This window comes from Melanotaenia boesemani, chromosome 14, assembly GCF_017639745.1.
Source record: "Melanotaenia boesemani isolate fMelBoe1 chromosome 14, fMelBoe1.pri, whole genome shotgun sequence".
NCBI classification, from domain to species: Eukaryota; Metazoa; Chordata; class Actinopteri; order Atheriniformes; family Melanotaeniidae; genus Melanotaenia; species Melanotaenia boesemani.
The window spans coordinates 6,218,278-6,362,456 of NC_055695.1; the positions used below are offsets into that span (position 1 = coordinate 6,218,278).

The following is a 144,179-nucleotide window of genomic DNA, read 5'->3' on the forward strand; positions in this document are numbered from 1 at the left end:
CCAACATCCAAAAATGGAATGAATTCATTTCACTTTAACAACTAAAATTACATACAGAATGAGTCAATCACACTGACTATAAACTGTTTAGACTAGAAATATATCAGTGTCAGCACTAAGAATCTTAAGTCACTTATTAATTTTGCAACAAAGCAAACAAAAATAAAAAAGGTGGATATTCAGTAAGACTTACCCTGGGATGGGATCAGAGGTCAGATTTTGATTTGAAATGCTAATGGCAACTCTTTTTAAAAATGCCAACATCAGCCTAGTGTTGGCATTTAACTGGTGAATGTCTCTAATTTTGCTATCCAATTGTCAGGGTGCATAGAGGATGAAGGACCCAAAGGCAGAGTGAAGAGCAGGAAGCAAGCTGGCGTAAGTAATTATATGTAATAGATAAAAAGGATGCTGCCAAAGCAGGTTAAACATAGATATGCCAAAAATTAAGTGATGCCTGCAAGCTAGCTGTATAGCTGCAAGCTGTCCTATATCCCGTGTGATCTGCCTTAAACATTCACTCTACATAACATTAGCTTCCTAGCATAATGGCCTAAGTCATACTTTGGCTAAATTGGGACATCTACCTAATTCTACACTCCAAACACTGCTGATTCACAATACATAATGTTTTCTGAAAATCTTAAAATGTGACTTAGGCAATAATGCTATGAGTCTTACAATATCAATCATACTTACACAATCTGGGTGCTATATTTAAGATGCACGCTGTTACAGCCCCTGGCCTGTCACTCTATACTTGGATATGCAAATGCCGCTGTGCCAGTGCTGCCTCGGGATTGGCTGTGGACCAGCAGCTGCAGTTCCTCCCCTCCGCCTCGCCGATTGGTCGCTACTGCTCCCACACTCCCCAGCTGGAAATCATGAGTAATGCCTTGCCTTTAAATAAGAGGACCTGTCATTGATCATGGCAGCTATGTCAGTAGGACACAGATCAATGAATATCTGAATGCTGTAAAAAAAAAAAAAAAAAAAAAAAAAAGTCTTTTTGCAGTGATTCAATGGTCTATAAAATAACTGATTCACAGCAATAAATGTCATCTGCATAAAAATGTAAATTAGCATCTGACACATTTAGACCTCATTAATATAAATGGTGAAGAAGAGAGGATTTAATACAGAACCATGTGGCACCGTTTTATGGACAGTAAAAAATCAGAACATAGACAATCGTGCACTAAAGGCCCATTTATGCTTCCTTACGTACGCAAGTAGTGACGTCCATTTCAAACTCTGTCATATGTTGCCATCCTCATACTTCAATGATTTTTTTTTTTTTTTTTTAATTTTTTGCATTGCCATAGTGCAAGGTTCAAAGTTCACTCTGCAAGCTTACGTCAGTTTCAGCAGGGCTGGATTAAAAGTAAATGGTCCCCTGGGCACAGAGTGATCAACAGCTCCCCCTACCTTCAGCACTATTTTGAAAATTGTCCATTACACAATGTAAAACTACATTTCTAACATTTCTCAGTCAGTGATATCAATAGCCGCACACTACACTTTGTGGTGTAACTAACTGGCTTATATACATTTTGTTTCATGTCCACCAAGGCGGTCTACATTTCAGATTTTTCCATTACTCAATCACAAACACACAGTCACACCTACTAATGTTTTCAGACTGGCTTTTGGCCCTTTTTGGGGCCTTAATTATCAGCTGATGGTGGTGAGAATGAAATATACAATATGAACATTAGTACAGCATGTAGAAAATAAGATAACAAGATCATCGTAATCTTTTTATAGCAGAACATACAATAGAATAAAGTGTTACTCAGATCATTTTGTTTGAACCAGCTGCAGATGATTGATAGTAAACTGAAGAACTTCATGATGCTAATCTTTCCCAATACTGATATTACAATGTTAAAGTGGTGCTGAAAGGTTCAGTATATATGATTGTTATGCAGTCACAGTCAGACAGTTTCCAGTCAGACAGCAGCTTCAATACAAAACATGACTCAGTGACATTTACTGGAGAATAAGTTTCAACATAATGTTTTTAAACATATTTGTTGGCGCGACTTTTCAACAATCCCTTCTAATAATGTATTTCTGTAAATATAAATAGATATGAGTAAAGTCTGACTATATGACTTTTATTATGCTGGATTTTTAAAGCAAACCTCCAAATTCATGTAAGATATCATAAATCTATAATCTGATATTCACTTCACGTTTTTTTTCTAACCTAAGTCCATATGAATTTATACATTTGTTATACATTTGATTATATTATAAATTCTCTATTTATATGTTTCACTTTTGTTTAACAACTCAGAAAAGGAGAACTTTTTTTATATATAAAGTCTATTACAACCATATTATTATTATTTATATTATTTATTGTTCCATTTACAGCGGCAGTTGTTTGGAAGAAGCAGTAACATTCGGGTCAGCAAAGTGAAGTAGATGGAACATGACATTTATTTCATAAACACAGCAGGTCTTTATAATATATCATCTGAGCAAAGGGGGGCCTGGGCCCCTGTAGAGCCCTATGTGTAGCAACGCCCCTGCCCTCACAGTCTCTATAGGCACAAATTATTGATCACAAAAGTCTTTTTTCAGGCTCAACAGATAGATCCTGAATAAACTCAGCTGTCAGCAATGGGGCTGATATTTATTACTGCACATCAAAACAAAACAGGAAGTCTTAGTTTTAAGATAGCAGGGACTCCTGTTGTTTAAACATCAACACAAAAACTTAAATCTAGCAGCAGGCGACGTAAACCACTTCCTCAGAAAACATTGACATTGCTACATGTACAAGCTCCACCAGCTCTACATTTTTTCCCTCTGATAGTACCTAAAAGGACATGCCTGCAGCGTCAAAGGGCTCAGAGTACCGCCCTAGCAGCATCTGTCTTCCTCCTCCTCCTCCTCTTCTTTTGTTCACCTCACCACCTCTGCTTGTGTGTTACAGTAGATTCCCTGATCTTTATTGAAGTTTGTTGGTTTCACACACACATCAAACTGTGCATGATTGCTGTTTGTGGAGCTGAAATATCTCCACTCATCGCTGCATGTCGGACTAATCACTGAGCGGCTGTTCAGTGGATGAACTGCGCCGCTGCGGCATGACATGAGTCTTTTTACATTTGCCTACAGGCAGAAGAAGTAGTAGTTCCTACATCCTAAAAGTAGAATTCCTGGAGTGAAATTCCCCAGGTGGCGTTGCCACCTCACACACTCGCTTGCCACACTGGAATAGGATGAATAGATATTTTACTATTGATCCGCACATCACTGCTAGATAGATCATATCGTAGGCCCGTTCCCACTTATTTATTTATTTGTTTCACCAGGACACTGGCCAAAGAGAAATGTGGCCCACAGAGAATACTCCCGAACCTTCCGATTAGCTGGCATTGCTCTTGATGTGTATTTCCAATTTTAAAAAGTAAGGATCAATTAGATCAGGTCCAGACTTTTATGAACTAAAGCTTTAGGGGTTTTATGAGCTCTCTGTATGGAAAAAAGTACAAATGAAAAGGTTCACCAGTATACACTTGGAGGTCTGAGTGCAGTTTACGAAAGACAGCTCCCACAAAGTCAAGCAAAGAGCCAGAGGACACAAAATGCTTATTAAAACAATTAAATATTTCCATTCTGTCATAGACAGGGGTTAAAAAAAAAAAAAAAAAAAATCTTAGGACACACTGAAGGAGGACTAATCAAATGAGGAGTAGCTATAGCAGTCAGCAAATTAGGACCAGGTGTGTAGTTAGCACGAAGTAAATAGAAAAAAAATAAAACAAAGGAAACAAAGACAAGATTAACAGACAAAACAAAAATTTATGAAACTGTATGCATCAGAAACAATAAGCCAGAACTACACCAAAACACCGTAGAAGAGTGCAGTCGTGTATGGTGTAATGATAAACAAGGCTGTCACAAATTTTTTTCATAGTTTTCATAATTATCTGAATTCACCTGCACAAAAATTGTTTTGAGAAACAAAACATATTTCCACATTGTTTTCTACCATTTCAAACAGCATCAGAATTACACTGTTACAATGATGTCTTCTGTGGCATGAGAGGAGTGTTCCTGCCATCCAAAGTTTACTTTGCATTGTCCTGTTTACATCATAGGCATTGCATTCTGGTTGACATTAAAGTTATACATCTAATATAAAAGCAGAACTCCATATAACTGGTGTGGAAACGTCTGTTTCATTCCAAAAGAGAAATGGAGCCGAATGAAAAACTAAATAAAGATGTGACAATAACTGACGTTACTCTTCACATTTCCTGAGCTACAATATGTTACACTGTCAGTCAGCCAGCATTGTGCAAATTATATAAAGCTTCTCAGCCCCTACAAATATTTATTTACAAGACACAAAGAAAACAATGTAGATTTTCTATTCATATATGAGATGTCTTTGAATATAAAAGGCAGGTATCTTCAGCATGATTCCATTATTAACAAAGAATTACAAATATTCACCTAATTGGGCATCAGAATCATGACAGCCCGAATGATGATTGCAATGACTATCTTGAACATATCTGTGTCAAATTATATCAGGGCAAAGAAAGCTTTTCCGGCTTATTAGAAAAATTATATTTACCATCAAGCCCTTTCACCCTTAATGAGTGGGTGACTTTACATGTCAGCAATGTCCTATTAGCCAACAAAAGTGCTTACTCTGAGACTCAAACCTGTGTAAAGCCAGGTTTTAAGTATATAATTATGTAATTGAGACTTTGGTTGAGGGAAAATATCACACTGACAAAGTGTAACCTTCTTTGTCCTAATGTCATTATTCAGATTGTCCTAGTAAATTGTAACTAAGCAGAGGAACTAAATATCCTTAACGCAACTTAATGCATGCAGACACAATTTTTCATGATGCTTATATATATATATATAAAGTTTCTCAGTAAGATCCATACTGATATGCAACCAAAAGAGCAAAACATGGATGCTGTCTGAAATTGCTTCGCATTTTCTTTTTATTTTTGATCTTTAAACATCTCAAGAAAAGAAGTTGTATATGGGCACATGGATGTTTTTGTCAGATTTCAGATTGGAGGAAAATTCAATCAACAGATGTTGAAACATTTTCCACATACGCAACTGCACTGCAGGAAAATTGAAAGGTTAAAAAAAATAAATAGAAAAATAAATAAAAAAAAAGGAGGCAATTCACTTTTTTCTGGCAGAAACCAAGTCCATGAAAAAAATCTTCCACTACCCAGCATCTTTTGTTTGGAGAAAAAGTGGTGGATTGAGCCACCAACAGTACCATCTCTACATAGCTGCAGCTAGTGTATCAAAAATCCTCAAAACAATCCAAGAAACCAACAATTTCCCTGTCCGAGTCTCCATTATTGGCATGTAAAATTTGACTTGGCTTGATTTGGCTTGAACATAGGTTATTGTTGCTAAGGACTGGCAAGGGGTCTGAAAAATCTGGCTTAGTGTGTAATTGGGGAAAACAATGTTGGCAAGTGCTCAATAACAAAACCATATTAGCATTATTATTGAAGTGAGAAAGCATGTGCAAGGCTTTTTATTTTCACAAGATCACAACAAATTGCTAAGCATATCTCAAATACAATCTCTAGAATAATATATATATACATACATATATATATATATATATATATATATATATATATACAGGGGATAAACATATTTTTCATTGGTATGAGTAGAAGGTCAATAATTAACAGTAAGTCCGTGTTTATGGAGATGAGGATTTACATGAGGCAATACAGGTTAGCGAACAAATTATAGATATTTGGCAGACAGGAAAGAAATCATGCACAGTATTTCTGGGTGAAGAAATATGACAAAAAATAGAAAAAGCAAAAAAAAAAAAAAAAAAAAGTTAGAATTTGTTAAGACTGTGGGTGAGAGTATCTCAGTACCTCATGTTCCCAGTTGACCCCACTGTGGAGAATTGGTGACCTACTCTGCAGCAGAAAAACGTTAATGACTCGGAAAATGTAGCAAGACAGCATGATTCCAAGGGAACATCAGCACAGCCACCCTAAAATCTCATGTGTGCAATTTTAATAAGCAGGTGCAGTGCTTAGATGTAGGTCTCATCAAACCCAGCAATTAATATGTTTAGAGGAACTTTGATGGTGAACATTTCTCTCTGTAACAGCCAACAAGAAAGCACTGAGTTCAAATAAAGTGAGATAATGAGAACAGCGTTAATGTCTTTTGCAGATGCTCCTGTTTATGATTTATACGAGTAGCAGAAGGCTATCTGGGGTATCTGGAAATCACCACCTATATTTTTGTTGCTGAGCACAGCAAAGTTTTCTAAAGAACCATCAGTTGTTCCTGGAAGAAGAAGCAGGTGAACACCCCTAATAATGAATGATTCAAACATTTCATTAAAGTTGCAGAGTAGTCCGATCATCTCAAAGGTAAGAAACATGCCATGCCATTTTTGTTTATAACCAAAAATCAGTAGATTGCAGGACTCATTGTAAGGTTCTTTGAGAATATCCTCAGAGAATTCCAGAATTTTGTCACAAGAACAAAAATCCCTTACTTGGTGCATGACAGATGAGGACAGTGTTGATTAATGCAAGGCAAAAGCAAAAATTCAACTTTAGATACAGGTGTTCTCTTTTGTCTTGTTTTTGTACAACACTTTTTTCTCATTTTCTATTATGCTGTCTGCTGTGGGAATGTGGTAGCATAGCTCTACAAACATAATACTTGTGACTTGTGCAGAAATCATTCCAAGGTCCGTGCCTTCTTCCAGAATGGGCACAAATTAGCATGAGCCATTCACTATTGCTAAGAAATTTGTTAAACGGTGCCAGAAACAATTAAAATTAACAGAGAATCAACACAATGATCTGAAGTAGTACAAAATTCACCATGGCAACGCTACTTTTTTACTAGGAGTTGGCCAGTGCAAATAAAACCTGTCACTTCAGTTCTGTTACAACAGCTATTACCATAATCTCTTCATTTGTGAAGAAAATAATTTGTGAGCATGAATTGCATATTCAAGCGTGTATAACTCATTTACATGTCTAGATAAATTCATCATACATAAACTGTTCATCTGAGATAAGGTTTTACCAATGACAGAAAAAGTTACCACTAATACACTGATAATCAGATTAGGAGGAAGTCAGACTAGACATTTATTTTATCTCTTGTATTCACAGCTTAATTATGACATACAGATACAGAGAGATGAAGCTTTTCTTTGAATATAATATTTATGCTGGTTAGTGAATGGCTGAAGCTCTGAAAGGTTTAAAAGTACCTTAAAAGAACAGACAGAAAACTCAGAGCAAGCTCAAAAACAGACAAACACACACACACACACACAAAAAAAGAAAATACTATGACTACTCTTGTGCTCGCCCAGTAATTCCCTGAAACTCATTCTCATTTCCAACCCGTCACATGCTGGCATGTGGCCTTGAGCTCAGCGCATTAGTTTACAATACAGAAAGTACCCTGAAAGCATCATTTTTGGAAGCGGAATCTTTCCAAAGCTTGTAGCCAGACCACTACAAGATGTGTTGCCATGACAATGTGGGGTGGGGCTCAGTAAGTGAAGCAAAAGCCAATAAAAAAGTATCAGTCTATTTAAATACCAAATTCTGACATTTCCTTTTTTTCTTTTTTTTTTCTTTTTCCTTTTCAAGCCAGACGTTGGTAGAGTGAAGTAGGTAAACATTAAGAATGAAAGCAAAAAAAAAAAAAAAAAAAAAAAAAATCTGGGGGAAAAAAAGGGAAAAAATTAATATTGCCAAAATTGGTCTGAAATGCAGGTTTGTAGATTTGTAATCTAGGTTTTGCTCCTCTTAATCCCTTCCACTTTTGTGTGGTCTCTTACTTCTTCATTACTCAGTACTATAGAATTAATTTTTCCTGTTGCGATTTAATATTTGTATATCTGTCATGTCACTTAAGGCTGCAGCAGGATAAGTCACCATATGCAGCTGCAGAGACGGTGTCTGTGTGTCCAACACTAATAGTACCTCATGCAATGAAAACTGTAGAGTTAGGTGAATGTGTTACCTCATGCCATATACTGTCTATAATGTGTATTATAATCATGATTCAGCTTGAAAATAGTAGGCCTACAGCTGAGACAATAAACTCATCATGCAGAAAAACATGAAACAATCACTCAGCAGTCAGTATATTGTTATTCTCTCCACAGTTAGTAGAAAAAAGTGTGAAAACAGTGACTGGATGGAAATGGCTACATCTTAAATTGAAATTAAGTAATTTCAAGATGTCAGCACCTGCAATGGGATTTGAAATTAGTTGTTTAGATTGAAATATAGATGTGTAGTTTACACCTGAACACCTGAACAATGTGCAATGTATGATGGGATCCTGAAATTAGGACAGAGGAATAGAGGTGAGAAATGATGAATAAATATTAAAATAAGCAAATGACAGATTTAGTGATATTTTCATAGACTATTTATTTACCACATCAATAATCAGCACAGTACATAATATTTTCTCAAACATGGCAGCCTTTAAAAAGTGAAAGGAGACAAAGAAACAAAGGTGAGAAAGGTCAACACTTGATGGACTTCTTATATGATCACAGTAATGGAATCTAGAAAAACCTAGAAAAAAATATTTGTACCATACAGTGCTTACTTAGAGGAACCTCCTCAGCAAACAATGAACTAAATATGATGTGATGCTGAAAAATAGGACACAAAGGAGATGAGATGAATGTTAAAATGTATAAATGACAGATTTTGATTGAGTGATATTTTCACAGACTCTATAAAAAGTCACCTTAGACCTCTAGCGCAGCAACACTCAGCACAGCAACACTGAATATTTACTTAACATGGAAACCTTTAGAAAAGTGAAAGGAGACAGAGAGAAAGGTGAGAAGGAAGGACACTTGATGGACTTGATCAGATGACCACAGTAATGGTATCTTTACTCTATCTTTACTCTAGAAAAATAGTTGAATCATGCATTCTAGTACATAGAGGAAACCACAGCAGGCTTCCAAAAATTAGTGACATCATCCAATAAGAGACAGTGAGCTGAAAGAAAACAACCATATATATATATATATACAATACTTAATTCTTATATATCTACCTAGTGTCTTATGTATTAAGACTTATTAAGATGCATTAATTTTAATAATTTTGATATAAGCATTGTCTGAACAAGTGTAGAGGGTTTATAATAAACACTGGCCTAATCATCTGGTTTTACGTAAGCTTTGCGTGGTGAGCCTCACATTACTGCATTACTACTGTAAAACAACAAGCTAGCTAGCATCCACAACTAGCTAAATTGTTAAATGGCCAACTTGTAACTACTGACTGTGTAAAGAGTTAGCAAGCACAACAAAAATAAACTAAACCAAACATGATTTATATCAGGTCCAGGTAGACTGCAGTTCATCACTTCTTACTTGAAGTTCAGGTAAGTTCTTTTTTTTTTCCCTTTCATCCTTTCTTCCTTTCCTAATTGCTTGCTTTGATTTACACAATACTGTGTACAGGTTTAAGGGCTAATTCTACTTCGTTAGGTGGTTGGAATTCCTAAGCATCCTGGTTTAAGGCAGAATAACTTATTGTCAATAATATTGTTACACTTTTAACCCCTTGATGCCTGGTGTTGCAAATTTGCGACAAACCACCGCCCTTTATTAAATTTATTTTCATCCAACTAATTTAATGTATTTATTTGCTTTTATGTACTCATATTTATGTATTTATATCATTTTTTTTAAATAAATTCAATTTATTTATTTATTGATATTGATTTATTACCATACTTCATTCCTGTTTTTCTTTTGTGCAAATAAACTCAGGGGTTTAACAATGAAACCATTGCTGATACAATTAACTTAGAATTTGGCCGTGCAGTTTCATTTACTGTTTTCTTTCCAACGTGTGATTTCAGTACTAGGTCCAGCATTCATCCAACTGAGATCAAGGCGTCTAGATATATGAAAATCTGTTTAATTCACAGTGAAGATCACTTACAATGTGGAGGCTGATGCAATTTAAATTTGTTAGACCCGTCTTTCAGTCTGCATGACATTAATCAAAACATCAGACTGCCTTGAAAAGTAAATTAAAGTCTGCATATGTAGAAAATCTTTTGACTTTGAAAATATGGCATTTGTCAATTTAAAAGACATTGTCAAAAATAAATAATAAAAAAAAATCATTATAAGTTTTTTGCATTTGTGTAATTCTCACATTTGAACATTTTTAAATCTTTCTTATTGACCCATCCTGTTATTTTTTCCTTTCTACATCAACCTCTCTCACAGTAGGACTAGACTTTATAATCTGTTACTAACGAACACATCAAAGGAGAACTTTAATTTCTATCTTATAATTAGTTTTCATGTCTTTGTTAAAATGCTTGGTCTAACAAAAACCTCTAATGTAAACACACATAATTTTTCAGTTAATAATCTGGTGTCCTGGTGTGATGCACAAGCTTATAATCAAACAAGGAAAACAACTGAGATGCTTGTTGATCCTGCATCAGTGGGTAGTCACTGTGCTGTTACAGTCCATGGTCAGGTCGCTTCCTTTATATATCTGGGAGTGCATACTGATAGCGATCTGGGATGGCGCACACATGTGTCTACTGTTTGCTCTAAAATCCATCAGTGTCTGCATTTTTTGGTGAAGACTCAGACTGGAGTTAGTAATTAAGTTGTGTTAAATTTTTGCAGGGCAACAACTGAATCAGTCCTCAGATACGGCATCACAAGCTAGTTTGGCAATCTTACTGTCAAGTCAAAAACACAGATTATTAATCTGGTTGACATAGCGTGCAAAATTATGGGCTCCCCTGCTCCCCTTTATCCTCAGGACCTCTTTGAGTAGGCCACCTGCAGAATGGCAAGGAATATCTTATCAGATATTATCAGATATCTAAACAGCAAACATGTTTGGCATGATGAGTATATAATAATAAATTAAGGGAGGAGGTACAAAGTTCCTCTGCGTAAGCATAATAGATATAAAAACTACTTGATTCCTTTATCAGTTAAACTTTCAAATACCCAAATGGGAAAGAGGGTGTGAGGGTAAGTGAGTGGTATGTTTTTACTGATCATTTATTGACTTTGTGTAATTATGTAGAATTTGTTGTACAGTAAATTGATTGTATTCTTTGTGGAAGGGGTGCAATGTGCAGTAAGCCTCTCTGTCCAAAGCAAATTTCTCTCAAGGGAGACAAGCAAAGTGACCTTTGACATTTTTTTTTTCTTTATTTTAAACGTGTCCTGTCCAGCATGGTAGCAGCAGAATGGTGATGGTGATGGTATGGCTGCTGTGTTGTGCCAAACAAATTTGCTTTGCCAAGGAGAGCTTTATGGTATAAAGCTCCTCTTGATAATCTCACTTTTTATTTCTATATTTATTTAAATATATTGTTTTATCCTATTTATTTGGATTTATGGAATTTATGGAATCTTTCTGGACCTGACACGAGGGGACTGAAAAAAAATAAGTAAAAAGCAAAGTGGAAAAAAGGAAGAAGAGACAAAGATACAGTAGATAGACGCAACAACCCTTCAATCCAACCAAACTAAACAGACAATCATCAGGAGAACTCAAAAAACAAGACAGCAACAACAAGATGTATCACAACAACAACCAAAGTATCAAAGACACATACACACACACACACTAATAAAACAAAGAAAAACTAGACAAAAGTATCTGTTAGTGTATAAACCCACTGGACAACTCAGTGACTGTGTCAGCATGCAGAGTATGAGGAATGAGGAGTGAGCAGAAATGAGTTTTATCCTGCAAATGTGACCACGCCCCCACAGAGGCTAGAGGCAGACCAGGGTGGCCCAGAGACCCAAGCGATCAGCAGCAATTCTGGAGCATGAACCCAGGCTACCCCATGATAAAGCCCACCGTGGACCCACCCCGAGGGCAGCAGAGGAGGGCGGCCAGAGCCCCTTGCGGTCATGGGGCACAGGCCCCGACGGGCCAAGATTGGCAACTGTCAACCCCACCAGGCACCGGCCATCCAGGGCAGCCAGACCGAGGGCCCAGCCCCCAAAAGCCCAGAGGCAGACCCCTATCTACCATGCCCTGTCACACTTAACACACTTAACCCTCCCCCCCATGCCCTGTGGAAGACATCCCCAGTAGAGGTTAGCAAGCCCCAAATCCAGCCACCACCAGGAGGCACCCACCCACCACATGCCAAGGGGGGAAGGAGACTTGGGTAAGGAAGACAGCTGGAAAGCCCAGACCCATGACCCACCACCCCACAGGCCCACCCAGGCCTCCTTCACAAGTGCATTTGATCCATCCCCATGGCCTTTGTTCTTTGAATGTACTTGGCCATTATTGTCAGAAAATGAAGGAAGAATTTAACTCAAATCTCTGAGCAGCTTATAGGCATGTTGATAATATTGTAATTTGATTTTGTATTGTTCTGGATTATCTGCAGCTAATACATTGTTGTGGCTGTTTTTTTTTTTTTTTTTTGTTTGTTTTTCTCTCTCTCCCTTGGGAGAGCTTTTACTTTTAAGCATTTCTTTGTGTTTCCTAATTATTTGCAAGCGAGATGTTGTTTTTGTTCAGCGCAAATGGCAAATGTTACATCGGGGGGGGGCTCTCTTTTTCTTTCTTTCTGACTTTTTTTTTTTTTAATTACTTTTGTTTTTATGAGAGATGCAACAATTTGGTGAGAGTGTTCACATCAATTCAGAATGAAGGAGTTCTTGAATATTTGATCATTTTCACATTACCCTCGTGTAATCAAACAATCAGCTTCAGACTTGCTTATATTCACACAGTTTGTGCATAACGCACTTCTGTTACACACAAAAAAGGATCTAATTTATTTGAATGAATCTTCCTGAATGTGCTCTGAATATTTAAAACGGAAGTGGATATTGCTGTGTAAGAGACACATAAATATAAAAGACCTATGTCAACATGCACCATATTGTTAGGTGATTGCTGTAATCATTACATTATATCTCTGTCAGGAAAACACTGTGCAATGCGTATTTGCTCAAGGAGGATAATGTGAACTTTTGGCGGTTTATCATCAGTCCCTACTGAGCTCAAGAGTGTAGTGATCAAAACATGATGGATGGCTCTCACATTACCCATCGTCTAAAATCCCTCTTGGCAGAACCCACAGAGATATTCATTTGCACTTATCTATGTGGGTGTAGATGTGAATGTGGGGGTACATAGCCATGCAATCTGTCATGCTTGGTCATAACACGCCGGGGAGCAATTAACTTTAATCAGGCTTCAGCTGGGTCAGTAATTCTAACACCAATTACAATTCTCCACATTTTCATATTAAATGCAGACTTGGCAATTGTCTGCAGCATTTCCTTCTTTTACTGAGTCATGTTTGGTTTCCATGATACACATCTACATGAATTCAAGCGAATCTTTATTTTTCCACATTAATTTAGTAAAGTTTTCAATCAAGCTTTTGTCAATTAGAGGATTTGCATCATTTTATCAAAATTACTGATAAAATAAATTAGCTGTATTTGTGAAGTTCATATCTAACCAAATGACCTATCAGTAGGCTGTTACTGAAAACATGTTTTGTTTTATTTATTTATTTTATTTTTGTGTGTATGTGTGTGTTTGTGTGTGTGAATAACATCTCTCTGTGGCTTTCTTCAAGTTAGACTCTTCTCCAAAGCGCCACTTTTATGTTTTTTTATTTATTTTTTTGGCAACTTGTAAGAACTAAGATTTGAAAACGATTAGACAGAACCATCAGCAGTCTATACTGATATGAAACCAAAAATAATTCATTACACACACACAAGCTTCAAGCAGTTTCAGTTAGACTTTTTCATTCTTATTAGTTATTTTCCCAGTAAGATGTATAACATTGTTTCATTGATCAACCTCATTGCTCCAACAAATTGCATTCGATTGAGACTTTATTGGCAAGGGATTAATGGATGTATCAAACTGAGACTGTCCAACTCCAAAGCAAATGGTGATTTATGTGAAATATGATTTTTGAAGCAACTAAGAGAAGAATAAGGATCAGCCGTGCTTTAGAAATGCCACAAAATTTGAGCTCTGTGCAAATGTAAAAGAATAAAAGTAAATAAAACTTTAATAAGCTCTCTTCAGATTTTGCAAGGTAAACTCATGTCATGTCACTGAGGAGTTTTAGGTGATTCAAATATATTCCCTAAGAATAAATGAATTTATAATACAGATATGTATATTTGTTCTATTTTTCGGCAAATGCTCGTCCAGTTAGGTCATGAAAAGATGGCCCTTGTGTTTGCTCTCTTAATCTCAGTGGTGATGAAGCTTTTACTTAGGAAACTGTTTCTCTGAATACTTAGGAGTGATTATTTAATCAAGCGTTGGTAAAATACTGTAATGGTGGATAGATCTCCAACAGCAAAATAAACTAGAAGTCGTGTTAGCTGTGAGCAATGTTGGGTTATACTATTCATATGTTCATCTTAATTAATAAGATTGGTAATTACTTGCAACAGAGCCAAAGTATAATGCTAATCACTGGAACCAATCACCCATTATGAAAATAACTTGAGTCTTCTGCCAGAAGGAACGGTAACACTCATTCTCATCTCCTCAGTCCGATTTTGTGTGAAGCCATGAACATCTGCAGAGGACTTTTTATTCACTGTTTTTCTCTGCTTTGCTTGTGTCAATTTTTTGTTTACATCTCCTCCATCGTGCTGGGTTCATTGCCAGTAAGCATTTATTCGATAAGGGCTTAGAGGGATTTCAGCAGTGTCTTGTTTTCTGTCATTTTCTGCTCTCTCTTTGATTTTGGTATGGAGGCTCTAGATAAAGATTAGAAAGAGTGGTGCAGCCTGAGAAGGATGTCTAAAATGTCTCAGTGCTTGTCAAATGACCTTTTGCCTGATTTGTCCACGACTTTCTCTGATGCAGAACAAATTAAAGGTAAAATGTTTAAAAACACTTAAAATGAACTCCTTTAGCAACAAAATCCAACTTATATATAGCTTGTAGTTTATTCAGCATTTTCCTCCTTGATAATCTTAGTCCTTTGAAAAAATAACTTAATTTTAAGAAGACTGGCTAATTTAGTCACTTTCAAATAACCTTTCTCTCTCCTAATACCCGGACTTACAGATTGAGATGAAGTTTTAATTCACTCTGTTATAAATGGGAGCAAAAAGAAGGATTGGTCTCATAAATGGTGTCTATGTCTCAGTTCATATGGACTTGCAGCTCACAATGACTGGCACTTGAAAATGTATAATATACCAAAACCTTTAAAAAAAGGCCCTATTTAAGGAGTTTAAGGTCTTGAAAGCAGCTAATGCTTCTGTAATTCTTGGGTTTGTCATGTTAGTATCTGTGCAATTTGTTTCAGATTGATAGGTAAGACATAAGTTACACAATACCTTGCTGTTCAGGCTTATCTGATGAATCTATGAGCTGGCACATTAGCGAGAGCGCTGGCATCCTTATCAATATTCACTCTGCATCTTGAAACAGGACTAACAGATGGCTTTGTTGTTTTTTTTACACAAACCCACAAGAAATAGTTACAACTCCTGCATATAAAACCCATCATAGGACCACATAATGAGATGTCACTCTGCATAATGTCCACATTTCTGATGGGTTTGGGCTCATAATGGATTCTTAATTAATGCTGGTGAGTTCTGAAAAGTGCCAGTGCCTGCTACAGTAATCAGGCTCACTAACTGCCACATTTGCTTTTCAAAATCAGTGTTTCTTAACTTGATGTTGATAGTGACAATGATAACAGCTTTAGTTAGCTCTCTATGTGCATGTACAGCTCTGCTATACATCCATCTGCAATGTTCTATTATTCTCAAATGTAGGCTGAAAACATCATTTGTCACAGGTGTCAGAGGCACTTGACATTACGGACCCTCTAGCTCACATCTCAAAAAAAGGTTGACAGGGATTTGCCAGGCGATTTGGAGCCATCTGAGACAGAACTTATCCATCAGAAATCTTTTCCTGGTGCACTTTAAAAGTTAAGTACTTAAATGTTCAGAAAACTTTGAATGAGGCTGAAGATCAAACCTTCGCCATCCAGGCTGCAGCATGCTGCAAGAGAAGATGAGTAGATCATTTACTGAGCAAAGAGACAGGATGGGCTTCAACCCATTTACCAATTTAACTAAAGCCATCTAAGTATTAAGATAGAAGATGACAGAAGGCACACAGGTACCTGAATGCATTCTGTATGAAACAGTTTTGTTTAATGTTATTGTGTCTTTCTTCATTCTACATTAAATCTTATGGAAATTGTTGGTTGTACAATTTCTGACTGAAATATATGGCACGAAGCATGTTGCTCAGACAGTATTTTATGATGTTGGTCCCATTTTGTGTATCAGATAAAAAAAAATCCAACTTTTTTTTACAATTCTAAAATAAAAACTGATGTAAACTGCCAGAAGTCTGGCCTTCTTGGGAAAGACACTCCTGCCTTGTCTAATACATGTCTGAATGATGATTTATTTCCTTTCAGACAGTCGTAACATCACCGCTCTGTCAATTACATTCACTCTGATCATGCAGCAATTTCAGCTGATACAGTAGAAGGGCTTTTTTTATTTAGTTTTTGACATTTTTGCCAATATGTCTGACATGCAATATATGCAAATTGAACTTCTCTAATAAGCATCTTCTTTGGTTCAATTGGTTTGAACCTTTTTTCTCTCATTTGACAGTCTGTGCATCTAATTTTGGTCATGAAACTAGCCTTATTATTTTCTGATAAGGCATGCCTATTGAGATGTCACTATTCCGCTCACGCGGAGCAATCACCCGATCCAGGCAATTTGGATTCAAAATATCACTTGCACACCTCAGGAGATATGGTAACCTCTGTGTAGCACGGATGTACATCCATAGATGCACATATACACACATATTCGAGCAGCTCATCAATGTCTTCTCCAATAGGACTTGTATGTCAGATCTTTTTGCAATAATTTCAAGGCCAAAAATGAAAACTTTTCTCACCGAGCTCTCCATTTGTTTTTTTTTTTTCTTATTGCCTGTAAGAGGAGCAAAATACAGCATTGAAAGCATTTGTTGTTGACAATAGTAAAGTTGGAGTCAGATGGTCAGCCTATAATAGCATCAGATAAAAGTCGCACCCCCTACACACACACACACACATTGACACATGTATTCCCTCTGTAGTTTTTTTTTACCCAAAGGGGCTGAAAAATGAACATCACCACAGCTGATCTTAGGAACCATTACAGCACAGCTGCACTGTGAAATTGATTTTAATTGAAATTGATTATTCAGTCTGGACCACATGCGTCATTAATTTCTAATCTCTCCTCTCAATCAATAATATATCCCTCCTGCTGAAGCATTTTTTTACAGCGTATAACTATTGTTTATGAATAAAAACTATGACAGTGATAGCATACGGTAATTAAAACGTCTGTGCCTCTTCTTTATCTGAGTGAATTTCATGCATTTATTGGATGAAAAAAGTAATTAAACTAAAGATAACGGAGTGATAGGCAAACATTCTTTGTCAAAACTTTGCTTTAAAATGTTTGTGCTGACATTTTGCAATGCCACTCAGAATATTATTTATATTAAAGACAACATTTTGCTGTGTTTTGCTTACAAGCTCATTTTTTTGTTAATGTTTTTTCTTTATTAGTGGTAAAACAAAATATGGCCTCTGGAATGTAAACCATGCAAGACAAACTATCAATAATGGAAGTCAGACATGCAAGAATTAGTAATTGCAAAGACTTGCATTTACACAAGTGTCTGAAAGTATGGATGCATCTATCAATGTAAAAAGATTTAAATATGAGCACAGATCAAATCAAAGATGTGGTTCTACTTGTATTCACTTCTTATTTCACTTTTTTTAAAAGAAGCTATTTAAATAAGAAAAGCATGTCTAGTTGTCTGATTGTGATGAGTGATTTTCTTTATATTCTGATTCCAAGTAAAATTAAAGCTGGTATTGATTATATTGATCCAGTACTGATAATATGTGCAAAAAAATGTATTTGGAAAAATTACTCTCAAAATAGTCTACATTGAGGGGCAAGACATTAATAGTTTGCATACACTCACTTTTAAATTGTATGCTGTGACTCAAACTGAAATTAAAGTAAATGCATGATGAAATAAACATTTAAATGCCACAATAATTGCATAAATTTGTCAATATTGACTTTAAAAGCTCATTATTAGTCAAAACAAATGAGAATGGGTTATGTTATTATCTATCTGTCTTGATCTAAAGAGTGCAGATGCATGCTATAATAGCAGGGGGTAGCTCCTGATGGCAGAGCAACACAAATTAGGGGTTTTCAGTCCCAGATAAAGCTGAACATGTCTACATTTATCCAGGGTATGTTTAATTTCAGAACCATAAAGAACATTTCACTCACTTCCTTACCACGATTTCTACCTAGTGTAGCTGTCTTTACACTCTTACTGACCCCTGGATGTTAGAGGCAAGTAAGAGCTGTGGGGAGAGGTCTGATGGGGCTCCAAGAGTGTGCTGGTTCACTCATGTTCCCCTTCCAGGTGAATTGCAAGTAACAACCTTCTCTGCTAGCTCCTTGAAAATGGCTGCAGTCTGGACATGGCTGAGTTGGTGTACGGCTATTGGGTAGCTGTGAATTAGCCTGAACACCACTGGCTGATGGTCTGCTCTCTCACTCTGTCTTGTGCAGGTGGATGGTGGTTGGCACCCTCTCAGCAGGAAAGAGTTCTGAGGGCTAACAGCTAGCACTCACTCATTTAGCCTAAGCAGACCCCAGACATTGCTAAACCCCAGCTGGTGTCTTCTTGTTGCTTTTGCTAACTTCTGATTTCTTCGGCTCCTATAATACATGTCAGTTAGCTATACCACTACCACCTACCAACAGTTAGTAATCCTTCCTTACAGTGCAAAATCTTGCACTTAATACAGTGCTCACACAATGGACAATGTGCATGCTCAATGAAACCTATCAAATCAATGTGTGACTGTATAGTGGTCACGTTCCCAGAAAAAAAAGAAAAAGAGAAAAAAAGAAACACAAAAGTTTGAGATTACTGAAAAAAATCAACTTCTTTTTGCATAAAAATAAAAATACATACAAACCTTGTTTTTTTTTTTTTTTAGCTTTGGGTAATGAATCAGGTAGTGATACGCTGTTTTAACTTCAAATAAACCAAAGAAATGTGGAAAAACTCTGCCATGGGCTCTTTTACCAATACTGGTGAATCATAAATGTATCATGTTTGGTATCATGTGTGAAATGTACAAACAAGGAGCACAAAGTCTGAATCAAAGTGGCTGGAAGAGACATGTGAGGGAGAAAAGACAGAACAGGGTGAGTGTTAAACTGGTTGGCTAAGGTTCATATTACTCGTGTGTGCGGTTTCCTGATGTCCATTCCTGATCTTGTATTGCCCCCACCCCACCACCACACATACACACACACACAGAAGTGTCACAAATGGAGCATCAACATTCAACATATACCTAACAATAAGATGCCACTAGTTACCCATAAATATTTCTATTTTGTTTGACTAAATGTTTATTCAAATTCAGACAACTTAGAATCTCTCCATCACACACTTTATTTGGACAGAAATGAAAACAAGCTTCTCCAGACGCTGTGGTTTAGGCACAATGTATCGTGATTGGGTGTTGATTATGTTTGGGGGTTTAACAGTAATCACCCTGGATGTTTGGTCCACATCTTCTGATTGCTGCTTACATCACCATGAAGTTGCATAGAGCAGCATCCTCCACTGTTTTTCAAGTGCCACCGAGTCTCCTAATGATCATTAGGACTCAAACACTTGTCAGGATGTAGTTCAGTGCACATGTATGTGTGTTGGTACACACATGCACGTGAAATAAAAGATTCATTGATAAACATGTAGATTTTTTATTTGAACCACTCTATTTTTGAATCAGTCTTGTCAAGGTTTTTTTTTTTGTTTTGTTTTTTTTTTTTTGTTTTACCAAACTAAGTGAATTACCCATTTTCTGCTTTTGTTGCATTTGATGAATTTATGCAAGTCCTTTCAATTTGTATGGGCTATATAACCTGAGTTATTTACCAAGGCATTATTTCATTTGTATAAAATGTAGCTCTATAAAATAATACTGCACTCCAAAGAAGACATTAATAATAAGACATTCCCAGACCCATTTGTAGGAGACATGCAAAAATTGTGGCATTATGACTGGTCAATACACACAGGAGAAAATACACTACCAGTTTTGTGTATTCATACAATGTTTTTAGCATCTCCACATATGTATGTATACAAATACATTTGCCTTTATTATTGGTACTTTGCTTTTTTTTTTTATGAGAGGGTCCCGTGTTTCATTTGTGATGCGTTAGTAACTAAGTGTTCATAGATGCTGTCTGACAGAACAATAAGATCATAGGTTGCCGTGTAATGCACACTTCATTCTTTCTAATGGAATACTATATAATGCTGTACATGCTCAAAACTGAATGCACTGCAGTTCAGACCGCTTTATTAATGTTTAAAACCCAATGTTATGGCATAATCTGCCATCATATCACTCACAAACTCAGAAGTGGCCTTGAGTCTCAGTGTAAGTGGATTTCACTGGGTAAAAGTGTATTTCCAAGTTGATAGCCGAATCATTAAACATTAATGATAGATCTTTTCTTATACCTCATCCAGTTTCTTTGCTTACAGTTAACCCAATGGGGAGATAATTGTTTATTGCCTGAAAAAAAAAGGCAATAAGGAAATGAAAAAACAAAAAGTGTCAGATGTTTGTTGACTTTGCCATAGTTCCTTCCCGGTAGACTCATGTGAACTTTGTGGTTAGTTTATAGGTAAACACTGTAGTCTCTGTTGACAGCATAGAAAAAAGGCTCTAACTGACGGCGGATTTATACTCATGCGGCATCTGCTTGTTGGTGAATGTGCTCTCACACTCAAGTGTAGGGGGTACGCTTCATTTTGGTGTCGTGTTGCAGTTTCTCCTCCTGGTAAACTCACCAGGTCGGAGTTCTTTTATGGCTCACTTCACGTCCGTACGTATTTTCTGTTTTAAAACAATAATGGCATCCAGTATGTTTCTGTGTCTTTATTAGATTGTGGATAAAAATGAAGAAATAGTTCAAACAGCCTCTCATCAACTTCATCCATTGGGTGTTGATTTTAAAAATGGCAGTTACTACAGAGATTTAACGAGAAGATCCAAAAATCTGGAAACTCGTAATCTCAAATTGACCAATCATAAGGGAGTACTTCCATCAGGTCTGGAAGAGGTGTGGGTCGGGTTCCTGTGGAGCTACGGAGCGCCTACACCGGTAACGCAGATGCTGCATGAGTATAAATCATTGTGAATCTCTTTTTGATATATGCCATTGGTTCTGATTTTGTTTTTTGATGTTTTTGATGTGATGTAAGTCCTGTGTGTGTGTGTTCTGGCTGCAAAATCAATTTCCCTCTGGGGACAATAAAGGATTTGAATTCAAATTTGAACTCTGAGGGCAGCAAAGTCAGAAGTCAGATATAATTAGGTGTGGTTTAGCATCATACTGGTTGATATGTGATTAATCTACACATGATGTGATGATAAAATTTTTGAATTTGCTTTCAATGCTAAACATGTTTTCTCAAAATGGCTGAAACAACCTTAATGCATCAACATTTGAATTATCATTATTGGTAGCCGACGAGTAAAGAAAATAGAAACTTGGATAATTCCTTGACAGTATTTGAAACTCTTCTAAATAAAGCTAATAATAAGACTAACAGCTCCAGAACTGCCACTTTTCCCCCTCATTGTTGGACTGTTTTGGGAAATAATTATTTGAAAAAATAAAATACGAATATTTTTATCACAAGGCTGCACAATATTATAAGGATCCTATTAAATACAATTATTAATAACAAAAAAACTATCTTTCAGGATTAATAGATATAGTAAGTGTTTTAATAAAATAGCCAGTTTACATTAAAATGTTAATTTTCTTTGTTTTTACAGCTAATTTTGTCTTTAATCAAGGTATTGTATATGTTACATTATATATTCCTTCCAGTTACATGATCCAATTAGTTGATACCAAACAAGGTCATTTAAATTGTCATGGAAGGCAAGTCTCATGTTTAATGAGTGTTAGGTGTACAATACTTTAGACAAACATCATAGCACCAGGGGCCTTAGTTACGGAAATAATAAATAGGGTTACTTTCACAGTCCATCCCCCTGCCGTGCAAAGAGACTCACACATTGACTGTGGAGCAGTCTATTTGTCAAAACCTAACTCAAATCCCAATAATTCAAAAATGACCTTGTCTTGCATTGGTGCCTGAATCCTCTGATGAGTACATGTCACCGCAAAGGAGAGTCTAATAAGTGATGCAATGGAAAGCCTGGCCAAAGTATCCCTAAAGCAATTCTTTTGTAATTGATGTTGCAGCATAAAATGGCTCTCGCTGGGACAGGCTGATTAGGTTGTTTTTTTTTGTTGTTGTCTAACCGCTTGTCTCTCACAGTCACTCACCAGGTGGAATAATGGTTTCACATCCAATTATCCCATTAAGCCTGATCGGATTCTTGTGCGTCCTGTCGTGTGTCTTTCATCTCATCTGTAAATGTGTGTCTGCGGACCAGAAGGATCTGCAACCTAATTTTAAAGCCTGATAATTGAGTATTGTTTATATTGATGAACAAACACAAACAAAATGCTGTTTCTTCTAGAATGTTGAAGCCAAACTAATTTCTGTGCCATATTTGCTATTTGTTTTTTGTTTTTGTTTTTTTCTTCTTCTATTCACTGCCATGTGGACTCTAGCAATTCCATGCAAATGTTTTGGTGCTCCACTTACTTCTTGAGCCAATAAGGTTCATCATATCTAATCAGATGTTTGCTTTGTTGTTTAGCCTTCTTAATAAAAGAGCAGTGAAAAAAAAAAAAAAACAAGTAGAAGAGCAAAAAGAATAAAATATTGTTTAGTGTAAGGAAACATAATTTCTCCAGATACATCCTGCATGGACATGATAAACATTACATAGCTTAAATTGGCTTCTTGTACACTATTACAATTACAATTTTTGATACAGCTAGTATAATACAGAATGAATTTGGTATGGTGTTGGATTACTACACATAGAACACTTAGTAGCTCTTGCATCTAAGTGTGATATTACTCTAAAATGAGCTCACACTGTGCTTTTGGTGCTTTGTGAGCAGCATTTTCATTCAAGCATGAAACATTTTTGTTTTGTTGGGGTGCCTGAGCAGTCTTTTTACCATTAGGTTTTGTGTGACGTCTGAAAGAATATTTCCATAATGAAAGTAGAGGCAGTGTCCAATTCGCTCTCTCATTCTCTGTGCTGATGATTTCATGCTGTTTCCTCCACTCTGTGTGACACGACTTGCAAGGGCACCTTATTCTGACGCTTTCTAAACCACACATATAACTTTCTTTAGTGAAATGAAATTGATAAGTATGATGGAAGGAGAAAAAAAAAAAAACAAGACTTGCAGATGTGCACTGAATTTTAAAGTTTCAAAGTTAATCTACATGATGGATCCAACCACCAATCTAAGAAGGGTTATAAGGTCTTTTCCAAGCAATTTAGTGTTTATCATTCTGCAGTGAAAAGATTATTTAAAAGGGGAAATATTTAATGCAATTACATATCATCTAAATGGGGGATGTCACAGCAAGTTTCTCAAAAGTCGAGGCAGTCAGTCCAAACTAATGTCTCTCCAACCACCATTTATACACAAATGTTGCAGACACTGAGGCAAGATAGTTTTGTTCTGTTTTTTTCATGGTTTTGTCTTCTTTTTTTTTTTGTCTTCTTTTTTTAGATTCATCGTTGTTTTCTTTTTTTCTAGACCTGGTTTTGAGAAGTGTTTATTGCGGTCAGGTACAGGTTTGTGTTTTGTTCTGCATGTGAAGGATGCTAAATGGAATTTGAAAATACCAACCCCCCAGTTATCGGATGAACCACTCTACCACCTGAGCCACTACCACAGAGTGTCCAGTCTATGTGGGTGAACATTATCCACATGAACAGAAGAGGTTCCTGTCAAAAATCATAATAACACCTGCATTTAACACCTTACAGTTGAGTTCAAGAGAATAGAGTATTTGTATGTGTTTGTGTGATTGGGGTGAAAAATTTCTCACAGTTACAAAAAAAAAAGAAAAACTATCAGTATTTGACACTTCTGACCCCATCTTAACCTCCACTTTAACTAGAAAATCATCATGTGATAATCATGTAGGTTTGGTGTAACTTTGAAATGGTTCATTTTGACCTACAGTACAACATAACAGCAGGGCAATATGTGCTCCAGAAATCACTGACTGCAGCTGAGTTTAAAACAAACAGAATCAAAACAATTTAATCTGACTCAAAGCCTTTAAGAAATGACCATTCAAACTCAGCCTAGTTTTCCTCAACTTTTCATAAATGTGTTTTTCTGTCAAACACTTACAAATATATATTTTACATATTTTAATTAATGCTAGCACTCTGAGGAGGGTCTTTTGTCTGTACAATCACTGATAAGCACAATGGAGGCAGTTAACTTTGGCACATTATGACCTGGGGAATCAAACCACTGATCTTCCTAAGTGAAAGACTACTCTGAGCCAGAACAAGTGCAGTAGTCAACACCCTTAATGTATGCTGAGCCATACCATACTGTTACACATTTAAGTACAATTAAGTAATTATTACTGCTTGTGGTATGCATCCATTGAGAATGAGGTAAAGTTCTTATGATAAAACATCTTTATAATGCTTAAAAGGATGTCGCTTCTATTTATTTAACTTATTTTCCAAGTAATATTAAAACCATAATTACTTCATCTAGCAACTAATCTTAAGTTAAACACTGACAAATATAATAAACAATAATTATGTCCACCCCAATATCCAAAGCGTAGCTTCCCAATACATCTTTCCTTCTCCTTTATTCTCAACACATCCACAGTCGGTGCACCCCTCCCTCTTAATGAATATCATTCATCTAGCACGGTAAGTAATGTCATTTTACAATGCATCATAGCGGCTAATAAACTAAGGATTGATTTGTGCTTATACAAAAACACATCAGGCGGAAACCATCACATCAGTTATAAATTAATGCTGATCTGGTCGTGGGGACAGAGTAGCCAAATGCCAGGAGTGTTTTATTTATATATATCTTTTTCTTGTCAGAGGCTCCTCAGTATAGCAATCGATCTCGGTGTAGAGCCTTTTGTTCTCTGAAGTAATAAAGCAACATATTGATTTATTGGCGGGCGACAGTTACCTTTTGCCTTCTCCTCCAGTTCTTTGTTTCACTCCCCTTTTGGGGTCTCCGGGGAGGAAAGGTTTGGTCTGTACAAAAGCTGATACTCTAAACTATATAAAAGTAAAAGTGCATTCATTTTGACATTGAGATTTAAACTCCCTGCAGAAATTCAGTACATGAGGTATTGATCTTATGAATATGTGAATATCTAGAGCAGGTGTTAATCAGCACAGGGGGTGTGTGGTGTACAAATTTGTGGGTTGATATTTCTGAGTCTCTCAAATGAAAAAATAAGTCTTATGCTAATTCCACTAAATGAGTCTAACATGAATTGTCTGGTCCTGGGGCACAATAACATTAAACCACTGCAGTTTGTTGCATTTTTCATAAATAAATATATTCAAAATTAGAGCAGCCCACCATGACTAAACTTGAAAAACGCACACAACAAAATTTTTGATAAACTTGACAAAGTGCTCAATACACAGCTGAGAGCTTTCTAACAGTTTACAGTTATCTCGTATGACGGCAGACACCCATGTAGCCCAACGTTCAGGGTCAGCAGGTAGTCTGTAAATTAAAATCTCATTCTTGGTATGTCGATTGAAACATCCAAATGCACAACAGGGATGTAACATTTTTTTTTTTTTTTTATGCAAAAAGCTAGTTGTAGATCTGAGCCCCATAGAAGTATGCCTGCTTTGTTTATTTTTTTGCCCCCCGAATACATACTTGTCTCGTGATCAGTGATGAAAAGTGAGAATGGCCCATAATTGTAAAAGTGTGAGCAAGAATCAAAGCTAAAGGAACTAAAAGTGACAAATGTGAAAGAAAAAGCACTGACTAATCTTACTTGCCCCACCAACTACAGTACTTCTCCAACACTCAGTTATTAAACTGCCTCCAAGCATCTATTCCATTTCTGACATCAACTCTAAATGTGCAAAGTATAACAAATTTAAGATCAGTGACAGAAAAAGGTATATGATCAAAAAATGTCTTTCTCAAGTTATCGAATCATTTTACTAAAATAACTGCTGTGTTTAATTCTCTCAGAATGAGCCATTTAAATCTACTTGCCATGGGTCCACATACATGGCAACTGACATATTTGTGCCACCATTTTTACTATGGTGTCTCTGAAGAGACAAATAACTCTTTGTGCGAATTGAGAACCTTTTGAGGTACAAGTAACACTTTACAAGGCATTAGACAGTACACACGTACACACTGGGACTTTCGGGGGAGCCTTACTTTTGCACGTGCACCTCAACTTCACATGTCACGTGCATGCACATTTATATTAGTGTACATAGCACGCTCAAAAATATGGTTACTATTAATTACTATTAAAAAAAAAAACTTACTGAATGCAGCTTGTTTATTCAGAAACACCGACCCTAACCCTAACCCTTTAACCACAAAAAGAAGCACATCGGTTGGTTATGTGGATGCACACAGCACACAGCAGACAAACAATGCTGCTGTGCGCTCCCCTGTAGTTAGAGCCCTGCATACACAATATTAAAGTAGTCACCGGTTGTGCCTTGCTACCTCTGAGCCCATTGATTCACTGACAGATGAAAACGTGCTTATGTTTAAAAGAATTTTTTGCCACTGATGGCGGGAACATGCATTATGCTGCAACAACATGGGAGCCATTTTACCATCGACCATAAAGCAAAAAAAGAAGACTTAAAAGGCAGCGTGACTAGACGATACAAAAAGGAGGATCAATATTGTTCTAGCTAGCCTTCCCCAGGTGGATGGAGCTCAAAGATTTTAAAAGGGATGCTAAAGTTGCTAGCTCTCTCCTTGACAAGTAAGTCAACGGGACTACCTAAAATAGCCTAAAGCTAACTTTGTTTATTTGGTTTTGTTAGACATTGTCACTCATTACCATGGGCAGCGTAACGGTAAATCCTGGTAAACTACACTAGCCTTGTTGGTACAGAGGTGCATGTTTACGTTGTTTCATTCACTTTCATATTCATGTTAAGTCATGATAAGACCTGACTAAAAGCCAGTTTGAAGGCTTTATAAGATGGTTTTTACTGTGACAAAAAGCCAGTGCTGTGTCAAGGCCAGTTTCCCCATCAAGATCATCGGCCAGATTTCCCCAGTGAGAGGGGATGGAACAGAGGAACGACAGTTTGATGGGATGCAGTTTGCAATATGAAATCACAAACCTCTTCACCTGAGTGAACACATGAAATTCCTGATGACATGCTTTTATCATGTTTTGTTGACGCTTTTTGAGGCTACTGTGGTTGCAATACATGTTTGAGAAAGTGAGGCGCTAGAATGCAGAATGTAATAGCCCTGACCAAATGAGCCTCTGTGGGTCTTGTTTTGTGTTAATTGGTTTGATTTTGTATTGCAGGTCTGGGGGTTGATGTCAAATTGGAGACAGCTGGCCAGGGTCTTCATGTGCCATAAAATGTCTGCCCTTCCTGGGGTGGGCCCCGGTCCGCCAGACATTTAGTGCTTGGCGTTTTGTTTGGTTGTGTTTTTGTTTGTTTGATTAAGAGTTAAGTTGATGTCATTTAATGATAAAATATGTTTAATGAAAATGCAGTTGCATCTTCCCTTACTTGTTATGGTCCACGAGCCGACCGCAACACTGTACATTAGAATATGATGCATGATTCCAGTGTTTGATGGAAATAATTCATACACAATGTCCCTTTAAAAGTTGCATACTCATATCATATTTGTTTTCTTCTTCTTTTTATTTATTTATTTATTTTTTTTTTACCTGTCCAGCATGGTAGCAGCAGATTGATGGTCTGGCTACTGTGTTGTGCTGAACAAATTTGCTTTGCCAAGGGGAGCTTTATAGGTATAAGGCTCCTCTTGATAATCTGATTTATTTATTTATTTTAATCTTATTTATTTATTTTTAATTATGAAGATTATGTAATCTTGCTGGACCTGACTGGACAGGACAGAAAAAAAGGAAAATATTGAAGAGATGTAAAAAAGAAAGTAAAAAAAGAAAATGAAGAGGAGACAAAGATACAACACTCAGAAGGCAATGACCCTTCAATCCAAAATAACACCAGCCAAGTGCTACACCTGTACAGAAACACAACAGAAAATTTCCTACAACTTTTACAGGTGTACTAAGTTGAAAATCATCAGGATTTCTTAAGAAAAAAAGCAAGACAATGGCAATAAAAGAAAGCAATAAAAGAAACAAACATGTATCACAACAACCAAAGTACCAGAAACACACACAAAAAACAAAAAAACTAAACATAAGTACCTTTTAGTGTATAAACCAACTGGATAACTCAATGAGTATGTCAGCATGCAGAGTATGAGCAATGGAGAGTGATCAGAGATGAATCTGATTGTGCAAATGTGACCATGTCTCTACGGAGGCTCAAGGCAGACTAGGGCAGCATAGATCACCCCGGAGCACAAACCCCAGCCACCCCACCCTGGACCCACCCTGAGGGCGGCAGAGGAAGGCCCTTGCCAGAGTCCCCACCCAGGGTGGCCCGAGCACAGGGCCCAGGGCCCCAAGAGCCCAGAAGTGTAAGTGGACCAATATAGATATTTTGAAATTTGCTATTATAATTTGCCATTGCGTTGAAATATCACTGTGATGGCGTGAACAGACCTACAGCATGGTATTTGCCACAGATAAGCTGACTATACCATATAGCCATGTGTCTCACTACTCGTTACATGTTGGTGCAGATTTTCAGTCATCCAGGTCTTTGTATTTTTGAATAAAGGTTAATAGATATTTAGATAATATTTTTTTTTAACTTATCTTGCTTTTAATCATTTTAATGTAATTTATTATTTTATTGTGATTGTGTGTTGATGCCTTTTACAATTTCTAAATATCTGTAATGCCTTTGTTTTATTCAAAGCACTTTGAATTGTCCTGTACATCAAATTTGCTAAACAAATAAACTGCCTTGCCTTGCCTTGCCTATAAGCAACAAGAACGATGTGCCTTTATTTCAGCTTTTACGGCTACTGGCTAGCTAATTGCTGTGTTGTCTTTATAGAAATACATTGTTCTTGGATGACAGAATTTGTAGAAATCAGGGTACCTATTTAAATTGATAATATACAGTATATTGAGAAGGAGAAGAAAATGTATTATTTTGAGAAGAGTGAAGTTAAAATGCAGCAGGAGCTCCTGACCAGCCCAAAAGACCAGATATGATCTGAGCATTTCAGTAGTTGGTATAGGACTTTATGTATCCTGAAGTTACACAATGTAAAGTAATTTTGTGCTGTACTGCTGAAGTTAGAATGCTGTGTCATGCAAACCTTAAAGAACTGAAGTTAGAAGTCAACACTCAGTTGATTATTTATTCATTTCTTTTTTTCTGGCAGGTTTACAAACCTTCACAAAAGGATGCTGGGATTAATGAATACACAACTAGCATAATTTTCCACCACGATAATAAGACCCACTTATTTTAGTTTAGAAAACATTGAACCAAAGCAAACCAGAGTGGGAACTGATAAATTCCCATAACCACAGATGAATTATTTGAAACCAGAACTGGAAGCTGGTGGGAAAAGGATTTAATAAGTTCCCAATAAGTTCTCTACTGTGGCATCTGCCAGAAACCTATAAAGAAATAAATATACTCTCATAAACCACTCAGTGGTTTGAAAACCAATCTACATCAACGTATTTTGCAGGAATTCTGACCCACCAGACCTCAAAGTTCAAATGCCACTGATCTCTCTCAGTATAAAAAAGTAAATAAAATAAAAAGTAAATCTTTTCTACTTTACCTAAATGTATATTTGGAGAAGCTTTTGGTTAGCTGCATTAAATCTAGAAGTTAAGCAACTAAATCTGTCTGCTTTACAGTTCTGAGTTATTTTCTACATGATTATTTAATTCTTCAAGGTCAATATGTGCACAATATAGTTCATTTGACTACAATATCTTCACTGCTGCAAATATGTCCATGGTACAAGTCTAACAGAGACAAAGCAGGCCGATTAATCAAGAAAAAAAGTCTCAAAAAGATGATTTATTGTAGCAGATTAGCATCGACTGGATATGTATTTCTGTTCTTGATGTTTTGGAATGAAATGTGATCAAAGGTCAGAAAATCTCTAATACAATGTTTCCTCTCTAGCCCTATCATAAAAGAGGCTGAGTTAAAAGGAGCTACAGGCTTGCAGTCACACATCATTGGTAGCTGCTTCTGAAGAAAGACTTTTTGAATACCAGCCTGGCAATTGCTCAATGAACAGAATTCTGTTAAACATCATAATTATGGGTATATTACCTTGGGATCTTTTTAGTTTGCTGGAGGACAAACACCGCAAGGGGTGAATTATTTTATAGTCCTGTATTTCCATTTTCTTTGAAAAACATCATCCATACTCATAAGTATTCTGTGGATGTGAATTTCTTTTTACTCGTTTCGTAAAAGTCTCAAAACCTTTTCCTTCCATGCACTATTTAACCTGATCAGCATCTCTAACCATCTAAATCCATTTTCTTTTACATTGAGTGACCTCAAAATTGAGGCAAAAATCGTCATTTACAAACAAACATGATATGAAATGATAGTTCTTTCCTTCTTTAGGGCTCTTTTTTTAAGCTGCAGTGGAACAGTCATTTACTCTGAATAATTGACAGTGCTGTATTCAAGACACACTGACATTTGGCAATACATTTCACTACTCACGTCTCATCACACACTACTCATCCATGTACAGCCATTGTCCAGCCTAAATTGGAGCTGATGGGAAGAGCCAACATGCTAGAGGAACAGACAAATTGAGGTGATGGCTGTTAACCTTCACAGGTGCTTGGGCTTCCTTTGGTCTACAGTGCCACTCAGACCCATAAAAGCCAACAGATCAGAGGTGGCATCTTGTACCTAACATTCTTAATTCTCACAGAATATTTGACCTGCAGTGCAGCGGCTGAACATTTTATCACAGACAGTACTACTTTAGCTTCATGTAACAAATTGACATAAATAAATCAGATTAATCTGGATGTAATTATATAATTGATTTCCTAAACCAGGAGTGTCCAGCTCTAGTCCTCGAGGGCCACAGTCCTGCAGGTTTTAGATTTTTCCCTGCTTCAGCACACCAGATTCAGATTAAATGGCTGTCTGAGCATTTTGACTGATTAATCTGATTCAGGTGAGTCACAAACTGCACTTCTACCATTCCCCCCCCCCCCCCCCCCCCCAAAAAAAAACAAAAAAAAAAAAAAAATTCACATTATGATTGACAGAGTAGTATGCTTGGTTGCCATGGTAATTAGTATCATCCCAGGCCATGTTGATCATTTCTGAGGAAAAGTGAACAGACATTATGTTCTATGGTAATCTTTACTTGTATAATCATCCAAGTCTATTTATGTTCCTAATCCTAACAATGTAGCTTTTTGACCAAGCCTAAACAAACAGAACAAAGGCAAATATAAAAACAATCAACAAGCCAAAATCTTACCAAACATTGTCTAAAAGTAAATGTAAAGAAAGGAATCCTAAAATGACCATTTGTAATAGAAAACCATCTGGAAAGTCCTACAGTCCATTTGCAAAAGTGAAGGTACTTCATACATTCCTCACAGATGGAGACACATAAGAGCTATATTTGCTACCAGTATAAAACTCTGCTTGATTCAAATCTTTCTGTTGAAAAAAACAAAAAGAAAAACAAAAAAAGAAAACAAATTGATTAGTCTATTGGAGCCTACCAAGACAGTTAAGATGGGAATATTTTAGGGAGGACAGAATACAGCTGGCTTGCAAGATAAACCATGCACATGTTATTACATTGTTATTGAGGTTACGGTTCTTTCCCACCTTTCTCTGACACAAGTCACAAAAAATCTTTCATTTGTTTGGGGTTAGTGAAAGACTGTTGCCAAGCTGAAATCCTTTTCTTTTTTAAATGTTTGAGTGTAGAACAAGGCTACTGATTAAAAGTGAAGCCTGTTTTTGTTACCGCTGCCTCAGTAGCTTTGACATACTGACACATCCACACACAGCCATTTTTTGCAGCTACAGTATTAAATGGTTTACTAGGCATTTGAGTGGAACAGCAAATACTGTGCGCTGCCTGAGCTAATTTGTATTTGGTCTAAAAGTGTCCAAGAAGTGGCTTGTCAGCAGTGCAACAGCTATGGTCCTCTGTCACTGTCTATGCAGGATCTATGTGACCAAGATTCACTGCTGAGCTCTTTTGATTTGTTTTACAAAGTTCATAGCTGGATAGAAAGATTCGGTAATCTATTAAAACTTGCAAGCAATAATGTAAGCATGGTATTTAAGGCTAAAACAAAGTTTATGCTGCTGTTGGTTTGATAATATTTGATATCTGGTATACCCAACTTTATTAACCTTCATGATTCTCTGACCCCCTCATAGACAGGCTTCCTTGAAATTATCTATTCTTCAGGAATAGTCAGTCCAGATCCAGGACACAAAAACAGGTTGGGCAATTAATCGCTGTGGGAAAGCCCCATTTATCAAGTAACATTGAATCATGAATAGCAAAGTCAGTCTAGTAATCTCAACGAATGAAAAGACCTTATAAAGTAAATAAGAGACTGAGCCCGAGATCAGTTAATCAAAAAACCTAAACAGCAATATTATGAGAGATGCATTCAGTACCACGGATCACATTTCACACAGAACAACACAGATGCTCAGCATATATGTTTTCATCATGCTCTTACCACTCAACAAACTTCTACATCCCTGAAGGAATGTTCAGTAACCAAATTAATTTTAGAGAAAGGCTACTAGAGCTCAAACAGTTCCTGTTTATTATTGTGCAACTTACTTCAACTATGTAAAACACCAAAGAAGCCTCTGCAGCAGGCAAAAACTTAAAATACTAAAATATTGTCATTAAAACAGTAACTGAGACTTACTACACTTAGTAGATAAGTAGTAAATTTAATCCAGCTGTAGATGATGCGTCCAGAGGTAGAGGATGACAGGGGACACACACCTTTTGTTGCTGCAGCAGATGCTATCAGGTCTCGTCACATTGCTGGAGTCATCCAAGCTGCTGGAAGTGGTGGATTCTTGCAACGTGACACTTGACACATGTTCCTGTTTTCATGTTATTGTTGAAGCATTTTCTTATGTCTATTGTCAAAAGGCATCAGTCCAACGACTTAGTGCCAAATGTTGCAATAACTTACAGAACATAATGAGGCCTGAAAGTTATCACAAGATTTGATTATAATATATGCACATAGATTTAATAAAAAGACATATTGCAATTTCCTTTAGGGATTAATAAAGCATTTTTCATTTCATACACAATTTGCAAAAATCTCAAGAGATATGTTTTCTCTGCACCAAAAGAGCACAAACAGGAACGGATTTAAATTATGATGACTTTAATAATATTGAGTTCTGGGCTCTGAGGAGGATTCATTACTCCATCAGGTCTGTTGCCACAGATTTTCAGTCCCGTTGTTTTTGTGTCATACGGCATATGCCATATGTGTCCTCTTGATAGCCACCCTTCCATGGAGGCCATTTCATTTGAGTGAACAGTAGGTGGATCAACTTATGGGCAACACATGTCTTTTTTCTTTCTTTTTCTTTCTTTTTTCTTAAGGAAATCACTTTCAGTTATTATTTATCTGGTGTAAATAGTTTTTGTGGTTTGATACATTTCTTCGCCACTTGTCCAATTTAATAATCTTTAAGACATATTCCACACCATGCTGAGATATGCCAACTTTTTAGCAAATAACGCTTTTAGAAACATGCTATTGGAGCCAAAATATTATCATATGCCTGACAACTTTTCCCAAAAGACTGCAAGTAACACAGTGCCTATTTGAAAAAAAGAAAAAAACATTTTTTTTTCTTTGTTTGTTTTTTGGTAAGTTATCGCTTTTGGGTAGTCCCGACACTATTTCATCTTTTGAGTTAAGTGGATTTTTATGCCTCAATGATTCATAATTCATTGTTAAGTGGCTTAGCAAAACGAAAAATATTCCACTGAAAATAATCAGATTAATCTGATAGGACTTGACAGAATTAAAGTTAAAATATGGCAGCAAATACAAAAAGAAAAAAAAAAAAACTTTGATAAACCTTTAGAAAGACGGGAAAACTGCTCAAGATGGCTTTAAAAGAATATATGGCTGTTCGAGAGTAGAATACAAAGAACCAAGAGAGGGCTTAGCACTTTAGTACAATACGATATTTTTGTATTAGTTGAGAGTTACACCACATTTGCATAAAACAAAGTGAGCTTCCAGAAAACTAATATTGGAAAGTTTTAGAGTTCCTTTACCATGACAAAGATTTAACAAAGGGAAATATTATAAAACATATGCATAGGTCATTGAGATAATCTTAAAACCTCTAAGATACATCTATAACTTATTTTTAAAAAGTGGGTAAATTTCCAAATGAAAATGTCAAAAGTTGTACTCAACTATAAAGCCTGTGACAACTTCCACTTCACAAATCACACACACACACACACACACACACACTCACACATATATATATATATATGTGTGTGTGTAACTGAGTTACCTGTTCACTTCTCTTAATTAAAGTGGATTTGACAGAATTGATTACACACATGGTGACCTCCTTTTAAATCATTACAGTGGAGATAAGTTGGGTATAGCTGAACAAAACCGACTCCTTTCCAGGCTATGTTCACAGCAAAGGTTTCTGTATTAATTTGCCTACAATAGCCATTTTGCAACAGAAACCCCAACATTACTGTTTAATCAGCTTGTTTAATGTAGGTTAGCATAGCCAGTTAAACCAGCATGCCTGCTTTTTGGAATACCCACCCAGGTGGTGAAGTTGTCTGTTTTTGTTTTGGTTGTACAGTAGTTGTTGTTTCACAGTCCAAAAACATGCTTTCTGTGTTCTATGAAAACTGGTGTCTATAAATCCCCCTTAAGACTGAGTGTGAGTGGTTGTTTGTCTCTCTGTGTTGGCCCTGTAATGTACTGGCAACCTGACCAGGCGTTCCCTGGCTCTCACCTTGTACCTACCAGGATATGGTAAATGGACTGTACTGATATAGCATGTTTCCAGTAATCTTCACATGTTTACTAGTCATGCGCACAACATGTCACATTTACCCATTCACACAGAAAACAGGCCCCAAAAGACACATCGAGCGGCAGCGTGGGGTTCAGTGTTTTGCCCATGGACACTTTGGCATGGAGTCAGGGGAAGCCTGGAATCGATCCACCGACTTTCTGGTTTTGGTGAATGACTGAATAGATATGCTGCTGTTGCTTTCTATCTTGTGTATCTTTGTTCCATTTTTCTTCTATTCACTCTCTATTCACTATCCCTTCCCTTGTTTCCACTGTCTGGTCCAGCAAGGTGTAATTACTGAGCAAGAACCAAATAAAAAAATAAATAAATAAAATATATAATAACCATCTTTCTGGTTGCTATGATTCTGGAGAGGACAAGGTAAAAATAAACAAATAAATGGATTCTATTTTTTTATCTTTTAAATTTTATGTATTCATTCAAATAAAGTTTTCTTTTACCCAAAACACATTGTTACCAAAATCTACCGTTTACTCATGTTGCACTGAACATTTCCTGTGTGTTAGGAAATCAGCTTTATGACTTTACACAACTAAAATTTAAAATTATTAAGCTAAGTTTGAACTTTCAACTTTACTTTTGCATAACTCACGTTAAATTATTTCTTCTAAATATCAGAGCCTTAAGGAGAAGAAAATAGTGGCTGGTTGTATTAATTGTGGTCTTTTGTTAAGCAACTCAACATAGCAAGATAAAAAAATAAATAAACTACACAAAGAAAATGTAATCCATTTGTTTAGTTGGATATTGTGATGTCAAACAAGAGCTTATCTAATCAGAGCTGTAGTGCATTGTTCAGCTATTGTCAACTGTTTTTGCTTGAAATGCAATTTAATAGGTGAGTTTCTGTTAAACTAAGTGAGCTCGTTGAGACGTGGAAATAATTACAATAGACTAAATCAAACAAAATAACTTTGTTACTTTTATATTCTCTTAGACCCAGTTTTTTAGCCCCAAAATATATAAAAAATGTTTCATCACTTGAATCTGTTATAACATGATGTTTTAATATCAATTTATCTACAAAATCTTAACTGACACCACTGTAACCTTGTCTTCATGGAAAGTGCACTGTCACTAAAGCAAAGAAACATATAAAAATTACAAACAAACATACTGTACCATGTATACCATGAAATGTCCATTCAGTTGGCGTTGGTACTTACAGTATAAATGAGAAGTCATATTGAAATTTGATGGTTAAATTTTATGTAGTGGTTTCCAAATTTATTGAAGAATTCTTTACAGTTAGCTTGTTTTGTGCATTTCTTCACTGCCCCAAGCCCATTTATATATATACCACTGAAAAGACAGTAGTTTGCACAAAACAAAAACCAAAACAACCACATGAGTACATTCTCAAGCAGCCCTCAGCTGGTCATCCTGAATAAACCAGAGTTTGGTAATCCATAGAGACCGAGCATCTGTAAGCATCTGCAAGAAAAAGGGCGCTATTTTTATGTCCAGGAATACTCCTTAAACAATTCACAATGTAGTTTTCCATTCGAGCAGCTGTTAACTGCACAACTTAGTGGTCTCGTAATCCAGTGAATTGGGCAGACGGGCGCTGAAGGCCTGTATGGAGGCATGAATTCGGACTACCTCGCTGGCAGTCATTTTAAGTCTGTGCCGGAGGAGACAGGCAAACAGATCCAACTTTTGTTGACCTGGGGGGGACAGCCGGTTCACCCTGTCCCGTATTTCCAGGAGCTGAAGCATAGCTGTATCCTGGGAACCCTGGGTGTATGGGTAGTCCAGCTGCAGAATCAAGTCACGGATTGCCTCTGGGTCAAAGTGCATGCTGTAGCCAAAGACTTGGATACTGTTGATCTTCATGTATCCCAAGCTCTGAGCAGGATCTGTCAATTCTATGGGCTCATAGTAAACACTGTCATTTGCTCCATCCTGAGTCTTTATCCTGCTACGAAGGTAGATATGGATAGTTTCAAAGAATGTCTTCCACTTGTTGCCTAATGTCAGAGTCCAGTTATAACACTCAAAGGGTAGGTCCAGCTTGGTGGCTTGCCAGTCTGGAAAACTGTTCTCACTGACAGGAATGTACCAACTCTCTGAGTGGCTCCCTCCAAAAGGGTTGATGTAAAGAGTGAGAGCAGGCTCCAGGGTGCTGTTTTTTGTAAGGCAGATCTGAAGGGATATTCCCAGCAGCATGTGGACCATATTGGACTTATATTTGTTACTTTTCAGTGTCAGTAACATCCTCTTTCTCCATGATGGGTCAAACCAGCTGTTAAGTCGCATGTCATTGCTGATGAAAATTGCATGGACCTATTGGACACAGAAACAGACCAAAAACATGGATTCAGCTTAAAAATTAATGTACAAAAACAAACATAAAATCATATTGATTATTTAAAATGAACAAAAATATTTATAGATTCCATAAGATGTATTTTTTATGGATGTTTCTGAAAAGGTAAGACATGCACTATAGTTTGAGGTGTGAACTATTTAATGTGGATCACAGTTATGTGCCATGTAATATGCTTGTACAAAGGGTTTTTGCACATAAATTACCAAGACGAACAGTACTCTGCTATGACAGCCGACTCTTAGCCTCTATTGAATATGTTTAACTTAAACAATTTATTGTTTATGGTTTTTACATTCCTGTTAAGAGCACCCATCTCTGGTCCAATCAAACTACATTGTATTTGTATTCCTTCTATGATTTATTTAGTACCTTGGACAACTTAGTAATTAATTCAAATGTGATGTACTGGACATTTTTGAAAAGCAGTGCTAAATGAATACAAGCTCAGTAACTTTACATTTACACTTACCTTGCTCATTATTCCGTTTACACAGCAGCAGTTAAAATATTTATTTTACATCCCTAATTAAATTTCCTATTAATGTAATAAAATGTAATATATCTGAGAAAGAAGAATGAAAATTTCAAGATTTATTAAAAATGGTATCAGGTCAGTGGTATAGATTTGATAAAATAATTATTGGTGTTAAATACTTAATCCATAAATGTGATAATAATGATATTTTATTATTATGATCATCCTTAATTATTAAGATTAGAGCTTTGAAAGTAGTGCCTTGTAACTTTCTAACCTTAAAAATAAGTCCTTCTGGTCCATTTTGAGGGCAAATTGACATTAATTATGCACATTCCTGCAGCCGTTGTTGCCCAGCAGACATCTTTTTTTGTTTTCCTCTGGGATGCTGCATCACCTTACAGCAGTAAAGTGAAATAAAGTTTAGTAGTAGGGCTTTAAATTCAGTAAAATCAGTAAAAATATCTCATATATGTGCAGGGATTTAAATATATTGTAGATGAGAAAAAGTTTATATACTTGGATGATAATCCTGAAAACTATTCCAGAAATGCATCTGATGTGAAAGAAAAATAACCTGAATGGTGATGTCCAGGAAGGAAATTTGTACAGACCTTCTCTGACTTTTGCAGATAACTAAATTTACACTATGCAGAACCTCGAAGACCTTGCAGATGTAGAAAACATTAATTATTAAACAATGTATTTTTCTCTCCATATACCCATATACAAGACATACACTAAAAGGACAGGCATTAGGAAAGAGGTGAAAAATAGAAACCCCATTGTGCAGTGAGGCATTTTGTGAAATTTGTCTGTATTTGAAATTACATTTCCCCTTTTTGTCAGTGTTTTCTAGCAGTTTTGTGCAAGTAAAATGTCCAATAACAAAAACGGTTATTTTCTGGCTTCCAAAATATTTTTCTAGTACTAGATGAAAAAAGCATCTTTGTAGTCAAGTTTTTATTTATTTATTTATTCATTTATTTATTTTTTCAATAAAAATTAAGAACAAGTCTTGCTTCTTGCAATTAAATAAGAATGTGTTTTTAATGGCAACAATAATATTAAAGGAATAAGCATACCAATATTATGTGGTAGCCAATATTAAAACAACAGTGCCCTATAGAATATAGCATGAAAATTAGTAAAACAGAAAACTAGGCAGGGAAACTATGTCTGCCAAAACAACTTTACAATGCTGAGTGGTTCCCATGAGAGCATGTATTTGTCTCCAATCCTGTTGAAAGACTGGCTAACACTCAGTGAATGTGAAATCATTAAACAAAGGCTAAAAAAAATACCTCCAGCCTGCGGTCTGCTCTCTGCAGAAGGTAGCCCAGCTCCAAATCCTGGAGGTCTGTTTCAAACCCAAGATAGTTCTCCGTAGAGTCTGCCACCATAGGCCTGCAGGCACCCTGCATGAGGGCAAAGCCCGGGTTGCAGCTCCCACAGCGGGTATGGTTGTCTGGTGCACATGTTGCACAGGCTAAGCCCTCCCCAACAGAGCAGGGTGGGGGCAGTTGACAGGAGCTGTGTTCATATCGGCAGCTGCAGCTGTGGAGCTCCTCCGAGAATTCACCAAGCTGGTTGTTCTCTGAGCAGTACAGGAGAGACTGGAAATGGCTCAGCCAGTAGGAGTGGGGCCTGCACCAGGGAATGAAGAGAGGCAGAATGAGATGGAGAAAGAAAGAATAAGAGGGGGAAGTTATTGAACAACCCCTCAGGTGAGCTCAATTAATAGGGAGAAACTTTATGAGACACCTGGCTGTGTCTGCAGACAGCTTGCTCGTTAAATGTGAGACAGGAAGAGATTATTTCACTAATCCAGGTTTAGGTAATTTACATGTTTAAAGATTAGTAAAAGTTAATTTTGCTTAGCCCTGCGACACTGCACTGGAATAAGCATGGATGGATGGAACCAACTTTAGGCTGTTCAACTTTATGTGAATTCAAACCTGATTATTCCTTATCAATAATATCTGTAGAGAGTAACATCTTAAAATCAGAGGATTTTTTTCATTTAATTATCAAAATTTGGAGTTTTGAAAGAAACAACTAAGATTTCTTGCTAGTCTGTCTGCCTGAGATTCCTTTGGAGGTTTCATGGATTTGCTGCCCTTCAATGTTCGATTAGCTTAGGTTAAACACACCAAGAATATGAGCACAAACAGTGAAAGAAAAGAAACCAAGATATACACAAGAGACACAGAAAGCTGCCTTTGATCAGTTTGTGACATGAATATTAGAAGTGCACTGCAGCTGCTGGGTAACTTAGTCTCAGATATGCATATAATTCTCCCATGTGAACGGGAGTTTGATTCCCCTCCGTGTTGCAATTTTACTACTATGATCCCTTTATGCCTTTTATCCTCTCTGCTCACCGAAGAAAAGCAATGCTCAGTATATACCGCCAGCTTTCTTTTAGAAAAAAAGAGCTTCTTTGATGAGGGAGTATTGAGGTAAACTTTATGCTAATCTAAAAATGTTTGTCGGCTTACATTTGAGGCATCTTTTCCTTTGTATCCCAACGTTATTGTGTTCTTGGCAGTCGGAAGCAGGCTTGAGTTCAGATAATCAGTGATTTGAATATAAAAACCCTCTAATGGAAGAAGCGGTCATGGGAAATGAACTGAAAGAGCTCTTCCTGTCCATCACCCGCTACCTGTGGATAAGGCATTTCACCTCCGACAGCTTCGGCAGAGCAAAGCTGTTGCCAAGACAAGACTGCACTTTTACTGTTAGTTCCCCACTGTGATTATGTACAGCCCCCCACAACTCTCCATCTGATCCACTGCTGTGAATCACAGTGTCCTCTAACTTCTTTGGTGAATAAAAAAATAACAGATAAACAAGCTAATAAAATCGGACAAACGTAGACTCATGTATTCCGTGTAAAACATCTCACATTTATTAAAAAAACACTGAAGGTTTGAACTATGACGATCAATATCCTTGCTTTGAGTTTTCATTGTTTAAATTTTTGTTTTCATTTTGAAATATCACCTGTTTAGTAGTCTGTGCATTAACCACAATCAAGCACCAACAAGCAATGCATAATGCTAGCTTGTAGATTTTTGGCCCACTTCATTGTTAGGTTTCTCTACTGTCATTTAAACTTAGAAAATCATTTGTCTACAAATTCATGTGCGATCTGATAGGATGCAACTAATTCTGTGACTTCTTGTAAAAATTGAAGGATGCTGGAGGTTTTCCATATACTTCACCTGCTTTTCTCTGCTTTCTAGATGAGCCACATTTAATCTCTGAGTGTTTTTGTTTTCTGGCTCCTGTGTGTCCTTACCTCCCTCTGTTTGTCCGTGTGTGTTTTCCAGTCTCAGCAGTCCCTTTATGTTTTATTCTGGTAAACACCTCCATCTTTGCTAGTTTTGTTTCTTGTCTTTGATTTTCTTTTCCTGTCTGTTTTGATCATCTGCCCCACCCTCATTGGTTTTATGTAGTTTCTCAGTTACCACAGCATTTATAGAGTCTCTGCCTCCGAAGGTTATCAATTTGTTTTTGTTCTCTGGCTGTGTTTGTGCCCATGTGCTTTTCTTCAGCTTCCCCTATCATTGCCTTTTAGGATTATGGATTTGTTTCCACTCCTGTGTTCAATCTAAATCTGAGTTTTTGCTTGCCAAGACTTCCCATATTTTCATCAAACCCTCAGTAACAGGTGCTTCTTTTCTTAGCCATGCCAGGCTCTCATCTCTTTGTCTTTGAAAAGAGCCTTACTCACAATACTGAGAATTGAATTAATCATTTTCTGTCCATTCTACTTTAAGCTGTGGTACTGTTTGGGAATGAAGATAGGATGATTTTAAGACATGTCTGTTGGGATTTTATCTTAGAAAAGCATTAGCTGGATTCAGGAATGATGTGGGGTGATGTAGTAAGTTCATCGCACAAAACGCTGATTGGGGATTAAGGATGGGACCAGGATAGTGGGAGCAGTTGAATACTAATGAAAAAATGCCTCCTGTGCTTTCCTTTGATGCTTTCACTCGACCTTGATGAAAAAATATTTTGAGGTCAGAAAAAAATAAATTAATAAATAAATGAGGGAGGCAAAAATAAAACAGGTCAAGATTACTGAGAATTCTTTTAAAAAGGCCTACATCTTGTAAAGGAAGAGGAAGGTCCTCTACATCCAGGCTAAACATTAGGAAGAAGCATTTTGCTTTTATGCTACAGACAAATAGAACAAACTGCCTGTGCAGATGAAAACACACCAAATGCAGACACTTTTAAATCCAGGCTCTCATGCACAATTCTCATTCACAAAGCATGCAATCTGCACTTTATCTATTAGCCTATCTAGACTGTAAAGACCTTTTCTATTTGCCGCTGCAAAAATGGTTAACAATTGTTAACTCCTCCCTCTGTACTCTTTTTTTTTTTTTTGCATTTTATCTGTTTCATTCTTATACTTAGTCCTATAATAATAATGTTTTTATCTGACCAACCAGCTTTAAAATCAGAGTATTTCCTGCTTAAGGAGGAAGTGACACAACCACTTCTATAAAACCTTGCATCCCCAAAGTCTTAACTGTAGCCTGGTTCTTTAGTCTTAATAACTAATTGTTATTATTTTAAATTTTCATTCATTTAAATTTTTTCTTAAGCCAAAATAAATAAATAAATAAACTTGAAATTTTAAATTTATTTAATTAAATTAGATTTTTTTTTTCTTTTTTTTATTAATTAAAAATAGGTACCAGGCATATTAATGTACATTTTCACATAAATGTGCAAGATTATAGCTAAGAGCTAATTGCCCAAGACAGGTAGATGGACTTAAAAACAGAAAAATACAATGACATAATCCATGGACAACATATAATGGACAACATATGATAACAAAACAAAGACAACAGCAAACATTTGCATCAAATGCCTACAAATAAAATAAAGCCATCCAGTTAATAACATGTCTTTAAATCTTCAAAAATAATTCCAAGAATTATAGCAAACACAACACAACACAACAACAATTGATGTTATACGTGGTGGTCATTTAAAGGGTCTGACCAAAGGAATCTGTGTTTCCATCATGACAAAGCTGCTTATTGACTTTCTACATCTCGGTACCAACAACAAGTAAAATGTCTCATGTCTTGAGGAACTCTTTAAGCAAACAAAAGACTATTTTACCTCAACGCATGCAATTTACTTAGTTCACTTTCTGCATAATGAAATTACCACACTGACAACTCAAATGGCTTCCATAAACTTTAGCTACAAAATCTAAATACTGATTTTGTTTGGAATGTAAAATATTTTCTGTTATTGTAGATAGTTTATAACTAACTGCTTATAATTTTAATGTCATATCTGCACATGTTGTCACAGGAGTATGTTCTGCTCCTTTCCCTAGCCTTTCTTAATTTTGTATTTCTTGTCACAGCTATTCTGTGGCTGCCATATAAAGCATGCATGTCAAAGCAGTCAGTCAGTCAGTCAGTCAGTCAGTCAGTCAATCATTACTAAAACTGTGTAGGCAAAAGAAATGCAAATATGCAATATTTAAAGAAAGTGGTTTCACAGACAAATTAATTGAGGAATATTCACCTTGAAAGGGTCTTTAAAAAGCGATTCAGCAGGTTTAGATTTAAATTTTAATACCATTTGATAAAGACAACTCTGGCGAAGCATTCTAACGTGCAATAGATGAATAAATTTGGTACCTTTGGGGAAAAAAAGCTCTGAACAAGAAAGGCGATTTCTAAGCTGACTGCAAAGAGCATGCAAGGCAGTGGGTCCTGAGGACCTGGATTGAGAAAGACTGATTTCAAGGACAATGTGCATCATTAAGGTAAATGGCCAAAGTTTGAGCAAAATTATGATTATCTGTATGACAACAGCCAAAGTGTCTGCTGCTTCAACTACCTAATTCTCTCACATGTTTAGCACAGGAGCAGCAAAATCAATCACATATCGTTCAACCATCTCAACCACTGAGATCAGGATGTTAAGGGAGAGCTTTTGTTTCTCTCTGGCAAACTGACAAACATCCCACTCCAAATCTATTTCAGCTGAAAATGGATGAGATTCTACAAAAAGAGAAGAGAAAGGGGGAGCATCAAAGTTGATTTGGCTGTAATAACATCGATAAACACTGCTTGGAAATGGGTGATGAAACGTCCTGGCAAGTGGGTGGAAATATCAGTTGGAAAGATCAGTGATAAATGTGTGTTTTGGCAATTTGGTGTGGAGAATGGGGACAGTTATGGTGAGGAAAGAGTGAGATAGAGACAAGAGATCAGAAACAGAGACAAGGTGGAATTTTAAAGAATTGTATAGATTAATCTGACATATGATCTATGTGCTGCTGCTGCTGCCGTTGCCATTTCTGTGGTGGTTGAGTCAAACGGAGTGTTTTATAAGTGACAGTGATGGCTGGATGCATCACCCTCTGCAAACACCTCTTCAAAGCACTCACAATGGCATGTCTACAGTTTTACTGACAAGTGACTGTTTTCTGGTGTGGGAATAATGACTGTCTTCTCCCAGCAGCAAAATCTGAAGGTGTATAATGTTGTTAAAAGACAGGAAAATTGATATGGAGGAGGTTAAAAGGGGTTAGTCATATAAAGCATCCATCTTGAAGACAGGTTTTCTTTGTGTTTCCAGAAACTTTAACCTTGGAATAAGTGTAATAAATCTAAAAAGCCTCAACAACCAGTCTGATGACTATTCATTTATTTTAATTTAAAACAGCGACAAAACAGCACATTAGTAAATAAAAATGCACAAATGTAAATGTGCAACAGAGTGAGCCTAGCAGCTAATTTGCATCTGATTATCCCTTAGCAGGTCGAACATTGCACATAACAACAAGGTAGAAACAATAAAAAGTTAATTGCAAACCAGTCAGATTCTATAAAATGCAAGAGATCGCAATCAAAATGTCTTCTCATACTGTATAAAGTTAAGATTATAATATTAAGATAAAATGTAAAGACAGAATACATAATTTGTTTAAAACCTGAAGCTCAAAAGACAAGAAAAAGGAAAAGTATGACCTGGCTACTATGGAGCGATTTCCCAAACATTAAAATTTGGTTATAGATTTAAAAAACCTTTTAATGGAGACTAACAGAAATATTCTACTCAGAATATTTACATTTTCATTCCATTATTCTGCTAAAGAAGAAATTTCAAAGCAAGCCTTAGCTGTGACTGTTATGTTCTGGTGACCAGCAGCAGCATCATGCCACCCAGCTGCCTGAGGATGTGGAAGGTAAACTAGTTACTGTTTCACAGATTGGTTCTTTAGTCAGACTAAAGGTTCAGTTTGTACTGAATGAATGAATAAACAAATGAAGGATATAGTGTAAACCCTATATATCAGACAACAGTCATGCAGGTAATAAAGAAAACAAGGTAATAAAGCTGACAACTATTTTATTATTATTATTTTTTTTTATCTGTTTAGACCTGTTTTGTTTTACTCATTGATTTAAGTATCACCACCCATCCTGTGTTTTCTTGTTCAGATTTTCTATCCACTTTTAATTACATAATATTGCAAAATAATATAAATGTAAGGACAAACACACACAAACAAACAAATAAATAAATAAAACCTTATTGCAGGGACCTCTTTGAGCAACTTTTATGTCTCTACCAATGTCAAAATCAAATCTACACTCGATTGCAAGACAAAAACAAAAGTACAGCAACTACACCTAATTAAGCAAGAGTTACATCTCAAGAAATCTGTGTGTCACTGGTAGAGCTGAGGACGATTAAACCATCAAACACATGTAAATTAAATAAAAAGTATTTGCTGTTCACATAAAGTCATTTTCAAATTAGAAGTGACATAGCCATAAGTGATATTTATCAGCACTGTACTTTGTTGTATACTACAAACAAATCTTTAGTGTAGGAGAAATTTGTTTAAATGCCTTAAAGATTGTGCTTGTGGCAGCTACATTAAGCTAATATGATTATCAGCAAGTGAAATGTGGATCTTTTAAAAGCTGGAAAAAAAAAAAAAAAAAAAAATAAACTTTTCTAAATGTATGTTTTGTTGTAGCAACACATCTACAACCACAACAGGATGTACTGTATCAGAATATCTAGTGTGTGCAAACCAAAATCCATAGAGAAATCCTTTACACAAACTTTACATACCCTGCAGGGACATTGCAGATGAATGCATGGGAAATAACACCACAGGGAAGGCATTTTGTTTACTTCCACTGACATGGATTAGAGCTGCATGCTGTGATTACATGTACAGTAGGTGTGGACAAAAAATGTCTGAATATTAAAGCTCCTCAAAGGGTTGCTGTAGAATTGAAATGTAAGATTGCACAACCATAAACTGGGAGATATGAGAGGGGAAAAAAAATAAAAGAAAAAAGAGTAGCCTTTTAAAGGAGGGTTATCATTGTGATTCACTCAAGCCTTGTAAAATCATCTACTATAAAAGTTCAAGACTAAATATTTGATTGTACATACACATATAATGTAGAAGTTTTGAAATGTGTTCTCACCGTTCTCTTGGTATGCGGACTTGTGGCTGTCGGTGACATCTTTTACTGAGACTGAACAGCTTGAAGATGACTCTCTGGGCTCGTTTGGAGAGGGCCCGCATGCTGTTCTCCAGCTGCTCATATCGCCACTGAAACAGGCTGTCCAAGGACCACAAATGTTGTATAGCTGACACGTTCAGGAAGTAGTTCTGGGGAAGCCTTGCATAGAAGGCCTTGAATTCATCTGTAAAAACACAGAAGGATTAATTACCATCAGTATCAACATCACACCATCATTTGTGTCCAAGACAATAATTAACATCCACCTCAGTAAGACTGTGCTTAGCTTGTGTATGTGGAACAAGGTCAGCCATGAGGTGTCTGAATTTGTAAAAATAGAGGAAGAGAAGACAAACACTATACAGACCTGATTGAAGCTAATACTCTAAGAAGCTAATACTCTAAGAATAATGTCTTTCTTCTACAGTGGGGAACTGGTTTAAACAAATTCAGCACAATCACGTAGCACAATAAGGAAATAAAATTAAAACTACTTAAACTGTTTCCTATGTCTGAGATACCCTCTACAATAGTGGTAGCTAACGTTGGTCCTCGAGGGCACCAATCCAGCAGGTTTTCCAGATTTCCGTGCTCCAACACACCTGACTTAAACTAACGAGTCATTGTGAAGATCCTTATAGGCTGTTGGATCTATTTAATTTGAGTCAGGTGTGCTGGAGCAGGGAAATCTGGAAAACCTGCCGGATTGGTGCCCTCGAGGACCGACGTTGGCTACCCCTGCTCTACAAGCTATTTTGCTGATAGAAGTTGGAAATGCAAAGCTGCGTACTGTATTTATTTATTTCTTTTTCAGAAATGTCAGATAATCTTGTGAATGCATGTACTTATCTATTTCAATCAAATGCCAAAATTAGGGCCAAACAAGGGACTGGTGCATAAAATGGCTACATTTCCATATGTCTCTATATAACGTGTCATGTATGTAACAGTGTGCAACAACTGAATCAAACTGTATGCAGTATCTAGAAATGAATGCATATTAATCATGAAGGTAAATATAACATGTCTATGACTCATTAATCTAACTGTTATCTTCAACATGTAAACAAGAATACAAATTTGTTGGAATATTCCAACATCATCTTATTAATAGACATATTGAGAACATTGTCTTATTTAGAAGAAGGTGAAAATTTATGTGGATTTAAATGTAGCCCATGTCAATCTCAGATATAAGCAGGTGGGTATGTTGTGCATCTACTGGCAATCAGGTTTAAATACCAGGAGTGGAAGTAGGGACAAGACTAAAGAGATTCCAAATATGTGTGTACATCCACACTGGTAAGCAACTTGCAGGTGTTGTGCACCGTCCTACTTTGATTTTTCTGTCCTGGGTTTACAAAATGCTCTGGCTGCTAAATGAAGCCCATATGTGTGATATTCAGATTCATAAGTCACATCTTGCATTGGACGTTTTTCATTTGTCTTGCTCAAATGGTATATTCACACTGCGATTAAAATGGCAAGGATCACATTTTAAAGAAATAACCAGCAGACAATGTTGGCAGATACCAGAGATACCATAAGAACACAGAGGATGTATCATTTGTGTCTTACTATGAAATGCTGTTTCTCATATGACTGACAGCCTGTTTTATTTATGCAACAAACATTATTTATAATTTAAACTGGGACCTGAGCTAGCCTAATTTACCTTGAACTGGGATTCAGCATCTTACAGGTTCTGCTTTAATAAGTCATACATCACCTTGCATTTTGTGGATTTATTGATTTAAAAAATACAGAGAATGGAAAAAAAAATGAATAAAATAAAATTCTGTTTAATTCTTAAAACTTTTTTTTTTTTTTTTTTTTGCTATTTTTGGTCAGCTTGATTTTTTTTGTGTAAAAAAATGGATGTAGAACCCCAACCGTATTGAGCACAATCAAGATAAAGTCTTTTTTTTTTTGTTTCAGGACAACGTGCATTTTACTATTATTACTAATTGTAGTTGGAAATAACACACAGATTAACAGTGGCCAAGCCTTTTCTCATCTGCATGTCCTTCCCTCAAGTCTTGGCCTTCAAGAGAAAAAAATATTGGCATATCAAACATAGACACAACAAAAACTATTTACATATTTACATATTTACATCTTGTCCTCATTTATAGTGCTATTTATTTACTATCCTCACAAAACAATCTCCAGCTCAGCATCAAAAACATCTTCCTTGCTTTATTCCAGCCAAAGACCATTATGGGGGTGGCTTCATCATGAATTCCAGGTCAAAAGATTGGTCTCATAGCAAAAAGGTAGTGAGAGAGATTTTATATTTATTATGGAAATGTAAAAAATAGTCCTGGTATCATGAATCACTTCTTACATTGAGTTCTAACATAAACTCTACATTTTGCAGCTGGATTGTAAAATGTCTTAGATGGGATATGAATGCCTAAAAAACTTCAGCAGACCACTTACAGGATAAGCTATTGATCCCCACAGAGTAAAACATTATTCTTCCTTAGAAACTGTTGACAATATAAGTGATAGTGCTCCGGGGACATTGAGGTAGTTTTAAGTGTTAATCTGAGAGGAGCAGCCATACAAGGAACTCCATTTTTTATAAGTCTGTGGATCTGTTAAACGATATTCATGAGGCGAGACAGTAAACCAGCAGGCGTGATGCAGAACCTAACATGGAACGTTTGAAAAAAATACTTAGATATTTGTGTCTTTAAAAAATAGCACTACAGAATCCGGTTTAGTCTTTGCTCTTGTTTGGTTCCTTAGAAAAAAATGTTAAATATGGTGAAGAAAATCTACTATTACTGTTGCATGTATACACAGCTGAACTGAGTGCAATGCACAGGGATACAGAATAGTCAGTTCACTTGAATTAGAACATCATTGCACTTCTGTATCATCACATAAAAATACTGGTTGTCTCCTGTATAGGTTTAACCCTTTCATGCAAAGTGAAAAAGCTGGTTTTGAATATGAGGATGGCATGCTTTCACAGTCGGTTCAGTCGAATTTAAATATATAAATAAATGATCAAAATCATTTTCACCTTACATGTGCTTAGATGCAAAAAAAATGTATCTGAAGAAAAAAAATATTTTTTTAAAATAAAACAAATCATATTTTAAGGTTAAAAAATTACAGATACTAACTAAAACTAAAACTGCATACTCCTGACCTTAATCTGGGTCAATAGTAAGACTTCTTTGCATCGTCTTTTGCTGATAAAGCAGTGAGGAGTGATATCTTTGGCCGAAGGACACATTTATGATACTGACTGCAGTCTGCAGTCTGGGCACGCTCCTGGCCTCGCTTCACAGGCAGCTATTAAAACATAAACTTTGAAGGTAATTGCACTTATGGATATTTCAGCCAAATCTGAAGAGTACAAAAAAAAGTAAAAAAAAAAAAAAAACATAAAAAAAAAGAAGACATCCATTTTGATTTCACCTGAGTAATAATCACCCAGGCAGGGTGACCGAGCACAGCAATAATAACCAAACACTGTGCTAAGATCTCTCATTCAACCTCTGTTTTTTCCATTAATATGACAAGCTGGACTAGCAATAAATGGGTTTTATAGTGGATTAATCCTCTCCAGCTATACTGTAAACTCTTTTTTTTTTTTTTTTTTAAATCTAGTCATAGCATGTTGTTAATTCACTATATGCAGAAAGTGTGCCAAGATCCAGGATTTTCACTCAGTATAGTTCACCTATTAATCATAGGGTAGGGGGGATGTACATATAGGATTCTCACTCAGGTTTAATGGTGCAGATAAAAGACTTGAATTCATCCCCACTTCCTCTCATATAAATGATTTATATTCAAAAGTCAGATTTCCCTGCATATAGGATGAGGCATGCAATATGAGATGGAGCAAGAATTCATTATTTTTTACAAGGGCATCCTCACCTGATTCCTCAAATTCTTTATAGAATATCCCCCATGTCTCTGTGATCCTCTCCAGACTCTCTTCCATTGCTTGGATGTCCATATAGGGGCAGTTACACTCTGGGAACTTGGGGTCACAGCTGCACCAGCAGTCATTGTCCTTACAGACGAACTCCCCCTCTCCATTGCAGGCTATATAGCTGAGAGCTGCCTGAACAAAGTTTTCTCTCAAGTAGTCTGGGAGGATCACCTGCAAGCCTGTGAAATCAAGATGCGTTTAGGATGGTCATCAAAAGTGAACTTGTGGAGTGACTGCGAAAGTGTAGAGGTAATACAGCGGTGGTTTAGCATATAATGCACCTAATAAAACCCAAAAATCATTGTGTTTTTAAGCCCACCTTTTACTTGTTCACTTCATGCACTCAATGTTTACAGAGTAATGTTTGATTTTAAAACCCACATCAAAGCATTCACAAAAGAGGCGGTAAAAATCATACAAACCTTGCAGCTGCACTTTGTTTTCAGGGCTTTGAACCAGCACAGAGCTTACAGAGTCAAGGTTGTCATAGTTACTGCACCCAAGAGGACCTGTTCGGGTTTCTGTCACCTGGGCAACAACAAACAGAATTTTATTAATTTCCCACTTTATCTGTTATGTTTTAGAACATGTGGCCGAAGTTGCATTTTTTTAAAGACTACATGTTTATAGGCTTTATCAGCAAAAATTGTATGTTTCGTCTTCGTAAGAGGCTTATTTTGTAAAAAAAAAAGCAGGTTCTACACAACTGCTATTATTTGTGAATGTGAAAGGAATTTAAAATTAAGATGAACTCATTTTAATTCCTCTAAATTGCTGTGAGAGTGCTTGTGTGCTGTAATTTTATGCAAAAATGTTCCTTTTAACTCACTGATTGAAGACGTTTCCATTGATTTTTTCCCCCCACATATCAGCTTCAACAAAGCACCTCTCTTTGCTTCATTTACAACAAGAGATCTTATTTCAACGCTTTCCATTGTCTTACTGTTACAGACTGAAAAGCACCTAAGCAGATCTCATTTTTCTATCTTTGTGGTTGCAGGACACTGTATTACGTTCAGTGATTTGTCCTGGTCAAGCTTGTCAGAGGATAGTGGGTATAAAGTGACAGATGGATGAGGTGAGACAATGAGGGTCAGCCTATCAGTAACACCATCATAAAGGGTTGAAGGCCTCAGAAACTCATAAGACTGGTGCTGTGAGGAAGGGAAAAGCTCAGCAGGGTGATCTTTAATTAGAACGAGAAGAAGTGAGCTCATTACACCTGTTTTAGTCTCTGTGCAGTGATCATATGTGTTTTTATATCTTGTTACTGGCTTTTAAGGCTGTTCATAGCCCCCCGCTTACATCTATAGGTGATCTTCAGTCTTTGTACATATGAGCTAGGTTGGAAGCACTGTTATACAGGTGTTAGGTAGCTGCATGTGCACGTAAACCACATTGGCATGTTTTAATGATTGGAGGAGGAGGTTAGTCTGGGATTTGCAGCCAAAGTCAGATGATTATTAGAGTACCTTTCTATGTAAACGTGCATTACAAATAAAGATTATACAGTTATTACTAATATTTATTTGGATGCCTAATCCTAAATAAAGCATCTACTGAATAAACCCGCTTGGAATCTTACTCCCCCAGTCAATCTGTTGTTGCGTCCTTGGGCAAGACACTTCCTTGCCTCCAGAGACAGCATCACTGGTGAATGAATGTTTCAGTGGTGGTCGGAGAGACCTTTGGTATGAATTAGCTGCTATATTTCCGTCAGCGTGCCCCGGGGCAACTGTAGCTACACATATAACTTACCATCAGCAGGTATAAATGAATAACAGATTCAATGTAAAGTGCTTTGAATGCCTTGAAAAGTGCTATATAAATTTATTATTATTATTATTATTATTATTATTGTTATCGGGGGGGGGGGTTAGGCAAAATAAAGATAACTTTATAAGTCGATAACTTTCAAGTAAATCTTTCAACTGTTTCTCCTGAGGGATTTTAAAGCTCACATGGATGTGAGGAAATGAGAAACAATACTGGATTTCAAACCTTATAAATGTTGAATCCATAAAAGAAATGATTTGATAGGCCATATGATACGCTATATGGCAAACATGAATTTCCCCAGCTGCTATTCACTGCTGATACATTCTGGTATATTAAAAATACTTAATAAGACATTATTGGCCACCTGAATCTTGGCACATGACAGTCTGAGGGAGTGAAGAGAAAGCAAGAATGCTGTTGAGGATCTGAGGCTCTGTTTAATATTTTTTCTTATGACGTGAGATCATAGTTTAGGGACCAATGCAACTATGGTTTTATTTTATCAATACAATTCATCTTAGAAATAATACGTACAGGCATGGATCTTATTTCCATTCTTGTTTTAAGCATACATTAGCTGGAGACTAACCTTCCATTTATATTTCTTTGATTTAGAAATTTAGCTTGCACCCTAAGCTGCTAAACATGGCGATAAAAAGAGCCACAAAGAAGAAGCAGTTTGGATTTTAATTGGTGAAGTAGAACTACCCTGTTTTATTTAGTGGTTTTGGTTGTAAAATCACACACCGAACAAACACGTTTGAATGGGAGCAAAGTAATAATCGACTCCTTAAATCCACAGCAAAAAGAGCATGAAAACATCAGGGAGGAATTCCAAAAATGTCAGAGCAGCCATTTTTACACTCAACCACTGATCTTTGGAGGAAATATATAGACTTTTAGAGCAACCACAAAGCAAAGAAATTGTAGTGGGTAAAGCCGAGTATCAACTCTTGTTTTTATTTATTTATTTATTTTTAAGGAGTCTTGTACATTTTACCTTGTGCATATTAATCTGCTGGGGTATTTACATGTAACTAAGAAACCTAAACTGTTTTTAAGTAAAAAGCAAGCAATTTCTATCGTTTTTTTTTTTTTTTCCTTTACTATATAAGGTTTTCTTGACACTACATAATTACAAGTGAATATTTTGAACTATAAAAGAGGACCATTCATTCTCATATTCCTTTATAAGTTTGTGAAGACAGGCTTACATAAGTCTGTAAACTTTTGCATCCAGCTTCAGGTATTTGACTGTGAAATCAAATTCATATTTAAACATGCTTTTAATTATTAAACTATATAACAGAATGATTTCAAAGATTTAAAATTCTCCAGCGTAAAAGTTCCTCAACTTTAGTGTTCTTCAAAAGAAGCTAGAAAACCCCTTTTCCGTCAGACTGGGATAAACTGGTCTTGGGCCTCTGCAGACAAACTGCTTGCCAAAATGTCATTTCATGCTCTTTGTACAGTAAGATTTGCAAGTTATTTTTTAAATTAATAACTGTGTTTAAACGTTACATGAGTTACATTAGAGACTACGGCAGACTAAATGGCTTCTTATTCATATTAGTGATTCTTATTAGTATAAAGCATCAATAAAACGACTGGAAAATGACTGTTTCATGAATAAAACAGTTCATCGTAAAAGCCTGTTCTTATGAAGCCATTCATAGGACAAACTTGGCAAGAAATATCCATCAACTAAGCCTTGACTTCTGTCATGTGGGCTGCTAGCAGCTTTAATCAATTTGTTCTCAGATTCTAGTTAAGTTTTGGTAAATTTGGCAACTGTTCCCAGCCACAGTGTCAAAACTGGTCACTGTGGCTCTGATTCACACATTTGACTTGTTTCTTCTTCAGAAATAGGTTACCCTTTTATTATAGTCAGAAAACTAAGTTAGAATAATCTAAATTGATGGCTATAACATGATTTATTTTTTCTCTTTAGGATTTTCAGTAAGAATTTGATCTTGTTTCAGCTCCTGTTTTGTTTTCAACATTAGAGATCTTACACTCCCTTGTTAGGCACAACCTTTAGTTTGGTCCTGGACAGGTAAGCAAACTGTTTGTATATCAGAGCTTAAGGGAAGATTAGTAAGAGAAAAAAAAAGATAAAATGATGGTTAACACAGCCAGCCTTGTGTTGTGTCAGTATGTGGTTCTGTGTGTGAATATGTTTATTTGCTTTGCAGGTTTACACTTTTTTGTCTTCTCTTTACTTGTCCTTGGTTTGAATGTAACTGTAGACAATCGGCAGTCCACTCCGTCACAGTGCTGACAGTAATCAATAGGCTAAGATTGGTTACAGAAAAATGTGTTTGCTATCACATGAGCACAATAAATCCAGTGACTGTCCATAAGAAGATAATAAAAAATTAGAGGCTTCTGTTGTTTCCTTATTTATATCTGACACCTTGTTTATCACAGCATATAGATAGACTGAGTAAGGTGGGGATATCACTATTGATTGAATCGAGAACATTCTGAAATTACTACAAAAGAAGCTCCCCTTCGCTTTCCATCAAATAGACTCATTACTCACGTTTAAACCAGCAGGTCCAAATACAGACTGTGCTGTATTGTCGCTGCGTAAATAAAGTCCAGATTTTCACAGCAAGCCAGAACTTTTCATTCTTCAATTTCCCCTTTGCATTGAAGACAGCATGAAGGAATTGCCTCACTAGCTCTCTCTCTCTCATTCATTCCCCAACTTCTTCAATTTCAAATTGACATAGAGAGGTGCAATTGGTTCTGCTACTGTGCGGGTCAACACCTTGTAGAAAGGATGCACAAGTGTGAAGGAATCCGTCACTCCTTTGACTCACTTTCCACCAGTCATGGAGGTGAATCTCTGCTCTTCCCTCTTCCCTCCTGTCAGTCATGGCAGATGACTGCCTTTGGAGCATGAAAGCACACTCTCACATCCTCTCTTCCTCTCTTGTAGCTACAGAAAAAAGCCCTAATTCTCAAAAAATGTAACAGACTAAAGCATCTGCTGCTTCTTCAGCATGCCAAACTTGACTACAATGCTCAATCCTCCCTTAGAAAAATGTATTGAGAGGGACAAGACTTTGATATAAAGACAGAAAGTCAGACTCATGTACTGGTATAGCAGTGCAGACCACACAGCCAGCTCCAACTTTGTCTCAAAAAAATAAAAAAGCAAGGAAAGAGGGCTGTCCTCCCCACAGTCACCCTATTAACCCCATGCTACCTGAAGGTGACAACCGGAGGCAGAAACCTGCCACCAGCCGTGTTTCACATGACTCATTTATCTTCTCTTCAGCGTATGTGCTTATCATGCAGCTTGCTGCAAACTCAATGTGCTCACGGCAGCTGAAGATCATATCAGAAACAAGATGATAGAAACTAAAACTCTCTACTATTTTCATTGCTACTGTAATTGCACTGTTATTACAAGGAAATTCAATACAGAAAGAAAGAAAGAAATGTATATGCACATTTGGTAATGTTAAATGCTGAACTAAAGAAACTAATATTTTCATTCTTTAAATTATTTAACTACTTTTTGAAATCGCATGCAATATAGTGTGACACAAATATTGGACAAAATATTTGATCCTATCATTTTCATTATTGTTATCCCAAAAGTTTCTATAGCAGTTTCTTTTTGCATATGATGGTAGCAGCAAGATGAAAGTCGAGCACTGTCACACTGGGCAAGACAGTCTGATACTTAATAATTATATTTTAACAGAGGAAAAGCATCTGAGTCCAGGCTACTCCACGGATAATGGTCATTCATCATATCGGTTGATTACTGATTTGGTAAATCCAGATTTTCGAATAAGCCATTTTGGCTTTATCCTATTCAGGGCTGCCAGATTTAAGGGTTGCACCAGTTTATCCGAGTCTATCCCAGCTGCCATCTGGCGTGAGAGGTGGTGTACACCCTGGGCAGGTTGCCATCACAAGAACAGCAGGACAAACAGGAGCATGCACACTCAGACTCCTTCATAAGGTCATTTTAAGCCTTTATTTTTCCACCTACGGGTCTGGGTTGGTATGTATTATTTTGCATTTCTACAAGCAAAAATGTGTGTGGTGTCCAAACCAATCTAACCCTAAAGGGTGACCCTTGACACACTGCTACCTCAATGACTGGTCGAAAGAAGTATCCCTTCCCGTGTGATTCTGGCAATGAGAACAAACCAACATGTGTAAATAAACCTTGGATTTTTTTGTTGTTTAAAGCCACGAGTCAAGAAGAAAGAACACAGACAGCTGGATGGCTGCTGATCTCAACCTTTGTTTCTGTGTCATGTAGGTCTACATTATAATTCAAGGAAGGTGTTGTGCCTCGCTATCATGTAGCTGATGTATGTATTGCTATCTAGCCTAAACATACTGTGGGATGATGTAGGTTTTGGATATCTGACACAGATCAGGGTTTACCAACCCAAACCAAACCATCCCATCCAAAGTCAGACCCCTTGAAACAGGGCTTCATCAGGGAATCATCAATTAACTGCACGTATGTTTTTGGACTGCTTGAGGAAACCAAAGCATCTGTATAGAACACATGGTGTATTGAAGGGGAGAAAATGCATACTCCAATCCCTATAGGCCTTAACAGATTCAAACCAGGGACCTTTTTTTTTTTTTTTTTTTTTTTTTTTGCTTAATGTTTACCCCAACTGTAGGCAGTCCAATCTAGATTGGTACCTTAACATTTTTTTCTTATATACAGCTCAAAAACTTTAGTCTTGAATTACTACTGTAGACATCTTGCCTCTTTTAACTCAACTAAACAAATTCAAAGCTTTCCAAGACATTAATACAGTAAGTAACTTTACAAATGAGAATGAAGATGTCATGATAAGTGAGATAAGAATAACTTTAAGTCAAGTACAATTTACTTTATGATGGTGTCTGTGATTGATTATGGACTGAAAATCAATCAGGATAAAATGCCGACTGTGCATTTTAAAGCATTTAAAGAAGAAGGAGAAGAAAAGAAGAAGATGCATCACCTTGATGGCAGTGGAGGCAATCTGGATGTGATGCAGCTTGCGCAGAGTGCTCTCCCTGTCAATGAAGTAGGAGGCAGCCAGCTGGTGCAGAGCTTCCAAAGTCACAGTGGAGGAATTGCCCGAGTAATCGCTCACCTCTGCCTTCTTGCTCAGCTTCCTTTTGTCCACAAATATCGTTAAGGCCTCTTCTCCTACACACACACACACACACACACAAACCCAACATATTTCCTTAAAAAAACTCGTGTCTTGTATCTTTTGATTGGGTGTGCACATTATCTGTTCCCATTTAGATCCTCAAAGTATAATCCCACTCTTACCTTTTCATAGACCGAGCTGTACTTTCTTGACATAAAATCAAACTGTTAAGAGTTTGAATGATTTTATGTGTGTGCATCCTTATCTTTCTTAAGTGTGAAGAACTTTGCTGAGTTGTTTATACACTGCATTTCCAAGAAATCAATTGTCAGTCACAGTGTGAGCAAACTTGTGTCAGTTCTTGGATTTTCTGTGAATAAATGGACTGTACTTATATCGTGCTTTTCTAATCATGTTGACCACTCAAAGTGCTTTACACTACATGTCACATTTACCCATTCACACAAACACACATTCACACACACAGTACTTCCATTGTTAGGCCCTGTTTACAAGATAGTGTTCCCACAGAAAATGTTTCTATGAAAAAGCAGAATGAAAACTATGTCCGTGCAGGAGAAAATGCAAAGAGGACCAGAAATGATGTAGTGTGCATGCTGAGCCTCTTGTGGGCAGTAAAAACACAAAACACAACACAACAACAGAAGAGTTAAGTGTCAACCACATTTTATCTGGTACGTGTAACCTCTGCGTCTTCGCTGACGGCATAAATACTCTTCCAGAAACGGGTTTTGCTTCAACAGACCAAATAAATTAAAAAGAGGCAGCGGCACAAACTGCAATCCACAGTTGTTGTTGTTGTGCTTTTTGAGGATGAAGCAGGGTCTGAGTGCTCAAGTGCAAGATGACGTGAAATATGTCATCGTTGCAAAAAGATTCCACTTCCAGTTTCCACTGACAGGATTTGGCTTGCGCTGTGAGAAAAGTTCACCCTGGAGGCCGTTGTCAAATCTTTGTAGTTTTATCCACCCAAAACTGTGTAAACAAGAGGTCAGAAAGCAACAAAGCCTTTGCTTTTTACTGTCTCAGCATTGTGGTGTAAACAGGCTCTTAGTTTGTCTTTTCTGCTCTAACAGGAGGCAACGTGAGTTTTAGAGTCTTGCCCAAGTACACTTCGGTATGTAGTCAGAGTAAACCTGGAATCAATCCATCGAATTTCAGGTTGGCAGACGACAGCTATTCCTCCTGTGCTACCAACATCAGCTGCTGGGACTCATTTAGAACATCTGTATAGTTTTTATTTTTGCCTCCATTTGACACACCTTTAATAGCAGAACAAAGCTCATTATAACTTTTTATGCTTAATCTTTGCCAATTAATCTGCAGCCTAACACAGCAACCAATTTAAAACTCCTCCTGGAGACACACTTAAATGAAATTCCAGGTGATTATGTGCAGCCAGCGCAGGAGCCTCTGAAGCATAAAGACACTTAACCACAATTAGGATAAGCTATGCCACCCTGTATCTGGAGCCAGTGATCATAGCAATCAGCTCCTCATAAGTCTAGGGGCCATGGAAGCACACTGTATGCTTTGAGAGTTCCTAAGACACTGCACATCATCTTTCTTATTATAATGCAGTGTTAATGCTTCAGAGCCATTTTTCTGCCTGCTGCCTTACATACTCATCTGCTGAAGGGCACACTCTTAATCTCACAATCTATTTATTAATTTCATTAAGTCCATATGTTTCTGAACGTAGAGGCAATCCATCCAGAACCACAGAAGCATTTTGCTGGCAAAGATCCAAGGCAAACTCCTCATTCTCCTCTCTTCATAGCACTAAGCGCTGGCAGAGAGCCAGAGTGCACGGCTGCATCTGCTATGGATGCTGGGAGGGTAACATTATATGCAGCCACTCACCACAGCAACTTTTTCAAAGCTTGGAGATGGGTCTGAAGTAATTGACAAGTGTTGCTCTGTAAAAGCAAATCTGCTCATCAAAACATGCCCTTTTCTGGTGTCTTAAATTAGCTTTTTTTGTTTGTTTGTTTGTTTGTTTTTTTTAAGTGAAATCAGAGGGCCATTAGTGCTGGGTCATTCATCAGATTGTAGAAAAAAAACAAACTTTGGTCAAGGGTGACTAAGAGTGGGAGTGGCAGGTTTACACTGTACATGTTTTTAAATGTAGTCATACTTCACTGAAGACCAATTTGCTTCCTTCTCTGGCATGAAATTTTGACGTGATGCGTTATTTATTTACTCTGAGCAAACTGCAGTAATGTACCCTCTCTATCTTTTTCCAAATGAAACACCCGGAAGAAGAAATTCTGACAGCATCTATTGTCACAAAGTCTATACTTTACTGTGGTCTGCATCATCTAGGTCAGGGATCTGGTCCTCAAGAGTTACTGTCCTGCGACTTTCATATGAAACCCTTCTCTTACACTCCTGAATCAAATGGCTGAATTCCCTCATCTACATGCTACTCCGCTCTGCAGAGTCCTGGTAACAATCCATTCATTTGATTCAGGTGTGTTGTAGAAGGGATACATCTAAAAGCTGCGGGATAATAGCTCTCGAGGACTAGACTTGGGAAGGCGTAATCGAGACAAACATTTATTCTGGTCTGGAACAATGGCAGTAATTCACCAATATCTTACAAGTATTTGTAATTGAATTTGTTCCTAAGTTATAATAAAAAGCTTTTTTTTTCTTTTTTTTTTACGAAAACCAAACGTTTCTATATTATATATAATGCTGAAGTGTTTGTATCTTTCTTAGATTTGTGAAAGCCAAACTCTCTTTACCTGCTGGCCCTACCTTGCATAGGCACGCCTGGGCCATGTGCAAGCAGACACAGACAAGGAAAAATAAACAGAATGAATTAATAAAATAATAAATATAAAATATTAATGAAAATGTGCACTGAAACCTGTTTGTCTTTATTTTTACAGTGATACACTTGGTTATAAATAATCACACAGGGAGATTAAAATGATAAAATAGCATCTAAATGTATAAATGGTCAATCAATTACTCCCAAACTTGGAGAGCGAGACTACATTCTGGTCCCATGGCCATGGTATAGTGGCTAACGGGTGGAGAGGTACAACATGGAATAAAGGTTCATCTTTCTTTTCTGTGCTTTCTACAGTTAGTGAAGCAAATTGCCACCTGCTGTGTACAAACACATCCAGCATCCTTTTAAGATGCAGCGCAACGAGGGAGGAAGTGCACGCATGTGAAGAAAAGAAACCTGTTGGTGAGTCTAAAGACTGGTTAGTGGTTTAATTACCCAGGAGATCAATGATGTTATTAACCAGACAGAAAGGGCATAACCTTCTATCTCCTAAGTATTATAACAAAATTTTAATTATTAAAGACCACACTCAGCACATGGAGGTCAGAGTTTAAGGTGACTTGGACATTTATGTAGTGATTGCTGTTGAGGGAATGGATGACAAGAGTGCTTATGCACAAGTGTGTGCAGTCTGTTGCACCAATGGTGTTAAAAAGACCAGCAATATCATGATATCTTTTGACTGCAAGTTGCTCTTAAATACATGAAATGAAACCAATTTGTGTTGATTTTCCCCTCAGGAAAATTATACTGTTAGGACATGATCTGCACTATTTTGCTATTTGTTTCAAATTGACAAAATGCTTTGTAAATATACAACAAATTATTTAAAAATCTAACAAATCACATTACTGCATTTTTTTTTATTGTATTTTACAGAATTAAAGAGCAGAATACAATACAAATGCCAGTTTTCTTAAAGCAGGTCGCCACTCCGGTTCATAGGATTTGGTATTGGCCAAGAACAAAGCCAAGATACAAAGAATTTCATGAATACCACAATCTTAAATTTGTTTGCAAGAGCAGTTGTTGAAAAAGGCCGAATATCCCTTTTAATTTACAATTATTGTTGCATCAAAAGCTGAAAAAAATAAATAAATAAAAGAATTGAAAGAATGCACTGTCAGTCAGAGCGATAACTGTTGTGCACTTAAGAGCTTTGTGCCTTTTACAAAATGAATTATTTTTGCCTCTTATACACCCATTCACACAAGTGCAATCCCACACTATGGGTAGCACAATTGCCATGTCCACTTCATGAATAGCACAGGATTCAGGATGCATTAGATCTGCACCAAATAATGGTCTGATTAGTTCATAGTGCATAGAATTTTATGTCTCAAAGAACTTTTCATGAAAGGGGAACACAGGAGACGAGGTGCTAGGACCCAAATGCAGAACTGAGAGGCAGGCAGATGCACGTTCCAACAGTTTAATGGTTTAAAAAACAAAGAAAGATACCCAAATAAAAACCAAAAATAGACTGGACTGGAAAAAGACAAAGTTATGACAACACTGAGGAAATGCAACAATAATCTAGTTGAGAGAGTGGAGCATACATACTGAGGACAACTAATGCGGAGCAGGTGAAGCAAATGAGCAAATTAAACCAGGTGTGCTGATGAACAGAAAGCAAAACAGAATACACAAGGGGAAAGACTACAAAAAACCAGATAACAAAACCCAAGACTAATGACAATAGAGAGTAAGGAACAGAAATAAAACCATAGTGAAAAGCCACGGCAGGACATTTCTATTTGTGGACAGGAGGAGTTATATGTTGACTGAGCGACCAACCAAACTCCCAAAATGTGCCATTTATTAACAGGCTTACGTTTGTCATTGTGGTTAATATGTAAACAGCATAGCAACTTCTTTTTTCCCTTTACCTCCCAGTGTGGCTGACAGCAGGAAGTGTGTTCCATACTTCCTGATGAGGTTGTCAGTGATCATCTGGGTGGTGGGCCTGCGGCCCAGGAGTCGAATGTTCCTGATGAACTCAGGTGTCAGAGGTAACTGAGACTCCAGAAAATCCCTCCGTTCTACTGCCAAGTTGTTCACCTTCCATCTCCCAAACTCCCTGGAGGAAATAAAATAAGAAAAACAAGAAAGATGTGATGATCATAGGTATTAAAACAAATTCTGTTTAAAAAAGACTTGCATCCTCAAATTTTAGATCAGTTTATGCATCTATCTTCCTTCTTTTAAAATGAGAACAGGAGAAGCTAATAAAGTTTTCTTAACCTTGTCTATGAATATCTTTGCATCTATAACATACAATTAATGTCCAATCATGTTAAAGAACAGAGATGTGCAGGTTATCTCTGCATTATCTATCACAGCACAAGCCGCCAATGTTGTCCATTTAGGACGAGACCTGATGAGACCTTTCGTTATGTGATAAACTTCAGGATAAACTGCTTGTTGTTGCAGAATAAAAACAACATTTTCTTTGTTGTCTTTAAATGAGCTGCTTCGCCTGAACAATGAGGAAGACAACTGTAAGGAGATCACCTGTCAGTGCTGTCAGGGAGGTTGCTGCCTAGAGAACTATTAAGTGGGCCAAGGGAGGTCACGTATGACATTGAATGCTTTGGATTGTGAAGACAAGCATTAATGAGGGAGGTATGCACCCCTTGTACCCACTGTACACTTTGCAATAACTGTAGATCTTTTGTTGTTCTGGTTTTGTTTTGAGTTTCTCTATTTATGGATTTTTTTCTTTTTTTTTGATGCTCCTGGATGGATGTGATTATTATTATTATTATTATTATTATTATTATTATTATTTTCTCCAAGAAAAAAAGTAAAAAAAAAAAAAACAATTGGAAAAACTACATTGACTAATAAATAAATAATTTATATCATTAATAACAAATGTCTTCAAGTTTTTTCTGTCACTCCTTTATCAAAAGTATTTCAAGTTGTAGAAATTTAGATGCCTGTTGGAATGAATGAAACAATTTAAACTCATCTAAGTCTTTGGGGCTATTTACATATGCAAACATTGTCAAAAAAAAAAAAAATAAATAAATAAATAAATAGTCAAAAATGATCAGCAGATGGAATTCATTCAAAATATACTTTGTGTCATCTGTAATACTGAGGTATAGAAGGAGGTCACAGCCACTGAACCTTAAGACACACACTGCCATCCTCTAGAAACATATTTTGCATAAAACTCATCTAGTGGAATATGTGACAAGAAAAGAAAGACAGAGAAGGTAACAAGAGGATATTCAAATCCTAGCTCCATATTATGTCCTTTGGCAATGTTAAAAAAACAAACAAACAAAAAAAAAAAAGCTCTTGACCCTCCTGACTCAACCTGAATGATGTAAAACTGGCTGGAAGATCAAATATCAAATCAGAGAGGTAGATAGGGACTGTTTTAAGACGTTAAGAAAGAAAGAAAAAAACACCTAAAATCTGCACTATGGATGTCACATGAGATGGAAATATGCTCCACCTGCAAAAATGACAGATGTTGTCTTTAATAACCCCGTCACCACAGAGATATGCATCAAAATGAATGAGGCACAAGGTGATACTGGAAAAAGGTCTACTTTCGAACAAAAAAATGCATTCCATAATGAGGGAGAGAACAAAGTGAGAGCTAAAAATGACATACAAATGGTGAAAGCAGCCTGAACAAAAGGCCCTTACAGGCTTTGTTGCCTTTTCATGTTATTCTGTTTTGCCTCTGACAACTACTATGCCTGACCTCCACCGTGAGTGCTGCCTGTGATGCTTTTAATGTAAATTAATTCCCTGGTGCATGATTCATTAAATAGTAGTATCTTTAGACATATTCATATATGATCACAACTGACAGCTGACAAACCAGAACAAGGAGCAGCACTGAAGGATTTCAGTGAGCTTTGTTTTCTTTCAAAGTCAGAACTCTGTTCCTGCCTATCTCCGTCTTACAGCTTCTAAGCTGCTGTGACTTCTCGACACTTGTGCAAAAAAACGGAACACGTACTTTACGGGTCAGGAAATGCAGAAACTGTATGTTAAAGGCAGGGTGATAAGCTGAAGGAAAGCAAAACTCAAGGAATCAAAGAATATTGAAGTTCAGTCAATAAAACCAGGCAGTATACATTCCTCCTGATATTTTTGTGCAGATTTGCCCAAGGCGCAGCTACTTCAACTGATATTGTATTTGGCAATGATGTGGCTCTTTAAAAAGTTATTACAAAACTAAAAAGTTCAAGGTTTTTAGTTTAAAAATTCCATATGAAATAACGTTTTACACATAATTCAGTGTAACCCTTTATATGAAGTTCTGCTAAGCAGAGAGCTCTGCATGAATTTAAATACTTGGAGTGCTTTATTTTTCTACCATCTGGCAGAAACGAGGAAATACTGTTTTCTTTAGAGAAAAGAGATGCTTTCCTTCATTCGAAAAGCTTGGAGAGGAAAAGAGTGTCCTTCTTCCATCTTTGTACTGATTCAGAGCAAGACTTGATCAACTAATATTTCCTTCTGATGGGTAAACATATTACTGGATTTATGGAAGTGGAACACAATGTACCAAAAACTTGCTGTGGTCTCCCTCAAAGTGCTGCCAACATGAGTAACGTCGATAACAGACTATAACTAATTCATTCATGATCCAAAACATGAACCTGCAAAGCTTCAGAGAGACCTCACACAGACCAAAGAACCAAAGCAGAGATAAAACCCACGCTCCGCAGCTTCAATCTCAGCTGCAAAGTTCTGACCTTAAATGATAAAATTAAGGACATCTGCCATCTAACTGTGCACTTCACTGAGAATGACTACAAAGAAAATTAAAAAGAGGCAATCACACAGGGGATATTTGTCAATAAGAATATACATATCCATATATGTGAGAAGCGGGACTTTAACATGTTAATTTCTATTAATTAATTACAAATAAAATAACTCATTAAAAAAAATGAATACATGTCAAATTCAGTTTGCGTTCCAAACAATGTCAAATGTTTGTCAATATACGATTTCTGGTACATTGAATAAATTTAGACATGTGTTTGAGCTCAGCTGAATCAGTGTTGTCAATTTAGCTACTTTGGTGCTGTATTTAGCGAGTTTTCAGACCCTGTAGTGACTCTATTTCAAAGAAGCGACTGATGAAGAATCTAGTGACTTTCTTCGGTGTTATTTGAGACTTAGAGTGACGTAAATGCAAGTATAGTGAAATGCAAATTAAATGCATTTTTCTCAGACATTACTAGAGCTTGAGTTTACAATATTTATGTCTAAATCTGATATTTCATTCAGTCATCCACTTAAAATCCACAAAAAAAAAAAAAAAAAAAAAAAAAAACTTTTTGGGGCATATATTGTTTTGTTATTAAAATGTGATGACTTGAGATTAATTAATTAATTACCCCTACCCCTAATACTCTCACACACACGCACACACACACACAAACACATATATATGTGTGTGTGTTTCTCCACATAGAAGCACTGACTTGCTGCAGTGTCAAGTTGTTTGGTTCAGTACCTACCAGAGACAAATTCTCCCAATTTCAGAGAAAGTACTCTCACTTGCTGTAGAAGCAGATGAGACCACAGGTTTTACTCTGACCACAGCTAACCTGCTGTCAGAAGAAACTGATAAGAGAACCATGAGCCTAACTCCACAAAAGTAAAGCAGCAGAAGCTCACACATTCAAGGTTAAAAAGGTTCTCAAAAAAGAAAACTTTGATCAGGAATTTCCAAATCAACTTTTCAAAATGTTTTTCTGTGTTAAGGCTGTGAAAAATAATGAGTAAACGGCAGTAACTAATTCATGTAATTAATGATTTTAACATGGTTAATGCACACATGGCATAACAAGCCCCATTCATATGTCATTGCTGTTTTATAATGGCGAAATGTGCAGAGGCAAGATGGAAAAATGAACCATCTATAGATGGATTTGAGCATAAACACAACATTAATAGGGCAACCCATTGACGTTGTCCTTGTGGAGATTGACGGCGTTTTAACAACCCACTCTTTTTCACACGGGGTTCCAGACCCTGACAGCACTTTTCCTGTATTTTTATTAATTTATGATTTTAACTTATCCTGTGTTTCTTGGTGAAGATCTGATCTGTATATATATATATATATATATATATATATATATATATATAACCATCATGAAAGAATAAACACAAACATGACATATAACACTGACAGATTGAAGATGTATCTGAAATTAAGAAGCCCTATTAATGGCTAGAAGAGGATTATTTTAAAGTACTGATCATGGTGACACAAGAACAGTAACTGAGCACATGAGCAATACAGGCCAGGATGAACCACCACAGAGCGTACCCCAAGTGCAGGCTGTGCAAAGAGGCATCTCCTTTTTGTTTAATTATTTCTGATTTTTATCTGACCAAGGTTCTCTGGGTCAGAGGCCATAAACATAAGAAGAGTCAGAAAAACCTACAATAGTATATATAAATAGCAATTAAGTTAATATACAATATACATAATCTTATAAAAAGTAAAAATATATAAAAAATGAAAAACTGCATCTTCAAATGACTGATAATAACAATAATAATAATAATGGGTGCTGAGAAGAGCACTAGTGACAAAGTAGATAGCAACATGGCAGATCAAATCCAGTTTATTGAGACTCTTAGAAACAGTTCTGTAGGTAATGTCAAAATAATCAAAAATGTGAAGAACTGTCATTTTACCAGACAAGTGCTTAAGAGAGTAGATGAAAGATGATTTATTACACTGAAGTAAACAAATCCTGGATGTGACTCTAGAAAGCCATTGTCATTTGTCACACACCGCCCCATGCATGCTCAGGATGGGGGATTAAGAGTCAGTATTTCTGTTGTTTTTTTCTAACCTAGTCAATTATTTTTATACATTGAACAATGTGGTTTTGTTTTAATTGGATCACCATTAATTGACTTTAAATGAATATGTCTGTAAAGTGCCTTGAGATGACTTTGTTGTGAATTGGCCATAGACAAATAAAGTTGAGTTTGATGTGCATATCAACAGAGTGTAAGATGCAGGCCGTTGTGACATACACTACCAGTCAAAAGTTTGGACACACTTTGCCATTTAATTAAATGAGAAAGTGTGTCCAAACTGAGTGTCATAACCAGGGGGGCTGGAATAGTTTACAGGAACATTTGCACCAAGTTTGAGCTGAAAGTCCCAGATTTAAGAATGGAGATGCCAAATAAGGTGGTGGAGAATGCCAGAATCAACATCTTTTTGGACTTCCAGACCCAGACTGATAAGCTGATAATGGCTAACCAACCAGCCAGCAAACTACAAAAGAATGCAGTGACGACAGATGAAGTGATACCGAACGACAGCAACATCAATAAAAACAAGAAGCTTGACAACTACCAAGTGGCAATGGAGGAAACAAAGTGGGGAGTGAAGACAACAGTGGGGCTCCAACAGATTCTTGGAACATCATATGCGATCCAGAGGAGCGCAGAATCCTCAACTTTCCATTCCCTCTGGCGGTGAACCCCAACAGGGGTACCCACCAATGCTTGGGCCACAAAACTTTTCAGTTTTGTATCTGTGGGCTGTGGGACTGCATAGGTTATTGACTGAAGACATGAGAAGCTGTCATTCATGAGAAGCTCTGATATAATACAGCTTCCCACCTCTTAGTGGCGGTAATGCATCTGTCAGTTTAATAGAATCCAATAAGCAGAAGAATACACTTAGCTAGTTGCTAGACTGTGCTTAGAAATATGGAAAATTATTTAAAGGTAATAAAAAGCAAAAAAACAATGAAGCCAAAAGTAATCCAAACCACCTGAAAGGCAAACTCCTTATGTACGGTTTTGTCAATGGAGGTAACGAGACAACTGATGTGAACACCTAAATCCTGAAGCTTTCAACACTAATCACAAGGGCTGGTGCATTCAGAAACTAACTTGAATCCTAGTTTGTTTGCTTTGAAAGTTGAGTTCGTTTGGGCAGGTGTGAATGTGTAATCAAATTCTAATGCAGCTAAAAGAAGCAAACTGTGGTCCTCCTACAAACATAGGTCTTCGCACTAAGTGAACAGAGGGCATTTTGGATTCAATGCAGGGCATTGTGGGTAAACACAGCTAGAACATATGCTCATGTAGAACAATAGGCAGAGGAAATGGCTCATCATCAGATGTATTTTCATTGTATGAATGATTATTAAATATGACGGACCCAAGGAAGAATAGCTGCAGCTTTGTGATGCTGCTAACAACAATCCTAATTAAAGAATGAATGCCGTAAAGAATCTTATAGAAATATGATCATCTCAGGACCACTAGGATTTGATGTTTTACTATTATGTGATGGAAACAGAAGTCGTCCGGCATTGACATATGGATGAGTGAGTTTTCCTTTTTGTTGTTTGTCTCATCTTTTCCTTCAGTATTTATTGATGCAGCACTGCTCTGGTGAGGAACTGAATATGTCTCTAAAAAGGTTTGGCTCATGTGAATGCACACTGCAGCAATTAGAAATATGAAATAAAAGCTTTTTAAATAAATAAATGGATGTAAATAAAATTGGCTACAAATACAGAAAAGGTCTGCCACGTCTGTTCAGATTATGTAATTTGAACATTTTAATATTTTGATTTTGCATTATTTTCTCATCAGTTTTTGTGATGTGCCTCTTTTTTTTCTGTATTAAAATCTGTAGGTAGTTTTTGTGTTAATAAGCCTGGCTTGGCCTTTTAAATGTATATCTGTTTGACTTTATTCCATGAATTGTTAGCCTGATATATTTTAGCATGTGGAGTTTAACATACACATAACATGACAAATAAATGTCTTTGAGATGATATCATTGTATCTTACCAGGTATCCAAAAGCTGTTGAACTGGTAGTGGATTTGGTTTACCTATTAAATACAAATTAAAACGAAGATGACATCAGTTAAACTAACAAAGCTTTCATATTTGCTGCTGCTAGAGTTTTAACCAGGACCAAGATCTGAACACATAAGACCAGTTTTAAAATCTTTACACTGGTTTCCAGTCAGTCACAAAATAGATTTTAAAACCCGACTGATCGTTTACAAATCTCAGAATGGTTTAGGCCCAGAATACATCTGATATGTTTAGAGAATATAAACCTGGCAGAGGTCTTAGATCCAAAGACTCTGGTCAACTAGTCCAGACCACAGTCCAGACTAAACATGGAGAAGCAGCATTTAGCTGTTATGGTGCAAACAAGTGGAACAAACTGCCAGTGGAGATTAAACTTACACCAAATGTAAACATTTCTTCATGGGTTTGAAATCTGCCAGGTAACTTTTAGCTTGCTTTTAATCTTTTTAATGTAATTTATAATTTCATTATGAATTTTACTACTTTTTAATGCTTTCTTTGCTCCCCCTGTAATGCTTTTAATGTTCTATGCAAGGTACTTTAAATAGTCTTGTACATGTAATGTGTTGTACAAATAAAGTTGTCTTGTTTTTTTGTTTTGTTTTTTTTATTCACTGGTTAGCATGGCAGTTGATTTCTAAAGAGTAATTTAATGAATAACATACAAACATTATGTATATAATGTATTTATGCCAGACTGTTGTGATTTCTTATAGTTGCAGAGGTGTTGTGTCAGTTTTTGTTACCTGCCTGGCACTGCTTCTCCGTTGTTCATATGATAATGTTTATGTGGGAGCAAGGAAAAAAAAAGGTCTTCTTGAAAGAAATTTACTATTGGTTTGAAAATTTTATCTATTGAATGGCTCTGTCTGGATGCTGCGCGAATATCAAATGCTGTCTCCAGTGATGGATTATTTTTAGTCATATTTTACTGTGCGGCCTGAAATAAACATTTTGTAAATTTATGTGAACTGCATTGTCCAATCAGTCAAATGTTGCACTTCTCTCTTGTCAGAGTAAAAGCCTGACTGCTGTAATCAGAATGGGTTGAGTAACCTTGGCTGCAGATGATGGATGGAGGGAGTGTGGCCTTTTGAAAGGGTATATATCACATTAAACCAGGAGTAATGAGGAACGCTGGAACACACAGATGTTTAAATGATACAAAGTGTAAATCACTCAGAATTCAAACCATGACACACAAAAGGCTAAAAAAGCTTGTGGCAAAGATTTACCCACAGTTCATTTTCATTTTCTGTTATATAATCATAAAGCAGGACACTGATTTGTACAACATTAAGCAGGAACTGTTAGCTGTGTGGGAAGTAAACATAATGATGTTAAATAGGTACGTGTTGCCCGTTGACCTTTTTGCTGACACTGTAGTATTCAGACAAAGCCTCTGACTAATATCTCGCTCAGATTACCTCGTGTGGTGATTAATCTTCACCTCATTTCATGCTTTACAAATAAATGACCTCTTCAAATGGGACACCGTGTCTCTTGAGTTCCACTTTGCAAGATATAAGTACTTGCAGCACTTTGTATTGTAAAAGGAATACACAGTGAAGGAGGGAGGGTTAGAGCATGAGAGGACAGGTACAGAAGGCGTATTCGCAAATCCCCTTCGTCGTTCGTTTCTTCAGTTATCGCTGACTGTGATAAGCTAGCCCTGTCTTATCTTAAACCCCGATAGGCCAAATGGTTCATCCTGCAGGGGGAAGATGAAATGAAATGGGTTTCACCAGTGAGTTGATTTTAGGGGCTGCAATCCCCCTTGCAACCTGCTAAGTCATTATTATTATCAATTTCTATTGCTCCTTTCGAAGTGCTACATCAGTTTCACCAGTTTAATTCTCTAGACGCAATCATAGGTCAGTTTTTTTTTTTCCTAAGCTGAAAGACAGGGAATTTTAAAACTAGTTCACAACTACTTCCCCAGCACAAAATAAGCTCATATATTTACTCAAGCACAGTCAGCCTACTCAAATATAAGAGATTTTGAGTGTTCAGTTTTACATTTGCACTACCATATTATATTAGAAGTATCTGTGTACTTTCAATCCCTCTGCATTAGTTTCAGGTCCAAATAGTTTAACCTAAATATGTTAAAAGGAAAGCTGCATGTGTGAGAACTCATTACCATGTGTGCTATCTCTTTGGGTACTCCAACTTTGCCTCACAGTCCAAAAACATATTAATAATATATTTCATTTGTTTAGCACACTTTTGAATCCAACAGCATCTCAAGGTGCTTCACAGTTCTAAGATAAATAAGGTTAAAAGCAATAATTATACGTGCTTGTTGGTGTGTCTAAATTTCCCCTATTAGAGAGTGAGTATTTTTTTTTTTTTCTCTGTGTTGGCCCTGCAGTGAACTGGCGACTTGTCCAGGGAGCACCCTGCTTCTCGCCTAATAGCTGCTTGAATCGTTTCCAAGACCTCTGTGACCCTACGTAAGTGGTATAGATGATGACTGGATGTGACTGTGCATTTGAGTATATTTTTAGATTGTTGTATTGGTTGTTTAGCAACAGATGCACATAGAACATGGTCCTATAGTTTTGTAAATTTTGTTAATTTTATTATTTTCTTTTATGCAGCAAAATGACTAAAGAGTTTGGTAAAGGTTTAATTGAGAGAGTAAATTCCCAACAGCTAAATGATATGGACAATATCATTGTGTGCTATAAAACATAATCACATAGATTGTCTGCCTACAATATGTTTAGAGCAAGGCCAAACCCATGTCAACCCTCCTGCCTTCACCCTGGTGAATATGGCATCTTTCCCTTGGCAATGTTTGCTATGAACAGGTGGCTCAGGCGGAAGGCCCACATTGTGTTTGTATTTGAAGCAATGGGGTGCTCTCCACTGAACCCACAAAGTACACAGATTCAAATACACTCACACGCCCTCAAAAATACAAAGTCTCTCTCATTTCCTTTAGAAGGCTTGTTAAAAATTCTTTCAAATTCAATCAGTGAGAAGAGTGGGAAACTGAGTCTCAGCATAATGTGGTGTGAATTCATAACTCCATCACTGCTGAGGTAGCTCAAACGCTATGACTCGAAGCACAGATTCTGGTAATTCATCTTCTCCTGTCATTGAGCATTTATTAGGATTTAGCAGAGATTTGAACTACACATGAGGAAGACCAGAGCAGAAAATAATATTGTCACTTTCAATCACCTCTGCCCTCAGGTCTGTACCAAGCAATGTGCCTTTCAACCAAAACAACACTGTCAAAATCAGTTACAACAAACAAAACCTCAAGTGACTTTGTATTGTTGTTATATTAGTGATTAATACTTTTTTTTTTTAATAAAATCTAATATTGTGTAGATAAACTACTGAAACAATGATTTTAACAGATCAGATCATTTAAGGCTTAAATTAGATTTTTATTGAAAATATAATTAATTTTAGATATCAAAGACAACATGTCATTTTTTCTGTTTTATCAGTGAAACCAACAGTATTTTATTTTTTTATTTAACGTTTGACTTAACAGTGAAGTGTCATCTGATTTTTCCTTTATAGGAAGGTGGTGCTTTACAGATCATAATTAAGAGCCACATTTAAAACTATAGTGGAATAACCAGTATGACCACTTCAGCTGGAGTAGTAGTTGTAGTGGCAATAAAATATGTACTGGCAATTCACTGATTATAAACAAACAAACAACTAAACAAGTACATCAACAAATAAATGAAAAAATGAATTAATGAATATATATATATATATATATATATATATATTGGATAGAGAAGTGGCTCTTCTTTCCATTTACAATGCCATTACCTCTTAATATAGTACTTATGTGATGTTTACTGAATCTAATTTTAAAGATTAAACTAAAACATAGTTGACGTTATCTGCCTGTAGCTTTAAACTGAATAAATGTGAGCGGGGCAGACAGGAAATCAGATGAAGGACCAGTGTAAAAGCTTCCATTATTTTTCAAAATAAAAGCCCCCGTGCCGATTTGTGCTGCTGAACCATGAAAACATTTCATGTTTCAGGTCAGGGGGGTCTCAGTGTTTTTTTTTTTTTGTCATCAAAGACGACGAGACGTTTACCCTGGAAGTGGACAATAACAAGATTCTCCACTTCTCCTGTGATTCTGTAATCTCGTGGTGGACTGCACTCATGGGCGCTCCACACCTGACATGCTCCTGGTATAAAATGTCGCGACATGCAGGTCGGAACAAAACTGTGGCACATCTGTAACATGACGCAAACGCACCTAGTATAATTCCGGCGTAAGAAATTATGAGGCTGACTAATATTTGTTCCTTATTTGTGTTTTTTTTTTACATCTAAAATAAGAACATACAACAAAACATAATAAAACAAATAAAGCACTTAAAAACCTGAGGTCTTAGGGTGAAGATTGCTGTTTATTACAGCGCTCTCACCAGGCCATTTCCAACCAGGGGTCACTCAGAGTTCTGGAACCCTCTGAGGGGATTTCAGGAGAGAAGGTGAGAGGGGCAACATCAGTAAGAATGTAGCTGTGGGACGTAAAGAAGCAACACAGAGGGAGTCAGCTCTAAAAGTCTCACCTCACCTCTGTTCAGATTGTCTGCAGTCTTCCCTTTGGTTCAGGAAATCTGTTGTTCGCAGTATTGAAGTGTTTCATATCAAACAGATAGCCGCTTTCTTTTGATTAAGTGAATCTCGGGGTGTGTGCATCATATGTGCTCTGTTATATTAAATGTATTAGTTGTAATACATTTTTAGAATTATTAGATTTCTGCTATTCTAATTTTATTATTTATGAATGGTTTTGCAAATTATTTGGAGACAGGACACAATGAAGTTCATTCTGCAGGGTGACTTTAAAAGGACATTGCATTGAATGTGACAGTCACTAAATGAAAACTTTTCTTATCATCTCAAGCACACTGGAAAACTAGCGTGATGCTATGGTGTAAAAATAGGAGGCTAGAAGGAAAACTATGAACTGGCCAGAAGCAGCACTGCACAGCAAAATATTCAGAGCAACAACTAAAGCGATCAGAAGGTAAATCTGCGTTATATATGTATATATTCTATGTAGAAAAAAAGGGAAGAAAAACAATAAATAAATTTGTGTTTGGTGGATTACTTCTTTGGTGCAACAGTATGCGACAATAAATCTTATGGAAAAGCCTGTAAAGCCTGTCCATTTCCCTCTTAAATGGCACCATATTTGTAAGTGAAATGTGGAATAAGCATCAGAGTTGTGTTTGTTGGTTCTACCCATGAAAAACTTCTACCTCCATAGAGTGGGATTTATCAGAGACTACCTCCAGAATTTGAGAGTGAAGCGGATAAAATGCCCCACTGAACAGTTGTGTGATCATTTTGGGTAAGCTGTTTGTGCCAGAGAAACCAACACAACCACACTGGCGACAAATGCTGATTGAAGAATGGGATGCAATCCCACAGCAGTGTGTGACCACGCTGGTGACAGCATGAAGAGGAGGTGTAGGCTGTGAATGACTCTTCCACACGGTGCTGAGGTACCGTTCTCTTAAATGAATAAATTGTTAAATTGCCAGAGTGTATTGTTCCTTTAGACTCATCCAATTCAATAAATGACCCTAAAAAGAGTTAATAGCATAATAAGCCATATGCTATTGGCTATTATAAGTTTCCATGGGCACAACCCACATTTTCAATTCCCCTGCACATCCCACATGCATCATTTAAAAGAAAAACAAACATACTTCCCAGTGGTATAATTAGTTATCAGTTATCAAGAAGCACAAATATCCTAATGATTTGTGTTAAATTTTGTGACATTCAGTTATTGTAAAACTCTAAAGAAGTTATATAATGCAATGTTTTTATGTTTATAAATGAGAGCATGTTTATGCAAACTTCACTGTGGTATGTTTCTTGGCATTGTGGTGAAAGACAGCAAAGAACAGTAACTGGCTGAGATGTTTAAAATGTGATTTTAAAAGTTTATAAGATTTAAAAATTGAATACTTGAGTAATATAACTCATGTGCTCATTGTTAGACATTTCCACACTGTGAGCCTAACTAGTCAGGTAGAATTGAGGAGGATATTTTAACCCATAAGAGCCCAACGTGAAATTTGTTACATACAGTTTCTGAGATATTTTGCTTCATGGTATAAACTTTGCTCAAAATCCTGTTGAACACAATCTGATACTTGTCTTCTGTCGCCTAATAGATACCCAGAAGCAAAAAAAGCATATTCAGATACAGTAATGTAAAAACTGATGGATCAATATCCTGTTAGGAAGGAATTAATCCTCATATTTATGCTAAAATATTTCACTCTGTTGCTGTATGAACTTGAATCAGTATTGAAAGTGCCTGCAGCACGAGAAACTAGTACACATTCACGTCGGCTACATGTGCTAAGATTATGTTACAAATTGCATCACATTATTTATTTTCTGATTATTTTAAACACTAAAATTCACTAGGTGAAAATAAGTACAGATGATGGCACACCTTTTAAGGCTGTTTTTAATTTGAATTAAACACTTGAAATCTTTAGAAAAAGGGCCAAAAGCACACATACATATTTAGCTGATGATGAGTAGAAAGTACACACCAAGAAAGCAGAAAGAGAAGTATTTTGGTAAAGCATCACTTACCCTTGACAGAATATCATAGGGATTTATTTTATTAAATAAGGCAGTCCTGCTGAATTTGTTATGAGCCAGCTCCAGGTGTTAGCTTTAAAAATCATCATGACATTTCACCCACTTTAGCGCTAAAAGAAAGCTAATGTTTGCAAAAACAGAAACAATCCCACAGCTGTAACCCTTCTGTCTGCATCGGTTTGTGAGATCGAATGGGACCGAATCCAAGTAAATTCAATTTGGGGAGATTTACAGGCTATTTACTTTTTAGGTTAGTTTTTCCTTTTAATATCAACACTATTAATCAATGCCACATTGTGGTAATCTAGAGGGCCTCAAATACAACCTTGCAGCTGACAGAAGCTTCTCAGGGGATTCTGTGATAATGCAGAGTAATAAGTACTAAGAGCTCACTAATCACTTGGCCACATGATAAGACTATTAATCTTGCTGCCCGTGCAGCTCAGCTCCAATGGACCACCGCCTTTTGCCAGAGAAGGAAATATTAAAAAGCTCTAACACGGCAACCGATCACAGAAGCTATAAAGCATTCTCACAACGATCCATAGATGTCAAGAACCTTGTCCATCCATTTCCACAAGCCTGGACAACATCCTCCTTAACGACGACGGATATGATTCATGACACAATCTCCACTAATACGACTGCGTTTCGATACCTTAGACTGTGTTGCTGTCATGACAAATCTTTTCTTTTACAGTGCTAATCAACATATCTCATTTGACCACCTGATAAGGTGACTCCCTGAGGCTTTGGAGGCCAACACAGTGTGATATACAGCCTGCTGATAGCTGCACGCGTGCATGTTATACATCATGATTCTGTCTGAGCATGCCAGATTGTGTGAACCCTGGCTGCAAGGAACTTTTTCTGCATGACAACACAGACCAAATAATGCAGTCTGGGTTTTCATAAAGCAATGTGCACTGCATCATAGCAGATATCTAACTACATTTTCTTCCTTGTGTCATTGGATGTTAAAAACATATGTCACTTAAAGAAAGCTTGCAGCTACATAATTGAAACTCTCTCTAACGCAATGAGCTACAGCATTCAGCCTTCAAATCTGTTACTGAAATAAAAAGTGCAGAATAACCTTGTGTAAAACTCAAGTCCTGTCCTTGTGCACAGTGTTGTACAAACACATGGCATATTTTGCAACTAAATCAGCCTAGTTGAAAGTTTACAGCCTTCCCTTTTAGTTTTAATCATTTAATTGAACTCTAGCAGTAAACATTTAATTAGATGCAATTTTGTTATCATTATATTCCTTTAATATGGCCCAGGTAAAGATTTTTTTCTGGCATTGAGGTACCTGGCTCATGTTAAAAATTAAGAACTTGTGCTTATATTTTCCTTTATCCCAGATTTAAACATGCATCAGTGAACTGAAAATTAGTGCATGGTGCCTACAGGACATATAAAGTATCCATGAGCTCTCCCTTGTGATATTAGATTATTAAATTATAATATCTTCACTAACAGCTTTATGTAGAATGGAGCCAACGCTCAAATCATTGTCAGTTTAGAATTATGCTTAAACTGGAGATCCAGAGACCAGTGGATGAAAACTTTCAGGCATCAGGCCATATTTTCTGCACTGCAAATTAGAGTTTGACCCTTCCATCATACAAAGGAGCATAAGATGGTGATTATGTTTCAGATGGTAACATGTTATTAAACCGTAACTAATGTTGTGAGTAGCTTTTCATTTTTTAAACAACCATATCGGAAGACACATCCTGTGGTCGTGAAGAGATGGCAATCTGTTTGAGAAGGGTCAAATTATCAGCATGCACAAAGCAAAGAGAACATTTAGGGAGATTTAAATCCTTAAAGGACAGCAGCCGAACTCACAGTATGTTTAATACTGAGAGTAAGAGCATTTCCACACATGAAGGTAACTAATGGTCTTGGGCCTGAACAGCTGTTTAGCCTTAAGAAAATCACTAATCAATGAGACTAATGAAAAGAAAAAAAAAAAAAAAAAAACTTCAATTTGCTAGAAAGCATTAAGATGAGACTCTGGAGCAATGGGTGATGAATCCAGGTTTACACTGTTCCGGAATGCTTACTGCCTACTGTACCAGCCTGTGGGGCAGTCTATGATCTGGGGTTGTTGCAGTTGGTCAGGTCTATGTTTAACAACATTATGTCCAAAGAATGAGGTGAGCTGAATCTACTAAATGAGCAGAGCAGGTTATTCCATCAGTGGACTTTTTCTTCCCTGATGGCATGGGTATATTCCAAGATGACAGACTCAAGATTTTACGGGCTCAAATTGTGAAAGAGTGGTTCAGGGAGCATGAAACATCATTTTCACACATGGATTGGCCACCACAAAGTTTAGATCTGAACCACATTTAGAATCTCTGGGGTGTGCTGGAGAAGACTTTGTGCAGTGGTTGGACTCTCCCGTCATCAATACAAGATCTTGGCAAAAAAATCAATGCAGCACTGGATGGAAATACATTTTTTGACACTGCAGAAGTTTATCAAAATAATGCCACAGCAAATATGTCCAAGGCAGCCCAACAAAATAGTGTGACTTTTTTTTTTTAGCAGTACATTCAGGTAGCTGTAGTCCGATAGGTAAGAACTGTGATTTACATCAATCAGAATATGTAAATATACTAAAAGTTTCAACTAAGTTTAAAATCTGTATGCTTGGTAACTTTTTCAGATAAAAATATAAACCCTTGCTGGTCCTTTCTAAAACTGTGTAAATTTTCATCTAAATTAGGTTTTATATTTACTATATAAAGGGCCGAGTAAATATAATAATATCTACTTATTTCAGTCATAGGTGGTAATTTTGACCACACAGGATCTTGTGCTGTTTTATTTCTTCACCAAAGAAAAAGATACAACACCACGGTAAGGAAATTTTACAGCTATTTATTGATGTATTGCTAAATCAATCTATCAATCACTCTTCTACTATGAAGTAGGAACAATTCTATGTACTATGTAAACTTTCTGACCAGGAAAAGGGTTTCTGTCTCATTTTGATGACATGGTAACATTTATTATGTACATTTCTGGAGCTGTTGTTGCCTAGCAGCATCCTGAGGCTGAGAAATCACTCTTCACAACTTTCTCTTCTGGGATGTTGCATCATTTTACAGCGAAGTTCTGCTTTATGCACTCCATCACATGCTAGCAAAGAAGCAAAATATCAACACACTGGTTGATTTACATGAACACTGTGGCTGATTTTGAGGAAGAGAGGAAAAGAATAAGAGAAAGGGATAGAGAGTGCGGGCAGAATGAAAGATGAATGCTGAATTAGGCATGATTAGAGAGCACCTTAATGAGAAAATCAGTCAAACGTTAGTAGTGCTTCTCTAGTTTTTCCAAGACAAACTTTGGATAGTGTTTGATGGGAGTGTATAGAGATTTATTATGTGGGTAATTGAGGTAGAGTAGTGATTTTATACCTGTAAAAAAAATGTATAAAGTGCACAAGTCACAACCCACCTGTATATCTTGTATCTTGTGGAGAAGCCTTGCCTGTTCTTCTCCACAAAGTCAATGTACTCTGGGGAGTGGTGGAAGGGTCCCTTATCTGAAAGAAGCCAGTCCAGAGGTCCCCCGGGTCTGTCATTAGGAAGGATGGCGGCTGTTGCTGTTGCTGCTGCACCAGACCGTAAACACACCCAGCAGTGAAGGCTGAGGCTGACGATGCCCCATAGAGCCATCAGAGATGGAGGGAGGAAGGGATGGAGGGCAGTGGTTGTGGTGGAGGGGGGCGTTCAGCAGACAAAGACACTCGTCATTAGGCGGCTCCTCTGCTGGGATGACCCAGGGACCTGCATCACCTTAACACCCCCTGAACATCTGAAAGAATATAAACATGCAGGCAAACAGACAGAAACAAAAAGTTTATGATTTAAGCACTTCTGTGACATTAAGATAAAGCAACTTTACTATTATGTTGTTTGAGCATGTCTCATTAAGCACACATGATGTGAAATGACTGGATCTTTCATTACAGTGAAATGCAGAATATTGACTTTCAGCTTTAGGTTATGTTCCTTAAGCACATGAGAACTACCATCTCATCACATATTGGCACTTGGACAGCAGCCCTTAGCTTCATGGTTTATTTTTATTTATCCTGACAAAAGACAGAGAGCTGATGGGAGCAGCCAAATTTCAAGCCTCCGAGCTATAGACTGATGGTTAGCCTTACTGCTGCTCAGCATTGCTTGACTGCACAAGCTCATTTCTGAGAAAACATCCCCATTCACATTGTATGAGGAGAATAACAGCAGTGAGAAAACAGACTTGGTGTAAACAGTGCATGCTGGGGGGCTTGCCTTCACATCTAGGATGCTGAATATCACCTTGTAAAAACTAAAGCTAAGTTAATGCTAACTGGGATGGTTGTTAATTGTCCTTTAACTTAGATTAAAAGTACAGTGTGCAAGAACTGAAATCTGAAAGCAATGATTGCAAAACAGTTACCTACTTTAAAATTTTGCATATGTGCACTGTCTGCTTCTATGGTCCTTTTAGGCCTTACTTATCCCAAACAGTGCCGTGGCACCTGAACAACAAAGCTGGTTCTACATTTTCAAAGGAGGATTCTCACTCATCACACTGTTGTTTGTCCATTCAGAGACACAGTAGTGAAAAAGGTGGCACACATATGGAAGCTGTCATGTATGTGGGTCCACATCAAGTAGAAATAAATGGCTCATAAGAGAATAAAAATGGAAGAGTTGTTTTAAATAAGTGATTAGATACCAATAGAAAGAGTTTTTAATATATGAAATCTTTCTGTCACACTGCATGTTTAAGCTCTGGAAAACCCATAAATATCAGGTAAATGTAATGTGAGGAATATATTTTTTCTAATTGTATTGATGAAGAGGAAGTGAAGGTGACTGAAAGGTTGGTGGACAAACTACTCTGCTCTGTAGTGGCATTTGTTTTCTGAGGGTCTGGAGTGAAGTAAAAGGCTGGAAATAACTTTTAATAAAAGGCACTGTAACACATTTCAAATCCATCCTTCATTCAGAAAGAAGTATTTAGCTCACTTTTTTTTCATCTCTTTATCATTCATGTCATTTATTTCTATCCACAACTTTGATTTTTATAGAAACGTGAAAATTATTAAAATGGGAAAGTGAAAACTTGATTTGCAGTCTTACACCTGTCTGATGAAACCTCGCTTAGTAAATTACACAGATGGTGTTTGAAATATTTTGTACAGACTATCTAAACTGGTAGAAACTGACTCTAATAGGGAGTTTATCCGTCTTGTGTTATGGAGAATTGCTCTGCTGCAATTCTCAAAATCAAAATAAACCTTTTCCCTATTTTGTGGCTAAAATTAAAAGAAAATTCTCCCTGCTGTGACTTATCACACTACACGTTTCAGAGCTCACATTTGTCTTTATCTTCATTTTTAGTGCTGTCAATCAAGTCCAGCATCACTCTTTAGATGTGTGAGTGTGTATGTGTGTGTGTTTGGGTGTTGGGTCGTTTGAGCCCCATTAAAGTATTCTGATGACAATCTGTCAAGCTAACTCAGCCATGTGACCGCTTCTGGGTAAAGGAGTCTGAAATATTGCTATGCTCAACCGACAGCATGGGATGAATGCACAACAGCTGGTACAAGAACAAAAAGAAAAAGAAAAAAGAATAAAAAAAAAAAAGGTTTGAAATGTTGCTTCAACATGTTACATGTTCGTCTAGCAACAGAGAGGCATGAGGGTTAATTATTGAAATTTAAGCATGCAGGAGAAGTTTAATTCAATAGTTTTAATGAGATAAGATGAGCTAGCAATTTGGAAATTGATTTTGGTTTGACATTGCTCTCCAGACGCTACTTGTGTGCAGTAAGAGTGTGTGTGTGTGTGTGTGTGTGTGTGTGTGTGTGTGTGCATCTGTAGGTATGTGCAGAAACTGTCTCTCATGTACTGGTAATTAAAAGGTGATTTTCATGCTTCCGCAGCTTTTTAAATTTATTTATTTTATTTTCTAATTAAACCAATAAAATATGTGCCAGCATGGGACATATAGTTTTATATTGCAAACAAGAATCCAAAAGAATCTCAGCTTTTACTTCGATCAGTGGCTTTTTTACACTGCACTGTTAAAATTTAACAAATGAATAACTTGTTTTATTTGATTCCCAGTTATGTTTTCAAGTCTTGTGTGAAATCAAACCTTCAGGGGAAGATAAACTCAAATTTCAAAGCTGGCAATTTAAAGTCTCAAAATCTGTTACTGTGAAGAACAAAAACCTTGTTTTTATACCAAAATGTTCAAAATGCTGAAGGTGGTGCCCAGCTGCTTCCATTAGATCAGCCTCAGTAGCTGTCTTGTTAATTTATGTTTTGATGTCGTTATTTATTTTTCTTATTATTTTGTATTTAAAGATTTGTGAAACAAAAGTAACAGCTTGGTTTGCATGAAGCAGTGAAATGGAAGGAAAAAGATGGTGATGGAGGCAGAAATGTCTAACTTTGCCAGGTTGTTGTTTTGCTCTGCAACTTGAAGAAATAAGAACCAACTCACAGTCATTTTAGCCCATTGCTTTACAAGTTGCTCGCTAGACTTTTCATCAGACTTTTATCATGTTGAAAATAATCTTACAGCAAACAGCAGCGAGTAGTGAAAAGGCCACAACTGCGCAGTTAGTCGGAAATCTAAAAGGATCCACATTCACTTTTGCTGCTTTAAAATTTGTGATCTAAATTTTAGCCCTTGTAAGAGAACGGGACCATAACCTACATCATAACTGGAGAGTAGTTTTTCACAGCATTGCCTTCAATTAAATATAATCAGAAATTATGCTACTCAACAGTAAAATGGAGCAAATTTTCCCCAATTCCCTTTTAGCATCTTTTGTCGATGATGCAGTTGAATGGCGAGCAAGTCCTTCAGCAGTTTCTGTTCTCATTCCAGTGATGCTGAATAGTTTATTTGCACTGAGACAAGGAGACCTCTGTCTTCCCAGCATATCTGTTATCTTCTGCCATCCTCTCTGCTTGAGCTTGAGCATTTCACTCCTACATCCTGCTTTTTTTTCAGCAGCAAAAGGCCACATACTGAGCAAAGACTCACTTTGTGTTTTTTCTTTTTTGTTTTTTGTCAGAATCTGAAAACAATTATGGGTTACTATGTCACACTACCCACTTCAAGATCACATTCTTGTGTGATAATCAATTTGTATGCTGAGGAGAATTTGGACATGAAACAAACTTCATGTGTTATCTTTTCCACCCACTTTGCCTGAATATTACAGTTTGAAAAAAAGATGTCTTACTTCAGATGTGTGCATGTTGTGTATATTGAGTGACCTTGTACAGAGGGAAGTGTGAGGTATGTTAATATCAAACCAAAGAACAGAGGTCATATTAAAAGACTCTTTAATCCTATCATCCAACAGGCAGCTGTCCAAAAGCTGATGCAGGAGAACACTGGCCTTTCTGTTCTATGCACCACCTTCTTCCTTTTTTGTCTTTTGTTTTGTTAACCCTCTTTCCTCAAACACCCCACTCTATACCTCCTCTGCATCCTTAAATACCTCTAAAACCCAGTTTTGAGTCACATCCTCCACATTTTATGTACTTACTGTGACAGTCCTCTCTGTAAACAAACATTGCTGTCAGACGTATCTGTGCAAGCCCTTATAATCACATTATCACCCAAAAAAAGCCATTCACTAAGCCTTTGTCATCAGCTCACGGCATGGTATCAGATGTGTCCTTTTACTGTACAAGGACATTATGTCACATTTTCAACTTTATGCAAACACTTTTTTTTTCATCAAGTGCTGTTAAAACACTTCTCCTTAAGGGTGGAAACTCCATAATCTAGAGTAAACATATAAAAGGCTGAAGGATGCAACACGAAGGAATTTTCATTTGAAGCAAAGAGCAAAACGAGGCTCCTGTAGATCTTCACAAATAAGATTTTGCCCAATGTGTGCCAGTAATAGCCCAAGGCTGTTTGGAAGTGCAGTATAAAATGAAAGCTCTTTCTGTTGGTGTGAGTTCCTCTGGAGTTGTGATGAGAGTACAGATGATGGGGAATAGATTTCCTACACATGAATGTAATGAAGATTTGCATCTCCTGCATCAACATATGCCAAGAATATTAACAGTAAAAGGCAAAACAGGACAGCATATTCTCTAATGTTAATTTTAGCATTCCTTTTGGGACTGTGAAAACACAGCAGACTTTTTTATTACTAAACTTGAACATAAATTCAGCTTAAGTAAAAAAAAATGAAAGTATATCAGACTCTATAAGCATGTTTTCCAGCACAGATGATATCTTTTACAGGACCCTCTATGTTTAAAGGCAGCACTGACTGAATGTAGCCCAGCAATCACAATCCCTTCAGCCTTGCCATATGACAAACAATTGTTTTATTATGTTTAAAAAGAGAGCCTCAGCACATTTGCACTGGAAATGTAATGTACCTCAGAGAAGTGAGGAAGCACATAGATTGCAATTTATCTTTGAAATGACGCCGATGACAAGGTCCTGTTTATTTCTTCTGGGAAGAAATATCTTTGTGGAAGTCTTTCTTGTTCCACCAGTTCAGTAAACAGAGGGGGTGTTAAACAAATGGCCATTCGAGTGAAGTACAGCCACCAGTGGATCAAATTCTGCTATTGCTTTACACCTACTGCTAGTCATAATATAAGGCTGAAGTCAGTAAATCCTACAGAACACCAAATTTTCCAACTTTGGAAATATTCACCAAGACATCTGGATGGACTTTCATCACATAAAAGTACAACCCTAACCCCTAACCTAAAGGAGTTTCTGTTATTATTTCAATCCAGTCTAGAAAAAAAAAAAAGTCTACATCAGCTGTTAGTCCAAAGAGTGAGCTAAGATGACATTATATGAGCCACTGACACGTCTAAGGTCATCTCAATATAGGTTTGTTTTCCATCCTGAATGTTAAAGTTGCACTAACTTCCTGACCTTAAAACTCTACATTTCTGACTTGTTTGATAGCACAACTACATTTATTACATACATGTACATTTCTGGAGCTTTCCTGAAGATTAAACACAGCATGACTTTGCAGCCAAGTTTCGCTTTACGTACCACATCACATCAACAAAATGGCCGTTTTGAATGTGCACAGTAGCTGATTCAGCAACGAAATGCAACAGGACATTAAGAAGAAAGGATTAAAAAGAAAGAAAGTGACAGAGCAAGAAATATGACAAGAGTCAACAAGTTTTGTAGTGCTTCTTTAAAACTAATCAAGGAGAACCAACATTTCTTAATATGTGGGACAAACTATCATAAAACCCCATAGTTTATTAATACAACTTAAGGATACCTTTGCTAAACTAACAAAATACATAAAAATTCTACATAATGTATATATACAAATCCACCCACTCATACTCATCCATTCACATGTGCAATAACTATGCTTTAATTGAGCCGTACAGTTCAGCTATATATTTCATTGTGAACATTTATGCTTGGGTTATCTCAGTTTTTGGTATTTCTGATGGAATACTATAACGGAACAATTTCCCCATGGGAGGAATTATGCCTCTCTGAATCTGAATCTGAATAACAAAGTACAGAAGAGCTCATGCCCTCTCTGTGCCACAGATGAACTGAGCCGGTGAAGTGGAAAACTGCTCTGTGACCCGACAAAGAAAAACCGCTGAAACTCTTTCTCGGGAAATCCTGGACACCATCCTGTCTGAGCTGAAAAGGAGGCTGATGGGTGCTATGATCCGTGCATACATCTGTATTCACCATTAATTCTAGACACTGCATATGTTCCGTGAAGTAGCCTAGTACCAAACTGCCTTGTACATATAATACAACAGCATACTTCTGAAGTAAGAGAGTAGAAAAGTACTAAATTGGCCACTCTGCCCTTTGCAGTCCAGCTGTGTTACCTGCTGTAAAATATTTCCTGCATTGTGAAATATAGTGAAAATTAATAATAAAAAGGAAAACTGTGTGAGTTCCCTTTCTTTATTTTTATTTTTTACTTTCAAAACCACATCAGGGGGTCTAATTTCTCAAGCACTTAAGCTAGGTTCACAATACTAGATTTTAAGATTTAGAGTCAAGAAAGTTTTAAGAGTTGCATTCAAATAAGCCACAACGAAGCTAAGATGTGATTTGTGAAGCTTGCTGACACATGTGTGATGTTCCCAGCCTGCAATCTCATAACAGTGAAGGGAAAAACTGCCAGTTGTTTGCAACAACAAGGTGAGCAGATTTCAGATTGACTCACCAAAAGCCATTTGTATTATTCTTAAACTTTAATGATGAAAGACCATGCATCACGGCTTTAACTGCTTTTAAAATAAGTAACATGACTTGGGGCCAGTTAAATCTGGTGAAAAATCTTGTGGTGCAAGGTCTGTTGTGGCCAATCCTGATGCATGTTCTAACAGACTGACAACAATGACACAGTGTGAGGCTTTACAGGGCGCCATTACAGGAAGCAGGCGATGCAGCACACACATAAAAACTTGTTGCTGGCATAATCCCGAATGCAATCGATCAATGTCAATATTAGTTATTAACAAATCTTTATTTTTATTTGCTTTTCAGGCAGTATTATGGCTATTTGTAAATATGATTTCTGCAAAAATCTAAACTTTGAGTTTAAATGTTGTATTGATGTTTCTGAAAGCATGTTTTTTTGTGGGGAAGTTAAAGATTATATAAAGTTAGCAAACACTGTATGTATTTTTCAGATACTCCACTGGTAATACATTTAATATTATGAAAACTGTGTATTTAAAATAAGATTAAAAAAGAAAAAAGTTGGTTCAGCCCAAAATCCTTTCTTTAGGCCAATGTGCCATTCTTTCCAGTTTTATTCAGACTTCTGTCGGTTTTGGGAAGACAGAAAAAAAAAAGAAAAGAAAAAACATGTAGTTATCAAAAGACAACTTCAAATTGAGAAAGAACAACATAAAAAAAACAAGTCCATAAATTTGTCATATTTCCAAAACCTTTTCCATGAGGCAAAATGCTTTAAATGAATCAATAAAATGCAAAAACGTTGAGCCGGAGGCATTTTTCATCACACACTACTGTTGGTTACATAAAGGTGGCAGACACAGTATGGGGCTGACATGTCCTCCAGCTATGCATTTCAAACATCTGTGTGAAAATCACTCTGTTCAGTTTTATTCTGAGTGATCAACATGGAAGCGCCAGAAAAAAAGGAGCAAATATTCTGTGCTAGGTCGTCAAAAGAGACAGCCATTGAATTCTTCTAAATCAGCAGCTTTAGAAAAAAAAAAATGTCAGCACAGTTCTCATTCAGTAAAAGAAATAGTTTCTTGACAGGGCATTATTGATGTTATTTTTAACTTTCAGTACTTGTTGAAAACATCTGATTGATTCAGACATCTTGAGATTGGGAAAAATGGCCATTTCTTTTTTCCACTATGAGTAAATAGCCCAAACATATCCTTGGTCTAGTCAATTTGTAATGAATAAACCCATCTCTACAACATTGTTGAAGCACATCTTTTTGCACTGCAAAAACCTCCAGTAACTTTGTGAAACAGCCAGAATTACATGTTTCCCCCAGAGACAGAGGCCTGGCTTCAGACTGCTGTGTTGGATTTTGACTCCCGCCCTGGCTTCTGGAGGATACTGTAAGCTTGATGAGATGTGGGAACTCCCAAGCCTAATCTTTCAAGAGAATTTCAGCAGCCGTTTTCATTGGAGACCAGGACAAAACAGAACATTCAGCCCCTAAACATCTGCTCACTTACCGGAGGATGCCAGTGCTGCAATGGTCACCTACCTGAGCTTTGTGTGTGTGTGTGTGTGTGTAAATGTGTGGGTAAATGCATCTGTGTGTGTTTTCTACGATTGTAACACTCACCACAGCAGATCCTCTGTGTTGGCACAGCAACCGCGCAAATTAAAATGAAACTCTTTTGGTAATATCAGACACTTTGAATGGATTTGAAAGAAAACAATGATGGAAAATGAGATAGAAGGGAGGCGGGGGCTTAACAGGAGGGGATTCGATTAAAACATCATTTGAATTTATTCAACAGGCTCCGCTTTGTAACTTGTCTGCAAGCCAACCCTTAAACCATCCACAAAGTAGGGAAACAGGAACTGATAAACTTTACATCTTCCCCTCCGTGCTGACTAATGAGGTTTTTGGCCCTAATTAACCCAGTTATCTTCCCTCCTACAACTGTCAACAATACCTCTCATAACAGTGCCGGGGGTTAAACACAGCCTTTGTGAAATTCTAATCTGACTGCCAGTTGCACTCATCCGGCTGTTTTACAAACAAATACAAAGGATGAGCTCCTGTGGTGTCCTGGGAAGACAACATCAAAGGCAAGAAATGTCGCCATAAAAATTCTCGCACACAAGTCGATGAACACACACATTTACAGATCAGCAAACATGCATTTATAATCATTACACATACAGTAAGAACACAAAGCAACGGCACATGAACGGCCATACAAAACTTCTGAAAAAGGTCAAATGGAAGTTCGTAAGCAGTGCAGGTGTGTGAGGATGTGTTTTCAACATACAGTTGTTTTGTTCTGCTGGCTTCTAAATTTACTTTTGACCTTTGGGAGATATTACAGATCTAACAAGGGATTTTTTTCCAAACAACTAAAATCTTCTTCTTTTTTTTTTTTTTTTTTACCATTCAAGGAATAAATGGAGGCAAGTTCTTACAAAATAATTAAATCTTTGGAGAGGAGCCAGATGAGGTGGCTTAGGCATCTGGTCAGGATGCCTCCTAGACACCTCCCTGGTGAGGTGTTTTGGCCATGTCCCACCAGTAGGAGGCCCCGGTTGAAGACCCAGGACACACTGGATAGACTACATCTCTCGGCTGGCCTGGGAATGCCTCGGAATCTCTGCGGATGAGCTGGTGAATGTGGTCAGGGAAAGGGAAGTCTGGGTTTTGCTGCTTAGGCAGCTGCACAACCACAACCCGACCCCGGATAAGCGGTAAAAAGTGGATGGATTAATATATATATATATATATATATATATATATAGTATATATGATCACTTTTAAAACCACTGTCAAATTCAGGGAGCCATGTTGATTTAATTTCAAAATAACTGAGACAAAATAATTTGTTTCAACCCTCTTTTTTTTTACATATCTTTTTAAGGAAATGGAAGCTCAAAATTGCTTGAATGGGACAGAGTTGATTGGTACTGCTCTTTAAAGCCCCTTTCCACATTGATCAGGTCTTTATCTGAAATCCCTGAGATGTGAGAGTTCTTGTCTTTGTGGGAAGCCACTTAAACGATGAAAAGTGGTCTATTCAGTGAAGGAGAACCTTTTGCCTCCAACATAACAAACTGGAGTGCAGTGATGGTGGGCAGACCCACATGTAGTAGCATGTGGCCAGCCCAGCGACCACAATGCAGAACCCAGAAGCTGAAATTATAACACACACACTAGGGATGAAGCTCCATTACTCCAGTACAAAGCAAACAGTTGTTATTGCTACATTATCATTCACAATAATGAACCACTGAGAATCAAGCCAAAATTGCTATGAGTAATATTGCAAAAAAAATAAATAAATAAAAATTCTGTGATACACGATTATTAAGGGTCAATAATATATATGAAAGATGTGCACTATGGTTTGGCTGAAAGATGAATACAGTGTGGAAGTGCAGAGGAACGTCACGATTACTTGATTTCACAATTGATCCCAGTATTAAACACCACAATTACTTAATCATAAAGATCCCCAATATCATCATTTTCTATAAAAGATTATACTGAATCATACAGGCAGACCAGTGCAAGCCGCACACTTTTCCAGTTGCATTGCTTTGTTTTTGATCTGAGCGGCAGAAGATGTGTACTGAAGTGGGACAGGATGGGTAAGGAAAAGGTATTCCCTCCACAAATTAATCCATCCTAGTCAAATTTATTTGGTTATAAAAATTTAAATAAATAAATAAATAAAAAAGCCCAAGGTGTCATTGTGGAAGATGGTTGCCAGCCTATACAGGCCCTAAAGAAGCTGCAGTGAAAGTGGGGAATATATGGAATATGTTTCACAACCAACAGGATAATCACCTTTGTAGTCAAGTAAAAATAAATGTGCAGTAAATTTTGCAATAAATTATGTTAATGTTTAGATAACGTAAAATTGGAAAGAAATGTTATTATGCCATTTGTACTGTTTATAATTGTGCATGACTCAGACTAGGCTTACAGCACAACCTGACGGGTTAATCACCATTACTGACCCCTACATTACACAGATGGAGAAAAACAAGAATATCCCAAAGTATTTCATGGATAGCTTTGTTCTTCAAACATGATGGATTTTTATTTTTTTATTATTATTTTTTTTTTTGTCTTTGTCATCAGTGTGTGATGACCTGTAGAAACAACCATATTTAATTTCTGATATACAGTCTTAGTGTTTACAGCTGTTAAAGCTAAAGAACAGTTGGAAGTAAAAAAAAACTAACATTTTTTTTTTCCTGTTTGAAATTTTTTCTTTCAAGATTAAAAGAAATGTTTAGGAGGTCACTGATGTATTTTGGTCCTAAACCATTCAGAGCTTTATAAACCAGCAGCAGAACTTTAGAGTCTATTCTCTGGCAAACAGTTATCAGTTCCCAGAGTCAGAAGGAGACCTGGAGAAGCTTCATTCAGCTTTTATGCTCTGAAACAAACTCCTAGAAAGCCTCAGATTGGCTGAAACACTCAGTTTATTTAAATCCGGGTTAAATACCCACCTGTTCTCTTCTGTATTTCAATAGCTTTTATTTAATAGTCCAAATCTGCATCTGTTACTTTTAAGCTTGAATTTTTAAACTTGATCATGTTTTTAATACTTTAAAGCTAATGATCTTTTTTTTTCTTTCTCTTTTGTTTTTAGGTTTTAATTATGCTTCTTATTTTCTGACGTTTCAACATTTCTGTAAAGCACTATAAAATCACCCTGTTGTTGAATTTATCATACACATGAACATGCCTTACCTTGCCTCCAAGTGGCTCCAAAACAATTCAAATAAATGCCACATTTTTAAATATTGAGTGACAATTTGATTTTCCAAACTCAGGTGGTAAGGGTGTTTAGGTCTGCAGATACCCAGCATTAACAGGTGAGAGGCAGGGTACACCCTGGACAGGTTACCAGTCCATCACAGGGCGGACACATAGGGGACAAACAACCATTCACACTCACTCCTAGGGAGAATTTAGAGTAATCAATTAACCTAACATGCATGTCTTTGGACGGTGGGAGAAAGAGTACCCAAAGAGAAGCCACACATACACAAGGAGAACATGCAAAAACTCCACACAGAAAGGCCACTGCCCTCAAGGTTCGAACCACCGGCCATCTTGCTATGAGGCTGCAGTGCTAACCACCACACCACCATGCAGCCCATGATTACTCCTTAGACCGTAAACTTCTCACATTTTATATGGCTGCATATCACTGAGTGGCTCAGAACATTCAGAGACTGAAGCTTCTATAAATCACAGTGAAATCCAAATAGATCTCTTCTGTTGGTGGCCTTGTGTGCAGGGACAAAGGTTGCTCTTGAGTTAAAGGGACAGATTCATTTTCTCACTGTTCTGTCTTGGTTTTAAGTGTTATTTGTGTTTCTACTACAGCACACTATATCTGAAATACTATGTGGTTACTCTTTTAATTATGAGTATGTCAGCTTAATTATCTGATAAATGCCTGTTAAAACGAGGGGAAGTCTGCACTTGTTTTGCCAAACTTGACTGAACTTGCTGTACTGGACACACACTCTTGTATGTGTCCATTGTGTGCCTCTGCAGAATATCCTCACACTCAACATTCAATTACCAGCTGCCTTAGAGACAGATTTTGGCTTAATGTCCCAGTCGGTCTTAATCTGAAAGATTCTATTTTATTGCCAAAGTCAGTCTCAAATCCCTCAATGAGACATTTTTTCCCCTTTTTTATGTTTTTTTCTCCTTTTTCTCCTCTTAACTCTCATCTCGTCATCTCCCCCTCTTTAACTACAGCCTCTCTTCTTCATTTTACAATGAAGTAAAACTCGTTGGTTTGCTCATTATCATAAAATAATGGGCTGTAGATATTGAGCATATCCTTGCAAAATTTGACCCTGAACAGCCAACCCTTTTTTTCCCTGCTTTTCATCCCTTCTATCTCACCATATTTTTCTTTCCCTCTTAACTCATTTCAGACTTCTTGTTTACCCCCACCTTCTTACCTCCCACTTCCAATCAAACATCAATCAAGATCAAATAAAATGTAGTGTTATTTCACTCAGAAAAGGGTCTTATTCATCAGGAACCATAATGCATTGACCAATCTACCCAAAATAAGCAAAAGAGAACCATTTTGCATTGCATTATTTGCTTTCTTTGCTTGCAGTGACTGAAAGAGGGGGATGGCAGAGCTTCTTTTTGTTTCTCACCCCTCCCTTCTCTCTTCAGCCATCACACATAGGAATGATGCTACATCCGGCCCTAACAGCCATCCAAATACTACACTGTAAGAAAAAGGAGCCCTCTCAGGCATATAATTCCTGCTGTAGGCTTTAGTCTAAAAGCCAATAGATGGGTCCCTGCTCAGTCACAGTTGTACTATTACAGTGTTTTCAAGCTAATTCAGCTCCTTTTATGTGTATGTCTATGTCTACCAACAGTAGCTGGCAAAAAAAAAAAAAAAACATACAGAAAATTAAACACAAATACAATATATTATATATTAATGACTAACATTGCATTTAGTAAGTGCAGGATAAAAATACACGTGTTGTTTGCTTTGTGTGGTTTGGGTGACTGACAAGTAAATAAATCTTTCTTTTCATAAGAGAAGACAGCTTTCCTTTCAGGCCACGACACAGTTGAGTTCACCATTCTCCTGGAATAGATGGGGACACTGCTGAACAGTGGCCCTGTTGTGGTCCTGTAAACACTCCAAGTTTTAGACACTCCTGCATAACAGTAGCAGGAATTACTGCAATAATTCACTCTTTTTTTTTTCTTTTTTTTCTGCCATAAAGCTCTGCAACAGAAACATTTTCCTTCAACTGAAGAAAGTTTGTAAGCCAAAGACACTAATTTGATATAAAGTTAAAACACTCTAAATGACACAGTCTACTGCTGTGCCAGCATGGTTGCATTTAAAATCTTATTTGCTTTCTTTGAGGGTTTTTGGCTCATTATCACAGCCTCCACTGATGATCCCATGAGGTTGCCTTGACTCATGTTCTGCCTTTGTGAGTGATGCTTGAGGGTGAAATGTATAATTATGAAATCAGTGGGACTTTCTTCCTATTTTTTCCCAGGCAAAAAGCAAGCTGGTTTCCCTTCCTTGCTGGAGCTTGGCAAAACCCTGTTCTGTCCACACATCAGTGTTAGAGATCTGATCCTCTACAGGCGAGGATGCCAAAACACCCTAAGGAATTTAGATCAGAGATGGTTCTTGGAAAGCCAGATAAAGGATGGTAGAGTGGGTGAGAGGAGGAGGCGGGAATAGGTTGATAGGCAGGAGAAAGAAGGGAAATGACTGTGTGCTAAAACTGACAAAGCATTAAAAAACGCAAAGCATGTGCATGCTCTCCTGAAAGCCTCAGCAGATGCATAGTTTGTGTGCGTGTGCAGGTGACTGAAACTGTATTCGCACAAATGCGTCCCGGTTTTGCGAGTTTTTGCTTGCGTTGTAGTCAGGCGTCACAGAATCTCACAGCTGTCACAACGCAGCAGGTTTAAAAGTGCTGTTCACGTCGGATGCAGAGCTCTCATGCAGATAAGTGGCAGAAAATTGAGCAGGAAACAACCACAGGTATGTTGTTTAGACGACTAGGTTACTTTGTATTGACACAAATTAAGCAAAAACAGCAGGGTTGCAAGAACTCACCGGGTTCTGGAACAGCAGATAAACTTTAACTCAGTATTTTCCATTTTTTGCTGAATCTCGCTGGCTCTCAGCTACAGAAGTAGTAAAGAAACTCATTTCACAGTTTAAGGGGGGGGTTCAATATAAACTCCACCGAGAGAAAAGAAGAAAAAAAATCCAAAAAAACACTAGTTCACACCCACAGATCCGAAATGTAATAAAAGTGATTTGCGAGGAAGGATGCTCCGGAAAAATCCGATGCAGTGCTCTACATCAGTGGGAAACTTTGAGAAAGCTGCCGGGGTGCGCTCGGGGTGACAGTCAGCTTATCCCAGAGTGATTTGAGGTGCCTAGAAGCATTGGCTTTGACCTTTCAGGGTGATAATGACTTTACAAAATGAAATCATCCAGCAAAAGATGTAGTCAAGAGGAGAGGCGAGTAGTAGGAGGTAAGATGGGAGGAGAGCGACTCAAGGAGCGCCAAGGAGATGACGAATAGATGATTAGAGAAAGACGCCTTGGCGCAATTATTTCAGCCAGAAAAGCAGCGGGGTCCAGCGTCGGACAGATGTGATGGAATGCGGCTACTGGGACGAGGACAGCCGCCGTACAAAGCTTGTTAAATATCCCGTTGCGGATTCCGCCCCAGCGCCGTTTTTCTTACTCGACCCGCCTACTCCGCATCGCTCTGTGGAGGAGCGCAGGATCCTGTACTGTCGGCAGGCGCGCGGCACAGAACAGGCATGGGCGCCTCAGCTCTCCCCTGTGCCCCTCTCTCACTTTGTCACATGTTTAAGACACAAGTAGCTCTCTGTAATAGCTGCCAAAGAAGGGTTGACTAAGGTAGGCGACGTGGCTCGAATAACAACCAACGTTTTGACTAAAGTCACCCTCTGTGCTACGCTGATTTTGGAGCGAAAGGACATTGTCATCAACTTTATGCTTTATTATATATACCTGGCATTTTTAGTGTTGCAATCAGTTTTAAAAGTATGTAAATCCCCCCTCTTGAAGCCTCATTCGTCCCCCCCCCCCCCCAAAAGCTCCTCCAGAGAGAAGATGTCAGTTTTTAAGTCCTTATCTATTTGAGCTGTCACATTAGTTTGAGGGAGGAGAAGGTGTTGAGCATAATGTCTAATCCGCCTTGGTTCTGTCCTGTGAAGCATGCCTTTGCATGGACCATAAGTCATTAAGTGGCACTGCAAAGGCAAAGCTGCTAGTATCACCACGCAGCAGAGATATGGTCACTGACTGGAGGAATAGATGCTGGCGTTTTCATAATGACTATGACAGCTCACATTATAGCTGCAGGGATCAGCGCTGTTACGCACCTGATTTCATCTCACGTCGCGTTGATCAAAATCACCGGTTATAAATTTAGGATCTGAATTGGCCAAAGAAGACAGTTCTCTTTCTTGTCTTTTATTGGTTATTGCTAAGTTACATGAATAATTAGGCCTAATATTAAATCAGAAGCTAGAGGACATTGTGTTGTGGCCATTTTCCTTGATAGGCACATTTTTTAAGGCCTTGGATAATTGATGATTACATTTAGCATCAACATTAAATGTCTATTCTCATGCACGATTCCAAAATCTACTACTTAGTTTAATGATAAACCCACTGAGATACGAGACAAGTGCCAAAGTTTACGTTGCTGCATCGAATGCAATTCATTGTGGTGGTATCTGTGGGTCACTTGTGAAGTCATTACTCTCCTGGGGCTAAAGCAAAGGAAATAAATCTGCCCGGAAACGACAAAAAAATTAATCTGTGAGAGCAATCGCCTCTTGAAATTCTACAGGCACAGCAGCCTCAGTGTGGTGCTAATTAACCCAGTTCCCCATGTGTTTCAGTGTCCATTTAGTATGCCGTGCCGTGCTGGAGCTGTCCGTGGTCCTGAAGCTGATTTATGTCGCGTCCCAGCTGAGATTTGTGTCTGATCCAGCGTGATACAGTCCTTTTTTTTTTTTAAATTCTCGAGTGTCAGTTTCGATCAGAAAGCCTCTGAAAATGTGAAAATATGTTGTAAAAAATATTCTTGAATTAATTCATGCATATGCATTTACAGTAATGGCAGCGTTATCTGTCGCCCTCCCTTATCAGTCCATTTATTATACATTTTTAATCCAATCGTTACGGTTGCTGCTCATAATAAGCATACAGTTAAAGCGCTGATTGTAGTTTAACTCCTAAAATGAGGCATGAGCATTTTTATGTGGTGCTTTTCTTCTTCATAAGAATTCAAATAGCAGTTGTTGGTGTCCCTTCCCTCCTCTCTCTCCTTGGCTATGACCCACCAAGTACGATAATTCTATTAATTTCACTATCACGCATTAATGACACCCATTAGCATATTAATGAGTGATGTTCATGAAATGGATCTCCATCATGTCTGGTGGAATTGGAGCAACCCAGTGGATTTACTGCTCCAGTGTCTTTGATGAGCAAGGCTGTGTAACTAATTTACACCTTAAGCACAGTCTCATTAGAGGACCTGGGAGGGTCTGGAGAACATCACTTTCATTAAGCTGTGTGACTCAGTGGATGACTTCAAATGATGTTCTGGCAGTCGTTACAGAAATGTCGCAAGTGATGCTAATTTTGTCAGATAATGCTGGTTTTATACATTATCACTCAATTTAATCCATAACAGGTTAACTTTTTTTTTTTCTCTCGCCTGTTTTTGTAGATAGTCATGTAATAAACTTGCTGGCTATCAGGCTTTTGTGAACTCTTAACGTAATTTCTTTACAGTCACACACAAGCTAACCCCTCCTGTAATTTGACCTTAGCTGTCTCCAATATCCCCCAGGCAGCAGTGGAGGACAGTTGATTCAGATAACTCCATTCCGCTGGGTCTGTGAAATGAATTTAGGTCTGTTCAACTAAGGGCCCATTCATTTTGGCTCCATTTTGCCGTCTATCATCTGCCCCAGAATACCATCACACCAGCAGTTATCTATTCTATATTTAAAACAGCAGGATTATTTGGTGCAGAGGGATGAATATCTCTCATACGTCATACAGATTACCTCAAGCTACCTTGAGTTTTCTTCTCTTTAATGCTGCTCCACAGATTTGCTGTGAGAATATAAACCAGTGCCATAATCTGTTTATTATGGTATATGCTTATCTTTACAATCCTTGGACAAAATGTTCACAAAAAGATGAACTACCATAATAATAATAATAATAAAAAAAACCTTTACCTTTTATTAAACAAGACAAACCCTGAAATTAATAATTAACTAAACGACCCTGCTGACACTTAGGCTTTCTGGCTGTAGAAGAGAAAAGATCTTAATGAGACTGTTCAGGGTTGATTCTTCTTAATCTAACAAAAACTCACATAATATCATAACCAGCTCCCAAATGCACTCCAGCCTTGTTGGGTATTAGACGGTAAATAACACTTTGTGTAATGGCCAATTCAAGGCTTAATGATGACCCTGATGAGAAGAGGAATTAATGTGATACTGGAGGCAGCTTTAACAAGGGGAGATAACCTTCTAAATAGCAATGCTCTGACAGTGATCAATGCGTTCATTTAAGATATCTATCATGATATGGCAGCATCAGTGCTTAACGGTGTGGCTTCTAATTCACTTAGATTCGGGGGGTAGATACACTTTGGAGTGATGTAATGGGTAAGCTTTGACTAGCCTTTAGTATTTTTTGTATCCCGTATACAGTCTTAAAATCATTGCAGACTTAGGTCAGTGATTAGGTTTTGACAAATAAAAGGAAATAAACATTGTTCTTGTGGAAGTAAATGTGTCAATTGAGTGGAATTACAGAACAAGCTCAGAAACAACATTATGGTGCTCTAAGGTTAGTGGCTGAACTTATAAATACCCCCTTAAAGCTATTCATTCCCTTCCAAAGCACAGGTGTAATAAACATTGGTCAACTCCATTCTTGTTGTTGTAGTAATATATCCATTTAATGCAAGTCAATTAAAAAATATAGAATATTAAATAATACTTGTGATCTGGAGCACACCTTCTACCTGTATTTTATTTATTTATTTAATTATTTATTTGCAACAATGCAGATATAAATAGCCAAATGTCTTGAAGAGAAATTAGGAATTTTATAGGCCATATCTGCATCACTGTGCTTTTAATCTGATCTCATAAGCTTATGACTGAAATTCAATGAACATATAGCTTCAAGATACTATATCTGAGATGATATAGCAGTGCGAATGAAAGGCTATGGCTTCTCCATTATCCATCTATCACCCATGATGTACTGCAGATAAACTACTAGGCAGCAACAAGCTCTTGCTGAGAGGCTGACCTCGTTGATGAAAGCGAAAACTCCCCCACGGCCATCACAGCTTACACAGCCCCCTCTTTTCAATACAACAGGCAGCACTTGTCTGTGTACAAGGGAACTCATATCAACACTATTACTTGTTGGGGAGTGGTGTGTGTGCACTAACAGACAAGAAAAACACACACAATTTATCTCCACATGGGATGGCGAGTCCCTCTACGTCAACACTTGAGGGCAAAGTCAAAAGGCCAATCTCACCCAGTGCAGCTGAGGTGCATCTTCACTAGTCTGCAACTAGCTCGTTCAGAGTACCTGGTTATACTTCACACAGATTAATATGCAGAGAATGATTTGGATGAATGAAAACCAGTAAAAAATAAAATAAAATAATAAAAACTTTGAGGGTTTTTGCTGTCCTTCAAGTAAGCTACTAAATAAAAGTTATAAACACATCAAAAGATTTCCACATATTTAGGTAATATAAGGAAATCAATACGAAGAGATTAAGACAAGGATAATATTTGGCTTTTCTAAATACTTTTGAAAATATTACCCAATATTACATATTTGTAAATGGAAAAGCAAGTGAACCTTTGTTTTTATCAGTCAGTTTCTACTTAAGTGTGTTAATGGGTTTTCTTGTTAATGGGATATTGATGAATGGATAAGCCCATTACAAAGAGACTCTTCAGATTCAGATTCAGAAAACTTTATTTATCCCATTCAGGCAATTCATTTGCAGCTTCCCACAGACATCCGTCAGCATTAGTGCAATGTGTCAGATTTAATCAATACACAATACCCCATGAGGTCGCTGGAAGACATGACAAATAAATACATTAAACAATCAACAATAAAACTATAAATACCAATACAGGCTAAGACACCTGTTGGCTCAGTATAAAGCAATAAATAAAGCAATGCAGAATAAATGTCCTTTAAAATGAGTGCTGTCAGAGTTAAGAAGTGTGACAGTGGAAAGAATAAAATATGTTAAATATCTATTGATTCTCCTTTGTGGAGCATGGTCGTGCTGGCCCACCATGCTCCTCAAAGCAAACTCGTACAACACATGGTGAGGATCACCATTGAGGGTCTTTGTTTTCTTAATAACCTGAATCTCCCAGAGGGAAGACAAGTCTCTTTGTCTGACTCCAATAATCTTAGACCAAGTTTTAATTATGGATTGCAGGCTGTTCATGTCCTTCAGAGTTAAACCACTGAACCAACAGATAAAGGAAAATGTTAAGATGCTTTCAACAAATGAACAAAAAAAGTTCTTTACTGATATTAAAAGAGTTCAGTCTTCTCATCAGATAGATTCTCTGGTGGCCCATCCTAACCACAGACTCAGTATTGACATCAGTGAGTGAATGTGTGTGTGAATGGGTGAATGTGATGCATGATGTAAAGCTCTTTGGGTATCATTCCAGGTACAGTAAAGCGCTATATAAATACAGACCATTTACCATTTACCATCAAACCTGAGCTTATAGTCAAAAAAAGTGCCAAGGTATTTGAATCAACAATTTGAAAATCTTGACCATGAATTCATGGTCACTTTGCACAGAGGCTTTTCTTTTCTTTAAAATGCTGCATTAGGTCTTTTCCTGCAGTCAGTTTGTGGTCATTATTGCTGGGTCTAAACTCAATAATCATGTCTTTAGTTTATGAAACAATCAAGTCGAGATAATTGTCATCACACCAACTGACAAGATATGATAAGACAGGACCATGTTCAAACTCTGAGTCCTGAAAAAGGGATAAAAGGACAGAGTCATCAGAACACGTCACAATAAACCTGTCCTCTACAGCTGTCAGTGTACATGGTGAGCAGAAGGGGAGACAATACACAACCCTGAGGTGAGCCAGTGTTTGATAATGTCCTCCAGAACATTCGTCTATTCACAGAAACTTGCTGGAGCCTTTCTGTTAGGAAATGTAACAACAACATGAACACCTGGTCTGGAAGACAAAAATAAGAGGCCAGCCTCTCCATTAAAATGTGGGGCTGAATTTTGTTAAAAACCCAGGAAAAGTCATCAAATAAAAGTCTTGCGTGGGATCCTGGTATCTCAAGGTGCTTGTAAAAAGAGTTCAGTATGTCCAGTTTTGCAACCTCCACTTCTTTATGTGGCTAATTGGCAAACTGTGAAGGATCAAGTTTCCCATCTATTAAAGACATGCTGATGTCTTTAATAGATGGCATAAGAACAGTCACTCTTATGTTGCACCAGGGCTTGATAGGTTTGGCCAAAACTTTTAACCAGCATAGAAAACATCGATTTTATGAATCTTTTTGTAGTTTTTTTGGTTGAAAGCTTTCTGTGATAAGGTTTTTATTGAGTGATTTGAGAGATTTTCAGTTTAGATTCAGCTTAGAGACAGATGTGTTGCATTTTACCGTTAAAATTAGCTGCTGTATTTCTCTATTACCGTGTTTGTTCCACCAGTGGTGACAGGACATTAAATCCCTGAAACCATCACGATGTTTGCACAAATGGATCAGGGTCTTATATTGAATTGTACTGTTTTCCTTTCCACATTTTTTTCCACATTTTTTCTGACAATAACAAACATATATGATGTATACAGTTTCTGAGACATTTGCATCACTGTATGGAGAAAAAAAAAACAAAAAAAAAAAAATCAAAAACATTTTTTTTTTTTACATTTTGTTGAAGGGCCAAAAAGTTACTTCAGATAAAGAAGGTCAAATTTATTCTTATTCTTATGGTTTATTCTCTAAAAAAATCTTTTTAATAGCTTTCTGGCTTTTGGGCATGACGAAGGTCAGTCCGTCCGTCCGTCCGTCCGTCCGTCCGTCCATCCATCCATCCATCCATCCATCCATCCATCTATCTAACTTTGTGGGCAATTACGCTGATTGTTTAGATTAATTTTTGCTTGCTTGACACTCCAAATAATGATCAGTAATGCAATAATTAGTAATTTTACAATCAAGCATACACACTTTCTATGACTCTAAAGTCCAAAGTCTTTACAGACAGATTTTTTATGCTATTTTCAGCATCAGCATCTCTTTTCTGACATCTCATTCAACTTCTTTGTTACTATACACCTCTTTGATTGTATGTCAGACAATAATAGATCCACATTCTTTAAATAAAACACAGCACTGTTTCACATCTGAAAAGCTGACAAAAAAATTCACTCTCACAGTAAAGCACATTGTAGAGTTTTTTCTCGGGCACTTTGGTGCATTTATCACATCAGAATCAACATTTGTACAGCAGTTAGTGGATAACCTACAAAAGCTTTTCACTTGCTAAAATATATAGTTCATTCCTTAAAAGTAAGTATTTATGTCAATTAAACTGTCACAGCCATCAAAAAGAAAAGTCATTTCTCCACTGAGTATGAACAAGGTACCCAAATAGCTTAGTCATGTTTTTATGACAGTCTAATCTGAAGTGTTTTTGAATGAAAAAAAAAAAAAAAAAAGTGAAAACTAGAGTAAAGTTACACATTACTGTTGTTAGTAGGGTAGCTGAATACATGACACAGAATACATTTGTTTCATATTTTCACTTCATAGGCTCTTTGCCATTTTACAGAAATTTGTTTGCAGCATTATGCAAAAAAAAAAAAAAAAAAAAAAAACGTACACTTTAATCAATTATAGACAAAAAGCTTAAGTATCAGCGTTTGGGTAGAGTTGTGCACAGCTGTAAACAATAAATTACTCTAATGGTACATATATATTACTGTACTGTATGTACATCAACATACTAAATAACTCCTGTGCATCAAGGAAGCAGAAAGGAAGTTATCTCCTCGAGTAGGGAAACCACACTCTGAGGGCTCTGATGTGATCTCATCTCATTCTGCATCCATGGCTGCAAGCAGAGACCTTTGAGTATGTGAATGCTGGTCATACACCTTCCATCTCCAGGCAGAGTAAAACTCCTCTTTTGTATTTAGTGGAAGCTGAGGGTCAGCTGAGAGCAGTTGTTCAATTTAGGAGACATTCCAGGAAATTATTATAAAGAAATGTTTCAAATCTGCTTGACAGATTTTGATAACTTGTTTAACTCTTTTGTATGCAAAAAGAGTCAAGCAATGAAATGAGGCCTGACTATTGTGTTGTAAGCATAGTTAATTTAGACTAATATGACTAAAGGAAATGATAATGTCATAACATAGCAGAGCATCGCATAAAAGCAAATGCTACATGTCCAATAGCATTCACAATTCAATCAATGCAGTGAGAAATGCTTCTCTGATGTGTGCAAATGACTAATTCTTGTGGAGTTTGAACTAGTAGTTACAAGAATGTAAACTTTGATGTGACAAACGCATCAAAGCGACTAAGAAAAACAGTAATAATGAAACCAGAATAAAAAAAAGTTAAAAGGTGAACGTGAAGAATTATTGAACATTATTGAATATGTTTCTGTAGTGTGACATGAGGTAACAGAATATTTGTAACAAGCTGCAACAGGAAAATATGGGCAGTGATCATTTCTGGAAAGGACCTCATTTCACTATTTTTGAGCTTGTGTGACCTTTTATTAAACATATGTTACCTCACACAGTCAAAAAATTACTTTGGAGCCAGAAAAGTTATTGAGAATTTATTGAGAAGTTGTTTTTTTTTTTTTTTTTTTTTTTTTTTTTTATAAAGGATCAATACAGTTCTCAAAATTCAAAGATTGTGAACATGTTGGGAGATCCCCTCTTGCCTTTTTTTTTTTTTTTTTTGTGAGTTGTTCGGGATGCTCAGTTTTTTTATACAGTCCAAAAACATGTTTGATAGAATTGGCTCCCCAGTAGCCATTTACATGGAAAAGTGGGATGGATGGATGGATGGATGATTTCAAAATTACTGTTGGTCTCAGACATGTGGCATAAAGAATCAACACTTCATATATAAGCCTGGGCTTTGAGTACAGCAACAGGAGTTCTCTTCTGTCTAGACTACATCACCATGGTAACAAACAGCCATCACTGATGAAGTTTATGAACAGGTCAACATGTCTTATAGCAGTGAGGTTAAGTTTGATGATGATTTGTTTGAAGTTTTTGAGTGGGAGAAGTTCTTTATCTGAAACACATTTTTATATTAAACTGCTCTCTTTTTTATATTTACGTTAGCCCCCCCCGTTTGAATTCAGTTTACCTTTATTCATATGGTTTCAACATACTTAAACACGGTCCTAGTTCTAACTTTCTAATATGTTCTTTCTCTCTCTCTCTCTCTCTCTCTCTCTTTTTACACTCATCCTTCCGGGCTTGGTTTGGTTCCAGCAACAGTGTAACCGATTACTTTTTTTGGACTCTAGATCTGCTTAGGCCCTTTGGACATTTCAGACTGACTTTCTGAATTACATAAAAAAATGATTAATTTTTTCATTTTTTTTTCTTGTTCAGAGCAATACCTCTGTTACAATAGCTGACATTTGTAGTGTGTGGGGCACGTGTAGACATAAATCTATGGCATCTTATCATGACACTGCTTATAATTTACATGGAAAATGCTCTTTAAGTCTGACAGGAAAGTGCTGGGGAATTGAGTGGTGCTCATTTCAGCTCATTCTTCTTATCCCACCTTCAGCTTTGGTTGGTAGAGTAAACAAATGGCATAAAGCTGAGTGGAAGTCATAGAGATAAATTCTCAACCTGTGCTTTGCAGAGGATTGAGTCCTGGAAGAACGGACAAGTTAAGGCTTGTGAAGTGACCCGGTCCACATTACCCCTGTCACTATCTGTATTTCCCAGCTTGGCCTGATAGATCCATGGCCCTCTGCTGACAGAGATAATACAAAGGCTGAGAGAATGACTTTTATTTGTGACAGCATTGGGATAAGCAGAGAGGAGTGAAGAAAGCAGAGATTGGGGGGGAAAGTGCATGACTCAGCAAAAGCTGTCATACTATTAAAATGGAATTTACAGCTGTTTTCAGGCAAATCTGTAAGTTGCATGGCTGCAGGGAAGAGATGGTTGGACATTTGGAGGACATTACACATTGACACACCAGTTCTTGAGCCTACTGAATCATTCATTACACCTACCACTACTTAAGCTGTCTAAGCTGTGATGAGTTTGGCACAGTCTTGTCCACAGTTAATTTCTCAAAGATGAACTATCTGTAGTGTTTTCCAAGCCTGCTGTTGAATTCTCCTGTCATTAAAGATGTCCAAATACCCAGCTTTGCTGTAAAACCATCGCTAAAGTGCGTATGCTCCGATATGACATTTAAATGTGTGATGATGAATAATCCAGATCATAATTTATCACTGCTGCTTAGATGTTTATGATTTTTGTATGGAGTCATAAAAACAAGCATAGTTCGGATGAGGGTTGAATTAATCAAGGAATTTTATGTTGTTCCTCTGCTACCTGCAGAAAAATAAAGCACCCATTATTCCCTGTTAAAGTTCTTTTATTTGTTCACTTATTTTTCCCTTTTTTCTTTTTTTTCTTTTTTTTTTGCAAAAGCTTAAATAAGACTGGATCTCTGCAGAGTTCAAGGCATGACCTGAGATGAATTACTCCAGCATTATATCACTTTGCAATAGGGAGCATTTGTTACTGTAGAAAGGAGAATTTACAAGCACCTAAAGCAGCAAATGTAAAGGAAGGGAAATGCATGTGAGCCGAAGGGTTCACACAAAATCGAGTCTTCTCAGTGTGTGTGCACCAGTATAGATAAAAGGTATGAGTCCTGGTCTATCCCTCTTCAGTTAAAGATTGCCAATCAGTAAAAAGACTGAGAGACAAAACAACCATTTACATTAACAAGTACTGCCTGTCTTTGCTCCCTAGTTAGCCAAAACATCCATGTTTTTGGAGGGAGGAACCCCATTACCATTCAAGTGTCAGGAGCAACAAGCAAACTAAACAACAATCCAGAAACTCAACAGAGACTAACTAAGAACCTTCTTGTTCTTCCTTTCCTGCTCTTTGCTGTTGAAAATCTGGACCTGTCTATTACACTTTGGACTTGAACTCATTATCATTTTAATTCTGACCTAGAAATTGTATAAAGAAATAAAAAAGAGCTGTTGTGTGAAATGATCCTTGTTAGCAACTGAAAAATCTAACCTTTTGTGCCATTTTGTTTAAAATTTCTTGGTTGAAATCAGACTGGGATTAATTATCATCTAATGCAGCAAATCGATGACACTATTATGAAAGTGAAAGACAGACTGGAATGTGTATCAGAACAAAGTCTGTGTTCTGTCAGGAAACTCAGAGAAATAAAATGTAATTGGCCAATAGTTTCACAGTGGTTGCATACCGAAGCACAATTAAATACATCCACAATTCTATAAAACCCCATGGGAAAGGGCTACAATCACAAATTTGGTGTCAAAGTCCACATTCTAACTAACAGAGCTTATAATTTATGTGTGCGTAGATATGTGTGTACTGCAGCAATTTGAACAAATCACATTGCCAGACACCCACATACTACCCATAGGCTGCAGCCCAGAGACATCCCATCCAATAAAATAAGGGGAGACATGGGGAATACTAGCAGAAGGTGGTATGTGCAGAGAAAGTGACTAACTTAGTCTTCTTAGGATACATATACATGCATATACATCCAGATACATAGCTTCGCTTTTCTTAAATTACAGTGTAAGAAGACACATGCTATGGTCATGAAAAGATGTTAATCTGTTTCAGAAGGGTCAAATTATTGACATCTGTTACGCCACCGCACCCCCCCCCCCCCCCCCCCCCCCCCCCCTTTTCACTACTTTACAAACACAAATCCAGAAAGCTCAGTAATCACAAATTCACCATCTAACGTTTACACCATCCAATTCAACACTAATCACAATCTCAGAACAAAGCCACCCTTGGCGCACTGGTGTTACCCAACCACACAGCCGATATGAGATATGACGTTCATGAACGAATCGATTCTTTTGAACAACTCTTTTAAATGAACGATGGGAACCGATTCACAGCTGTGAGCTGTTCATTTGTGAGCCATTCTTTTTATATACAGATTTTTGACACTGCCTTCATTAAATCACACTTTATTTGTAAAGCACTTTTCATGCCATAGACAACACAAAGTTCTTTATATGATTAAAAACATAAGAATAAAAACATTCAATGAAATCTTTCACACAGTCACATCCACCCCCCTTTTAGCTTAAAATGACAGAATGAATAAATAAATGAATAAATAAGAAGTAGTACAGTTGAGTAAAATGAAAATAAAATAAATAACATTTGTGACATCATAGAAGTCTGATGTCCAACATGCTCCTTTCATGTGAAGCATCTATGGGCAGAGGGTATTGTTTGGAAAGAAATACTGTGAGTTCTATCCTTTATCCTTTTTTATCTATATTTTTCCTATATTTTTTTAATCTTCTATACTAGATTTCATATAGGTACATATTTTGATTGTTTGTCATTCTTATATATTGTGAAATTTTGTAAGATATTGTGAGAACGAGCCAGTCTTTTGAATGGCTCTTTGAAAGGAACGGCTCCTCAAGATCCGGCTCCCTTCAAAGAGCCATAAATCCAATCTCTAACAGGTTGTCTTTGCCCGGCTTTTATGGGCAATGAGTCCATCTGGGCGGTCTTTCCGGGGATGAGTGGGAGCATCATCGTCCAATCCAGATATCGGAAGGAGGGAACCTGGAGTGAATCAGCAGCCAATCCTTGAAGTGCTGCAGCACAGCAGTTCTGCAAACTCTGGACAGGAGGCATAGGCCTGGGGCCAGAAAACATCTAAAGAGGTGTTCTTTAGAGGGTGCCTCACAGAAAAACTGCCAAAGGTCAATTGTTCTTCTTTAGGAAAACCACTTATGAATGAGGCTAAATGGTAACAGTAGGCTTCAATTTGCGAGAATAATCACTGGAATCTGGAGCAATGAAAGAAGATAATGTGATCTGATGAGTTCAGATTTACCCTTTACCAGAGTGAAGAGAGCATCACGGTAACAAGAGAGGCAGAAGTGATGCACCTATCATACCTGGTGGCTACTGTACAAGGCTCTGGGGCTGGTCTGTGACCTGGGGTTGGTGTAGTTGGTCAGGTCTACTATTATTATGTGTCCAAAGAATGAGGTCAGCTGACTAGCTTAATTTACTGAATGACCAGGCGATTCCATCAGTGGATTTTTTTCTCCTCTGATGGCACAAACATATTCTGAAATGTCAATGCCAGGATTCATGGGGCTCAAATTGCGAAAGAGTGGTTCAGGGAACATGAGACCTCATTTTCACAGATGGATTGGCCACCAAAGTGCAGACCTGAACCCCACTGAGAATATTTGGGATGTGCTGGAGAAGGCTTTGCACAGCAGTCGGACTATCCCATCATCCCTGCAAAATAGTGCAGAAAAATAAATGCAGGTCTGTACTGTGATTTAAGTAAAAGGTGGTCCAAAGAAGTATTAGTGTGTGGCTTTTTGTTTGATGAGTGGTGTATACGTTGTTTTACCCAGTTATTCCAATGTAAGGTCTTGGGGGGCTGGAGCTGATTCTAGCTGCCACTAGGAGAGAGGCAGGATAAACCCTGGATAGCTAGCCAGTCTGCTGCAGGGCCAACACAGTGAGTATTAAAGTGAACGGTTAACCCAATATTGAGTTAATTGTTCAGATATGAGATATTTTATATTTTATATTTTAGGGGTAGACTTAATTAAAGAATAATCTAATTAATTACAGGCTTTGTAATTAATTTTGATTAATCATATTTTAATCCCATACAGTACAACGTAGTTAAGTTGGCAAGACTGATTTAGCTGAGCTCTGAGGTGTCTATCAATTTAAATCAGTTTACCAGAAACTGTACACTGACAAAGATTTTGCTTGTTAGGCACCTCTGTGTGTGTATATATATATATATATATATATATATATATATATATATATTCATACAGAGGTGCTGGATTTTTTTTGTTTATTAGTGTTATTATTTTATTCTCTTTAAAACTGCAGATTTGCATGGCTATGGATTTCTAAAGAATTGGGTTTACAGTTGGCTGTGATTGCTCCATCACGTACGTTTGGTCTGTTGGTCAAACGGGACTGTCCTATTTCCTGAAACAATAGCCATTTGTCCATTTGTTTGTCTGTTTATAAGTACACTGAAGAAAATCTTGATCTCTGGGTGTAATTGGAGTATCTACATGTTACTGCAAGTTTTTACAGTGTAAAACTGTCATAAATTAAAGAGACTGTGGTATACAAGGATGTATTTTAGACCTATAGAAGATGCTTCTTTTTCAATTTTTAACTTTAACCAATTACTTCTGTGTTGTAATTTGGTCAAACCAATTTGAAAGGGAATAAAATGTTTAAGTAAACCACTGTTGCATCATGAACATGGATCAGATTGCTGAAGCTGTATGGGTGAATGCCCTACACATAATTATGCCATTCACCTCCCCTCCTTTTTTATTAAAGACTTTGCGGGTCGAGGAAACAGATGACAGTGACCTTTGTACTGAAGTAGAAACTATTATATAAATTACATATTTTTACTCCTGTTACTTGCAGGTTTGTACATTAAAAAATGCCAATTGCATTTAAATCATGAGTATCTTATGCATTTGGTTATTTCAGCTGGAGGACTTGCTGAAAGAAACAGGAAATGACTGATGTGAATCAATACCTGTACACAGCAACTTTAAGAAGGTATCAAAGTTTTGTTTTTTGTTTTTTTTTTTTCTTTTTTTCTGTAGACTTTTTTTTTTCTAACTTAATTACACCTTTTTAATCTTATGGGTATAATGACCCATCTAACATTCACTGCTAAAGTTGTTTTATGGAACTGAAAAGAATTAACCTAAATCCTGAAGTTGCAGGTCAAACATCTATGCGCAGAGGTTTATTGTATAGAAACTTAAAATCTAAAAAAAAAAGATTCAGCTCATAAATTTTCAGGTTTCTTGCCATTAGAGATCTCTTTTCACTCTGTCACTTTGGTTTGAAATTGTCACCTGTAATTTAAAATATTGATTACAATCATGTATTTTAAAAGTAAGCAATCGGTCAACAGAAAACTATAGATCAAATAATGGAATGCCAAAATAAAATCAATAAACTGATTCAGACAGATGAACTGTTTTTAAATTTTATCTTGAGAAAATATTTTTAAAAAGCATATTAATCAGCCTTAAAACAATAAAAGGTCATTGCTAAAACCATGCCATTGCACCAATTTTATGACCCACTGTCATATAAACATAATTAATTTGCTGCATAATTATGCTCTGGCTTGTTCTCAAGGCAAATTTTCACCCATTAACATTTATTTATAGTTTGAATGTCTGTCAGGGTTTTTGCAGAATATTTACTGAAAAATAGAGCTGTCGCCAATCCCTGGCATTGTTGTTTTATCCCCACTGCAGACAAGGGATTTAGGGGCCCCTTAGAAACAGTGATTGACAGCCATGTTAAATTACAGAGTGCTACCAGAAGAGGCCTCTTCCCTCGTGGTTTGACTGGCTGTAATTTTCCCTGAATCCATTGCAAGCATTCCCCTGTTCCAGAGCCCTAATGTAATAGTCTTAAAACACCCTTGTGCTTTTGGTGCTTAACAAAAACTAAAGGCTGCTAATGCCAAGTTAATTAATAGCATTCTAGCTGCTTTGGGCCTCAGAAAAACAATTCCAACGAGGAAATATTCTTATGCACGTTTTGAAAATAATGGTTTAATGTCAACAGGACACTCACGTTTAGGGCCTTTAGTTGTTTTAACAGAGCCGTGGATGCCCTGTTAATTTTGGAAAGTTTATGAGTCCCAACATACGCTCATATCTGAACAGAAGATTGTAATTTTCACTCAGAATGCAAATACCTCAAAAAAATCATCTGACTAAAAAAAAATGGAAAATATCATACTTCTCGAAAATTATAATTACTCTTCTTTTTTTAAATCCTAATTCCATCCAAATCATAAAAACATTTGAGTTGTCTATATCCTAATATCTACATATCTATCTCTGTCATACATGCATTACATAACATGCATACACACATACACAGATATATTATTACAATATTGTTTATAAGTTTTAATTAGCAGTTGTAGATAGGAGTACATGTCTCATGTAATCTTGACTAAGGACACAGTGAATTAGCATTATAGCATGGAAATATATGCTTTAGCCTTTGATAAAGGCCCTTAACCCTCAGTTGTTTTCCAGGTTATCTAACTGTAATCACAAGTGCAAACATTCTTTTAATTAAACCTTAAAATCTGAAATAAAATAACAAATCCAATTTCAACGCAAACAATATAAATTCTATTTTATTGATGACAATTCATTTTTTTATTTCAAATTTTGTTTCATTTCTTGTTGTCATATCACCATATTTTTCAGTACAACAGCAACAACAGCAGGGATTTTACTTAATATTTATTTATTTATTTTTAACTATATAAGGCTGTAAAAACGAGCATACCATGCATTATCTCCAAAACAGTTCCACAATTTTTACCACTGTTGATCATCTTACTTTACTTGTGGTCAAACTGGTCCTAAAGCTGTCCCTGGTGGTTACTCTGGTATTGCAGCTTGCAAGAGTTAATCTCTGAGGACATGCACAAATGATGCTTCATACAAATACACAATATGCAAGGCAGCCATGATAATCATGCATGTGCGTAATTAAAACTATATTTATATTTAATTTAGATTTTGTCTTGTACTTTTCCTGATAATTCCAGAGGAGTTTTATTTTTTCGACATCCAAGTTGTGCAGACCTGGACACAGAGGACTGAACTTTCCAATGTAAAAAAAAAAAAAAAAAAAAAAAAAAAAAGACAAACCTTGAATTCAAGTATGTCGATGATGAACCATCTGGGAAGTAGAGCTGAAGCTAAATAGAGACAAAGCAGGAAAAAGTTTCAACCATCTCTCACCTTGATTGTAATGTGGTTTGTAAGTTCACAGGCAGATAAAATGAATGAACTTGGAGTGCTGATGAGGGCACAGCAGATATATCAGCAATGCAGCATGTGTCTCCCCCATGGATGCAGGAACATATTTTGGACTCCAGCGCCTCTTTGCCCACCTTTTATAATACACAGGCAGAAGTCTGCAGATAGAATGATAATAAGGAGAAAAATAACAGCAGAAGATACAATTCTGGACATTTTAAAGAGGAGCATGTCTGACAGTGGATGCTGAATTTTTACTTGCAAGTTTCCACCCAAGTTTTTACCTAAAAGTTTTGATCAGGATTATCTGTTAGGATGCATGTGACATCACCAGCTCAGTTTTTATCATGTTGCAATCACATCACTGCAATGAATGGCATTCTCCAAAGACTTCAACCACTCCTCTCATTCCGCACAGAATATTTTGCAGCGGAATTTTATATTTTCTATATAATTCATGCTCCAACATTATTGTTTCTCTTAGGTGATTAATAAGGATTTTCTCCTTTTCTTTTCTTCCCCAACTTAGTGTAGTTAAACTCAAATTGCACAAGTTTAAATTAGTCTTGCCTGCATATATCTCATATGTAATTTAATGATCAAATCCTGTGCCTGTACTTAATTTTCTTTTTAATTGATTTGATTTTAAAAAGGGTCAAGGCACATAATCAATACTGTACATGTAAAATGGGCAGGATTTAAACAAAGCTAATTGTCATCCCTAGTCCCTTTGTGGCAGAATCAACCACGTTCAAGTACCATAATTCATCTTGTAACTATAAACACTATCAAACTTTTTCACTATTGGGATTATATATATATATATATATATATATATATGACATTTGTCAGAAGTTGTTTCACCTAAACATTTGGATAAGATTGTGTAAGTAGCTTGCACTTTTAAGTTTGGATATCAAAAACCACTTGAGGGCTTGAGAGTACATATGCCAAAAATGGATGCTCTAACTATGTTCCAGCTCATCGGCAAATAACACATACATGGTGCAAGAACAAAAGAAAACCTCCCGCTGGAATAAATTACTTGAAAAGTAATCAAGCTGCTTGTCATGAAAAACGGGGAAAAAAGCATAAATCTTGCACATCAGCACAAATGGAATGATTATAACGTTGTGTTCATTTCATATTGTACCATGGGACCACAATGGTTAAAAATGGATCGACTGAGTTTTATAAAATAAAAGGAAACATTTAATAATACAGAAAAGTGTCAAAAACCTATGTCACCAAGCTTTACACTTCAACTATGATGAGTTCTTTATTTCTCCTCTTTCACATGCAATCCACCATTCCATTCATTAAGGGTCTGGAGTAATTGAAAGATAGATAACAACGTGCTTCCATTGAGTGTAAAGCTTTATCTAATCCAGTTTTGAGGAAAGATAATTAAAGGTCAAATGACTGGCTAAGGCAGTGCATCCATTTGGTACATGGCTCCACTTGATAAAACACCATGCTGTTCAATCATTTAATTGACTTTGCTTTAGATGTGGTATCGTAGAAATGGAGACAACTCGATTGTCAGGGTCAAGGTCATAAATCATCTAGCCTGTATGTTAAAACTATTACTTAAAAGGGATGGTAGATGTTAGAGATGTTGTCAACATATCTCCTTTGACCCAAGAAACAGAATATAAGTCCTGCTCAGCTCAGCCACTTTCAGGAGAGTGCAGCAGCAGCACACACCTTTGCGATTTGTATCTAACTCTGTAATTTTTCATATCTAGCCAACATACTGATAAGAAAAGGCAGGTCAAATTGAGAAACATTGCCTTCAGTATGGTAAGTGTGGTCATTTAATGACTTTGATATATGTAGGTATTTTCTCTAGTACAAGGCTTGCATGCTATTGATTCCTTTGGGGTTCCATCACTCATGCCAATAACTCTACAGTCACATAAGTTGCTGAAAGCCATCGCTCAGATCTGAAACTGAAGGGGAGGGATGATGATTTAAAATAACTATAATGTCATACACAAGTGGATGCACTAACTTTGTCTTGTGGATTCATCCTCTATGAATGCCAACATTTACGGAGTAGTACAGAATGCTTATTCAACTGTCTTTAAAATGATGTGGCAACATTGTGCAGAATTTGTGAGGAGTTGAGTTTACATAGCAGCACCATCCACCTCAGTCCTCAAAACAAAGAAAACAATGGAAATAGTAGATTCACACCAAGTGCTTTGATTCTGTAAAGAATACTGCCCCCCAAGTTCAAACCTGGGGATGGTGGCCTTTCTTTATGGAGTTTGCATTTCTCCCTGTGAGTTCTCTCCGGATCCTACAGCTTCCTCCCACCATCCAAAGACATGCATATTAGGTTAACTGGTCACTCTAAATTTTCACTAGCAGTGAGTGCGTGTGTAAATGGTTGGTTGTCCCTATTTCTTTTGGCCCTGCGATGAACTGTTGACCTGTCCAGGGTGTACCCTGCCTCTTACCTGTTGGAAAGCTGGGATTGGCTCCAGCTTACCCGTGAACCGGTACAGACAAAGCGGTACAGATAATGAATGAATGAATATATTAACACATTAATTATAACTGTTAATTTTTTGTATTCGCATTAACACAGTTTTTTTTTCTTTTCTTCAGAGTTCTTGCTCACAAAGAGAAACCACATGCAGACTCTTGCAGTACAGTGCCTCTTCCTCCATGTCTTCTCCTGCTGCAGAGGTGCGTCAGATTGGGTTTACAAAAACTGATGTTTTCTGTTTAGCACTTAAGACAGACTTTGTCTGTCAAAACCCTTGGAAATGGGCAAAAAATTGTGATTTTTTTGGACAGGAAAAGTGCTCCCAAAAGACAGTAAGAAATGCAGTTATTATATTTTTTTTTTTTTCTAACAAAAATTGGTTTTATCCTGGTGGATATAAGTTTTAGGCAAGACAGCAAAGGTAACAGATTCTTTGACTATCTTTAACTAATGTGAAGCATAACTTATGCCTTCTCTTGCCTCTAGTCAGATAAATCTTGGTTAGAATGAGATGAAACTTAGAGTTTTTGAATCTGTGAGATGTGAGCTTTCAGTAGAGGTCTTATTTGTCCGTGTTCATGCCGTCGGGTAGACACGGGGAGCCATAATTTGTGTTAACATATTTTTTTTGGACTGTCTGTACCGTCTGTTTGTTTGTGGTCTCAACTTTGTTTGGTGGACATATAAATGGTTTTACTAAGCTATTAGCTGAGACTTTAGACTTTACTGTATGTGGAAACTTAATAATTACTTTTTCTTCTGGGGGGGTGGGGGGGCATTTTTAAATGTAGATTTTATTTTTCTTGTTGCTGATATTTTAATTGATATTTATAGACTCTGTTTTTGTATGACTGCAGTCTTGTCTGTGATTGCTGACTCGGTGCTTCAGCACAATTTTGTGGTGCAAGCGGACAATAAAGTATTATCTTATCTTATCTTATCTTATCTTATCTTATCTTATCTTATCTTATTTACAGTCATGACATTACAACAAGAAAACCAGATGTTAAGTGCTGAACTCCTGGTAAGGGGTTAATTGGAGGACTCAATTTCAGTTGAATGGAATCTGGAGTATTCTTGTTTTAATGCTGCCGATTAGCAATCATATAAATGAAACCATGCAATAGTCAGTGGTGTTTCATTCAAAATGATCTAATGACGTGAAAAAAAAAAACACACGCACACACACACACACACACACACACACACACACACGTACACACTCATAATGTTATTAGAGAACAAAGCTTTCAGCCCAGAAACAACACACCGGATAATGCCAACCTCAATTTATGAAGCAGAGGTTCAGTAGCCAGAGGGTACAACATGACTGACAGAGACAACCCTGCCTGATGGCCCTCTGGATGCTAAAAGGAGAGCTCAGACCTCCATTAACTGTCAATATTCGTCATTGTCAAGGTACAGAGCCTAGATCTTAGCTATAAAACTTTAGATGAACCCAAAAGCTGCCCTAGTTTGCAACAAATACTGGTGTTCAACCCGATCAAAGGCTTTTTCCTGGTCTACAGAAACTAAACCAGTATCAGCAGCCAGTGAGTTGGAGACCTCCAAAACATTTGGATTAGAGTAACATTATTACTTTTCTTCCTGCCAGGCACACATTAGGCTTGATCAGTATGAATCACACATGCTATCACCTCTCTGAGTCTATCAACTAAGGCTTTGGACAGGAGTTTTTTACTCTGTGCCGAACAGAGACACCAATATCCAGTTCCTTACTTCCTGCAGGTCCGCCCTCTTGGGTTACAGGGATATAACTGCTCTCCTACAGTTCAGAGGCAAACGATCATTCTCCATCCTGTCTGTGATGACTTCTTGCAGATTCTTCACCCAACACAGACCAGATACCTTTTTAAAAGTCAACAGACAGACCAGAAGCTCCACCACTCTGCAGACTCATCAGGTCAGCGTCTCATTGTCCTTGGCAGTAACTTGTGGTAGGCCTGCATGAAAGAGCTGACATACATCAGAATTGTCTGTGAGTTCAGTCTGACAGAGGCCTTTGCACCTCAGAGGCCTCACCATGAATAAATGCATGAATAAATAAATAAAATCACAGCTAAAATCAAAGTTGAAACTAAAAGTTGACCTCCTCAAAACAATTCAGCCTTTTCCTTTCTTTTTTTCTCTCTTTTGTCCTATAAATTTTCCCATGTGGGACTAAAACAATATTATCTTATCTTTCTATTGTCCAACTAAAAGCCCCACTACTGGCATATTTTATCTAACAAAACTCTGCTTAATGAAGGCTAATTTGGCAGCTGTCTTCCATCCTTTGAGATATCGCCAGTCTGTAAAAGTCAGTCCGATGTTGACTCTTATCTCTTGCTACACCCATTTCTCTATTTCTTTTCCTTATTTCATTATTTCATGCAATAATGTCCTCTTGCATTTGTTTGATAAATCAGATTTCTTGTGGGTTCAAAATGGCCAGTATGTTAGGATACACTAGCTGGTGTGTGACACATTGCTGTAAAGCAAAATGCTGTTGTAAAGTTGTAAAATGCACTCTTTCAGTCTGGAGATGCTACAGGCAACAATGGCTCCTGGAGTGTACATAATAAATGTCAGGGTACCATCAAAATGAGTCAGAAGCACAGAGTTTTAAGGTTGGAAAGTTTTATATCACTTTGATAGTTAAATGTAAATTTAGTGGAGGCTTGTTGTTGGCAGGCAGGCAGGTCTTGATTTCTGAGAGGAGCAAATAAACAAAGTTTAGACAAAGCTGCGAAAAATGGACAAATGAATTCAGAAATGGCAAAGGGGGTGTTACCATTGGATAAACAAACGATCTGGCGGTGACTGTTAGACCATGCAAGTAGAAATACGCCACTGATTGCAGACAGGTGTGGGTGAAGATTCTGGTTGCCATTGAAACAGAGGCACGTCCACCACAGCCACACACAGCAGAACAGGGACATTGACCACAACAAGGTTATGTGCAATGCAAAAGTTTACTCTATATTTTAACAGATGTCCAACTCTTCTCTGCAACTCTACTGTATTTTTACACAGCTATATTGCTTATTCTAGCCCACTGTTAGCTCATTGTTTTGAGACACTGTGGCAACCTGTCAACAACCAAACAGCCCACACTGTTACTGTTCTGGTGAAAGCTTACTTTAATAGATAAGAAGCAGATAGACTTATTAAAAGCAAAAGGAAAAAAAGGGAGAAATTTTTAAAATGTAGGTCTATTCATACATTTTCAATTTAAGAGAAAACTGTCAGCCTTGAAATAGATGCCTCCTGATTCACTATAAAGAAACTGGTAAATTATAAAGTCAACTTTTTTAGGGACACGAGCATGTAGGCAAGGGTCACTAAGAATTTCATTAGTATGTTTCAAATCAGAGCTTTTGTGTCCTGTGTTAGACTGAACAAATATACAAATATTTCCAATTTTACAAGACAAACATTTGACAGTAATTAGAAATTCTTATTTTTGGACAAATAAAAAGCAAGCTGAAAATAGAACTCCAGTACAAAAATACCCATATCAGTTTGCACACTGTCAGTCATCCACATCAGGAATGTTTTTAAGTGTCAACATGTTTGAGTTTGCTATAGACCGAAGGGATTTACCTTCTGACAACGTATGGGTATGAGAATATATTTGAAAATCACTCCAGTATATTTCTGTGTGACTTGACAACCTGCCGACTCTGCTGACAGGTTCTTAATTGTGCTGCTTCAGTAAATCCCTGCCATCTTGTACTGCACAGAAATTAAAAGACTGGGATTGATTTGCAAGTCATCTTCGACCCAGGCCTTCCTCACAAGTCTCTGCAAATGTTATGCATAACTGCAGCAGGTTTGAGAAAAAAAGCCCAGCTGACAAATATTTAAATAAACCTAATATATATATATATATATATATATATATACTGTGATGTTTTTTTGTTTTTTTTTTTTCATCTATTTTATGTGCAGCTTTAAGTAAAGAAGTGGCCATTGTCTGATTGCTTTGCTGATGTCATTGTCTTTCCTTGGGACTAACATAATATATTCATATATAAACTGATGGCAGTAAATCAAAAGCAGAGTTTGTGCTGTACCACATCCTTTCATAAGAGCATGCTATATTTATAAGCATGTTCAAACCCAATTATTTTGACAGCATAAATACATTAAATAGTGTTTGTCAGAGCACTAAAATATTTTAAATTATTAAAAATTGTGCTACAATGCAATGCAAACAAACATACACTAGTAATTTTTTACTAAATTTGAAGAAAATCCTCTCAAAAGTACATCTTTCAGCATAATCAGAGATCAATTAAAAATTATATATCATCAAAACCCATTTTTTTTAAAAGGCACATTGAATACGACAATACACATGTACACAGCTTTAAGTAGTTATCTACAGTGCAATCATTTCATTTGCTGCACCAGAGAGCAACTTGATCCAGTCATACATGAAAACATGTTTATGTCTGGAAGAATTTTGGCCATCGACAGCCACTGTCCAATCACAACTGTTTTTGGCATTAAAAAAGGTATTTGTTTGCACATCTTTAACACTAAATGTCAGTAAATGTTAAACACTAAAAAGGTTGATGAAGATGGGAAATGGAAATTTCTTATAAGTTTTAACTTACTTGACTGACCAAAAGATTAATTAATTATGCTTGTAGAGAAGAGAGAGAGAGTAAAAATAAAAGTTTTTTTTCACTGAAATGAAACACCAGTCAGCCAATCAGAGCTTCATTTAAAATTATCTTCATTCTTAGATGGAAACAGTTATTTGTTGCAAGTGTAATTTGACATTTTTCCTCAAGCTTGGCAGACAATTTGTCACACTCTGCGGTGAAATGGTATTTGCATAATACCCAGTCATGTCGTATATCAACATTTGGCCAATCAAGTTGCATTTATTTATTTCAAGTGTCATATTACGACATATGATTTGGATGAATGCTATTCCTTTTGTCTTAACTCTAAGCATTGCAAATGCCATGTAACACTGTACTCAGACATGCTCAAAACTTAAATATGTAAATATAAGAAACATGACTGATGTGATATACCATGTAGAATCATGATCTTAGATTGACATATTTTAAACATTTATTTTTGTATTTATGAAATGTGCTTACTTAAAAAATACCAGACATGTTCTTAGTGTACACAGATTTATTTCTTTTCACTTGTCTGTGCTATATATGGTTATCAGGCACATATTTCATACATGTTAAAAGTTAAAAAGAAATTACATCTTTTCAGCAAATAGTCAGACACCTTGGTCAGTTTAAGATGTGCAGACTTAGAAATCAAGGAGTGAACAAAAAAGATTATGTTGTTTTACCTGGCTGTTCTGGAGAGCCTAGTACAGCGACGCAGCTAGGTTTGGTAACCTTGCTGTGCAACAGGAAAACAAGCTGCTATGGTTAATTAAAAATTGTATGGAAAATCACAGGCACTGAAGATCAATTGTCTATGCACAGCAACTATGAACAGGCCTCTCGCAGACAAGCCCATAAAATAATCAATGACATGACCCATGTTCTGCATAGAGAGTACGAGCTGCTGCCATCGAGGAGGAGAAACAGGGTCCCTCAGTGCAGGTTTAATCAATTTAAACACTAATTTATCCCTGTGTCAGTTGGCTTTTTCAATACAAACAATTAAGACAGATCGGGGATACAGTTTTTTTTATTTTCTTTTTTAATAACCATCCATCCATTTTCTGACTCTTATCTGGTTGGGTTGCGGGGGCAGCTGCCTAAGCAGGGAAACCCAGACTTCCCTCTCCCCGGCCACATTCACCAGCTCATCCAGACGGATTCCGAGGCGTTCCCAGGCCAGCCGAGAGATGTAGTCCGTCCAGTGTGTACAAGGTCTTCCCCGGGGCCTCTTTCCAGTTGGACGTGCCCAGAACACCTCACCAGGGAGGCGTCCAGTAGGCATCCTAACCAGATGCCCGAGCCACCTCATCTGGCCCTACTCTGAGCCCCTCCCGGATCACCGAGCTTCTCACCCTATCTCTAAGGCAGAGCCTGGCCACCCTGCGAAGAAAACTCATTTCGGCCGCTTGTATTAGCGACCTTGTTCTTTCTGTCACTACCCACAGCTCATGACCATAGGTGAGGGTAGGAACGTAGAACGACAGGTAAATCGAGAGCTTTGCCTTTTGGCTCAGAAAAAAAAAAAAAAAAAAAAAAAAAAAAAAAAATTATATATATATATATATATTTCTCTTTTGAAAGTTATACAATTCTGAAACCTCTATCAGTGCTTTTTTTAAGGAAAAATGATTTTATGTTTTTAAGATTATTTATTTATTCTGCAATATGTGTTCCCAATCGCCATGCATTTCCTTCCAGTGCTGCGGTAATCTCTGGCCTGAGTTCCATCTTTCTTTGAGTCCAGTCAAGTACTGGAAAATCGGGGAACTACTAGACATTGCATTCTTTAAAACAAATACATTTCAGAATTAACAATAAGAAAATATATATCAATGCAAAAAAACAAAAGAATCATTTTATGATAAAGGCCAATGTTAATATAACATGACATGTTAGTTCAATCAACCAACTACATATAACTATACTATATCTACCTTTTACTGTTTTGGTATCTTGGACATTTAGAACTATTGTAGTTGTGACTACAATTTATTTGCCTGGCATCCCTTACAAGACTTACTATCCATATTCATTTCAATTTCTCTGAGAGCTCAAGAGACTTGAATTTAATCAAGGAAGCTCATGAGGAAAAAGTCTAAAGAGTAATTAAATGAATCCACATGTTCACAGTAATGAAATGTTGGAGGAAAACCAAAAGACTACTGAATTTACTTGTGATTGTTCATAAACTTTAAAATAATTAAGGAATAAAAAATGTATAATGATGTCAAAGATGGCCCTGGAATGACTCCACAAAGAAAACAGACAAGCTCATAGGACTAAAAAGGACATAGTGAATTAATATAAATGCTGAATTGTTTTAGAGAGACATGGCTGCAGGATGAGGAACACATGTCTAGGAGACTTTAAACTAAGGTAAACACACTACAGCCAGAGCAGCCGATGATCCTGACACTTTTCCTGTAAATGATCATCTATACACCCTGGATTATGAATTGTTTTGTGTCTGTTTTGGTCTAAATTTTCCACAACAGGAAAATTTGGTTGTCGACAGTTCACTGATTTTACAGTTTGAGCTAAATTGTTTCCAGCCTGTTAACACAAGACAGCAGCTGATTCATTGCAATCTGTAGACATTGGAACATGTTTCTCTGCCTTCTATAGTTTCAACTTTCCAACAGTTTGTCAGCAGATTTATTATTTTCCCTTATGTGTCTATGTCCTCATCTGAAATAATTCATACTAAACTGATATATTATCCCATGGGATGTATATTTGATTCAAACTAGTATTAGTAATTTAAAAAAAAAAAAAAATACTCTTCAAAACAAAGGAATTTGACTTATGGGTAATTTAAAAAAAGGTGTTACTGAACTATCCTCGTGAAGTCTAAAGTGGACAGCTAAGAAGCGCTTGACTGAAATATGAAGTAAAAATGAGCTAGCCGGAAATCATTCAAATTACACACTTTTGCTTAGTTTTGGTTAAACACATGGTGGATTGACTTGGTAAGTCTTGAAGATGAAGTATCCTGGAAAATGAGTTCTTTTTCACAGTAAATTGCCTTGGATGATTGGGTGATGAAAAGTCTTGCTAAAATTCTAAATGGTTTTAGTATGATTTTCAGCTGTAGCTGAAGTGGCAGTTAAGTGCTCATAAGCCTGAAAGAGGCTTCTGCTCTCAAAACAAATGAATCCCAATTAGCCAGTATGCAGTACACAAATTGATTACACCGATTATGGAAAAAAAAAAAAAAAACTTCTGAAACTGGAGGTGAATCCAGAGGCATATTGTTTTTTTTTATATAAAATATGACTTAAGTTCCTAAGTTTGGCTGTGACTTAGGAATTAAAAATATCCAACCGCTTTCTAAAACTGTATTTGAATAATTAAAAAGTTTGGTGGCAATTTTAATGTACAAGGAAATGGGTGTCTGTCATTTTCTGTCAGATCTACTTAACTAGTTAAGTTTTGCCAAGGATCCATTATATAGAGGATATATAGGCTGGTTTTGTCCCAGCAGGAACTATCATTAACATCAACCCCTGCTCAGAGCTTCAAGCCTCAAACTGTCCTTAAACTGTGCATGCAAAAATGGGAAAATATAAAATGTCAATCACTGTCTGACACTAAAATCAAGGGGTGTCAGTTGGAGTCTGAAACAGCCTAAGGGGGTGGGGGTGATAATAGTAGTTTTTTCTTTACATGTTCACATGCTGAATACCAACTCATTATCATATGTTCATCCTTGTCGTTTATTGTTCTCGCCCAGGGTGATTCACAACAACTCATCTCCCTCTGTCGCCTTATTTGCCTCAAATGACAGCATCTGGAAACTGTGTTGATATATCATGTAGATAGTGACTGAATACAATAGCTTGCTCAGTCTGAAGTGAGATGACGGGCTTCAAAGAAGTATGCCAGTCAAATGCCTACCTTGTATTGGGAATTTTGTGATGTACTTATCTGCATCTTTTGGAATATATGTTTGACTTTTTTATACAGTAAACCTTAATGGATTTAATTTATTCCTATGTGTCACTGTAACAGTGTCTAAAAGAATTTTTTTTCTAGTTATCAATAATAATGAATTTGATTTGATAATTTATAAATATTATGCCTAAGTTTAGTGTTTTCAATCTGTATTAAAGAGCAGAAATCTTAATACTAACTACAATAGCAACCGTATGAGAGGCAGCTAGGTTTTTTTTTTTTTTTTTTTTTTTTCTAAAAAAATCAAATCGATCTAGAAACCTAATGGCTGATTATAAGTCACTTAACCTCCTCCTCAGCATCCTCTTTACAAAAACTCTCAATTACATTACCCATAATGCCACTTTTAAAAAGGAGAAGGCTCAGCTGGTTTAGTAATAATACATTTGGATTTAATTTATATAATTTAAGAAGTTTTTAAACTAAATTACAGAAGTAATAAAGATTTCAAATTGAAATGCTATTATCCATGACCAACTAGAATCCATGTGATTTAAAAGCCAAAATAAAGTGTAAACAAGAAGAAACATCAGACATCCTAAAAAAGGATGATTCAGCAACCGTTTGTTTATAAGAACCATAATCATTAAACAACTGGCCATTGCTACAGACCAGTAAAAGCTCCAGCATTTTATTCTTGTTTGAATCAAGTCTTAAACAGAACAACTCTGTGGAACATATGTTGGCTTTGGAAATATTTACTACAAGAGAGGCTTTGAACTGAATGTGGCACAAGGCAGGAGTACTAAAAGGAAACTCCTGATTCTCACGTTTTTTTTTTTTTTTCCTACTTATAGTCCTATACTTCCATGTCTCAGCTGTTTCTAATTAAGGTTTGCCTCATTATCTTTAATGCACATAGGCTGGGTCTTCAGTCATGTCTGTGCTGTAGACCATTTGGCTAAAAAAAACAACAAAACACAAGTGTAATTGCAATAACAACAAGCATGAAATTAAACTAATGGTTAAAACCCATTCTAAAACATAAATAAAGAAATGCATTTAAAAATCTAATCATCTATTATATAATTTTTTTTTATTTATTGTTAATTTGTGCAAACACACAAATTAACAATAACTAAATAAAAATGACCTAAGTATTTTACTTATAAAATATGTAGAATTGGAAAGTTTCAGTAGAATTATAGGTCTGGACTGCAGGCCCATCATTCAATCAAGCCCTGTTACTATAAAGCCATGGTGTAACTTATCAGTATTGTGATGCAAACCAATATCACAGCAGCAATGCAGATATTAAATTTAGTACATATTGCTGATAAGAGCACTGATCTTTTATTTTTATTTTTTTTGTTTTTCCTTTGATTTTGTACCAAAAGTATCTCAGATGTGGGATCATTTAACCAGAGAAAATGTGAACATTATGTTTCTGTCAATCTGAGATGAGCTTGCACCCATAAACTCGTATGTCTGGGATTTTTAGGTTATAAGTGCTTCCTCCTTACATAATTCTGTTTCAGAATTTCCAAGATATTTCTAAACGCGTGCTGCTTTGCTGATCAAGGCAGCATTCTCATGTAGTCCTGCCTGATGCCGAAAAGGTCACACGCATCCAACAATGGTTTCTTGGCTTAGCCTTTAAGTGCTCAGATTTTCCCCAGACTACCTAAACCATTTCACGGTACCATGCAATGCAGGTAATAAAATAACATTTAAGCAATGTTGCATTCATTCATTCATTTACTAAGCGGTACATACATTTTTGGTGGATGTTGTACTCAATCCTGACACCCTTACTGGGTGAGTGTAACATTTCCTAAGTGTAAAGGCCCATTTATGCTCAACACAGAAGATGGAAACAGATACACAGACGGACAGATAGTTTTGTCCTTCTTCTGCATCGGTGACCCACCTAATTTGGTCCATTATCAGGGAGCTTAGCTATTCCTTGCTTGAAGCAGAAGATTGAGCAATACAACCAGAAGAGAATCAGAAAGGGAATAAAAAACCCGAAGAAGAATGAAGACAAGCACAACAACTGGAGAAATTGTGCAAGCTTTTGAAGAAAGACTATATGTGAATGTTTTGATGATGCACTGACATTCATTATAACATTATAGAGAATCCTGGAGCCATTGTTGCCCAGCTGCTTTCCTACGTTACTGCGTCACATGCCAGCAACTGGATATCAACACACTAGCTGTACTGAAGCAAGGACAATAGGTAAAAGGACGGAACAAGACATAAAACAAGAGTTAACATTAGACTGGCTGGGTGCAGAATTAACCGTCGATCACTGAGAAATTCTGCCAAAGTAGTGCAGCTCTAAACATTTATGATATGTATATGTATCAATATTTGGGAATTGATGCAGATAAAAATTAATTGTCAGTGTGACATTTTAAGTCTTGTCTGTGGTAATACAGACTAGTTTGCTTCCATCAGGTTCCCATAGCTATTGCTCAGACGAGCAGCTAAGTTCTGACCGGTGTGATCTGGAAAAAATTAGTCTGAAGACATTTCATTTTCCATTGAAATCTGCTTCAATGAAATGTAGCGCAACATTTTTTATATATGGCTCTATGGTGCGGCTTGACCACAGGTCTGTAGCGGTGGCGAAACTTCAGACTGCAGCCACGTCCTTCACAACACCCCCACCACACTCATCAAACAGGGCAGGGAGAGACACTCCACTAAAATGGTGTCGAGATGGTAGTGATACTGTTTGTCCAAAGTGTTGATGAGTTTCTTAAATCCCGGGTAGTTCACTGTGTTAATTGAGAAAAAAGTTATGTTTGTTTATATCATTTGTCTCTCTGTGTCTTTGGGAGCAGGTGGATTATTTAGTTGCGACTCACAAAAATGGAACATTTTTCTATTTTCTTGTGTCGCATCGCAAGGCCCTGTGTGCACGTCGGTGTGAACGAGCGCAACCTTTCACATGCACGAATGTCACCTGTCGCTTGACTTGGGGAGGGCAGCGATTTTCACCTCATTGCACAAGTTCCATAGGAAATGAACTGAGAAGGAATGACGTTGCCTCCCGTGTTTCCAGCCCTTAACTGGCGAGGTGTTTGCAACTCGGGCTGAATAAAACTAAAGCAGTCGGGATGTGGGAGGAGCCTGCAGCAGAGCGCTGCAATGTTAGTAGCGCTCGATGTGCAACTTAAAACAGCCCAAGAGGTAACTGCAAAGGACAAAAATAATCAGACCATCTCATTTTTATGATCGTTGAAAACCCAGGTCATAATTGTGATTTAAATTTGATTAATCACCCAGCCCTAGCACAGGGGTTATACCATAATTTACTTTTCTTTTCTTATATATACAGTAGATTCTCTGATTTTCTCTTCAGCCTTCTGAAGGTTGAAATAGAATAATTTCATATGATAGCTTATGTTTTCATATTGGGTCTTTTCAGTCTAACAACCACCTGTGATCAACACCACAACACAATAATAAAAAAAATAACACCAGGACATAGGCCTGCTTTACTTTAAGTGTAATATCCTCTGTGGCTGTGAGAGTTCAAGCTGGTCAGGCAGAGCAATCTTGCAGGTTCATTTTGTACCATGCTGGGTCAGATGGGTGTAATAATCTGTGTCAGTTGGTCTTTTAAAATCACACAAAGAATTTCAAGTAAATTATTTGATTCCGTCCTCTATTTGGTTTCATGTTGACACCACAAACTTTCCAGAGGTGATAAACAGAATTGTTTAAAAATGCCTTAAAAATAATGGTACCCTTAACTTAATATTTTGTTGCACAACCTTTTGAGGTGATCACTGCAATCAAACGATTCCTGTAACTGTCAATGAGACTTCTGCACCTCTCAGCAGGTATTTTGGCCCACTACTCATAAGCAAACTGCTCCTGTTGTCTCAGGTTTGAATGGTGCCTTTTCCAGACGGCATGTTTCAACTCCTTCGAAAGATGCTCAATAGGATTTAGGTCAGGCTCATAGAAGGCCCCTTTAGGAGAGTCCAATGTTTTCCTCTTAGCCATTCTTGGTTGTTTTTAGCTGTGTGTTTTGGGTCATTGTCCTGTCGCAAGACCCATCACCTGAGACCAAGCTTTCTGACACTGGCCAGCACATTTCTCTCTAGAATCCCTTGATAGTCTTGAGATTTCATTGTACCTGCACAGATTCAAGACACCCTGTGCCAGATGCAGCAAAGCTGTCCCTGAACATAACAGAGCTTCCTCCATGTTTCACAGTAGGGACAGTGTTCTTTTCTTCATATGCTTCGTTTTTCCATCTGTAAACATAGAGCTGATGTGCCTTGGAAAAAAGTTCCCATTTTTGTCTCATCCGTCCATAGGATATTCTCCCAGAAGCTTTGTGGCTTGTCAACATGTGGTTTGGCAAATTCCAATCTGGCTTTTTTAATATTTGTTTTCAACAATGGTGTCCTCCTTGGTCGTCTCCCACTAAGTCCACTTTTGGCTCAAACAATGACGGATGGTACAATCTGACACTGAAGTTTTTCTGGGCTCTTTTATCACCATTCGTATTATCTATTTCTTTTATTTGTCCTCAATTTTCCTCCTGCGGCCACGTCCAGGGAAGTTGGCTACAGTCCCATGGATCTTAAATTTCTAAATATGTGCAACTGTACTCACAGGAATATCAAGCTGCTTGGAGATGGTCTTATAGCCTTTACCTTTAACATGCTTGTCTATAATTTTCTTTCTAATCTCCTGAGACAACGCTTTCCTTTGCTTCCTCTAGTCAATGTTGAGTGTGGTACACACCATGTCACCAAACAGCAAGTTGACTACCTGTAGCCTATATATAGGCCCACTTACTGGTTACAAGATTGTACACACCTTGGATTAACATATCCCTCTGGTCACATTATTTCCACTATTTTCTAGGGGTACCATCATTTTTGTCCAGGACTGTTTCATGAGTTTATTTTTTTTTTTAATAATGCTGTTGAAGCATGGTTGAAAATCAATGTCTGACTTTCATTGGTTAAATTTAATATAATTCTTATTTATTATTACTTTTGTCAGATTCAAGTTATTTCTGTGACCATTGTGAGTTTTTCTTTCATTAACCAAAGGGTACCAACAATTTTGTCTATGTGTGTAAATAACTGTAAAAAGCAACATAACAACAAAAGGCACCTGGAGGAAAAAACAGTTTTTTTGTTCTGTTTATTTTTCCCAAAGCCAAGACTTTGGAGAATGATATGCAGATGAGAAATGGCAAGTCAAATTTATTTGTATAGCTCATTTAATAAACAAGGCAATTCAAAGTAAAAAGTAAAATAAAATAGCTTACTGATGTGCTTGGAGTGCACACCGATGCACTAAAATGATTTGGGAAAATAACAAATATGATAAACAGCCCATGGCAATTATAATAGCTAAAATTTAATAGGCCCATAAATCATCACTATTATTTGAAATTATATAAATACAAACAGAGATCTGTGTTTGCAAACAAATTCATACTGATGTTCACTCTCAGAGAATCTCATCAACCTGCTGGCAAACCAGTGCACACATGTGCCACGGTAGGTTGCTAAAGGGCAGGTGGATGTGTGTCGGACCAGCGGGGGTATACTGCTGTACTCTCCGGAGAAAGTCTGTGACATAATTCTGTCCTGTGGAGTCCTGCACACCATGCTCCGGCTAATGGGGCCTTTTGAAGCCCTGGCACAGCCAGAGGAACAGATGCCCAGGGAACCAGGCCCACCACAGCCTCCACTGGGATACAGAGGAGGAAGAAGCCAATTTTTTTCTAACTAGTAAAGTAGTCAATACCTTAAAGTTGTACTACTCTACTTAATCAGTAGTCTAATGTTTTCCATGCTGTGCACTAAAGTGTGCGGTTCTTTACTGAAAAAGTGTAAAATGCTGTATTTTGCATATATGTTTTTCTTCTGGAGGTAAAAAAGGTGTTTTAAATAACAGAACCTTGAACACAATCTGTAGCTACTGCAAGAAAAGATGAACAACGTTTAGCAGTTTAAACAAGTTGTATTCACTTTTTTAATGTTTTCATTGATCGCTTAGTCTGTCATTTATATTTTCAAGTGAACAAAGTAAAGAATTGTGACTTTCACTCACCAGACATGTGCTATTATCCAAATTTCAAACAAATATAAGATCAATCATGGGCATATGTAGGCTACTTATTGAGAATTTTGTTCATACCTCAGCTGGAGTTGATTCAACACTGGCGAGGCTATTGACAGCCTCCATGATCCTCTTCCATGTAATGTTTTTATTCACGCCTTTGACTCCAGTTTTGAAGCTACCAAACAGCATCTCTTTATTCTTTTCCACCTCACAAGTAAAGCTTTAGATTTTGACTCTTCATGGTTTGACTTCACTGGGCGAGGCCTCTGGACCATGAATAGTTAAGGGCTTAATATGGAAATGATGATGGATTTCAGCTGCCACATTTATCAAGCCCTGATCATTCCTATGCTGGGACTGGTCAGATACGAACGTTTCATAATTGACACATGGATCCCATCGTAAGAACATTCCTGCGATCAGATGTGCACTCATTTCCATATTCGTTGATAAATAGGTCTAAAGTGTGCACTGACCAGCTGCCAGGGCATCGCCTTCCAGTTTGCACAGCCAACTGCGCGAATCCAGGATGCGCGATGGTGTTTCTTCATGGAAAACTGGTAAAATCGTAATCTCTGTTCCTGGGCCTTCTCACCTCGACAACTGTAACAAAGACACAGCAACTGTCTAGAATCACTCTTATGTCCTCGGTAATGATAGAGACACAACCCATTTTACTGGCCTTTTTCTAGCCACCGGAAGCACTTAGAAGCATGCATGAGTATGCATAAATTAAGAAAGCCGTGTATTTAAGGCTATCTTTCCTATAGAACAGGTTTATACTTTGTCCTTTAATTAAAAACAAAAACTAAACTGTGATGTTATTTATCTGATGTACATAACAGCATGTAATTTCTCCTCTGATGGGTGGTGTTCTGCCCCGATGAGCTCATGCTGCCATCCGCTGACAGAGGGAGTGCATTGGAAAATATGAAGTAAATGCCTCTGTTATTCACAAACATCTTTTGCTTTTTTTTTTTTTTAACAAAAGCAATACACAAAATAAGTTTTCCACCAGATTTTCTTAACATTAAGAAAATATACTGTGTCTCAATAACGTGAATGCACTGGAATGTAGTGCACAGTGTGCACTAAGCACTTTTTTCTGCAGTGCACACTATCATGGGTAAGTGCTGACCCAAAGGGAACACTGCACTTGCATTTACCCGTAGTGGCGTAGTAGCATTTCACTGCCATTCTTCTTTCCACTAAAAGTATCTGTCTACCTTAATTTGCATAATAAGTTTCTTACTCTTGATTATTTTACTTTCTTTTGTTTACTTAACCCCACGTGTAAATGACATCAGATTCAACAAAGATGCAGGATCCTCCTCTTGTTGGCTGCACAAACCCAAAATAAGGTTCACATAAGCTTTTGCATGTCATCATAGTTTATGCTATTGAATGCCTTTGAAAGCCTATACTGTATTAGTCTACCTCAGTATATAACAATAAAGAGCACATCAGCACATGTTCATGTGTCGTATGTCTCCTTCATGCGTATTAATATAAAGTGGAATTCAAAACACTAGTAAAACAGCTTTTAAATATGCAAAGATATCTTCAATGAATTTATGTACTTTACATTATAAACATATTTTTATATTGGTGTTTACAATGATACAATGCACATTTGGCAACAGGAAACCAGGTATACTTAAAAATCAAATAAATGCCATGGTGCCAGTGCTGACTCAGTACTTTGATGGCCACAGTAACCTATGGTGAACACAAACAGGAAGTTTATATGAAAGCAAAAATTATTTATGTTTATATGTACTTTATGGGTACTTTGCAGACTCTTTTATCTAAAGTGATGTAAAATGAATGAACACAACATTTATTATATTTGCTAAGAACAGAAAAAAATGCAGTTTAGAGTATATTACAGTATTTTGTGATTGTGTTCGGCCTATAGTTAATAACTTCCTATAAATTATGATCTGCTTACATTTATTTTGAAATTATTCAGCACCTAATGTAAACAATTATGCATAGATTTATATGTACTTGTAAACTTCAATACTGGCATGCCTGTTCCCAGTAAACAATGAGGGATTGGCTGTCTGTCAACAACGATGAATGAACATGCAGAACCTACGACATTCATCATTTGTAACACATATAGCCTATCTACGTCCGTGAAATCGGCTAAAAAACTGCTAACATTTAAGTGTGCTAACTCTACTGAGTCAGCATAACTGCAGTCTCCAACAAATGATCAGATCCACAACTGTCATCAGGGCTAGAAGAGATAGGTAGTATGCTGCCATTTACATTAGAATTATGACATAATAACTTCACACTTACATCTGTACTAAATACCCTCTGCCTGCACCGGTACCACTGAGTCATTGGCCGCCATTATTCAGCTCTAGAAACCTGGCTAAAAAAACTCTCCCCTTCCACTACGTCAGCAAAATGACGTCTGTTTAGTGTGCGTAGTGTTCATTGTTTCACACTTGATTTTTGGCTGATTTAAGGGCAGCATCCGGGTACTTTCAGTGCACTGAGTTTTTGCTTACATGTTACTGCCAGAGCACTATGCATGAAAACATAGTGTTCAAAGTGTGGAAGTGCGATGATTGAGACACAGTGTTTGATTTTCTTCTGCGCTGACATGCACAGATATGAAATTGCACCAATGGCAGTGGATCTACTTTTGGTATTTATTTATTTATTTATTGTGTGTGTGTGTGTGTGTGTGTGTGTGTGTGTGTGTGTGTGTGTGTGTGTGTTTTATAGTTTGGGTAATATCATTAGCACAGAATTGTTTAGGATTTTACTGCAAATAATTATCTACTCTACTCTTTGAAACATCTGATGGGTTAGCTGTTATGCACAGTTTACAGATTTCCACAGGGGAATGTTTTATAATGAAGAAGCATCTCTACACGAGGTTTGAGCTCCATTAGAGCTGTCAGGACATTCTTATTACGATAAGTGTATGATTATGTAAAAAAAAATTAAATTTCAGTGTATTAATTGTGTTAAGGGACTGCAGTTACCAGAGGGGCATTTTCTCACAACTCAGATAAAGTTCTTATCTCTTGGTCCATTTAAAGTTTTCCATTTATTTTTCCAGGCATAAAACAATCTCAGATATTTTGATTAATCTACATTTTGGTTAAACATTTTACTTTTCAGAAGGTGTCCAATAAAATTTACTGAGCAGAATACTTGCCAAGACACACTGTGCAAGGTCTTAGCAGACAGCTATAATGTACATTAAACAATGACAGATATCCCAAGATAAAGCTTCTGCCTATGAGGAGAGGTAGATTTGGTAACACAAGACTATGAGCTCATTGATTATGTCACACTCTTGTTATGGAGATCCAGTCTTGGAGAATTGACTTCAGTTTCAGTGCTCAAATAATTTTTAACTATCCAGCTGAAATAAAGGAAAGGGTGATCGATATGAATGACTGATTCCATGCAGGGCGTCACTCCATCTCGTATTTCCTTCTACAACAGCATTGACAGATGCATTTAATAAAAACGTCCCTCTCTGCCTTGAAAAGAAAGGAATGGCTAAACTGTCTATGGCCTTGCATGCATGGTCTCAGCAGTATTGATGAATTTATCACAGTGTCTTCAGTCAATAGGAACCAATCCTCCTTTTTCCAAAAAAAAAGAGACTTGTCTGGAGCTCTTACCAGGGAGGACAGCCTGCTGACCCAAAGTGGGCTGCATTTTTAAAAGCAGATTTTTCCGCTGTTAAATAGAAATCAATACTAAAATATAATTATTAGAGGTAATACGCTTAAGGTCATGAGAATTAGTACAACTTAGTGATTGATTGGCAGTTTTTAAACCAATTTCCAAGAGCAATATTATATATATATAATATTATATTATATATTTGAGTTTTTAATACATGACGCAAGTATATTATGCTGTTGTAAACTCTCTGCTTTAGTTAGAGAACTGAATTACCATGAAAATGTTGATTGTCAAGTCATTTTGCTTATGAGATTTCTGCTGATTATGATGGCTCTCACATTTTGTTTTTAATAGTAAATAGTCATCCCAAAAGGGAAGTTGTGGGACGAGCTGATCAGTTTTTCCAAGAGACAAGACATACAAAATAAAAAGGAAAGGGGGGAGTTTTATATTGTTTCTTCCTTCGACTGCTAAAGTGGATGATATTCCTGAAAAATTAAATGGCAAAATTTGGAGCACTGATGGGAACACATCAGGAATATCAAAAATGAAGTATTATACATGGCTGGAGGAATATATTCTATATACCCTAACCGCCCTATCCAGCTTTTGGACTGCACAGTCAGACACGGACTGCAGACAGACCGGCAAGACTCAAAGATAGTCTCTGTAAATGGTGGTATGTTCATGAACATTTTACATTGAAATTGACCTGTGTCCATTCATTCGTTCGTTATTTCATTCGTTATTTTGTTCATTCATTCATTCATTCATTCATTCATTCATTCGTTCATTTTTCCCCAAGTAATATTTAATGAAACAATATAAATTTCCTTTGGGGTCAATAAAGAATTATTTAGTTTAGTTAAATAATTTTGCCTCTAAATGTGGACTATTTTGTCTGAGTCATCTGCTAGTCCACCAGCAGCAGTGTTTTTGAAAGCCTGGTTCATTCGTTCTGATACAGAGCGTGGAGTCTAGATTCTTTTTGGCACCAGCTTAAACTATATCGAAGGTCATGACTTTTTTCTTTATATATATATATATATATATATATATATATACATACATAATATACTGCATATATATTGTATATCACTTATTTGATGAGTGTATGCTTTTTTCACAGTTCCAAATCATATTTGTTATAAAATGTAACTATTCAAGGATTCACTGATTCATAAAATAAATAATATTATAGATTTACAATTAAGAGTCACTATTTTTTGCAATTAATACATTTTCACTACTCAGTTCACTATAAAAATGGAGAAGATGTTTGACAGCACCTTCCAATGAATTACTGTGACGCTAATAAAATAGACTGATTACAATGTTTTAACATACATTAAACCTTCGTTAAATTTATGCTAGTTATAATTCCATACTGTTACGGATGTCACCTCTTCACAGTCTATTCTGTTTAATTTATTTCTTTGATTTGAGCAGCACCACCCGGCCATCCCTTTTGAGTAGTCCTATGTGTTTGTGTCCACCTGCTACATGGGACAATAAATTTCCTATTACTCCACTTTACATCTGGGCATCTTTATTTTATGTTGCGTCCCCTTTCCCTAGCCGAGCAAGGGTCATAACACATACCATGAGTGCTTAAGTCATTAAAAGCACATTATTATGATACACATGATTCTATTGTGTCTGAGGGGTAGCCTCTTCCACAAATCGACCCATGGACTCCACATAGTAAATAATAAAAAGTAGACAGTACTAAATGCAACTGAACATGACAATTATATCAAAAGCTGAAGTGAAAAAGAAAACAAAAAAACATGAGATCCTCAGCAGAGCTTCACGTTTAGGGGAGAATCAGGTGTTTTCCAAACAAGCCTTTTTGTCCTAAATCTATGCCTTGAATGAATATTATTGACAGAAAAGATGCAGACTTTGAGTTGTATGGACATCAGATAAAAATAGAAATGGAGGAGGGGCAGTTCTTATGTCAACAGAAATGTAAGACTAGAACTGCTAACATCCCAATACCCCATAGAACCACCACATGGGGGCATTTGGCCCCCTGCCAACGCAGCAGAAAACTTTTCATAAATCCTGGAAAAAAATTTTTAACAACACATTAGAAAACTCCCTAAATAAATATCAAATACTAAAATCAGAGTCAGTACAGATTCAGAGTAAAGAGACAACATGACTTGCAATCATGGAATCGACAGAGGAAAAATAAATGCATTAGGTCAATGGTGTCCAAAGTCGACCTCGAGGACCGCAGTCCTGCAGGTTTTTCATGTGTCCCAACTCAAATTAAATGAATCCCACAGCCTATGAAATTAAGGAGTGCTGACTTCTTTCCAGTCCCTTTGGGCAAAGACTTTGTTTGTCTTCTTCTTCTTTAGTTTGTTTTACTGTTTTTAATTTGTTTTTATGTTCAAATAAAACTTTAATTCAATTCATTTCCAACTAGTAGAAATTAGACAAGTGGACAAATGCATATATAGCTCATTACCAGGTTGGACTTGACTGAAAAAAAGACTAACAAAACATTTTTTCTGCAAACGAACCCGGGCTTTAAGCTACTACAGTGTTTTCATACATTTCTATATATGCTTAGTTGAGCTGATTCTGATTTCTTTTCTTTTTTTCCTTGCCACACAGCATAAACTAAGCATTTTTTTACTCAGGTTAGATTAACTCCAGTACATAGGTTAACAAGATCCCACTGAGGGGAAATGACAAAGAGCACTTATTAATATCACAGCATGTGCGGGCCTGGGGAAAAGTGGCACTCATTGTTTTTTCAAGCAGTCTGCCATCCTTTAGAATTGGTGTTGGGGAGGGCTTATTTACCACTTGTCCCTCAGGTTCTGCAATATTTTTGTTTCAGATGCAGCCCTTCATGTGACTCTCATTACTCCATTTTATCCAGTTTCAAAGTTATCTGTGGTTAATAATTTTCACATTCAAGCTGCAGGAGGTACACAAGCATTTCAAAATTTATTTGGTTAGTTTTGAAGTTGAATTGAAATTGCCATTGGACATAAACTGTATTGTCACTGAGAAGCTATCATATAACATATCTTTTAACATTTCCATGCAAAGTAAACACCATGCCATACCAACTTTACATAAAGCTCTTCCACACAACCACAGCTGAAACAAAGTGGTGTACATCAGTGATAGTGACAGAGGGAGACAGCCAGCCACACACACACCAGTGTTATCTTTCCAGATGACATCCTCACAATCAGTTTAAAAAATTCTGGATTTTTAGCTTTGGGTAAAATGTAACAAACATATCTAAAAATAAATGTAGACCATTTGTTTAAAGAGTATCATCAGTTGGTATGACAATATTACCCTTGGGGTTGCTTGTGTGTGTGCTTGTGTGTCTTCCTTTCCATTGTTGACATAAGGTAGAAACTATTCTCATAAATCATATCTTGATGGAAAAAGAATTGTTTATAGGTTGGAGAGTAGAGATATATTGTAGTCATTGTTTGAGCTAGCACACATTCCTGCACCTTTACATTACTGTGTACATGCACCAACATATGGCAACAACTCATTGGTTTGTATTATTATAGTTGCTATAGGCAACACATTTTAGCTGTCTTTACTACAAAAAAAAAACTTTAAATCTAGTCCTGTGTCTTTATTTATTTATTTTTTAAATATATTTTCTAAGTACGATGTTTCCTACTGTGTAGATTAGTCTTCTTTATTAGCATTTATTTAATTTTATTTTCTTGCAGAGGTAATTAGGATAATGAGGGACATTGTTATTTAGCGACAGCAGGCCACACAACTTCATTTGAGAGGACAACCACTGCTGCGCTGAAATATGTTAATGGCTGAATCATATGTGTAGAGATGGTGTGCAAGCAGAGGAGTTTTAAGAGGAGCAAAGACAGAACGAATGTGAAGGGGAAGAGGTACTGGGGGGTGAGAGAAATAATCACTGGGAGAGGAATGTGCTATCCACAGGGGCTCCTGCTAATTGCCTCGCTCATGAGTTTGTGGAACATGTTAGTCGGCTACTGGATCTGGATCCAGCTCTGCTGCCTCAGGGGTGTTGGCTTCTCAGCTCACCAGACGACAGCTCAGTTTGACATGGACTTATATATATGTATATATATATATATATATATATATATATATATATATATATATATAGTGGGTTTTTTTTCTCTCTCAGCCATTGCAGCTTTCCTTCCCTAGAGGTTCCCCCCATCAGAAGTGGACTAGCTGTGATGGATTGGCGTCCTGTGAGTGTCAAACTGCTTTATGGCTCTTTAATGAGGCGATCAGGCACAGGGAGAAGCCAGTGCCATTATTGGTGCTTAAATAGGAAATCAAAACAGGTGAAGTTTCATCGCAGTGCTTACCTTCAATGCCCAAACTACTCCGAAACTAAAAATAACCACGCACTCACATTTTCTATGAAAATGAAAATTGAAGTATTTCTATATTTGTTTGCCTCTCACATGTTTATATTTGCATAATGGATATTTAATATGCAAGAGATTTGTGGGAAAGCAATTCTCAGAGGTAATTGTTGAGTTCATTTTAATGAAAATTAAGATTTCATAAAAATATTAAAATCTATCATGAAGGATATCCATTATGCAAGAGTTTTATGGAAAGCAGTTCTCACAGATTATTGAGTTGTTTTAGTTAAAAATTCATATTTTATAAAATAATGAAATTTTAACTAATAAAGCATCCTTCTCCAATACTTTTACGTAAATACATATTCTGCCTTTTCATATGTTGTAAAAACTGGGAATGAGGCAGTGGCATGCCCATCCAGAAAATACATGTCTTCCTAGTTTGAAAATCACATTGTTATTTATTTAAATTTATATAAATTATACTATTAGCAAACAACAAAGAGCAGCTGGCAGAAAAATAAATAAATAAATAATATATATATATATATACATATATATATATATATATATATATATATATATATATATATATATATATATATATAAAACAGACAAAATATTCCACATTGACAGTAAAACAGCCCACACATGGCCCTGCACATGTACAGAAACTCAACTATTGATTAAAAAAATAAAAAAATAACATTCATATCTGCACAATTCCTGGAGCTTACGCAAACAATGTAAACAGAAGCAAAGAGAACCCAGTTGACAAATAAATACTCCAATTATGCATAAAAGCAGATACAGATAGAAGCAATTATCCAAACTGTGAAACTCTCACAACAGTAATATTGCAGCACGCTGAATAATCCGTCACTCAAGATGGTGCAACATGTTCATTTTAAAACAGCTTTTATTGGGTTACTAGAAAAAAAAAGTCTCTTTACAACAAGAAAACAAATCCCAATTAGACATAAATGTTTTGTTTATTATGAAGAATGAATACCACTAGATATTATGCATTTTTGAACATAATTCATTACAAAGCCTCACATTAATTAGAGTTTTTTCTTTTCTATATATATATATATATATATATATGGGTCAGAAACTGCCAGTATATTTTACTGAGAGTTTGCTGTTGCTTTAGTTGGAGATGATACTGTTTTAACTTAGCGGAAGCTTCAAAGTTTTAAATCTTTGCCTTACTTTCCCATTAGGCAATAAGTTCACTTTGTAAGAGTGAAAAATCAAAACTACTTGCTTGGTTAAAAAAAAAAAAAAAAAAATTATGCCTAGACCTAGCATAAATTATTTTTAAACTACAACCATTATCAGCTTCATGGCTGCCATTTTTACAGTTCAGATGCAGTGACTTTTATAAGTTTAACAACACAGGTCAGAGCACAGTCACAGACTGGGGCAGAGCAACAGTTGACTATGTAATTATGAACCTTCTAACTGTTATATTACCACTTCACCTCTTCAGTCAACATGACTCCTTTTGTAATCCAGAAGGATGACAAATCACTCAGTTTAATAAAGCTATGTATTTTCAAAGGACAATTACACTTTTTGATTTTCCACTAATGTATTTTATCAGCAGTACAGCAAATAAACAATATAATTGTAGCAAATATAATTTGTAAAGAGAAATAAGAGATAAGAAATATAACGATATAGGAAGCATATCTACTCCGTTTTATTTATTCATTAATGGATAATATAACATCCTATAGAGGTCAATAAGGCTGAGTTTTTTCAATCAAATATTCATGCAAATGAATTTCTTTTTTTTGAGCAATGAATTCCACTTTGTCTTGCTACTCCTTTGTTCACAGATGCTGAACATTTTAAGTTTTCTGATTAGTGTTCTTCCTCCAAAAAATTGTGTCTTAAAGGAACTGCCAGCAAACAGATCCAATTTCATGCTGCTTTAACACTCAGAAAATCCTTTTAATTCAGAAACATAAAAGCTGTTCCCAATTTCTTCAGTCAGATGAGGACCATTATGAGTCTGGGATTAAATAACAACACAGATGATTGACGTGAAATACTCACATTTCATTACAACACAAAGAACAGCAAACTTAGAATCTTTCCCTTGGTATACCAAAACAGTAGCTGAAATGAAAATTTTAACCTCAGATTTCTCTCTTTAGATGTTCTGTGTTTTGCGGACAAAGTCTTTCCACACAGGAAAAAACAAATAGCACACCTGTAACACTAGATCAATATTCTACAGAGATGGTCCTTCGTTGTAGGGCCCTTTAAGGACAGGGTTTCCAAATTAGTCTTAGCTAGAAACCTGAAAGCATGACATTTACATTGTTTTACGAAAAAATGTTTCATGAATTTTGTACATATAAATAAACGATTGCTACTAACATTTCCCAATATCTGTCTTTTCCTTTGTCCTTTTTTCATCATACTGGCTTGTCACACAAACTGCCAATCATATAATATGTCACAGAACACACAGAAAATTCCTCCTAACACCTCTATAGGGGCTGCTGTACCCTCCACATTTTTAATCGTCCAGTCTACACACTACCAGCCAGATTCAATTGATTCTTGAAGACATTTCTTTATCCTTCTGGTTTGTATAAATGTGGGGCTGTACTTTTTCACCAATGGAAAAAAAAGCTAAATCAATTTAAGCTTTGCAGTAAATGCAATCATTAAATAATTGTCCATAAAAAAACGTAGCAAAAAGGTAATAAAATAATGGCCTAAGTAATTTTTTTACAAAAATAATTTCTTTGCCTAAATCGTCTTTATGTGATGCTGGTCACCTCTGATAATGTCACCAATATCCTCAGATGAACAGTTCTTAATCTGATGTCTTCATCTGAGAATGTTGGTGACATTATCAGAGGTGGCCAGCATCACAAAAAGATCATTAAGGCAAAAAAATAATTTTTGTAAAACAATTCGTTAGGCCATTATTTTAGGAAGGTGACGTGATGTAAGAAGACTGGGATTTGAAATTAATCATATTCTTCATTTTGGGTTTGCAGAGCTAATTCCCAGTTCCCAAGAGTTGAAATTTTGTCTGACCAACATGGCACTTAAACACTAAAACTCATTTTAAAAACTCATTTTAAAATATATGATTGCTACTTTCCCATGTCCTTATTTCTAATTCCACTGCTGAGAAAATGACTTTTGATGCATGAGGCAGTGTGAAAAAGGTCACTATGAAATTTATTTCTGTCCACACTGCGGATTTGTAGAAGTCAAAACTGAGCAGTACCAAACATTGTCTCTTTTTCTCTTTAGTAGAGTTTAACAGGCATCAAGACCACATTTTAGCCTTTAATCTTTTAAATGGTAGTTGGCAAAGATTTAAGTTCCTAAAACATTACTAATTTGAACATGCACCACAGTCGTTAACAATAGAGTGGAAGAAGCGGGACAAACAACAAATTAAATACTCCATCTAATAGCTGCTTAATTGATTTTTATGTGACAAATCAGGTTCTGTTAAAGCAAGATATATGAGGCAGTTATTACTTCACTGCAATACATCCTCAAAGTTAAATTCTGTGTACTGGACAATTGCTCTGCAGCACTTTGTTATTACTGAGATGAGCCCTCCAACTTAACTCATTTCCATCCAAATGTCAGCCTTGATTAATCACCTTAGTGAAAGCCCTTCACCATCTCATGCATCTGCCAAGACATAGTACCACCAGCACACCAACTGACTCTTAATGGGGCCGTTTTTGTTGACAGGTTCAGTATTGAGAATTTACATTTGGGCAACAGTACAGTGAGAGGATATTGAAAGGAAGTCATCTGAGCTTCACCAAATTAAATAATGTCAGCAAAGATATCTAAAGATCTGGAAGTCTAAAATAAATTAAGAGAAGTCATTATATTTCCTGGGAGTGATTGACATTTCCGTCAGATGTCATGTTCCAATAAATGTTTATCACCGTTCCATCAAACTCCAAATTAGAAATAAAAGTTTTCTCAAGCTTTTCTTGTGGTTGCATGGCTGAAAGAAACAAACTGAGGTAGCTTGACAGCAATTTTTTGGAATAAAGTCAATAAACTTAACTGAATTGGCAGCAGTATATTAATATGCCATTATTAATACAAATAAAGTGACTTTTGAAGGCACTTGATCTGTCAAACTTATCATTCAATATAAAGGTCACTTGATTTCCTTTTTTGTTTCTTTTTTAATCACCCACCCAATGAATCAACTTATTACTGATAACTGATTGTGACAATGTTGATGATTTATTAAATCGGATCTAATTTTGATAAGAAAATTCATTTTCAAAGTTTGCAGAAAGTCTAGGAAAGAAAAAAAACCAGAAAAGAAAACAAAAATGGCATACTGTGTCAAAAAGCTAAATCCAGTATGTTAATCTGGCCAGGCTTAAAACTTTCTTCCTCCCTTTTTACCATTTACTTTTTATTCACCAGTATTATGTTTTAGGATCTATTTATGCAATATGTGGAGCTGACTTAATCATTTTCCTCCCAGTACATCATAGTCAAGTATGTTTTAAAGGGCACGTTGAAGTTATTAGAAGAAAATCTGCCAAGAGCAATATAACAGTGCTAAAGAAAAAGGAAAAAAAAAAAAAAGGAAAAAGTAAAAGGTAGTAACTTTGGCCAAAAATACCATGAAAATTGGATATATGAATTGATGCATCAATAAATATTTTCATTTAGGAATTTAATGTTCTGCAATTAACAGTTTACTAATATCCGTCTGCATGTCTTGCTTGACTTTTTTGTCACTGCATGCACATAATACACAATTAACATTGATATTTACATTAAAACTGTACCTAACAGGGTAATTTTTAGTAAAAAAGTTAGATGTAATTTCACTTGACAAAAACCTGTTCATTGTGCTTCTCAAATTAGCATCCGGGACTATAAAACACAACTCTCATGGTAACGGGGTAGTTGACGGTTGGTTTAGTTGTTTAGTTCTTGGCTTAGTTTAAAGAAAGAAAATACCAGTTATTTCATTCTTAAAACCTCCATGTTTCAACCAAGTTTAAAATAAAGTTCAACCAGGACCATCTTACACCTTGAGTAATAAATGCTTTTTACATACCAAACTTTACGTCCAGCTTTACTTGCCAAACTGATTCCCTTTGTCTTTTTCTAAATGGATAATATATTACCCATTTAGAAAAAGACAAAGGGAATCAGTTTGGCTGTGTAAAAAAAAATCTTATGTCTATGTGACCATCCTCTACATATGTGGGCTAGTAAATTAAAGCATCACTTAATTCAGACAGAATCTCATTGAATATTTAAGTAAAAATTTTATATCAGCCTTCAGATTCTGTCAAGCCATAAATAAGCTTTTGATATATAAAAATATAGGTACACAGAATGATGAGGACTAAATATATTCACAGGTAATTGTAGAGCTAATTACTGTTGACTTTAACAGATGGTGCGACAGAGTAGAACCTGATTATGAAAATTTCTTGGCAAACTTCCACGTTTTAAATTACAGCATATCTCAACCACCCAAATTTTGCTGATGTTCATTCAAGGCTCCGCAGTAATGACCACTGAATAGAAAAGCCATTAAAATAAATGGGAGTACACAAAATTAAAACACCCCGTTAAAGCCAGGGTAAAAACACAAACATGCAGAGTATGTGGAAAATATGAGCAAAATATTCAAAAATTACTTGGGTTGTTTTTGCGCACACACATGCACACACAGACACACACATACACAGAAACCAGCAGCAAAAAAGAATTAATTGTCTGTCTTTTTCTGCATCAACTAAAAACTCTTTTTCTTTTAGCTTTGTCATTTATGATGATGGACCATTGAACAAACAGTATTTCAGTTAACGGTTCATTTCTTTTCCTGCTATATGAGCACATATTCACCATATAGCGAATATATTTCAGATATGAAACCTAAAGTGACTTTGTGTAGGCTGCCAATGACATCACCACCATGTGTAGCTTTTCAACTAAAAGTAGATGCCAGTGTTTTCAGTCCTAGAACATTTCAACCAGTTGCATAACTCAAAAAGAGGTGAGTTCAAACCATAAATTTAAATTTTTTATTGTTCTTTTACACATGTATCCTTTCAAAAAATCTGGTAGAATGTGCCAGTGTTCAACTCATAGTCCTTCTGGCTCTTCTGTGTAACATTTTGAAACATAAATTTGATAAAACAAACTTAGTCACATACATATCACGTTCAAAACAGCACAACTGTGAAAAGCTGCAGGCATAATAAGTAACACAAACACAGCAGTAAAGGGATAATTTAATATATGATGTGCTGTTCAGAGGAAACTGGAGCTATTTAAGAATTCCTCCACCACAGTTTTATCTACAGTAATTAGCTGCAGCACCCAGTAATTGTTAGTATTTGAACCAAATAAGTGAGGGAGCAGTGTTTGTGTAGCTGAAGATTCTGCTCTCTTTCTGATTACATACTATATATATATATATATATATATATATATATATATATATATATATATATATATATAATCATTATTGTAGGTGTGTCTACCTATTTTTGAGTTGTTTCGCACTATAGTCCATGTTCACTCAATTGCTGTGGCAGAAAATGAAATGTAAAATCTAAATAGCAGTGGTGGTGAACATCACATTCCCCTTAAGCTGATGAAATATGTAGTGGTATTGTGGTGCACCTATACAAGGAGTTTACAAAAGAGTTTAACATTTATTGTTAAATGAGCCTATCCATGTTGAAAAGTACTCTTTTTAACTGCTTCCATCTACCACTGCTACGTGTGCCAGAATAAAAAAGGTAAGGTGCATGTTTTTGGTGTCTGGGGACATCTAAGGACCTCAGACAATATAGTGTCAGAAATTTTGTATGAAGAAATGTTAAAATTCTCGCCTTGCCTGTTGTTTTTCTTATTTTTACAGAGGATAAAGCCATGTTAACAGTAACTCTGTTCTGCTCTGACTGCAGTCTTCCTCTGCCTCCTTCTGGGTGGGTGCTTGGCTGCCTACATCTGTGCTCTGTGGTGCTGCTAGCTGCCTTGGGGCACTTTTTCTGTCTGCTTCTCATCCTTGGAGGAGGTGTAATTACATTTACATGATCATTTAGCACTAGTTATTTCTCATATCTGGTACTCACACTTGTCTCTGTGGTTGTTTTTAATGTTGTTTATTATTTTCACAGTTTATCTACCTGCAGGTGCTCCTGATTATTGTCTACTTTGCTTTCTTACAGAGGCTGGAGGATCTTTTTTAGTACGAGCGTAGAAGCTGGTTGTTATTTTTTATTTGTAGTTGATTTCTATCTTTTTGTATCTATATCAGCATTCCTGTCTTTACTCCCTCCTTTTCTCTTCTGTTCACTCGCTCCTTTCCTTTGTCTCCCCTGTCAGATCAAGTGTTAATATATAAATTCAGCAATGAACAAATTTAAAAATAAAGAATAATAATTAATTATCAAAAGGAGCTGTATATCCATTAAAATGTATTAAAAATTACATCTGGGACATTTGTTACCTCCATCATTCTTTTATGATATGTTGTCAAGACAAGGTAATAAAAAAAAATTTAAAATAAAAAACATAAAAACATTTTACTTCTATTGCAGAGTAAACATAAAGATAGACCAGTGATCAACCTAGAGCAGCTGTTTTTGCTGTAGTGTTTTTAAAAATTTTAAGAGATACCCACAAAACTTTCAAACCACCTCAGTTCCATGGCTACCTGTATTTGACACACTGGTTATCAGTCAAGCTAACTTTTGAACAAATACACTATATTCTTCACCTCCTCTCATTAATTCAGATAACAGATTTATATGTCATGACAATTTTCAACTCTTTAATTTTTTTTTAAACAGCACGCAATCAAATGCATAAATCTAACTACAGTACCCAATAATTGTATAAATATATAAGTGCAAAATAATTTGAACTATTTCAGTGATGCCATTAAAAACAATAAGATTGAAAAAACTAAATTATAAAAGCAGTTTGCAAATAATAAATAACAATGCTGATAGTGATAAAAGCAAGAAGATAGTTTTTTTAATCGCCTTTCTGTTGATAA

At 36.7% G+C, this 144,179-nt stretch overlaps 1 protein-coding gene across 1 annotated transcript; it reads right to left on the minus strand.

Annotated features, from left to right (window-relative positions):
• Positions 1 to 36,358: 36,358 nt before the first annotated feature.
• Positions 36,359 to 94,486, minus strand: brinp3a.2 (bone morphogenetic protein/retinoic acid inducible neural-specific 3a, tandem duplicate 2). The gene is made up of 9 exons (XM_042007202.1): positions 93,787 to 94,486; positions 79,391 to 79,750; positions 62,309 to 62,499; positions 57,458 to 57,648; positions 51,104 to 51,209; positions 50,624 to 50,860; positions 46,685 to 46,907; positions 39,482 to 39,824; positions 36,359 to 37,656 (listed from the first exon to the last, which is right to left on the minus strand). The coding sequence occupies exons 2-9, from the start codon at positions 79,609 to 79,611 to the stop codon at positions 36,886 to 36,888; spliced, it is 2,283 nt and encodes a 760-aa protein (XP_041863136.1). The 5' UTR covers positions 79,612 to 79,750; positions 93,787 to 94,486; the 3' UTR covers positions 36,359 to 36,885.
• Positions 94,487 to 144,179: the final 49,693 nt, after the last annotated feature.

Coding starts and splice junctions, on each gene's coding strand:
- brinp3a.2 (XM_042007202.1), bottom strand. CDS start 79,611: ATGGCTCTATGGGGCATCGTCAGCCTCAGCCTTCACTGCTGGGTGTGT. Junction 62,500..79,390: donor ACAAGATACAAGATATACAG/GTGGGTTGTGAC, acceptor TATTTCCTCCAG/GGAGTTTGGGAGATGGAAGG. Junction 37,657..39,481: donor GAGCAGACCGCAGGCTGGAG/GTATTTTTTTTA, acceptor TGTGTCCAATAG/GTCCATGCAATTTTCATCAG.